At 44.9% G+C, this 124,471-nt stretch overlaps 1 protein-coding gene across 3 annotated transcripts; it reads right to left on the bottom strand.

The window, feature by feature from the left end:
- Positions 1–25,836: 25,836 nt before the first annotated feature.
- LOC133345821 (collagen alpha-3(VI) chain-like) lies at positions 25,837–124,085 on the bottom strand. Of its 3 annotated transcripts, none has more exons than XM_061556832.1 (41): positions 123,804–124,085; positions 101,836–101,923; positions 100,114–100,481; positions 96,283–96,505; positions 94,426–95,004; positions 92,713–93,345; positions 91,467–92,048; positions 89,616–89,959; positions 87,612–87,690; positions 85,872–86,020; positions 84,362–84,454; positions 78,516–78,569; positions 77,869–77,940; positions 76,462–76,488; positions 74,964–75,008; positions 73,504–73,557; positions 73,300–73,362; positions 72,492–72,557; positions 71,973–72,026; positions 71,365–71,400; positions 70,282–70,344; positions 68,002–68,064; positions 67,354–67,416; positions 57,809–57,871; positions 56,158–56,208; positions 54,696–54,731; positions 54,091–54,153; positions 52,668–52,730; positions 49,586–49,618; positions 48,667–48,703; positions 46,332–46,831; positions 44,493–44,589; positions 42,127–42,723; positions 41,720–41,792; positions 40,399–40,430; positions 39,598–39,873; positions 35,654–35,923; positions 32,112–32,381; positions 28,470–28,520; positions 27,998–28,174; positions 25,837–27,398 (listed from the first exon to the last, which is right to left on the bottom strand). In XM_061556832.1, exons 2-41 carry the CDS (start codon positions 101,918–101,920, stop codon positions 27,331–27,333), a joined length of 6,552 nt encoding a protein of 2,183 aa, XP_061412816.1. In that variant the 5' UTR covers positions 101,921–101,923; positions 123,804–124,085; the 3' UTR covers positions 25,837–27,330. The 3 variants fall into 3 exon arrangements, with proteins under 3 accessions (XP_061412816.1, XP_061412817.1, XP_061412818.1); XM_061556833.1 differs by having other exon boundaries at positions 40,399–40,427; XM_061556834.1 differs by lacking the exon at positions 32,112–32,381 and having other exon boundaries at positions 123,804–124,084.
- Between the last annotated feature and the right edge of the window lie 386 nt (positions 124,086–124,471).

The raw sequence follows: 124,471 nt of genomic DNA, 5'->3' as shown, positions 1-124,471 counted from the left end.
CTACTGTAGTCATAGCAGGTACCACCACAGTCAGTATGCACTGCTAAAATTATAGCAGGTACCACTGCAGTCAGTATGCACTGCTGTAATCATAGCAGGTACCACCACAGTCGGTATGCACTGCTGTAATCATGTCAGGGACACCACCACCGTATGCACTGCTGCAGTGAAAGCAGGTACCACCACAGTATGCACTGCTGTAATCATAGCACGTACCACCACAGTAAGTACGCACTGCTGTTACATTTTTAAGAGTAGTTTTTAAATATTTTTAAGATCCGGGCAACGCCGGGTACTTCCCGCTCGTATTATATAATTACAATATACCTCCCCCTCCTTTGCCTCTGATCTCTGCACCTGATGGGTGCAGTGATGACGTCATCTTGCTCTATTTAAGACCGGAAGCAGGTGGATGGTTTCACTATTCTGGAAAATCGCCCGATGATGCTGGATCTAATTACCGGCGATACATCGTATTAAAATTGTAAATGTTGTGGATTTACTCTCCAACACACCGGTAGGCTGAAGTAGTAACTAATTGGCGCGTAGTTTACGTGACAAACCTTATTGGCTGTGTCGGGTGGTGGAGGGTTACGACACATTTATACTTTCCCGATCAAACCTAAAAACCTTTATTATGAATCACTATTTTAATTGGCAAAATTTTATAATTATTATTGTTGCGAGAAATGCTTTAAATTAAACTGCTAAATTTTACATATACTAAGAAAACCACACACTTTTATTCACCGCATAAAATAGTATTCATTCTGGGGTCTAAATCAAGGCCGTAATTATAATATATATTGGGGGGGGGATATCCCCCCCATCCCCCCCCCCCAATTTTCAAATATGCTCAAAATGTTCCCCCCAAAGATTCCAAGAACACAGGATGAGATGTTACTATCCTTTGTGCAAGCACTTCCAAGAGTTCATGAACAGTGAGCCTGGTGAAATTTGGGGAGCGCATCGTCAGTAGTGTACCTTTGGTTCCTAGGGTGTTTCGGCCTTTCACACTATACACCCTCCCCAAAGGTGGCCAGCGACAGGGTGATCAATCCTACGCTTGCGTCCCATTCCCAATTAGTCATAGGAGTTGTCTTGTTGTTGATAGCCAACATCCCATGGGACTATGCATGGCAGGGGCGTCCTCCTCCCTGAGTCAAGCATTGTTGACCGCATACCTCCTGCCCCTCTCACTTCGGGGCCCAGCTGGGGTCTTTCCTCTTCACCCAGAGCCACTGACTGCTGCCTTCTGCCGCCTCCGATACAACTCTGAGTGCCGAACGCTGGCTCTGGCCCTTAATTCCCAGGTCTCTAAGCAGTCTGGTTGTAGATGTTGCCACAAAACCTCTGCAGCCCACCTCCACTGGTCGGACTTCTGTGTTCCAGCCATGATGCCGTGCTTCGGCAGCTAGATCGGCATAGCGCAGATGTTTTCGCTCATAAGCCTCATCTACTGAGTCCTCCCAGGGTACTGTGAGCTCAATGATGAAGACCTTCTTGAGCGAACGGGACCAGAGCACCATGTCAGGTCTTAGGGTGGTGGTTGCGATCTCCGGAGGAAACACAAGTTGCCGGCCAATGTCAGCTAGCATTTTCCAATCGCGGGCCAAGCGCAGCTGGTCTTGCTCTAATGGTGTAGAGCCGCTCTTCGGTGGTTTAGCCCCTTCGCGGACAAAGGTCGTCCGTAAGTGGTGTGATGCTGCTGGGGGTCGTAGGGAGTTGGTGGCAGCTCGCTTGTCCTCCAGGGCGGACGCAAGGTTTTTAAGGACTTGGTTGTGACGCCAAGTGTAGCGTCCTTGGGTGAGGCTTGTTTTACACCCTGTGAGAATGTGCCTGAGGTTGGCTGGCATGGAACAGAGGGCACAGTCCGGATCTTCACCATACCATTGGTGAAGATTAACTGGTGTTGGAAGGACGTCATATGTTGCTCTGATGGAAAAGCTCAACCGCCTCGCTTCCATGGCCCTCAGATCTTTCCAGCTGATCTTCCTCTTCTCCACACTGTCCCATCGAGTCCACTGCCCCTGTTTGGCAAGAGAGACTGCCTTGGCCCACCTTGCAGCCTCCTCCTGATGGCGTACTTCCTGCACTACCATCTTCCGCCGCTCTGGTGCAGTGGCCTTACTCCAAGCAGCACGGCTAGTTAGCCCAAGGCCTCCTCTCCCTTGCTGAACATGACCCACAATGTCAGCATGTCTGAGGGCTGCTGTTGCCTCATGGACTGCTTTTCCTGGCCTCCATTTGCGCCCAGTTGCCAAGGTCGGCGCGTTGTTGCTCACCACTGGGTCTCGAGATTCATTCAGTGTCATCTGGAGCCTGGTTTTTGCACACTTGAATTCCTCTGTTAGACTGGTGAGGGGCAGCTTGAGGACACCATCTCCATAGAGGTATCGTGGAACGCCGAGCCACTTCTTTAAGTAGCCTGTGACTCCTCTTTCCATCTTCTCCACTGTTGAGATTGGAACCTCATACACTGCTAGGGGCCACAACACCCGGGGTAGGAGACCAAACTGCAGACACCAGGCCTTTAACTTTCCAGGTAGCTGGGTGTTGTCGATGGACTGTAGGCTACTACTGATGTCTTTGAGCAGCTGTTGCACCTGGTCTTTGTATATTGCTATAAAATAGATTTCTGTTTATATGATTGTGGTTATGGTTGTACTTTATTGATCCCGAATCTCTGCCATTACATACAATGAAACAAGATAAGGTAAAAAAAAACAATAAACAGAGCAATGTAATACAATACATTATTAGACATTATTGTAAAAAATAAATAAAAAGTCAATCCCATGTGTTAGTGAATTTTTGTATATTTTAGGCAGGAAATTCGTTTCCAAATTTAGATTTTTTTCTGGGGGGGGACCCCCAGACCCCCTCGAAATATTGGTCCCCCCAATGTTGACTCCATGGCTACGGCCTTGGTCTAAATAATAAATGTTCTGCTTTTGAGTGCAAATGAAAGTGTGTGCATTGAAAAACTTGTTTTTTTAATATACTGTACTGTCATTTTTTACCATGCGAACTATTTCAACTATTTAACTATTTCATATTAGCAAGAAAGACCCACTTTCGAGCTATATAGCTCTTTTTCAGAAACGACCTGGCCACAAATGATAGCCCAATGAAGTGTCTTCTATGGAAATGTGGAGGAGACTTGTGAAGAATGCAACTGGGCAGTTGGAGGCAGGCAGTCGTCCTCCAGCAACAATATAGGGCAAAAGAGTGACGCTCACAACAACGAGTGGAGCATCAGGCGGATAAAACACAGCAAGTTGGCACAGTAGAGGGCACAGGTAGTGCATCAGTCAGTCATCTCAGTCAGTCAACCTATGGCACCTGGGTCTATCCAGTGACCTGCCAGTGGGCGTTCGATACTTTGCGTGGCCTTAAAGTGCACATAGCCTGGCACAAGCACCGTTGTGACGTCAACACTACTTAGTGGCAAATGGCGGTTGTGTTTGTGGGGAGAGGTAGTGCAATGGTTAGCGTACTGGGCTACCAAACCGGCAACCCGAGTGTAAACATTGCCACTGTGGCAGGCGTGGTGCTAGCCACCCACCCCTTCGTGTGCCTGACAGACTTCATAGGCACTGCTCGCTAACATTCTGCGAAAGCTACATGGGGGATCATCGTCGTGTGCGCTAGTGTGTGTGTACTATTGTGAGGTCTCATGGCGCCCCTCTGACAAGCAAGCCAACATCGGGACTCAAAGTAAGCGAAATAAAACAATATTTTTTTTCTAACTTGTTACTTTATTCTGTTTCATTTACTATACAATATTTATTACAGTATTACATGCACGAAATATTGTACAACAGTATTACATGCGAATGTACAATATTTTATCTTATTATTGAGTTTAATAATGCTTCCCTGTTGAACAGTAACACATTTTATAACACTGACCGTATGTGCATTTAAATACAGTACATTATTGGATTATTGCGTTCCAACTTACAAACGGTTAGACTTAAGAAACGTTCATAAGTCGATCTCTACATTATAAACTCGTTTCACTCTGGTGTTGCAACAGTCATACCTTGTCTCTAGCCAGGGGAGAAAAACAGGTGAGGTTATGCCAGGTGCGGTGAAGCCCTCTCGCCCCAAGGGTGCGGACGTGAGGGTGCGAGGGACGGGGTGATGTGGCCTTACACTCCACCACCATGAGGCCACATCACCCCGCGCCCCTCGCGCCCTCACCAGCACCTGTGGGGTGGGTGAAGGGAGTGGGGGCAGTGCAATTTCAGCCTCAATCAAAGTGAAGCGTGTCCAGGGACCACTGCCTTCATGGAGAGAGACGGCCGAGTTCAGCGAGGCAGCGCGGTCACAGCGTCTTGGTGGCAAAGACAACGAGACAACGAGAGACCATCTTGTTCGGAGCCTGGTGTTGGAACAGGAATCAACAACAAGTTGCAGAAAACAAACCGCTGTTTGTCAAAAATGTATAGATAATATACCCTGTGCTCTCGGGGATCTGGCCAGTGGAGCCTCATGAAAGATTGGCAGCCTGTGTTATTAGCAGAATTCCAAGTTACATATTTCTTGTGGCCAGATACAGCATTCATACGTGTTGAAGAGGAGACCTGTTATCAGCAGGATTCCAAGCTACCAAATTTTGTTATGCGAATACAACATGATGTCCAGTGTTGGAGAGGGAACAGTGTTTTGAGGCCGAAGATCAAGTCCCAGATTTATTTCCAGCGAGCACACAGTTTTATTGGAGATGCAAATTCCATGCTTTGAGTATTCAAGTACAGTCCTTGCCTGTGTTGAAGTTGAGACGTGTTACCAGCCGAATTCTCAACCACATACTTCTTCTGGGCAAGACAGCATTCATATGTGAACTGTGGACCTGTATATCAACATAATTCCAAACTACTGCACCTATTTTTGGTATGCAAATACAATATGATGTTGCGTGTTGGAGAGTGAACAGTGCTATCAGGCAGAAGGTCAAGTCGCAAATTGAGTTCCATTGGGTGTAGTATTTCAGTTCAGTGTTGAGCTAGCAGTGTTACCAGGCAGCTGATTGAATACCAAACTTATTTTGTGCTTATACAGAAAATCAGCCCTACGTGGCAGAGTGAACAAAGTTCTCAGGCAGAGGATCAGGTCCCAAATTTGTTTCCGGCAAATACCGCGTTTCTTCCAGTATGGAAAAGTGGATTGTGTTACCAGGCAACAACCGTGTTGTGGGAGAATAATTGAACGTTATAGCGACTCCGAGGGACCATAGTCTCCGGCTCTCGCATAATGTCCGTGATGCAGTCATTTTTAGTCTTTTGATGGTCGGTAATGCGGCAATCGACTCATCTCGACGAGTTGTACACAATGCACTATTCAACGTTGAATTTTTCGATAATGGATGTTTAATGCTGTTTGGCGTTTTGACATCGCGAAATAGCACTGATTTCGGATTGATTGGTACCCCAGTCGCGGAGTTAAGTAACACCCCTGGGAAAAATAGTGTCCCAGAAATAAAATATTTCATTGCCTCGGCCATTCTGTATTAATGGGTACCCTGGGGTACCGCCACAAGGATCAATTCCCAAAAACCCACACCTCCGGAAGCGGTGGGCCCGCTGTTGCGGTCAGCGTTCGCCGGGGGGCGCAGTGTGTTCGGCGTTCTGCAGGCGCGGTGTGTTTGGTAAAACTTGAAAAACAAGGCGACTTGCAAAAAATAGATGTTTCATTCAAGTATTGAAATAAGTATAAAAAAAATGTGAAGCTAAAAAACGAAGATAAACGCGAGTGGAACAGGAGTGCCAAAAAAAACCTGGCAGCACCTCTAGTTGAAGGAGCGCTGACTACAGTGATGTGGTTCGAGTTCAACAACTTACTTGATCGGCATAGTGAGCTAATGTGACTCATCCTGCCAGGAGTTTCGTGTCAGCTTATCTGTGGTTCGAGTTCAACAACTCACCTGTTTGGGAAAGCGAGGTAATGTGACTCACCCTGCCAGGAGTTCAGTATCAGCTTGCCCGTGGTTAAACTTCAAGAAGCCACTTGGGCTGAAGAATGGAGGAACGTGTTTCACCTCGACAGCAAATTAAGTTATTACATTAAATGTTGTCAAGTGTTGTTAGTTGATGTTTATTCTGTTAATAAAGTAGTTGCTCTACAGAGTGTGTTGCATATTGTCCCGTGCGTGTAATGTTTGCCCGGTTGTGGTTGGCTAAGGGCCTCGAGTTGGTTGAGCGAACGGACCGGCATTGTTGGAAGTGAGGTCGACGTCCCAAATGGACTGACTCACACAATCAGCATCGCTGGGACTCCACGTTTCAGCTCCAGGTTTAAGTGATTCTGTTTGTTATAACGTTATGCTGCACTTGAATAAGATTATATAGCTGCTGAGACACACATATATATACAGTGAGGGAAAAAAGTATTTGATCCCCTGCTGATTTTGTACGTTTGCCCACTGACAAAGAAATGATCAGTCTATAATTTTAATTGTAGGTTTATTTGAACAGTTAGAGACAGAATAACAACAACAAAATCCAGAAAAACGCATGTCAAAAATGTTATAAATTGATTTGCATTTTAATGAGGGAAATTAATATTTTACCCCCTCTCAATCAGAAAGATATCTGGCTCCCAGGTGTCTTTTATACAGGTAACAAGCTGAGATTAGGAGCACACTCTTAAAGGGAGTGCTCCTAATCTCAGCTTGTTACCTGTATTAAAGACACATGTTCACAGAAGCAATCAATCAATCAGATTCCAAACTCTCCACCATGGCCAAGACCAAAGAGCTCTCCAATGATGTCAGGGACAAGATTGTATACCTACACAAGGCTGGAATGGGCTACAAGACCATCGCCAAGCAGCTTGGTGAGAAGGTGACAACAGTTGGTGCGATTATTCGCAAATGGAAGAAACACAAAAGAACTGTCAATCTCCCTCGGCCTGGGGCTCCATGCAAGATCTCACCTCGTGAAGTTGCAATGATCATGAGAACGGTGAGGAATCAGCCAATAACTACACGGGAGGATCTTATCAATGATCTCAAGGCAGCTGGGACCATAGTCACCAAGAAAACAGTTGGTAACACACTACGCCGTGAAGGACTGAAATCCTGCAGCGCCCGCAAGGTCCCCCTGCTCAAGAAAGCACATATACATGCCCGTCTGAAGTTTGCCAATGAACATCTGAATGATTCAGAGGACAACTGGGTGAAAGTGTTGTGGTCAGATGAGACCAAAATGGAGCTCTTTGGCATCAACTCAACTCGCCGTGTTTGGAGGAGGAGGAATGCTGCCTATGACCCCAAGAACACCATCCCCACCGTCAAACATGGAGGTGGAAACATTTATGCTTTGGGTGTGTTTTTCTGCTAAGGGGACAGGACAACTTCCCCGCATCAAAGGGACGATGGACGGGGCCATGTACTGTCAAATCTTGGGTGAGAACCTCCTTCCCTTAGCCAGGGCATTGAAAATGGGTCGTGAATGGGTATTCCAGCATGACAATGACCCAAAACACACATCCAAGGCAACAAAGGAGTGGCTCAAGAAGAAGCGCATTAAGGTCCTGGAGTGGCCTAGCCAGTCTCCAGACCTTAATCCCATAGAAAATCTGTGGAGGGAGCTGAAGGTTCGAGTTGCCAAACGTCAGCCTCGAAACCTTAATGACTTGGAGAAGATCTGCAAAGAGGAGTGGGACAAAAACCCTCCTGAGATGTGTGCAAACCTGGTGGCCAATTACAAAAAACGTCTGACCTCTGTGATTGCCAACAAGGGTTTTGCCACCAAATACTAAGTCATGTTTTGCAGAGGGGTCAAATACTTATTTCCCTCATTAAAATGCAAATCAATTTATAACATTTTTGACATGCGTTTTTCTGGATTTTGTGGTTGTTATTCTGTCTCTCACTCTTCAAATAAACCTACCATTAAAATTATAGACTGATAATTTCTTTGTCAGTGGGCAAACGTACAAAATCAGCAGGGGATCAAATACTTTTTTCCCTCACTGTACATGGTCTATTTGAAGACAGACATAATTACCTCAGAGTGTTAGTAGGTTAACTACATGTAGATATTTACACTGAGAGGATGGACATATTGAGTGAAAATGTTGGTGTTCCATTCTTGTCATCAGCTTGTTCTGTGTTGGCGTAACTGGTGACAGGTTTGTGATCGCGTGGAGTGTCAAACACGAGATCAACACGGGTCAAATGCTTCTCTACGGAGATAGACAACTAAAATTTGACTCTTGGTGGAAAAAATATCGCTGGGTGCTAAAGGGACATACGCATTTGTATTTTCGAAGTGTTTTTGCTTTTCTTTGGAGATTAGCACATTTTGAAAACTGTGATTTCCTTTGGTGTCCAATTTATCAACAATAAAACAATAATCTACTCTGTTTCATGACAGAGTCTCACAGTGAATATTTATTTCCCCGTATATGAAATCTGTATCTTTTGTGTTTTTTATCCCGCAATACCCATCACATTTTCGCACCTTCCTTGCCAGCGCCCTTTAATTACTTCTATGGCCGTGGTCCATTGACCTTTGCGTGACCCCCACACTCCTGACGTATCATCGCATGAACTCTGTACACGTATAGACAGTGGGGCTGTGCGTGCGACGACGGTGCTCGTATGCGACGACGGGGCTCATTTTCCATTAAACTCGTTTACATTAGCATGCCATCTCTCCCTTTAACGCAGCTGTTGTGCGTGCGGCGACGGGACTCCTTTCCATCTCTGACCCCACCTACTTACCCTTGGGTGACACCCACCTCAAACCTATATATAACCTCTTGTTGCAGCAGCCCTTTCCTGTTCAGCAGTTCTACTGCTGTATCTTTCCACCTGATGACGATTGCTTGTGTTGCGATCGAAACGTCGTGATTTATTATTTCTTTTTCTACCTATGTGACTTAACCGAAAGAACCAAAGAGTATGGATTCCTGCAGTCACGAAAACTTCAAATCAAGATTGGTGGGGTGTAGGTTATTTGATGTAGGTCGCTCGTGGTTATGAGTGTATGCATGGGCATGTATTGGCTATGCCGGACGGGATGTCCACTAGCAACATCTAACATCATCACAGGGAACTTTTTGCTATCATTTTAATTTTGGTTGCAGAATTTCTGCCACTTTATGATAGTGGCAAACCGTCTCATGCAGGTCACTGTATTGACTGCCTTGCCCACTCACTGGCAGAGCCAGTGGGGGGGGGGGTGTTGTGGCACGTGCCCCCCCCCAATGATCCGATCGAAATCCCTAATTTCGATCGGATCATTGGGGTTTTTTAGTAATAAATCGGCCTTTTGCGACCCCCACTGCCACTGTGTAGCATATTATGTGCCAGGGACTCTATGCGATGATAGGACAATAGTCTGAGTCCATAATTGGCAATACGTCCATAATTGGCAATAAGTAATGGCAAAGCAGTTATAAGTGACTCACATAATTGTGCGCAGTTGCGTATACAGTACACGACTTCCCTGAAGGCATACCTTCAGCGAGCGCGATGCCGATCACACACGGTTCGAATTCGACCCTCAATCGATGGCTGCGCCATCGCCGCACATGCGTCGAATAAAAAGCAAGGGACAAGTCCTTACTACCAATTCTTATCATTTTTAATTGCTGGAGGGGTTGCCCCACCTACCTGAAAATCCTGGCTCCGCCATTGTGCCCACTCCACGGTCTCCAGCTCGTGCTGTAGACCTCCCCACACTGGTGCAAAGCACAATGTGGAATGTGGTGCGGCAGAATTTGATCCCATTGGGCAGAGATGGTGCTAGATGAAGGGCAAATGGTGGAATTGGGTCTACGAGCCAAATCAGTCACTATTCTGCCAAAACAGGATGACATTATACCCAGATGTTATCTTAATGTTTTGTTACTCACTCCCTTTTCTCCATCATTTACTGCTTTGCATGTGAATTCCGGGCAAGAATCTGCTGTGCTCCCACTTGCCCTCCCCCCCAATCCAGCTATTCCTTCCCATACCACTGTTACACATACATCATCTCTATATCTGATTGTACAGTATTTGGACTCCAACATTTTGTTGACATATTGCAATGCTTACCCAAACTGTAATTATTAGTTTTAAGACACTTCCACGGTGATTGTGCTCAATATTTTAATCGGACAAATTCAACATTCCAGTTGAATGTTTCCAGTTCTACAGTGTACTATTATACATGCCAAGTTTCACTGTGTCGGGCTTGGCTTGGGAACATTCCCTTTGCAGCATTCGTTAGGCTACTTGCTACTCAAATAAAAAAATATATTAAAAAATCCCATACTGTATATTCTGATACTGAGGCAGCTGGCACTGAAGTTGGCCACACATGTTGTTATGTGTTTTGATATTCCCAATGCATGTTATTCCAAATGAGATATTTGAAACACTTTTTTATATGCGGCATCTACCACCATGCAGCTGTTTGTATTTCAGTACATCTTTGAGTTTATTGTATTTGTTGAAGCGGGTAAGAAACATTCAGCCCGTAAACTGCGTTACAAGAATTGTCTGCGGACGTGGTGGAAGAAAAAACAACTTAAAGGAGACCGCAAATAAATCTAGCGAACACATCAACAGTGCATTATCCTAAAGTCGTTTGCGTGTCTAAGGATGTAGATTTCAAGATTTATATTCGGCTTCGATGAAATCTATGGTTAATGCTCACGTTCCAACCCTAACATTAAGAATGAGTTTCTGCAGAGTGGAAATGTGATGAAAAATGGAATTCCAATTAAAACCATAAATGTGTAGGACTCGTACTCGGGTTGTCTTTCCGTTCGCTTTAATCACTTAGAGTTCACCTCCTCATCGTCACCGCTCCGTGTCTCCCCGTTCGCTCCGCGATCCCGCTCTGCTCTCTCCGTCTCTTCCAAAGTCCGTACGCTTCTCTTCTACCCTACACTCTTCTCTCTCTCCCAAAGTCCGTACGCTTCTCTTCTACTCTACACTCTTCCTTCTACCCTACCATCTTCTCTCTCTCCCAAAGTCCGTACGCTTCTCTTCTACCCTACACTCTTCTCTCTATCACAACTACCGTACTCTCTGCTCTCTCTCTATTACCGTTACCGTACTCTCCATAACCGGCCACCATCACTCCAGCTTCCACCAAGACTCCCGTCTCTACGTTACGCTATCCTTTTTATATCCACCCCAATCAGTCCCCATTAATTATCTCACCCCCGGATTACCCCTCGCCCCCCATGCCTCCAGCCTCACGTGGCCTTGTTATTCCCGCCTGGGCGACGCCAGTCATTAAGCACTCACCCTCTTAACCAATCACCGGCCTGTATCCCCGGTTACCCTTAACACCTGTTACGCCACTTAACGGCGTCTCCCTCATGCCTCAGCAACAACAACATCGTCCTCAAATACCCCCCCCCCCCCCCCCCCGCTGTTCACTGCTCTCTTGCATAGCAACAGCGCAAGAGAACGCGTGGCGCGCCATATTCCAAGTCCTACAAATGTATTAGAACCAGCTTGTTTGATTCTGGCATGGGAAGACATTTGTCCAACAGTGGACTGTAGATTTCACTATTATACAGAAATGAGGAGACACATAAATTGAAGATCCAGTGATATAAATTACAAAGGACAGCTATCCAACTTTTTATAATATTTTATTCAGGAAAACATTATTTCTATTATTTAAACCTCCAATCAAAACACGTGTACAATATACCTGCTCTTATCCAGTTATGTGGTGCTATTGGTGGTCGATAAAATAACTGCTTCTTGGCCTGAAGTTGGCCTTCTATTGTTTGTGTAAAGATGCACGGGTCAGAGGGTGAAATTGGAACTACTTAATGTCCTCTTATTTTCACTCAAGTACAATGAATAAGGTACTTCTGGGAGACACATGATTGATAAATAGTGGGTATGATGAACAAGATACCTGCAGGTATTACAATGTAGTGAAAATGCATGTATGTTGAACATCTTTTTCCGCACCGTATGTAGCCAACCGTGCTTATCGGAGGTGTGGGGGAAGGACAACAAACTAACCACAAAAAACAGTTTGAAAGAAATTCAGATTTAAAAGTGTGTTGCTCCAGTGTATTCCTAATATCGGACGAAATAATGGTCCAGACGGCCGCAGAATCGCCGCCGAAAGCACTGGGTGCAGTGACGGCTAGCCAAAAGCCACTAGCAAGGATGACCAGAGTTCACGCGATGGTTTATTTTCCTTGACGAGAGCAGCAAGGTAAAATATATCATGATTAATCTACTTTTCCAAACCTTCACGTGGATAACAATTGCACTGACCACGTCCAGATAACAAAACTGGCTGTCTATCAGTAACCTGACAGAAAACTATTACAGGTTGCTGATAGACAGCCAGTTTTGTTTTACCATGTTTAGCTTTCTACCAGGTTAAGCTTTCTTTTTTCACACTTTTGTTATGTAGGCCAGGCGTAGTCACAAACCGAACCTCTCCATAATAAAGGCTCAGTCTTTTGTTATGCAGTCTATTCATAGTCTCAAACTACACCTTACCATAATAATAAAAAGTGGGCCATTCCTGGCCCTTCGCCCCCCCCCTCAACCATTATATATACGGAGTGGTATCTCCTGTAATCTCTCATTTACTTGATGCAGCTGTCGGGCTGTGATGGTTCCACCTGAAGATGGAAGCTTGTGTTGCCTCCGAAACGTCGTGATTTTTATTTTAGTTAACACTAGTACTTTATTCATTGTACTAGGTCGACTCAGGTTCAAATGAATAGCACTAGGGAGATAAAGGCGATCGGGCGTGGTGTTGGCCATCCACCGCCTCATGTGCCATGTTGACCTTCATAGGTGCTCGCTAACAGCACTTGCCACGAGAGTCTGTTAAGGCTACATGAAGGATATTTGCATGTATCTATTTGTCTGCGTCCGTTTGCCCTACTGAGCATGCGTGAACGAGGGAGTTGTGAGGGCCGGGGATGGGGGCTGATGGTTGTTTGCTGTTGGGAGGTGGTGGGCTGGGAAAATGCGTTTCTTTCCCTATCTTATTTCACATTCATATAGAGCACCTTAGCCTGAGGTGCTCTATAACAGAGTTTAAAAAGCGGTCACAAAAATCGAGAGATTTATACGGCAGTGGCAGTGCAAGGGACCGAGTAATGAGTGACCATAACAGAGAGCCACGTGGGGGGGGTCACAAAAAAGGCTATGGGGGAGGGACAGGACGGAGTGGAGGGGGCAGCAGATCTGGGACTTTGGATGCCGAACAGCCCCCAGTGCTATCCAGGCTGCTGTAACGCAATCACAGTGCCACGGTGCAACTACCGTACACACCGGACTGGAAGGTGGGTAGCCTTCATGCGGCCTACTCTGTGAAGTGAGACATCGTCACGAACGCCATCAACGCGGCGACCCGAACATCAATCATTGTCGATATACCCGGTCCTCAGAGCAACGAAACACACTCGACTTTTATTGCTGCCAGCAGCAAAAGCACTGAAATCGATTTCGATAGAACACATCGAATACATCATCACGTCACAACCAACAACAACAACTGCCATTTGCCACAAAGTGGCGGTGACGTCACCATGGCGCTTGTGCCACGCTATATGTACGTTAAGGCCACGGGAAGTGTCGAACGCCCGCTGGAAGGAAGTTACGGGACAGATTCAGGTTCCATGAGTCGACTGAGATGACTGGCCGATGCACCAGCTGTGCTCCCTACTGTTCTAACTTGCTGTGTTATAGCCACCCAGCGCTCCGCTCGTTATTGTGAGCGTCGCTCCTCTGCCCTTCATTGTTGCTGGAGGGCGACTGACTCCAACTGCACAGTAGTGTCCTTCACGAGCCTCGTCCACGGAAGCTGATCTTGACACCGCTGGTACCAGTCATTGGCAAGACCATTCAACTCAAATTCTTGTAACGAGATGATGAAATTCTCGCTTGCAACTTTCATCAGCGCGCCGAGACCAGACCACTATGGGTTTAAATGGGGTCCTTGATTTACACCCACCACCAGAGTGGAAGAATGGCAGGCACCTCTTACAGATGGCAAGCCGATGGTCAGTGGGCAGATCAACTCCATGTCAGAACCACTACCTGTGGTACATGCAGTGCAGGTGCCACGCGCAACATAAACACCACATCGTCACGCACGCCACACGCGACGAATAAGGTCGTCATTAGAGTGGTACGCGTGTTGCAGGTGGAGCTGTGCCTTGAGCAGGCCCCTCAACATTTCCACCACAGAGCAGCCGTCAGTGTTTTCAGTGTCACCTTGCACTATAATTTTCCTTGTCTTGTATACTGCTAACTTTTCTTGGGCACAGATGAAGTTTGCAAGATTGTGGTGCTTATTTGCCAGGTATATTAAACTGCTTTTGTAAAAAAGCATCTCCAGTCTCCTACAAATGGGCCCCAAAAGGCGGAACATTGGGTTGAGCCGTGGACACCCCAATTACTGGTGGGCCAGATCTTCCCTGGCTCCACAGAACGCACAAGAGTCTGGTGCCCTTGGGGAGATTTGGCTGAGTCACATGGCCGAGGGCACCGTCCAGTGCGCTAACCTCCACTGGAGGTTGCCGCAGCATTTTGCAACAGGAGGCTTGTACATCTGCTTCCATTGGGGGGCAACCTCAATTAGGAGAGATAAATTATCTCTCCATTTTGTGTCTGGTAGTTTCTTCAGGTCCTGAAAATGCAGAGCTTCAAACGCAGCTTCTGCATGGCTCAGAGCATGTCCCATAGCAGCTTCTCACCGGCAAGCATGGAGCGGAGTCCCGCAGTGCTGGCGACCGTAGCTGCGGTCTTCCAGTTGCACTGGTGGCCTTTTACGAGGTTGCTGATTGTCCATACCCCTACTGAGGTGAAACATAGAGCCAGAGTCCTCTCTGCACTGATCCCTTTAAAGAGGCCATTGCAGTACAAGGGCTCGTTAAATAACTGTTTGAGGGCATAGTGCATGCGCATCCTGCTCCATTCAAAGCTCCGCCTCGTGTCCAAAAGGCTCTGGTAATAACCTGGCTGGCTCGTGTAGTCGACCAGGCTCAGGTCTAACAGGAATAGCTCCTTTCCACATCCCAGGCGCCCTGCTGCGTCTCTCATCAGGCTGAGGGCTGGCAACTTCCAGGGTAGCTCTCCCTGTTCGTACAGCAGCCGCCTCACGGGCATAAGCCTGAAGTTCATCACCCTGGCAGAGACATCCACCAGGCCCTGACCGCCCTCAGCCACCGGCAGGCAGAGAAACCCCAGCCTCAGCCAGTGCTTCCCATGCCATACAGAGTGCATGAGTGAACAGTTCACTCTCATGAGTAGCCAGTCCAAAGGCTGAAGGGCGTTGGTCTTGTGCCACAGCACATATGCTACCAGGTTATTAATGATGAGCACTCGCTCCCTGAAGGACATCTGCGGATCAACGAGTGCCATGCCAGCAATTTACCGTCAATTATGTCGGCCAGCTTAGTCCAATTGTTCTGAGCGATGTGTGCTTTCCCCAGGTAGACTTTCAGGTAATTGATTGCATCAGCCTGCACAAGTGACCCCACCTAGGAGGAGCGCAGAACGCACGCTGCACTGCAACCTCAAACATAGAGCTTCCCACTTGGCACAATTCACGCTGGCACAAGAGGCCTTCTTGTACACTGCCACCGCCCAGCAGAGTACAGAGACGTCCTGCGCGTTGTTGACTAGGCCTCGGCAAGGTAAGGTAATTTACCTTTTTACCGGGTAAAAGGGTAAAGGTAAAGAGTAAAGGTGTCGACATGCCAAGGGGTAAGGTAAAGGGTCGGGTAAAGGTAGCTCGGAAGAATTACCCGGTAGGGTAAAGGTAGCGCGAAGTATTACCCGGTAAATACGGTGCCTTGTTTACCGCTAAAAGCTCCGTGGCGCAGTCCGTGGCCTACACTTAATAAGTAATATTTTGTAAAACTTTTTTTTAAACACGCTTTATTGAAACGTACGAGTAATGGCAGAACTCCACGACTCCAGGAAGTGGCCCCGAAGCTTGCCATAACGTAAGGGACCGTGGCCAATTACAACCAACGTCAGTCGAGCGTGGACAATTAGACCCAAGCCGAAACATAACATATCCAAAATAATGTTTAAAAATATAGATTTTTTATAGAATATAGTGTTGTCATAAGTATACCAAGTTTGCAGTCTATACCATATTGGGAAGTGGGTTAAAATTGAGTTGCAAGATTTGAGGATACACCAAGGAAAACAACAATGACAACAGACAGTTTTGAGTTCAAAGAAAGCGTGTAAAATTGGAATCGAGAGTATGCTATATGAAAAAGCTTATAGCATTTACCGTTATAAACCTTTGTCATGTGTAGTACCCCAGTATTTACCCTGTAATCGGGTAATTTGTATGGGGTAAGGGTGAAAGGTAGGGTAAAGGTCGGCTCGTTGCTTTTACCGTTTACCTTTTACCTTACCTGCTGAAGGGTAAAAGGTAGGGTAGAGCGATTGTATTGTGGTAAGGTAAAGGGTAGGGTAAAGTTTCTCTAGTTTTTTTTACCGTTTAACTTTTACCTTACCTTGCCGAGGCCTATTGTTGACCATGCAAATATTGTCCGCAGTATAGTGCCTGACGACTGCATTTTCAGGTCCTAGAAACTTGAAACCAGACATAGTTTATCTAAGGTGGTGTAGGAGTGGATCAATAGACAGGGTGTACAGTGGAACCTCGGTATACGTCGTTAATTCGTTCCAGAATGTAGGACTTATACCGAAAATGACGTATACCAAACGATTTTTTTCCCATAAGAAATAAAGGGAAAGGAAATAATCCGTTCCAGAGGAAAATAAATAATATTTTACATGGCATATTATACATTAATGGAGTTGTATAAAATAATTTAGACACTAATTACTAAAATGCGTACAGAAGCCACGTGACCGCGCTGCCCCACGCCCCCCGCCCCTCTCCCCCACGCCCCCCGCCCCTCTCCCCCACGCCCCCCGCCACTCTCCCCCACGTCCCCTGCCCCTCTCCCCCATGCCAGCCCGCCCCTCTCGCTTTGTTTCAGTCGTAAACGGGGTATACGCGGGTCCTGTACGCGGTGACTCATCCCGACCCAGACAAGTTCTAGCAAGCGCGTCGTATCCCAAGCAAGACGTCGTATCCCAAGACATTTTTTCTCGAAAAAACACGACATATACCAAATTCTACGTATTCCAAAGCGGTCGTATACCGAGGTTCCACTATACCAGGGGTCGGCAACCTACGGCTCCGGAGCCGCATGCGGCTCTTTACGGGCTGCTTCTTGACGATATGTACGTATGTACAGTATGTACTCAGATGCATTGCGGCTCTTGAAATACTGAATTTTGTACCGAATTGGAAAGAAATGGCTCTTCTTGTTATTTTGGTTGCCGACCCCTGCACTATACAGCAGCCACGATAGAGGGCATCCCTGTCTGACCCCCCTCATCACGGGAAAAAGGCTGCTGAGCTGTTGGTAAATTTTCTGAGAGCTCTTAAGGAGGCCCATTACATCCGGGAAGAAAGCATCAAGCATCACTCCACACTTTCTGTAGGTGATAATAGTGGATCCCATTGGGCGCATATTCACATTCGCCCTTCATTCGTGAGAAACTCATCTCGTGTTTTCATCTACATTGGATTCTGACAACTCGTCGTCAGAGTCCCCGTGAGCGATTGCTTGTGGCTCGACAGACCCCTCTTATGTCAACGTCCTCATCCGAAACGTGGTGGCTCTCTTCTACAGACTGAAGCTCTACAGCTACCTCCTTGGGTGAGTTGAGCTGGCTGGCGCCCTCCAACACTGTGACACCATCAAACGCTGCGCCAGCCTGCAGCGGATCTTGCTCCGAGGCGGCCGAGCCAGCATCTGTTGGTTGTGCCTCTCCCCCCATGCCAAGCCCCCGTAGGGCGCCATCGACCGCATTTGCTGTCGCACCCCCCTCAGAGGCGTTCAAAAAGGCATTCACTGGGGGTCGTTCTTTGGCATCCACTGCATCTGGTGGGTCGGGCTCGTCGTCTGCGGTGGCTGCGCACTTGGGCCTCGTGGCACTGCGCCCTCCTGCGGCAGGGTCGCTGTTTGCCCTCCGCTATTGCGACTCGACGATGGTGAAACTTTCCTCACTGTCAGTTGATGGCTTTGCGCGATTGGCCACCGAGTCAGTATCCTGCTGATGGTGCTGCTGCTCCAATCGTGTGTGGCAGAAGCTGCACAGTTTTTTGTGGTCAGTGTTTGTAGGCGTGACCGACACCACCGCACACGCAAGACTGCTGCAACGCTGTGGACGCGCACACGGTGTAGACGTGGCCGTCCACCGTGTACTTGAGGTTCACGTCGAGGTCATTGTTGTTGGCGTTCAAAATTATGAAGTTTCGCGCTGGAACGACATGATGTGTGCTAGCTTCTGTTGCCGTCCCTGCAAGGGCACCACGATGATGCGGGAGACGATTCTGCCAAAGCGCTGTACACTCTTTGCAGATCGGCGTTTTTGAGGAAGGGTGGGGCGTTGGAGATGAGGACTTTTACAGCAGGGGAAGCCAGAGGTGTAAATTGCACAAACAGCTCCCCTTAATGTTTAAACCTGTCTCCACAACGCATGCCACCTTGGCCAGGAACAAGACCCCGCCATGGTTCATGTGCGAGGCGACGAGAACGCTCGCCGGAACCACGCACTCGCCAGCAGATGCAGCTATACCCTCGACACTGACTACTGCTGAAGGGAAGCAGATGAGGTCATTTTTACGAGTGAGAGCCTCGTACTTCTCGTAAAGTGCCATTATATACATAGAAACAGCACCGGTGAAACAAAAGTGACGAGGAAAAGAGATTAAAATAAGTGAAATAAAGGAAAAAGAGAGTTTTGTAAGAAGAGAGGGGGGTAGTTTGGAGAGTTATAGGCCCGTGTACACGAGCAGCCTGCAGCGTGGTGAGTGCCGAAGGGACAGAAAAAACACCAGAATAAAATATTAAAAAATACTTTTTTTTAAACACACTTTAATGAAATGTACCATCGCCCCTCCCCTCCCACATCCCCCGCCCCTCGGCGTGGCTCCCCATGGCTTGCCGTAACACAAGGGATGATTTTACAGCCAACGTGAGTTGAGCGTCGACAATTAGAGCCGTAAAAAAAGATCGTTTAAAAATATATATTTTTAATTTTCAATGATAGAATATCGTGTTGTCATCAGTATGACATACCTATACGAAGTTTGCAGTTGATAGCACATTGGGAAGTGTGTAAAAATTTAGTTACAAGATTTATTTTTTGAGGATACAACAGACGAAGTGAGTTAAATAAAAGCATGTAACAAGTATAACCCGTAAAAACAAAGTTTTTCACTATAAATCCTTTATATGCGTGGCGGCTAGAGTCCTCTCGTCCTCTGGCTTGAGATGGCTGCCACCTATGGGTCAGATGATTGCATGCCACCATTAAGCAATTGGTAATTAAATATAATATTTTTGTCCTAAAAAGTGTAAAATTTTGGAAAAAATTTTTCACGAACATTAATTGTCACGCACAACGAGTCTGTGTGCAAAATGTCAGCTCGATTGGATCACGGGAAGTGGGTTAAAAAACGACCGAAAGATTTGTACGGTCGTAAGCGCGCAAGCAAGCAAGCAAGTGAACTTAATATAAAGGATTTAAAAATATATTCGCCTGTGGAGAACGCGGGGATCGATCCCGCGACCTTTGGCATGGAAAGCGAGGGCGCTACCAACTGCGCTACCAACTGCGCTACTCCGCCAGGGCCTGTGGAGGTGTCACGCTCTGGGCTCCTACACTGTGACGTTCAGCCAAAGCCATGAATGAGTTCTATTTGAATAAATGTAAAAAAAAATATTCGCCTGTGGAGGACGCGGGGATCGATCCCGCGACCATTGGCATGGGAAGCGAGGGCGCTACCAACTGCGCTACTCCGCCAGGGCCTGTGGAGGTGTCACGCTCTGGGCTCCTACACTGTGACGTTCAGCAAAAGCCATGAATGAGCTCTATTTGAATAAATGTAAAATAAAAAATTTTTGCCTAAAAAGTGTAAAATTTTCGAAAAAAATTTTCACGAACATTAATTGTCACGCACAACGAGTCCGTGTGGAAAATGTCAGCTCGATTGGATCACGGGAAGTGGGTTAAAAAACGACCGAAATATTTGCACGGTCGTAAGCAAGCAAGCGAACTTAATATAAAGGATTTAAAATATATATTCGCCTGTAGAGGACGCGGGGATCGATCCCGCGATCTTTGGCACGGGAAGCGAGGGCGCTACCAACTGCGCTACTCCGCCAGGGCCTGTGGAGGTGTCACGCTCTGGGCTCCTACACTGTGACGTTCAGCCAAAGCCATGAATGAGTTCTATTTGAATAAATGTAAAATAAGTTTTTTTTGCCTAAAAAGTGTAAAATTTTGGAAAAAAAATTTCACGAACATTAATTGTCACGCACAACGAGTCTGTGTGGAAAATGTCAGCTCGATTGGATCACGGGAAGTGGGTTAAAAAAAACGACCGCGAGATTTACAGGGTCGTCAGCAAGCGAACTTAATTTAAAAAGAAAAAAAATCAACAGCACGTGCAGTACCAGGCACTCACGGTGAAGGGGAGACGTTTTGCGGACGCAATTTGACTCGGGAGGGGAAGAGAAAATTGTCAACCAAAGGTGCGTAAAACTCTGAGGCGAAAACCAGGCCCATATTCGCGGACAATGGCAGGCTGGGAGCGGCAGACACTAGAGGGCGCCATCGTCTGCACAACAGGGCGCTTCAACAATGGTAATACGTATATGGGACTGTCGTTTTTAATGGAAAAAGGAATGGATAATACACTGTAACGGGATAACAAAAGTATGTAAATAGCTTCAAAAATCAACGAGTCTCCACTTCTTCACTATCATTGTCAACACATCGCCTGGAATCTTCTCCAGGTGGTCTCCAGAGCCCAGAGTCACATTTATTGTGCTATTGTTGTAAATTCTCGGAAGTGTTCACATTTTTTTGGAGCACCCTGTATATATTTCTTACAAACATAACCAACCATAAACCTTGCTATAAGAGGGGACACGTGGAGGTCAGAGGGAATGTGGTGTTCATTGGCAAGGGAAGTATGTTGTTTGAGATTATGAAGCTGTGTGCTATGCTGATTGGTAACAGCTGTAAGGACGGGGTTTGAAGAGGGTTTGCAGTCAGGGTTGGGGTGTGCGAGTAAGTATGCTGACATTACATTTTTTTTGGTGAACCATCAAACACTGGTCACCGCATCGCACGGCGCTTTCAGATGTACTGCTTCTGCGGCCGTCTGGAACGTTCTTCCCTCCGTTATTATAAAGCCACTGGGAGCTATGCACTTTCAAATCGTCTAGATTGAAAACTAATTTCTTTAGAACTGCTTTTTGTGTTTAATCTGTTGCCATTCCCCCCGCACGTCCGATTAACATGGTTGGTTACGTACTGTGCGAAAGAAGTTCAACATATATAAATATATTATGATTCTGCTTGTTTACCCAGGAAAGCCTCACTGAGCCTCAAGACTCTTTTTCAGGAGGGTCCTACCAAGTTTTACATTCGGGGGAAATGTTTGCACTATCATCTCAATTGAATAATTTTAAGGCAATTTTCGAGCATTGGGATGTTTGTACTTTGCACTCCTATTTCTTGTATTTTTCACTCCTATTGTGTTTTTGTATTGTTTGTTGTTGTAACGTTCTTACCCGCCCCTACTGGACATCTGTGAAAAAGAGCTTTTAAGCTCATCGGATTGCTCTAGTATAAATAAATATTATGATTCGGATACATTGTGTCGTCTAATTCCTAATTGGGCACCTTACGAATTTGTTTAGTCAAATATGATCGTTCTCAGGATTGCCTTTAGAACAATACAACTCTTTAATAATATTAATGAAAAACGGGAACAACCACAAAGAACGGCCTCATTCCAACTCAAATGATAGCTCTGTCCTCACTGTCCAAAACGGATCGGCCCCTTTTACCATTGTGGCCAAATAAATGTAAGTTGTCTACAATTGTGTGTTTTGTTTAGCAATCTTATTTTAGATTTATAGAGCGCCTTTGCTCAAGGCACTTCACATAGGTTTAAAAACAGTGTTAAGGCCAGAACGATTTCCATGTCACGGGCGTGCAAGGGCTGATGATGGGTACTTAGGGGTTAGGAAGGGGAAGGCCGGGAAGGAGTGAAGAGAATGGGCATTGGAGAAGAGGTGACGCTTTAAGAGAGGAACGGAGGTTAAGCTATTGGAGAAAAGCTGGAGAAAACCCCCAAAGAAGAGAGAGAGAGAACATACAAAATACACTCAGAGAGACGCCTGAGAGAGGAAGTTAACCCAGGCTCTCCACTGCGCCACCCTGCCACCCAAACAGGCCAAATGAGTCAGATGTAAATATTTGAGCGCACAAAAAACCCACCACTTACACTGAAACCCTGCAGCTGGTGTTTGGAAAAGTTGCCTTTCGAACCAAGAGCTGTTATCCCCAGATGTGCATACCAAGTGAAGTCATACTTGTGCGGCTGCCATGTTTAACCTACACATTTTAAATGACGTGTTCCTTTTTTGTTTCAGTTTTCACGAACTTAAAATGTACCTACATTTAAGTTGTATGCATTTAAGGTATTACATGGCACTGTAAGAATCAAAACAGTCGCGGTTATGCAATGCCACTGCAACACGGTAAACAAATGGTGAATATATTTGAGAGCTATGAATGTGGAACCAATTAAGATTGAAGGGCTGCATTTCTAAAGCCAAGCGGAAACCATTTGGAGAAATTTTTTTTGTCATTAACAAAACATTGATTATTCTCTCTACTTTAAAAATCACATGCCATCTTCACGCAGTTATATGAAACCGAAACACATTCTTATCGGTGCTTTTGAATATTTGTGCTGTATTTAGGATCATAGTTACAAATGGCTGTGATCTTCATTGTCACGTTACCCACAATGCACTCTTTTTCTGGAGTGACAGGCTGGCGCAGTGGTAAATATTCACGTCTCACAGCATTAAGGACCTGAGTTTGGTTTTTGACTCTGGTGCCTTTGTGTGGTGTTTGTATTTTCTCTCCCTGTTCTGCATGGGTTTCCTCACATGGCCAAAAACAATGTAACTACCATTTGCTAAACATCCAAAAGCTGTAAGAAAATGACCTGAAATGTACACAATTCGCATTGCACATAGAAAATATAATCATAAATCTATTATATTCTTGTGCATGGCAATATTTTCCGGAGCCAAATGTCAATGTCGAGGACTGCTCCCCACCAGAGGGCGTCTGGAGATAGTTTGTGTAGTTTTGCTGTTCTCTGTTGAAAGAACGCAGACTACAGTGGTGAACTAGATGGTTCATAGTTTGGGTTGCATGACCACCATTGCACTACTGTGGCTTGTCTTTAATATCTCTTTTTGAGTGTCTATGTGCCTCTATGGGTTTACTGAACAGTCCATAGTTTGTATTGCATGGCTACTATAGCACTATTGCGGCTTGTCTTTAATTTCCGCTGTGGCGAGATGTTAACTCCCTCGTCTGGCATGCGGGCCGTGGGTTCGAAGCCGACCATGCTGCCTGTATATTTGGAGTTGTCATGCTCTCCCCTTGGTCATGTGGATTTTTAACCGGGTCCTCTGGTTTTTCCCCCCACATTTAGAATCAATGTGCATTAAGAGTATTCGGCTGATACACATTTCCACATGATAAACCACTTCGTTAAGCTATCTTTTGTGGCCTAGTCGCTTTTCTAAAAGAGCCATATAGCTCAGTTGGCCTTACCTGGTAACATATAACAAGTTTAGTTTATTTCCTATTCATGAAGGAGAAGTGCGCATCGACGTGCTGCCGATGCTCTGTCGCGGTCTCCGTTTGGGCCACCAAAGCGTCGCCTCCGCACGGTGAGCCCTACTCGTTATGCGTTTTTGTTTCGCCATGAACACAATGTCGCATTAACTTGAATCAAAACGTAGTCCATCGAACAAAATAATAACGATAGGAACGTATGATGAGACAGTGGACAATGACTTAAAAGATGAACCCTCTGGCAAGCTGCAATCTGGATGCAATCTCATCACATTTTCCATATCACGATTGAGTCTACAGCTGTTCTCACCATTTGCTTTTGGCAGTGATTACTGAATTCTCAGCAACGGTGCTGGCTGACATTGTGATCTGTGGTGATCAAGTGTTGCTTTTAGTAGGCTCCAAAATGTTTCTGGCAAGAGTTCATTATGAATCCAAGATCAACAATGTTTATCGTCAAATAATTGGTTCCACATGGAATAGCTTATTGTTTTACAATGAACGTACTTCAATATTTACGGTCCGTTTTAAATGGTATTTTGGAGCAGTGATATGAATACATCCTTAATGTTAAGTTGAACATCACATGTCATCTTTACGCTGTTAGATCAGCGTGTGGGAATTTTACATGTTCCCACATTGAGTGTTAGATACTGTATCAGTAAAATGTCCGATTGGTGTGACAACATAAAGAGATATTACCAGAGGCTCATATGTGATCATTATTCATGGACACAAGATTTAGGTATCAATTCAAATAAAGTATGTCAGAGTGCAAGCCCAAGTAAGACGTGGGAGTCCAAGAAAATAAGCATTGCTTTATATTATGAATTTGCTTAACATCTGTCACGTTTCTATTTTATCTTGTTTAACCACGTGATAATTCAAGAGACCAGATGGATGATGGGTTGAGTCAATCCCAAACCAGGATTTGAGCTTGAAACTTTATGAGTCGCTCGCTATACTGCTGAGACACCTGGTCTGATTTGTTTTACATTTGCAAATCCTATTTTTGTCAACAAGATCCACATTTCTTCCCATATTTGTGGATCCATGAGGATTTGTAGAGAATCTGTATCAGATAAGTAATAACTTACATGACTGCAACATAGCCGCCAGAAATTAAGTATTCATGCTGTGGCGTGACTCCCCATACTTAGAGTTTCAGGGTTTTCAGGAATTGAGGGTAAATGCACTTCACGGTGGACCCTAACCGCAGCTATCCCTACAGTTAAAAACACAACACGTTCATAAAAACAGGTTGACATTGTTGGCATGAAATATTCACATTCCTCTCTAAGGAGTAGTATCACATCAAAAAAATCCCGTCAGTCCTTTTATTGAGCATATGGCAATAATAACTCAGCTTTGGGTAGGGGTGTGAAATACACATGCGTATTGCAGGGACAAGTTAATCGATAGCACAAGTGTTGACTTCTCACAGTAGTAGCCGTTTGGGTAACCTGACCTGCGATTTGAACAACTGCACCACCCAACCAGGAATAACGCCAATTCCCTGTGGGGCGGTGACACGGCCGAGCGGGAGGGCGTTCGCCTGCTTGTTGCAGAGGTTCGCGGTTCAAATCCGGCAGGCCACCACGGTTACGACTACGGTGTAGCTCTACAGTGGACGTCAAAGATCCTGTGACATCATGGTTATAACTTCGGTACACCTTAAATGTAAAATACTGCTTCACAGTGGACGTCAATCATCGCGTGACGTCATTCGATGTCAAATTTGAAAATTACCTGCAAAGCACTCAATTGGGATGACACACAGCAACATTGCCCCCCATTGTGAACCTCCTGTAGAGCAGTGTTTTTCATTTCAAGGCCCGCGGGCCACTGGCGGCCCCAGTGGCCTTTAGTGTGGCTCCCGACAATACACAATTTGAAAACATCCCACCATCGTGCTGTCAAACCCCAATGGTTACAAATGTGTGGCGGCCCTCACAGTGATGATGTCTTATCGGTGAAAGTGACCCCCCCGATCTGAAAATTATTGGACACTGGCTGTAGGCTGTGTTTGTGAAGCACAGCAGTCTACCTTCTTCATTGCCTTGTACTTTAAGAACGGCGCAAAATACCAAATGTACTAAATGAGCTCGTTGCGAATTTTTTCAATATTTATTTCATTAAGCTAATATAAAAAAACAACTTTTTGATATAAATGCAATGCAATTTTTTTCCCTCAAGTACAGTGGACAAATACAACTTGTAACATACGTGGGAATACAGTGGTACATTCAAATCTTACCCAATTTTGTTGAACAGGGCAAAACTGAGCGAGTGTTACGCCAGCCAACAATATAAACCATTGGTATATTTATTTTGCTATGCTGAGTAGCAAGAGATGCTGACAGAAACGGGGGAAATGCTGGCACCAAGAGGAATTACGTGAAATATTCCTCTCAGGAAATAACTCAGTAAATGTGCACTGAGAGATTGTCTGTATTACCGATATGCAGCACATTTAGACATCTTAGCAGGATACATGCAGGTAAGGGACACGAGAGATATGCTCTTAAATGTGTACTTTAGTCGGTTGTTTACTACAGTCCCCCCACAACTCACAGAAACCGCTAATTTGTCAGCGTTCGCAAAGTGGTTTCATTCTGGAGTGCTTGTCCGTATGAGAATGACTCCAAAAAGTATGAGGATTTTTAAAAGTTGTATCGTTTCTTTCACGGTTAATTTATACTCTTGCTTAAACACCCTTACTACCCTGTCGCTTGCATTTTGGATCAAAATGCAAGTGACATGATGAGTTTCCTGAACAGATTCCATCGATTTCAATCTCCTGCACCCTGAAGGAAGCTCTTTGTCGTTGTCGTGTCTCAGGAACTTGATAAATACACTTTTCAGTTCGTAAATAAATGTAATGGCATTGCAGTGTTTTTGATAATAACAGAGACTAGTTTATCTCATGAGTGCTTCTGTGACAAACAGTCTGGATATTGCAAAATGTATGGCTAAACAAAAAAAACATTGTAATTGGCATTGGCCCAAATATCACGATGCTGCAAAATGCACATGAAATTTACTGAATTGGGATTACACGGAGCGAGATCATCCCTGATGCAAACAATCTGGCAGGGGCTCCTCTTGAAGAAAGAGTCTCAAGACTCAGTCTTTCCCGGTAATCATGATGAAACTAGTTAACTTAGTTTCATTTTTTTAAACACCTACTAATTTTAGGTACATCCCACGTATGCCAATTTTTTAAAAACAGCACAATAAAAATGGACAGTGTACACAGATACAATGAAGACCATGTGGGCAGTTCCTAATTTGTATTGTGCTCATGTAAAGTCGTTATTTAAAATGTAAAATAGCACCAGAGTCCAACACGTAGTCATAAAACGTGAGAGTCCAAGACAACTGATATGCTAGTCTCTGAATGTGTAAATAACTGGAAAATTAGAAAGATTGAAACTTTCAAAAAATAATGTAATTCTTAAGAATTATAGCACCTATATCTTTGGTTAATCAGTGGGGAAACGTTGAGCCGAGATACCAACAGCAGGTACAGAAACAATTTGATATCACAAACGTGTAACATTTTGTGTTCACTGCGATGCAGGTTATTAGAACACTTTTCAGCTGTGCTTTACAAGAGCGGCTTGTGGTCCCATGTCACCGCGGAGTGTCCCTGCTCCCACGAGACCTGGAAATAACACGGACAGGTTGATATGTATATATGTATGTTGAACTTCTTTTGCATGGTATGTAGACAACCAGCTCATCGGAGATTCGGGGGGAAGGACAACAAACTAAACACAAAAAGCAGTTCTAAAGAAATTAGTTTTCAATCTAGATTTAAAAGTGCATAGCTCCAGTGGCTTCCTAATATCGGAAGAGCGTTCCAGACGGCAGCAGAAGCGCATCTGAAAGCACGCGATGCAGTGACCATCTTTGTTCCGATCGTTAGCCAAAAGCCGCTGCTGCGAGGATGATCGGAGTTTGCATGATGATGGTTTATGCTCGTTGACGAGATCAGCAAGGTGTTGTGGTTAAATTGTGACAAGCACTTTGTGTGTAATAACATGCAATGAGGTTCACTCGTCCACAATACAGATGGTAGCACAGTCGGCAACACTCAATTGACCAAATATGCCTCATGTCAAACTTGGGTGGCACTCATGCAACTCCGCCAGGCCCCAACTGTTGACCTTCCATCGTTTCAGTTTTACCCGATATGTGGAGACTGTACAATGAGTATTGTTTGAGTAGAGGTGTGGATTGAGGTGTCTGTGGGGAACCCACCGGTGGTAAGGCATACAGACTCGCATTCCACGTGCGAGTCGAAGCGGTTGGCGTTGCCCGTGCAGCCACGGTACACAAACTGCATACAGCTTCTCTGTGTCTGGTCGTAATGCCACTTCACTGAGTAGTCATAGCAGCTGCCTTTGTCCAATGGAAGTGAGCAGATATCTGAATGCACTGAAAAAGACAACATTTCATGAGCCTATGTAAAATGTTACATACCTTTTAAATGTGTTGGCTTTAAATGTTGTGAAGGCAAATTGAAAGCAGATGCAGGCTGCATCTACTTTACATCAGGACTCACACTTTTAGAACTACAGCGTTATAACCAATGGGTTTATAGTGAGATGTTTACTTCAGATTTTAATCCCGTGATATCCATCCAGCATTTATTATTGAAATGTATTATGGTTTAAATACGAACTAATTTTAAACGGGAGTCAAGTTTTTGGAAATTTACAAAAATGCATACCTGCACTGGGTGGAAAGTCATTTTGCTGTACTTGGGCAGATCCAGCACTCTCTGCAATAAAATAACTAGACTTATACGGCATTCAACGCTGCATGAGAGCACATTTTGCAGAGATTCTCAAAAATAAACTTTGCAGACGAAACTATGACCATGGCAAGCCTCATATGGAACGTCAGAGCTTCTGGCTGTATGCAGTCATCTTAAAAACCAATGTCTCTATCAGTCGTAAAGCATTCACTGTATTTGGTTATAAAAACGGCGTTTGACAACAGAATAGTTATCCATATTTTCACAGTAATAAAAGTAGAAATGTTCAGCTCTTTGTCAATCCACTGCTGGATGTATGTTGAACTTCTTTTGCACCATATGTCGCCAAGCGTGCTAATCGGAGGTGCGGGAGAGTGACAACAAACTAAACACAAAAATCAGTTCTAAAAGAAATGAGTTTTCAATCCATATTTAAAAGTGCATAGCTCCAGTGGCTTCTTAATATCGGAAGATAATTCCAGACGTGCCGCAGAAGCGCATCTCATGAAGACCTCCCTAACACATCATCGGTCATGGAAGGGGGACGTAGACTTCAGGAGTTGTTCAAGAAGAAGGCAAAGACTAAACCCAAAGTCTTCTACGGCCGGGCTTGCGGATGAATTTGAGAATGGCATACAGCATAACAAACGACGCCCAGATTACCGTATCACTAAGCGGACGCAAGGTGGCACTGAGCGCCACGGTGGTGGTATCACAACAATCACGCCAAGAGTGATTGCTGTGCATGCAGGACAGTGAAAAAATTTATCCTGGACTGCAAGTGTGACTATTACCAGAATATGCACAACCGTCTCCCCGCACACTGCCTCTATTGAGTCGGACGTCTGCTCATCTGGCACCACACCCAGCCTAGACCATTTCTGAGGATGCTGCAACACTGCAAGAAGTGTGGCAGGCCAACAAAAAACTGGGCAATGAACGCATGCCAGCATCGCATCTCTCCAACTACTCAAGTGTGCAGGACAGCCAGAAAGTTTTGCTTTCCAGAATCTTTTCTTGAGCGTGCGGAAGTCAGCGCTTGTGCCAGCTAACTTTAAGCAAGGCACCATCCACCTTTCTGTGACAGGGAAAGGAACAAAGGTCAATTTGCGTGAGATACCGACTGAATTGCGACTGTCAATTCCAAGGTTCCCTGCGTCCTGTTGGCCAACATGAAAGCGTTTCTTCAGCAGCGTTGCTGCCCACAGCGGTCAGAGTTCACAAAGCGTTTATCGACTTTAAATGCATTTCCCGCCTTGCCTCTTGTCGCCGAGTTGCATCGAGAGTTCAACAACCCCCCCTTCAAGTGGCATACATTGACATGACGGCGGGAATTGAACTTCCGTTGCCAGGGCAGCACTGTGGAAGGCCCCAAGAGCCACTGGAACACCACCAGCTGCTTCGGATCTCTCGCCTGGCACGACCTCATGTGTTCAAATCGGTAACAGTCTGCTCATTTATCCACTTTTGTCCGGGGTCCATCGAGGTTGCATCATCGCCCTGGCCCTTTTCTGCCCAGCCGTCGACCGGATCGTGTCAAGATGTACCAGCACCTTTGGTAATGCAGTCAATAGACAGCCTGTTCACCGGCTTCGACTACGCTAAAGGTGCGGCGGTCTTCTCGATGCAAGGCCTGAGCACTTGGCCGGGCCCTCCACTACGGCTCTCACACACACGTCCCGAGCAGAACAGGCGAAACCACAAAAACCATCGTGGCGCTACCGCACCATCTGCTGTTTCTCTGTCAGTGGCCAAGGCGGTCGAAGCCACATCCACATTTTGATGGTGATTATATCGCTCTTGTAAATAACATGCCGGAGAACTCTCCGGGTCACGTTGACCCCCCGCTACGCATCACGTCAAGGCGCAGAGCAAGAGCAGCAGGCGGCGACTGGAAGCATGTCCAATTTACCTGCCTCTTCACACCTGGCCACGCCACATAGAGACGGAAACGGGCCCCCTATGACCCAGTAGGCAGAGAGCTGAGAGTGGCCGGCCAGGCCGGAGGGCGTGACGACCCTCTGCCGGTCAAGTGTGGTAGCAGTAAGGGGTCAAGTCGTATGCTGCTGTGCCTCTCTTCGGTTTCTCGACATGAGGCTGCATAGCTGCTTATCCTCTTAACTTCAACATCACTTCCTTGTGATCTAACTTCGGGGAAAGCCTCTCCCATGGTGCTTCAATAATAGACACCTTAATCCAGTCTTCAGAGCGCGGTCTTCAGTTGTTGAAGGAAATATATTTGCTATTTTAGATCTCCCCATCGCTCACAGCTGAAGTGAAACTCGGTGTGAGCAGGATGCTTTCTATCCTGGAGATGAGAACTGGGTTCATCCCCAAATTAATAATACATTCTGGCTTCGGTTTCTGAAATGTATGTTGAATATATCGTGATTATATTTTCAGAAACATTTTTAAGTGAAAATGTTGCACATCTTCACCCTGGGTAGATCAGCTGCAGTACATTTTGTCGCAGGGATACATCTATCATCCTTTGAGAATGAGAATATTTTAATTGAGCCAGTTTTATAACATTTTCGATAATAAATGTACTTCAACTTAGACTATTGGCAGTTATGGAACAATTATTCCCCCGGATCTTTCTACTACGCAGGTGCAGACTTGTTTATGCATAATCTTCTTCCGATTGAAAATTGGTATAAAGCATGGCATTTTATTTGGAGTGCACGTGGTCATCTATAAGAGGAAAGAGACACTGTTTTCAACAGCGTAAAGTTATTTTAAAAGAAGCCAAACCCGGTCAATGTTTATGTAACTTCCATTGGAGCACATCAGCTTAGGAGCTCTGTTATCCAAAAGGTGTTGTTGGTATTTAACATTGTTCTATTTTGTTGACATTTTCATTCACATTTTACTTGTAATCGCACATTTAAGTGCCAAATGAACAACTATTTAAATCGCTTCAACCACCACGCGATTTACAAAATGATTTGCTCTTCCACCTAACAGTGAAATAATCTAGATCACACTACCGATTGAATGCCTTCCATGTTGGTCATAGGGGGTTGTTTAATATTTCATGAATGTGTAATTTTACAGATAGACTTTAATTTACAACATTTCTATATTAACTTTGAAAAACCAAAGTGTTGGAGAGATCAGAGGGTCGCTGATGACAATGAAAAGATATTGTTATACTGGAGATGTGCATTTTAACATCACGTGTGTTTCAGCAAAGTATTTTCAACATATATTATGTCAAAATACAAACATACATATTGCAGTGGTGCACTGACCATACATACAACATAACTCAAATAGGTAGTGGGACGAGCTCCCCGGGAAATTCTTCAAACAATGCGGAGTTGTGACCGTATTTAGGGACATTTGAGGCCATAACTAACTGACTACTGTATTTGTAAAGCGACTAGTCGAATTAGCAACGTTCTGCTAATTTATTGCCACACTCAAAACATTACCTCCCGATGGTCACAACGTGGCAAAAATATAACGAGGCACGTCCCACTACCTAAAAATCCGGGATTCTTGCGAGCACAGTTCAACGCCAATACTAAAGTCGAAAAATGTATTCTGCTTTATACAAGGCGGTTAACGTTTCATGGTCAACATTTGTACGGCAAGATCCGCAAGTAGTACCTGTCTGGGCATGTATCCAGATGGGCCTGCTTTCTGCGTGCCCATAGACAGCAGTTACTCCCACATAATAGGACGTGTCGGAAACCAGAGTATGAAAAGTGTGTGCCTCATGCTTGGCATCCTTTTCCACGCTCCGCGTCTCGCCATCGGGGAGCTTTTGAATGTACACATTGTACGCGGAGGGATGAACATTCCGGGGAGGGGACCAGCGGACAGTGACACTCTCCTCCCCTACAGCATGCAAGACCACCGACCCTGGTGGAGATACCCCTGCAAAGCACATAACATCCGCACGGGCATGCTGTCCATTCCAAGTACATGCTGGACCATCCATGTGCTACCATGGACAAAAGCATTGTGTCCGAGACAATGCAAGACATCTCGTCAAGGCACGCATGCAAGCAGTGTTTCTCCACATCAATCTTAGCAGGTCATTGATGGATTCTGTGCTTTGTGAAAAGCATTGTAACGAGTGCTTGCGATTGATAATGAGTCATCAAAGTCTAAAGATTATGCATTTAATATTGTGCGAGAAATTGGGATATATGGTATCTTACGATGAGCTGTATTAAGTAAAACACTACTCCTGATGACAACGTAGGATTAGTATGAAACAAGCATGTGAACCAAATTAATTTCCAAGTGCAGGTTAAACGACCAACTGTTACTCAAAAAGAGTCAACAGTATTCAATGCGGTATAGATTGTTTTACATTGAAAGTGGTTATATGAATTTATTTCCGTCTTAATTGCTAGAAAAATAAAAAATTAAACGCAATCCAAACATACAGCAGCCTAATCACATTTAATTACATCGATAGCTGTTAGTTTCAATATTCGTCAGCCATAATCATTCCACTGCTGGATCTCACCCCCTCATGGCTCTGCTATGTACCTGCTGTCCCTTCTATGTACCTGCTGTGTCCCTGTTATATACCATTCCATCAAATAATCCGTTGTGAGCACTCCATCCATGTCGCGGCCTCACTCTCAGATGCCCTCTCTCCTTTGGCTGCCACTCCGTCATCCTCCGATTTAATGGCAAATTGCCCCTTCTAGTGACACGTCCTGCCCAAGGCTCCACTTAAGTTTCTTCACAGGTTGAATTACGTCATTACCCTGTGTATGTCCTCCATTCCATGTCCCTCTTTCTGTCCCTCACTGTAATTCCAATCATGCATCTAGCTGATCCTCCAGGCATTTGAAAATGTTGCTTAGAGTTGGCTTAAATCCGCTGTGCGCCAACCCAGATTTTTTTTTATGTTAATCTTCGTTTTGCGAATTAGCCGGGTTTATTTGTAAAGTTCAAGTCAAGCTGATGTGTACTTTCACCAATTGGGCTCTTGCATTACCACGTCTGAGATTAATTTTTAAAGGTACTCATTATTTCCATCTCCGTGCTGGATGTGAACTCCAATGGATATGCTCACCTCTCTCACTTGTCACTCCAATACCAAATGTATCAATCACCCTCCTCTGTAAGTTTGTGTGCCTTCTATCGTAATGCAAGACTGAGCTTACGATGGAGCAACGCCTCTGTAACTCCAAGCTGATAAATGTAACCGAGCGCTTCTGGTCTGTATGTATGTGGTTGGACTCTGCACTTCAATGCTGTGAAATGTTTACTTGTTTCATGATAACATTGTAAGTTCAACACTTACCACATAATTACTGTAATAGCCTTTACTGAAAGATGCAATCCTGTCATAGAAATTAAGGGCTTTGCTACTGTCAATGTTAATAATGGTCAAAGTTTTGCAAACAAAAAAAAATTGAAAACCCAAAATTTACGTTCGTTGAAAGGAATTCGGAGAAAATAATTTTTGTAAGGGTTCCATATAACGACTATGTATGTACGTCTAACTTCTTTCGCACCGTACCTAGCCAACCATGCTAACCAGAGGTGCTGTAACATAATATACATAAATCATATGTACTGGGATTTATATTTTCATGGCCAAACAAGCTTCAGAAATATGTATGTTTATAGACTAGATTCTCCAGGCCGTGCGCTGGCAATCACGCAGAAGTGCACATGAGCGGATAAGGCAAGTGAGACGCCACAACCGGTGCTCTGAAGCTGGGATATCTGACAAGCCAGAGACCAAATTTCGATTTAAAGCTTTCGTGACTGCAGGGATTCATATTCTTGTTTTTTTTCGGTAAAGTCACGTAGAAGGGAAATAATAATAATAAAACTATAAAATTCTCACGACGTTTCGATTGCAACACAAGCAATCATCATCAGGTGTGAAAACCACAGCAAGAACATTTTTACATCTGATGATGATTGCTTGTGTTGCAATCGAAACGTCTTCAGAATTTTATTCTTTCATTTTTATTATTTTATTACTTCCCTTCTACGTGCCTTTACTGAAAGAACCAAAAATATGAAGCCAGAGACCATTTAAGATTGATTTGGGTGTCTCCACATCTTCCATCATCCCTGTTCTTGTAGACCTCCTGTTGCCAGCCACACCTAAGCATGGTCGTGCTGCCAGGTTGTGGAAAAAAAAGCCCTCAACATTTCTGTAGTTTTCCAGAAAGTGTGTTTTTTCTAATTACACTTAGAAAATGTTGTTACCGCTGCTCCTTCCAGTAGTATTGCCGCGGCAGTGATTTTCTTTCTAGGTTACGAGAGGTACATCTAAAGTGATGAGCTTTTTATATGATTAAATAAACAAACTGAGGTTCATGAAACACTGTGGCCTCTCTTGCAACGGCGACCTTTGGGGGGATGGGGGGGGGGTTACATCGTAATTTAAGCGCACGGGAATATTTTTTAAAACATAAATTAAATAAATTAGACGGCAATATTTTAATAGAACATTTGAATACCAGTCAACCACTTAGGGGATCAGATGTGGGGAGAAATTACACGAGTGGATGCCAGCATTGTGCAGTGCAAACAGGCGTTTGGATAATTTGTGGATTGTAACATCTGTCGAGACTTTGTGAGACTGGAATTGGCAGCTTGAAGAGGCTGATATATATTTATTTGTTCATAGCTTAGGCGACGTGGTAGATTTATGCCAGAAAATCATACGAGCCTACGTGTACATATTCTTGTTTTTTTCGGCAAAGTCACGTAGAAGGGAAAAATAAAATAATAAAAATAAAACAATAAAATTCTCACGTTTCGCTTGCAACAAAAGCAATCATCATCGGGTGTGAAACCCACAGCAAGAACATTTTTGAAAAAAGTGGCGGTTTTGAAACATTTTTCAAACATTTTCTTGCTGTGGTTTTCACACCTGATGATGATTGCTTGTGTTGCAATCGAAACGTCGTGATAATTTTTTTGATTTATTTTTATTATTTTATTATTTCCCTTCTACGTGACTTTACCGAAAGAACCAAGAATATGAATCCCTGCAGTCACGAAAGCTTTAAATCGAAAACCTACGTGTACAATTGATTAAACAGGCTTGTATGCAATTATCAAAGTGCTATTTAAAATTCTTGAATCCTTTTAATGAATTCTGCACAGTCGATACCCCCGCAGTGTCGACAAGTCATTATGGGGAGTCCCCGCTCGCATACCTGTCTGTGCATGCACGCCGACCGGCTGGCTCTCTGAATGGCCGCTCAGCGCCGTCACTGCCACGAAATACACAGTGCCGCGCTCCAGGCCATCAAACGTGTGCACCTCACGCTCGGCATCCAAGCTCACGCTCCACGTCTCGCCATCGGGGAGCTTCTGAATGTACACGTTGTACGAGGAGGGACGAGCATTCCGCGGTGGGGACCAGCGGACAGTGACACTCTTTTCCCCGACGGCATGCAAGACCACCGCCTCGGGCGGAGACATCCCTGCGAAGGACATAACATCCGCACAAGCATGCTGGCCAATCTGCAAACGCAGACGACGACGGCCCCGTGTAAGCGCAGCAGCAGGGGCTTATCGTTGTAGATTTGCAACATTGTTTAGAAACCTCACCGTGTGCTGATCTTTCAGTGTAATGATAATCCTAATGTACGAATCAATAATGTGTTAAGCAGAAAGTAAGCTGAGCAAAGAATAAGAGCAATGACGCAATCTTGAAAAGCATCAACGAAACAACAATGACAATGGATGCCATCAGAAGGCGAGAGAAGAGCTGGATTGGACATTGGTGAAAGATGTTACAGAGGGAGGAATGGGAGGGAGCAGTGCGAGAGGGGAGGCCAAGGATCGGGATGCTAGAGGAGCTGAAGGATGGGGCGTTTGCGGGAATGAAGAGGAGGGCAGAGAACGGTCAAGTATGGACACGATAGCAGCCAAAGAACCTGCCGCTAAGGTACGGCGCCACAAGAAAGAGTTTCAGGTATTTTTTTATGAAACCCATGTCATAGCAATGTTATAGATTGACGTTTCATTGCCCATTTTTACTTTACATAGCAACTACGAGGCATACAGGATTGCCTATTCCAAGAATACAAATATGTGTTATGCTTATAAATGTATTTTCATTAGCAATAGTATTGTATGGGAGTCAAACTATAAGGGCCAAGAAACATCCTAAAATGTCTGCAGTCGGCAAGCACATCACAACAGTGAACCGCACTACTTAATGTGTTACTGCCACTGGCTCCTCTAAACTCAGCAAAGGACAAGGCGCTCCTCCGCACTCCCTTAAGAGTGATTTGCCATAGGCCAATCGTGTTGTACTTGTTCACTGAGCTATAGCCTGAGCCAAGAGGAAAACCAACCCTTTGTGATAAGGTCAGGCTCCAGTATAGCAGTGATCACCGCTCGGGAGAGTGAGCATGGTTGGCGCAAAAGGAGATTTGGTGGTGCAGGGCCCACATCGGCACTCCGCTAGCGCTGGCACTGTTTCGGATTATTTTGTACATTGGTGACCGAATGGACTCTCGACTGGTTGTGCTGAACATGGGTGTCCGCACGCTGAATACGGCATCCCATGTACGTGTGTATGTTGGACTTCTTTTGCACCGTACATAGCTAACCGTGCTAATTGGAGGTGTGGGGGTATTAACCCCCTGAGCCACCAGGATATTGCGAAGCACAACACCACTCTATTCTATGCTTATAAACAGTCTGCTATTGCTTGAGCATGGGTCAGATTTACATCTTGACGAACCATCTGAAATGCATCGCTTTGTTGAATTTCTTTAATGTGGAGTGAGAAGATAACAAGGTTTCCTAGATATGCAATGGAAAAAATACCGTTTGCCATAAGGTAATTTAGGCCCTTACGACTCTTCAAAATTCAGAATCCACGTTTTTTCTCATGTGTACTACATTATTCTTCCTCACGAATTATCTATTGTGAAATCCATCTACATTTTTTGTCAGAATCCACGGCGAACTAGCGAATATGCCAAATTCTCTCAGAATGCACTCAATGTGGTTTAGTTAAATGTCAACAGCATGTTTTCCATTTTTCGTCAACCGCGCTGCCAACGTTTTATAAGATATAACTTTCAGAAATATGGCAACCGCCAACCTAAGGCAACAAAAACCTTAAGTCTGGTAGATAGCCATTGCATCGTTCCTGCCACCCGCTCTTCTCAAGGATAACGAGACCCTGTGCCAGTAAACATGCTGCTCTCGGAGTACACTGACTCATGTGAGTCTAGCTATCTGTTGTATTAACAAGAGGTTAGGCCTTGTCCCAGACAGTAGAGCGCACATGTCGTTTCCCATAACAGTGGCAGAAAGTGGTAATGTTTTTTTTACATATGTACACAGACAGCATGGAAAATAAGTTGTCTCCAATTTCCTAATTTGTTGCCACTGACAACAGCTCCCAACAGACAATAATAAGGCATTCCAAGTGCATAGCAGTGAAAGGCCAATATAAAATGAATATAGAATACTAAATGTATATGCCAGACACACATCAGCAACCATGTTCCATGTACTGCTGGATGAAGACCGCTGCAAGGTGTCACCACGTGTCATGCTCTCGTAGTGTAACGATCAATCGAGTTCCTGCACCCGAGCGGATTTTATCGCTCCGTCACAATGGTAGACGGAGACAGAGTGTTGTTTTGGCTGCCACTTGGACTCTAACCTAAACCAAACCTTGATCCTTAGAGGCTCAGGATAAAGGTTTGGCTGCTCTTGTGGCCACACCTGAACTCTTCTACAGTTAATTGTGGATGGACATGGAAAGCCTTCCCCACTAGCTCCAGTTCCACAACATTTGAGATATAATTCACTGTGGGCCCCCAAGGGCTGTGTTTAATTTGCACGCATTGCCTGTGAAGACCAGGGTGCCTGCGATCGAAGTTCTTCATATGTGCCTGGGTATCCTACTCGGTCACAGGAGGAATCCTGGTCCGCCGCCTCCAAAGATAAAGCAACGTCTCAAACATTTTGCCCACCCACCCAGCCACGCAGCATCACCTCGACTCAAAAGTCCATCCAACTAGCTGGACATTCTGTACGAGGCATCTAACAGTTCACCCCCACTCGCGAAAGTCTTGAATTGTCCCAATCAATTGCTGCACTGGGCGGCAGGGTGGTGCGGTGGTAACACTAGCGGCCTCACAGCACACAGGGCCTGGGTTTGATTTCTGACTCGAGCGCCTTGCTGTGTGGAGTTAGTGTGTTCTCCACACTGATCTGTATAGGTTCCTTGGCCAAACATCCCAATTCTGAAAATCACTTGGAAATTACTAAATTGGGATTACACAGCAGCACCCCCCCCCCCCTACTGTGAACACTTGGCAGCACCCTCCTGGAAAATAGTCCTAAGACTCAGTGAGGCTTTCTTGGGTAACACAAAGTATAATAATACAAATGAAATAAATCTATTCTCTTAGTCCCATTCTTTCAACATCTTTTGCATGTTGTTTATTCTTTCTGGTTTGTACATTTATGTAATATTCACATATCATTTGCACAAAGATTCCCTGTATAGCCTTAACAGACCTTTGTGAAGACTAGAGGAGGCCAAGGACTGGTTCAGATAATCGTCACTGGTGTTGGTGGCCATGAGCACCAAGTTCGTAGCGCAGCGCGCTAACCGCTGAGACACATACACACGCACACTATTTGCATGCGCAATGGAGTGCTGTATATATTAAAACTGCTTTTTGCTCTTGATTTGAAGCTTTCGTGACTGCAGGAATCCATACTCTTTGGTTCTTTACACACGCACACTATTTGCATGCGCAATGGAGTGCTGTATATATTAAAACTGCTTTTTGCTCTTGATTTGAAGCTTTCGTGACTGCAGGAATCCATGCTCTTTGGTTCTTTCGCTAAAGTCACGTACGTGTACGTACTGCTTTTTGTGTTTAGTCTGTTGTCTTTTTCCCGCACCTCTGATTAGCATGGTTGGCTACGTATATGGTGCGAAAGAAGTTCAACATTTATACATACAAAATGGATGTGAAAATCTATTTTGACGGGGTGAAACCGACGCATCGTTACATGCCAAAGATCCACCGTCAGAAACCAGACACGCTGTCACATTCCCTTTGGGTGTGTGCGAGCGAGCGAGTGAATGGTGGTGGTGATGTGTCCGCCATACGTGTGGCCTGGCTCGCCATGTATCTCTCGATGTGCTGCCTTTGCCGGATGGAGTTGACAATGACCGTGTACTCGTGGCCACACTCCAGGTCTGACACCAGCATCTCGGTGGCCACGGTGCGCTGCTTCAGGATGGGCTTCCGTGTGTCCACGTCGATCACCACCACCTCGTACTCTGACGCGCCAGTGGCCGCCATCCACGACACTACGAAGCTCTTCTCCGTGATGTTCTTTGTCGTGATCTGCTGAACGGAGTTTTCCCTCCCAGGAGTGCCCTCTGTGGTGGTAAAGACGTGCATGCCAACGACGCTCGCCGGGTGAATTACCGTGAATCGCGTGAGAAATATCACCCGCATATTCTTTCTTAAACTTTACAACAGATTAACGTCTGCCATTACAGGAATATTTAAGCAATATGTTACAAAGAAATGCCACAAATTTCTTACCAAAGTAAAGTTATTGCATATAAGTAATCTAAAACCTCGTATCTATCGTCATTAACATCAGCAACAATCAACCCAGTGCTGGAGGAAGTCCTCTCCAAGCCATACAAATGGCGTGAATACCAAATGTACTAAATTATTACAATTATTTTCCTATAATGACAGGATGTTTAACTCTTAAGGCGTGCTACATCACAACCTGCATCCTCTGCCATCTTATGAAAATGGGATTTTATTGTTTGAAATACTCAAAATAAAATTTAGGTGCACTTTTATATACCGTAACTCAAAATGAAAATACAGTATCGTGGGTAGAATTATAGAATTTAAGGAAAGGTTTAAAAACTATATCACCGTACCTGATATGGTCACTGTAATATCCGGATAGCTGCTGCACACACACAAAAAAAATCCAGGTTTAGAGTGTAAAATATTACTTCCATGTTCCAGTTATTGGCATTGAGTATTTAACCATGATAATAATACAAACATTTGCGAGGTGCATTTCATATGTAGATCCCAATGTGCCCCATGTATGGAAATCAGGAAATAAACAGAACCTGCAGTGTAAATGGGCACCACTCGGGCGTAAAGGTCAGTTTAAAGAAGTGAGTTTTCAAGACAGACTTAAATACATCTCTGATTGTCTCATTAGCAAAGGCAAAGCGTTGTTCCAAAGCTTGGGAGCTGCACTGGAAAAAGCCCCATCACCCCAGTAACAGAGCCGTAACGTCGGAGTACTTAGAAGAAGGTGATCCGATAATCTCAGGGACCTCGTTGTTGTAGAAATAGAAGAACAAGCCCCCAAACAACCGTGATGCAGTTGGCGCCAGTGACTCCACACTCGCGTAGGCAGAGATTATCTCCATAGTGGGCCCTGAGCTCTGAGTTCATGGCAGGGACCCGGTCTCTACTGAGGACAACCACTGTTCATTTCCCATTAAGTGGAACTCATTTGATTAGCCCTGACTGAATTATAGGTCAAGTCAACTGCTGGGTGAGGTTATAAATATAAACCGTGACCTTCAAATTGTGAGTTATGCACTGTCACGATAGCATCAACCAGCCGGAAGTAGCATTTGTAAGCATTATTCTACACGTTAGTTTTTGGCTGTATGAAAACAATCGCTAATCGCCTGATAGTTCCAATTTGGGAGTCTCACGTAACTAACCTACATTCTTTGTGAATATCTTATGTAATTTAAACAAACTGCATTGTCAGCATTTCAACATTTCTCTCTCTGGCTTGTCAGGTGCAAGGGTTAGCTTTAGCCAGCGGCCTGGCCCAGCGACCTGGCCCAGCGACCTGGCCCAGTGGTAGTGCATTTGCCACTGGTTGCAGAGGTCCGTGGTGAGAATCCAGTTGGCCATCCTGGTTAATACTGCGGGTGTGCTAAACGGGATACACCATGCGCCATCTGCTTCACAGTGGACGTTAAAGATCCTCCGACGTCATTTGAAACGAGGAGGCCGTCGTGTGCTGGCGTCATGGCCAAATTCGAAATTTACCCAACAAAAAAAATCCTCAATTGGGAACACACTTGGAAACTGTCACCCTTCTCTGTGAAACTACCACGTTGCTGCAACATGGCAGCGCTTTGCTTCGCGATGGCCTTGCATGATAAGAATGGCGTTAATACCAAATGCACGCAATAGTTATTCAAACTTATCAGGGCTCACTTGTCAGCTTGAGACTTGTAAAGCTCCGCGCACTTCTTTTGTGTTTCTTCATCTGGATATTTGATGACATTTCCTGCGTAACAGTGAATCATTGTGCACAAGTGCTGTAAAAAGTCTAAATGCGCAGTTTCCCCTTAATGTAACACATGACACGTTTACATTTCCGATGCAGGCTGTACAATGGTAAATATCAAATACTCACCGATGGCAGGCACCAAAAATATGAGAGTACAGAGTATACATATAAAACAAATTATGTGTTGTTTAGTACGTGTAATACTCCATTATAAAGAGCTCAAAGGCATGTGTGAGTCGTCAGGTAAACATATGGTACACAGTAAGAATATAATTAAATGCGATTATGTATAAAGCAAGCAACTTGCAAATATGAAGCTGACGTATCTTACCTGACCAGACTTTAAACAACTTCATGACGTCCTCAACTTTTGGCAGTTCAATGAAGCTAGCAGCGCGAATGGAATGCAGAGTAGAAGGCTTGCTGGAAATGAAATCTAACTCTGTCTGATTGTAGCTGCCAACACCTACAGTCATTATCACGATTCCTTTGCATTTGGCCTCAAGAACAGCCCTCTGCAAGATATGCTGATCTTTTAAATTCGTCTCTCCATCCGTGAGCACAAATATGACCTTAACTTTGCGAGGGTTAGGCAAATCAATGGGGAAAATTTTGTCCAGTGCATACTTAATAGCAGTGCCAGTGAGAGTATTACTCTCTAAATGAACCATTTCATCCACCTTTTTCTTCATATCTTCCTTCTTTAAGCTGGAGGTGAAATCGAATTCGAGAGTGGGAGGCGAATACTGAAGTAATGCGATGCGAGTGCTATTATTGCCTCGGACCACTTCAAACTGGTCGATAATAAGTTTTAGGAATTCCTTAATATTTTGATGATCAGGAGGACGGATCGATTCTGAGCTGTCAATCACAAAAGCTAAATCTACATTCTGTATTTCTATTGGTTTTGGTGATGGATCGCAGACGTCTGAAATGTGGAAAAGTGCATATGATATTTCAGTATAAATCTTTGTAGGCAATGAAATAATGTATTTTAATAACTTTAACAATCCTTACCAAGTCCAGAATACATAATATCAGTTGAAAGGATTGATTCTCCCACCTCTCCCCCACAAGCTCTGCGGTCCTCTAAATATTCAGGTGGTATGGGCCAGTCATTAAGTGTTTACATCTGGGAGAAAACCAGAGCACCCAGAGAAGACCCACGTGTGTGTTAGGGGGCTGTAATGTATCCCATATGGGAACTGGGGAAGTCCACATTTGCTATACCGCATTCTCCTGGTGAGCGCGAGAATGGCTGCTATATATGTTGAACTTCGTTTGCATCTTACATAGCCAACCGTATGGGGGAAGGGCAACAAACTAAACACAAAAAGCAGTTATAAAGAAATTAGTTTTCAATTTAGATTTAAAAGCGCATAGCTCCAATGGCTTTCTAATATTGGACGGAAGAGCGTTCCAGACGGCCGCACAAGCACATCTGAAAGCACGCGATGCGGTGACCCCATCTTTGTTCGATGGTTAGCCAAAAGCTGCTGCGAGGATGACTTTTGTATGACGAGTTCAGCAAGGTATTTTGGTTCATTTGTGGCAAGCTTATTCTCGACGCCCACGGGAAGGATTCACAACATTTGTGCGGTGATCCACAAACAATCGCTGCCTCCACAGTGCTGGATGACGGGCCGTGTGTGTAGCCACCACTGCCCAGCTTCATCATGCTGGTTAGAATGCCTTCAGTTTTTATCTAAGGGGATAAAGAGGCAGTGGGCCAATAGTTTTCAAAATGCGCTGACCTGAGTTCGAATCCAGGCCATAGCTAATATCAGTGGTGAGTGATATCAGAACCGATCCTGAGCATCCCCCCCAACCCCTTCACCAACCCTCAGTGACCAGTGTGGTGACGTATGGCCAATTACCCCCATGACTAACATGGTGTGGGGAGGCCTTCATTCAGCAGCGCATTTGGGAAATGGTTGTAAATAAATATTTTTGTATTGCAGTACAACCAAGTGAAAAACTGAGACACCAGCTTTCAATTACGTTATTATCACTACTACGACGATGGTTGTTTTCCTGGGAGATCCTCACTGAGTCTCAAGACTCTTTTTCAGGAGGGTTCTGCCGAGTTTTTGCAGTAAGGAGCGATGCTGATGCTGTGTGTGATCCCAATTGAGTAATTTCACTGTAAGTTTTCAGCATTGGGATATTTGGCCAATTTCAGTTACATTTTGTGGGGGTTTTTTCAGCTACGGGAGGAAACTCAGAGGAAATCAGGGAACCACGGCGGCGAGATGTTAACTACCTCGCCTGGTATACAGGGGGTCGTGGGTTTGATCCCAACCCTGACGCCTGTATATTTGGAGTTTGCATGTTTTCCCCATGGCCGTGTGGATTTTTCTCCGGGTCCTCCGGTTTTTCCCTCCACATTTAGAAAGATGCGTTTAGAGGATTTGGCTGTTATAAATTTCCATGTAATAAGCCGCCTTTGTTGACCAATCACCTGTGGACAGGTCGCTTCTGAAAAAGAGCTATATAGTTCAGTGGGCCTTACTTAGTGAAATAATATTTATTTATAAATTTTTAACCCTATGCAGAATAGGGGAAGAACATACAGACTCCACATACAACGAGTCAGGAATCCAACCCAGGTGCTTCTTGCTACTGAGGCATGCACGTTACCACTGTGACACCCTGCCACACTTCAAGGTAAGACCGCATCTAAAATAAATTACTTACCACGACAAATAGTGCTTTTAAGAATTTTATCAATTTCCGCTTGTGATGGAATCTTATTCCTCGGAACCTGAATGACGGTCGAAGTTGGAAGTCCAATCTGGTATAAAAAAACAAACAGATTGAAAATGCTCACAAACATTTATAAGATGCCAACAACAATGTTACGAATGCAGCATTCCTAAAGAAGCCGGCTGCTAGGCCTGATCACAAATGATTACTTTCACAGGAAAGTTTGTAAATATTGACATGCAAGGTGAATGGTAGTAGTAATACACTTTGGTTCTTTCGGTAAAGTCACATAGGTAGAAAAATAATAGATCCCGACGTTTCGATCGCAACACAGTGCAGGGTCCACTTTCCGCCCCCCCTTCTCTCTCCCCCCCCTGTAACCGATCTCACAGATCTCTCCAAGTGCTGCCGTGGGGTCCACTTTCTGCCCCGCCCCCTCTCTCCCCCCTACTGCCGAGGCCTATATAATCTCGTGCCACGGCAGATCTCTCGCCTACTTCAGCAGTTTTTTCTTGCTGTGGTTGTCCCACCTGATGCCGATTGCTTGTGTTGCAATCAAAACGTCGTGATCTATTAGTTTTCTACCTACGTGACTTTACCGAAAGAACCAAAGAGTATGGATTCCTGCAGTCCCGAAAGCTTCAAATCAAGGTAGTAGTAATATTAGAGATGCATGTTGAGTGATTTTCTACATTTGAATGGTGAGCAGTGTACATTTCAGGTTTTTCTCCGGGTCAATATTACATTGATTAAATGTAATATTTATGTGGTCTACAGAGAAGGTGTGGAATGTGACTTAAAGCAACAACTGAAGTGAGGGAATGCAGATCCACAATACATGAGTATACTGTAAATATATTTACGATTGAGGTTGGAAATTAAAGTATATCTATATATATAAAAGGGAAATTTGTGAATGTATCTATCCCAAATGTTTAGCATACTTCCCAACATGCAACAAACTTGAAATTTGTGGGGGGGGGCGCAATAATGGATATATATTGCACGGCAAGTGAGCGGTGACGTCACATCTGTGATGTCACCCGCATGCAGCAGCGTCACGCAGTATGCCTGCTGACGTCACCCCCCCAACCCTCCGCGTAGACGGTGTATTAATCCAAGAAGACAAGAATCCAAGTCCAGGGCGAAGCCGGGTAGTAAAGCTAGTATCGATATATATATAAAAGGGAAAATTGTGAATGTGTGTCTGATCGAAATGTTTAGCATACTTCCCGACATGCAACAAACTTGAAATTTGGCATGTGGGTAGCTTCCAGACTGTACACAATGCTAAAAGTATAAAAATAGACTTTTGTATTTTGGGAGGGGGGGCGCAATAATGCATATATTTTGCACGGCGAGCGGTGACGTCACATCTGTGATGTCAGCCGCATGCGGAACCGTTACGCAGTGTGCCTGCTTACGTCATTCATCCCCCCCCACCCTCCACGTAGGCCATGTGTTAATCCAAGACAAGAATCCAAGTCTCGGGTGAAGTCGGGTAGTACGGCTAGTACATATATAAAAATCGTGTATAGAAATTTGATTCTGACTTTAAAGATGAACATGGAGTGATATTATTGGTGGAACGTTCTACACACGCACAATCATCATAGGCTTACTAAGACAAAGATCACTACATACAGCCTTTAACACACAGGTGGGGAAAATACTATTAGCAAACACCTATTAAAAATTATATGCTTGCAAATAATTCATTCCTTTTTTCATTGTCATGCACAGGCTGCCATCAATGCCACAATGTGCTCCACTACTCTCTTGACAGGCTACAATGCAACAACCCGTTAGGAACGTAAAACAGTGCCTTACCTGCAGAGCGGGTACCAATTTTGGCAATGGCTCATAGGCAAATACGGCAGGGTTGATCTGATTGACGGCCATGTTGAATATGGCTATGTTAGTGTCGTAGTTGTTCATTTCGGAATCCACGGTGAAAAACATCGCCACCTTCTGTATCATGGAACCCCCGCGAACCCTCTTGAACGTATTCCTATGCACAACTTGAATTGCATTGGCCAGGTTCGCTCGTCTGTTTGACTTTTTGAACGGCAGCTGCTCGATCTCTTTCACGAGAGCATTCACGTTGGTGAACTCGCCGAAGCGGATCTTGGTTCGAACCTCCGAGTCGTACAGGAGGACAGAAACGCGGGCTCCTTTTGGGCAGGTTGCAGCGGCTATGGTGACGTTGCTCAGCAAGCTTGCTATGAGGTTTTTGGTCGTGGTGAAAAGTGCTTCTGTACTCTTGGAAGACGTTTCAATCGCCAGGGTCAGCTCCGTGGGATAGATGGGGCAGTCGGACTTGCAGCATGCTGCGGATACAGTCAAGGGCAATGGCGGTCTTTACACGGAATTGTTAGGGCAAGCGGTGGAGTTTTTTTTACACAAACCCCTAATCACCCGACTGAGAAGGAATTCTGTGGCTTTGAACAAATCAAAGCGCTGGCACAGAAATGCAGTTTAAAATGGTCACGTTAAAATCCCTAGATAGTGGTGATGTTTTTTAGATTACTTGAAGCTTATCTTGTTTTTGATTCTATTGAATTGTAACGGAATTCCGTGGTTATCAGTTAAGCTTGTCTTGTTTTTCATGAATAAATAGTACATTCATTCCAGAAATGAAGTTTGCAAAATGCATCCTAATATCCATAAGAGGTTTTTTTTGGGTTAGATTGCGTAAATATATAAATGTGTCGTTAAACCTGCCACCACCCGACACAGCCAACTCGTAAGGGTTGTCACAAACAGAACATGCCAATTAATCACTAGTACAGCACACCGGTGTGTTGGAGAGCCAAGCCACAACATTTACAATCTGAGTAAGACGTTTTGCCAGTAATTACAACTAGCTTCATCAGGCGACCCCCAAAAAACCTCTTATGGATGATATTGGTTGCAAAAGCCTACGTGTTAAACTGCATCCTAATATTTAAATACAATGGCTACTGTTACTCAAAAAGGGAGTGGTAATTAAATCACTGTTATAAATGTAAACAGTGGTGAAACAAGTCATGATGCATGGAGATTAAATTAAGCCTCTTATAAATCGCAAGTGTTTGTGGTGCTATGTTAAAGATTGGTTCACACTCAGTGGAACTTTAATTCAGCCGGTGAGGCGCATTGAGCTAGGCAGCTCTGTTACCCGGACGACCATAGCCAAAGACCGTCGGCAGTGGCGGCAGCTACATGACATTGCAGTTACACAGTTACATAGAGACTCATAGAGTTACATAGAGATTCATATAGTCATATAAAGACCCGTAGACCACAGCCTAAGACTGTCGGCAGTGGCGGCAGCGACAGGACATTGCAGTTACACAGTTACATAGAGACTCAGAGTTGCATTGAGATTCAGTGTTATATAAAGACCCATAGACCACAGCTCAAGACTGTCGGCAGGAGCGGCAGTTACAGAACATTGGTTGGTGGGAATGTGCAAACGAGAGCAAAAACGAATATTATTTCCATGAAACCCAAGCCAGAGCTCACTGCAAACAGGATAAACAATAAATTATTTACATACAAATAAAAAATGCTGGCAAAAAATCCGGTCACAGATGCGTGTAAATAACCCGCATGCACAGCCTCAGAAATAACGGAGCCTAGTTATAGCGATGATAGCAATAGTGGCAGGGCTACTTACTAAGCCTGGCCCAACATGTCCCGTGCATCTATAGGTCTTATGAGGGGACGCTGACTTTTCTAAGTCAAAATGAGCCAAAGCAAGCACCAGTCGTTAACGTGCTCTGGAAAATGTGTCCACAGCAAGGCGTGCTGCTGCTCGGAAGGTTTTGCCAGAGGGGGTGGAGTGGATGTTCAATCCGACGGCATCAAAAAGGGAAATAGTCCACAGAGCCAAAGGTCACCATTATGTAAGGTAAATACATTTCTCATGCTTGGCAACAGAGGAAATTGCTACATTATTTCAGACATGGAATGGAGTGAGAGAGGGGGGAAAAAACATTTGAATTGAGTGCTCGCGACAATCGAGTAAAAATTTATAATAAAAAAAAAACTTGCCATAGGATGCAATGGTGCCAAAGGAGATGTCCAAAGTGTTGAGAGTATTAAAATTACTGTTGCAGACAAAAAGTGCGTGTCGCCGCGTGACGCTTAGTTTGTGCGCTGCACGTGCTGCGCTACTTACGGCATCTGTCTCGGACGAAATTTCTCACGTCGCACTTCTAAAACACACGAGCGTTCATGACAGACATTGACAGAGGTGGTGGTGAAACCGTGCTCATCTTCGTTCAACAGTAAGACAGGAAGGGTTGGCACCCCTCGTCCTGCGCTCGTGTTCGTTCACGCTGAGCGTCACGTGACGTCTGCGAGGCCACGGGCATGGCTGTCAGTGCGCCACGGGGTCATGCGGCCACACAAACCTGTCTTGCGAATCAATGACCGAGGTACGTTTGGTGTCGGCACTATCAATCTCGTAAGCGCAAGGCCATCACTGAGGCGCTGTGTTTCACGGACACGGTCTGCAGGAAGGGGGCCGATGTTGCTGCTTCTGCTGCGTTTAATCCCAATTGAGTAATTTTCAGGTTATTATCAAGTTTGGCAAATTTGGACCGTGACGCCGGCAACACAATGACATCACGGTTTCCTTAATGTTCACTTTGTGAAGCAGACAGCGCATAATATTTTAGGGTTAATACCACACCACCGTAGTGAAACCAGGGTGGCCTGCCGAGTTTAAACCACGTACCTCTGCAACGAACAATGAACGCACGACCGCAGGACCAAAATCACTGTCCCGAATAAGCACCTTTATCACCTACCATGGCAATTCTCAGCCGTCGTGACAATCTTATATATTGTTAGGTGTAGATGTTCAGGTTGGTCACTGAAATGGCTAGACTCCCCACAAGGAACAATACAAATCTGTGCACATGTGTTTTTATAAGCTGCTGTTCGAGCTGGTTTCCATGTATGTAATGAGATCTAGGGTTTGGATATTTGCACTTTAGAGCAACAATAAAACATGTATTCAATGTGTCATCATGCTGAAAGTAAAACGACATTTTATACAAAGGGAATGTGTCATGCTATTGCAAAATCATTACCGACAACATATGGCCTGCTTTTCCTTTGAGTCCCTGAAACATGAATGACAGACAGCGTACATGTATCAGACAAGCTTAAATAGATCCATTGGGCTTTAAAAAACAATAAAGTCATTACAACGTACGTTGGGCCGCTAGGTGCCACTGAACTTTGTGACACTGCTGATGTCGCCGCCTCAGTGCCCATTACGACAGCGCGATGAGCCGCGTGATGGGTGAGTCTGCCGCATTTTTTTCCAACAGAGAACTCTCTATTGGAAATAAAATGGAGAAAAAAAATGAAAAATTAAATGCAGGTCGGCAGCGGGTACGCCGCTACACGGCCAGACTCATGGCCCGCGTTTGTTTTTGTTCAACTGCTTTGGTGCCACTTCTTGAACATGTGGTGACATCATACATTGAAGTTCCATTAAAGTAACGACGGTACAAATCGACCACGTTCCGCGATGGTGTCATTCGTCTCACGTGTTTTTGTTTGGGTTTGTACGAAATAATACGTCCTGACATCGTTTTTTCAAACCTCTCATTTAGTGCTGGTTTTCTGTCTTAAAATTTTGGACAACCATTTCATATATTTGGTACCCATAGCAACACAACTTGATACAAAGGTTTTGTTTGTACAGCACCATCCTCATGAGAGTTATCGTGCCCCCATGTTACAGACGAATAGGCGGAACTAATGAATTCATTAAAAGTTTCGTTTTACTTAGATGTCCAAGCAACATAAATTCACAGTAATGTGGCAGTCCAAGTGTGTCTCTATACATGCTGCCATTACTGGTTTTTTTTTCCTGGTGCACGCAGCGCCATGAGTTTAACATGCCCGGCTCCCAGCACGCACCAAACGTACTGCAGTGACGACAGTCCTGAGCAGGACCGGTACTAGCAGGTCACTGGCGTGGGCCCCGCTCCGCCAAATGTCTGTTAGGCCCAGCCAAGTTTACTTTCCTTAGCGCCAGCCCACTGTTGTTACGGTGCCCCCCTCCCACCACAGCAACTTGACTGGCCCCCCTCAACCGAGAGGAGCTGAAGCCACACGTGGTGCTGAGGTGAGACATTTACTATTAAAAAAACTTTTTTTTTTATTTTACCAGGTAAAGCCCACTGAGCTATATAACTCGTTTTCAGAAGCGACCTGGCCAAAAATTATGTTCAATGAAGTGGTTTATCTTGTGGAAATTTATTGCAGCCAAATACTCTAAACGCACAATGTGGAGGAAAAATACGGAGGACCCGGAGGAAAATCCACACGACCACGGGGAGAGAGAGACGCAAATTCCAAATATACAGCAGGCGTCAGGGTCGGGATGAAACCCACGACCTCCTGCATACCAGGCGAGGGAGTTAACATCTCGCCACCATGGCACACCATTTACAAAAGTAAGACCACTATGATATCACGAGAGTGCACCATGGCAGCCATCTTGAAATAAACTTTACATATTTTGTTCGCATTCATGAAAGATTAGAATGTGTGTTGGACAGGCCTGGGCACAGCCGAGGTATGAATCTACTTTAGCCGGGCTCTGGTGGGTGGACATGCCTGTAAATGCAGTGCTGTGGAGGCAGGACTGGTTTATGGATCGCACAAATGTTGCTAGCTCCCTTTCCATAGGAGTGGAGCTGTTATAGCCTGGCTTCCCAGGAGGTGATACAGCAAAGTGTAGACTAACATCGCCGGTCTATTCTCTATAGGAGAGTGCTACACCCTCACACGTGGCGTTTCTCCGGTTGTTTCGGTTTCTTCCAATATGTAAACACTCATTAATTGTCTGAAAACATATTGTTATATAAAGGACTGCAGAGCTTGGGCCATTGTTAACACCGGGTCACCGCTTGGCTGCTGTGTTCCGGCTTAGTCTGTTGTTTCCCAGTGACTGTGCGGTCCAATTTGTATGAGTGATGCTGTGTAAATACCAAAAAAAACCTGATAGAATATAATAGATGTTCGTTGTTTGGGTTGTATCTCCATTTGCTGAACTATCTATACTGGACATCTGTAAAAAAGAGCTTCATAGCTCATCGGATTCTTCCTCCATTACAAATAAAGATTCTGATTTCCATTAGAATGGCTGTGAAGCTGCTATAATGACTTCCACAGTTCAAAAACCAACAACAAAGTGAAGTGAACAAGAGATTAACTTCTCGTACTGCGAGGTAGGGATTACGCAACTAATCGAAGTAGCCAATGTGTGGTTCAACCATTGTGGGTGCACATTTTATTTTGATTATAAACAGGACATAACCATCCTTAATAGAGGTTTTTTGGGTTAGATCGCATAAATATATAAATGTGTCGTTAAAACTTGATTTGAAGCTTTCGTGACTGCAGGACTTACTTTGTGGTTCTTTCGGTAAAGTCACGTATAAATAAAATAAAATAAATAATAGAATACAACGTTTCGATTGCAACACAAGCAACCGTCATCAGGTGTGAATGAATGCAAGCTCAGAGAGAGACACATATACAGAGAGAGACACACGCACAACAGAGAGACACACAGAGAGAGAGACACACATGGTGGAGAGACACATTGAAAGACACACACGCAGAGAGAGAGGCACACACAGAGACACACAGAGAAACAACGCCTCTGTGACGAGGCATTGTATAGAGAGAGGGGGGGGGGGCAGCTCACAAGAACTGAGCATGCGGATATTTTGTCTTTTTCACCACCAACTCGATGAGTGGAGAAAACGTGACCATCCCAGCAGGCAACAGTAAAAACAATGAATCAACTGTGGGCTGGTTTCATCCTCATTTGGGCTCATCAGTACAGTACAGTCACGAATGTAGGCTGCCGCCACATTCCCCTGCTTCCACGTGTCTTTGCTTCACTGCTGTCTGCTAAGGTGGACACTTTTTCTGAAGAGTTGGCGGTCTAAACGTGCAAACGGACCACACGCGTTCAGTCCTTTGGAGTTGGTGGTCTGGATAAGGCCAAGAGCTTGCGTACGGGAAATCCTGTATACTTTTGCTGCATGCATTGCTGAATCCTGGTGATGCAGAGGCAGTGTTATTGATGAATGCGGCGAGTAGTTTCTGTAGGCGAGAGAGCTTTGTTGCAGTTGCTTGACTCACCAGTGGACCAGGTGGTCCCAGTTCCCCTCCCTCTCCTGGAGTGCCTTTTTTCCCCGAGTTTGCCTGCAGAAGGACAGCGTTGCCAGCATGTGAGATCAGCACCCAAGAGACAGACAACCCCACATACAGCCAGCCGTATGTGGGGCTGTAGCTTGTGCTCTGCATGTCTAATCAGTGGGTGTGGGCAGTAACAACAGCAAAATTATGCTTTGGTCCTGCAATTAATTTTAAATATTCTAGGTAAATAAGTGACAGGTCACAACAACACCTAGTTGCAGCCAAAATACAGCGCAGCCACATTTACATTTTTTAAACGTTAAGTCTGAAATGAAACTATCACATACATGCAAGCAAGACATTCAACGTGTGGATAATGTACAATATCCCAGATGCTGAGTTTTTAAATATACCTATATATATAATTGTGACATTGTGTTTATGAAACAGAGATGTGCCTTGAGCTTGAGCACATGGGCGGAATTCCAACGTAGTACATGAATTGCGCAAAATCCCTTTCGTCAAATTCACTCGCCGACATTTAGCATGACACGCCATGGCCCCATTCATGAGAAACTCCCGCAAGGTCCCGAGCGGGCCAGAAGAGAACTGACAGGAACTGCTGACGTCCGAGCCGACCAATTAGGCTTTTGTTGCACAAAATTCGCAGGTGCGTGTGGAGGTCACAGGCAGTTGCATCTGCCAGTCGTCTCAGTCAGCCAATCGCAAGCACCTGCTGGGTATGTCCCGTGACCTCATGTCAGCGAGCCTTCAACACTCCAAGTGGCCTCAGGAGTGCACCTGACATGAGGTGAGTGCCGTGGTGACGTCGCCGCCACTAAGTGACTAATGACGGCTGTAGTTGTTGTGTCTGAGAGCTGCTCCATCTTGCACCCAGGTCTGCTAGTTTAGCGATTGGCCATATTTGTTGATGACAGTGCTTCTGATGATGAAGAAGAGGATGTAGAAGATGATAAATGATGGTGACGATCATGTACGAAGATGATGGTAATTGTCTATGCTAGTTATCTGTCTCCGCTGCTCGTGAATGGAATATGCTCCCTGTGGCTGTAGGCAGCGCGTGGTTCGCGGTGGTGGCGGCGGCCGTCAAGAGGTGGCTGGAGACACGTCTGTGCGGAATGGCGCTCGGGTTACGCTGGGGCCTTGCCCAGCAGCTCTGACTTGTGTTTGTGACCCTGACTTGTTGGCCACTCGCCGCGCGTTTTGAATCGGTCTCATTGATGATGACGATGAGAACGATGAGAGCGGTACTCGTGACAAGGATAAATTAAGAAGATGATGGTAATGATTTTTGGAAGTTATACAGATCTGAAGAATCATAGAACCTGGTGATGCCTTTGGATTGGCAGGCAAAATAAAAGCGAATGAGATTGGTTTTAAGGCAGCATGTCTCTACGTTTGTTACCATGCGACCTCTGATGCCCTTGGGTCCATCTTCACCTCCTGGTCCCTCGTCACCAACATTACCCTGCAGGGAACAGGGTAATGGCGTGAAGCAGGATTCATCAATTCTAGGAACTAATGTCCTTCTCCCCACATCTAACGCACTGCAACTGTGAATGACCTTAATGAACGAGCTTGCATTCATATTGAAGTTGATTATGTTTAATGGAAACGTCTCAGAGCGTAAAGCTCTCTATTGGTAGCTGTCCCTGTGCGGCACAAGATCACAACATTTGGCTCACGATGGGAATTAGTCTGCCAGTAGGGGGTGATGATTTCTTGCGAGTGAATAGTGGTTAATTATTTTTGTCACACTTTTGCCAATTTTAACCGAGATTTGCATTGTTTGTGGACATTTTTTTTCCAGTTATGGAGGGGAACCCAGATATCTCCAGAGGAAACCGAGCAGATCAAGGGGAGAACATAAAAACTCGACGCAGAGAGGCGCTGCCCCCCCCCCCCCCCCCCCGAGTCAGGAGTCAAACCCAGGCGCTGCCCTGTAAACTTGTTTTAACCTTAGCTGTAAAGTGTAATGACTGTATACTGGATGAAGGTGCGCCTTGTTACCTGGATGCCAGTGTAGCCCAGAAAGCCATCGTCGCCCTGTGAGACACATGGCAACAGGTTATGTACGTATGTACGTATGTTGAACTTCTTTTGCACCGTACATAGCTAACCGTGCTAATCGGAGGTGCGGTTAACGCACGCATCACATTGATGGTTCAAGCAACTCGCGCTATTTTGCTTTCTTCGTGAAATGTTTCTCTTGAGTTTTCGTGAAAATAATATCTCAATATGTAGGCATCTTTATTATCTAGACCTTTATGTGAGTGTCGAATCAACATCGCACATAAGAGAGGCAATCATTTTTTTATTACTGTGTATCCATGCCTCCACACCTCATCAGTTTTCAAGTATCATTCCAATTAATTGTAAAATTGCTCCAGCTTATTTTTCAGCACATGCTAACAATTTAAGACAGAGATTGCAATACAATGCTGTGAATTAAAGTTTATTTTGGCAAATGTACGATATCAAAACAGTGTGGATTGGGATAATTTAAACACAATAACAGCGTCGCGTTCGATTGAGATACGAGGCGCTGCTCTCACCGACCGATGCTGGCATTGATGTCTTTGAAATTCTGTGCTTCTGATAAGAAAATATGGACCCTCCCTTCCTCGAGGAATTCCAGAGCTCTGTAGTCAAATACTCGATGTAGCTGAAAAGTTTGCTATGAAAAGTTGAGAATATTTTCCGAGCATAGCTTGGGGTTTTGGTGAAGGCAATTAGACAACTTTTATGTGAGCTGGGACACACACAACGTGCTGGCATGCTCTGAATGCCATTAAGAACACAAAGTTCATTTGTTTATATTTAGTTCTCACTAAATATAACACCAAAATAAGGCAAGATTCCCTATTTAGCTGTTAACAGACTGTTGAGACATGTGCTGTTAGTAAGTAGCACCATGCCCTTCTCCTCAGTGCTGATGTTTGTACACCACACCAGGCAATCATTTACGGCCGAGTCGATCTAGGGGAGGCGCAGGACCGGTTGAGATATTCGCCACCAAAGCTGGCCTTGCGTGGGAATCGAACGCTGTGTCGCCGGGTTTGCAGCGCAGTCTGCTAACCCGCTGTTCCACCGCTCCCCAAAAATAGAGCTCTCCACAAATCTTCGTAAAATTGGAAGACCACGCGTGCAAAGCAAGCACACCACTCCTCGTCCAAACACTGCCTGCTCGCATGGCTACTGCAGGCAGGGTGAGCGGGCGATTGTGTTTATCTGGGCTTCGCCAAAATGATTATGGCAGTCTCTAAACTATGTAAACAGGAAAGGCTTTAAGTAAAATAAAGGTATACAAATGAGTAAGCAATGCACATTATATGGAAGAAAAACACGACTGAAAAATTGGACTGCATCCTTCTCGGGCTTACACATTAAACCTTGCTCCATGGCTAAGGGACTAAGACTCTGATGCCAATAGAAATATCTTATGGCAGTGTTGTGCATGAGTAGTCAATACCTTTTTGCCAACACCTCCCTTGGGTCCAATCATGTCTGCCCCTGGGTAACCCTGAAAGACAATGTCATGTTTAATCTTCATGTCCGTGAACCAATACATTTTCAGTGAGGAGAACGTAAAACATAGTGTTGTTATTTTTTATATGTTTACGATAAAATCAATACAGAAATAAAATATTTTCCTCTTTAATATTTTCATTATAATTACAACTAAACTAGAACATATATTAGTGACATCCAAACACAGGCTAGCTCGTTTAACTCTTTAAACCCACAGTTGTTGCACAAATTGAGAAGAGGGGATTTTGTGACCGACTAAAACCCCAACACTCCCAACCACAATGAGGTGCACACTCGATTGTGTCTGCCAACGCAGTGGCACATACTTAAGTGCTCAGGTTAACAAACAACATCACTGGTATTTGGCCAATATTCCCAATGCTGAAAAATGGCCCGCACACGACTCAACTGGCATTACACACAGAGCTGCATCTCCTCCTACTGCTGCGAAAACCTGGCCGGGACCCTCTTCAAAAGAGATTTGAAGACTCGGCTAGGCGTTGCTGGCTAACCGAGCGTAATTGTAACAAAATAAGACTGGAGAATTGAATGGCTTCGGATGTCAGTGCAAGAGGAGGCCCTCTCTCCCAGCTGCACTAGGTGGCGCTTGTTGCACTTGTGCTGGAAACATCGGTTGGCTGAAACTGCACTCGGTACTAATGCAAGCGCACATGCCTTAGGATGAATTCAGGAAAAAATGTTTTTATCTTTGTTGCAAGCTCTCTGCCATAACAGTTCTCATGCAAACTGCGTGCAGATGCGGCTAGAACCCTTGACTCACAGGTGAAAGGCCACGAGTTAAAATCTTTGGCTGGTCCTGCCCCGCCACCCCTTCGCCACCCCCACCACCACTTCACCAATCTTCACTGACTGGCGTGGTGAAATATGATAAAACAATCCCCATGACCAACACGGATTCATCCATCAAGAGATTTATAGAGCATTTAACATGAGTCAACTTAGCTTATCATCCCTCCAGAGTCAATAATAGGAGTATTACTGTCTGGGAATTTTACATTGGTAGTCCTTTTGCGGTTTTATATTGTCATAGGGTATCTAATTTGCATCACTTACCCAGGTCTTCCAAATGGGGGTGTGCAACATCACAATGCACGCTTGAAAGCAGGGAGACAAATTTGGGCTGTGTTCTTAGTCATGGCTCTGGCTCGGCCTCGATTGCTCACGCTCAGCTCAGGCCTGAGCCACTCGGTTGGTTACCAAGTCGAGGGGATAAGAGGTAAGCCACCGCCTGGTTCAGGCTCAGCCACATGGGACCGATGCTTAGAGCCAGCTCAAGTTAAGCATGGCGGTTTTGAGCCGGCTCACTTGAGCCTGGGCCAAGCCTGAGCTGAGCCGTGACTAAGAATACAGTCCTCTTACTTTGTATCCACGACCAATTTTGCGTGGCTAATGTCAATGGAATAGGTTTTTATATTCTTTGGTTCTTTCAGTAAAGTCACGGAGATAGAAAAAGTTCTTATTATTTGTAGTTGCAGATGCGATACGCATTGGCCACACGCTGGGCTTGCTGTGGCCTGGCCATGAGGAGCGTGGCAGGCCGGTGAGGTGGCGAGGTATGAATGGTCACTCACAGTCGACCCTCGGTTTCCATCGAGACCAATGGGACCCGCGTCTCCGAGAATTCCTTGTTGACCCTGTGAGACAGAAAAGATCCTCAAGAGATATATATTTAAAAACATGTACATGTTTATCTCTAACAGGGCTTTCATCTCCTCGTTTTTAATTAAATACAGTTATCCTGTTTTCATTTTAGAAAAAGTTAATACCATCATTGATTCCTTCAAAAACCAAAATTTTAATCACAACCATTTGAATGGGTGCGGAGGACACCACAAGCCACAAAAATAGGTTGCAACAAAACACGGCCCATAGCTAAGAAGTGCCATATGGCATATGGCACATGCGGAATGAGGATCTTCGAGCTGTGCTTGGGTAACAGACCACGATCGCAGTTAAATGGGAACAGTGGGAGTTCAGATGCTGATATGTGTACCTATGGTGGCACACGCATTACTCCGGCAGATAAACAGAGATAATCAGTTGTGTGATGGGACGAACACGTTGCATATGCTGTTGTCAAACACACATTTTTAGTTTAACAGATAGGCTTTCGCAACCAATATCATCCGTAATATAGTTTTTTTTGGGTTATATCGCGCAAATATAAATGTCGTTGAACCCGTCAATACCCGACACAGCCAATTAGTAAGGTTTGTCACGTAAAAAGAACATGCCAATTCGTTACTAGTACAGCACAATGGTGTGTTGGAGAGAATATCCACAACATTGAAAATCTGAATACGACGTTTCACCAGTAATTACAACTAGCTTCATCAGGCAACAACCAGATTTGTGGAAACATTTTTAATGATTGCCCATCACGTAGCTCTCGGTTAATATGCTGTTATTCTGTGATTGTTACACGAGTATGGTAATACCTCCACTGATTGTTAATAATCGTAAACGCAGAACATACCAGAGACATGTCACAATGAATTTCCCATTATTAGCTCAAACTGAAGTATATTCCAGGTCTCGCTTTACAATAGACACATGGGAGTTGCCAATCAACAACCGATTGGAAATGATATCGTGGATTACAGGATGGGTGAATAGCTTCCTGTGATGACTATAAACAAAGGGCACAAATCTAGTTTGAACCACCTCTACGGGGAGGGTTTACTCACAACTCACACTTTACTTCTAATTTAGCAAACTTTGGAAGAACGTTAATCAACCAGGCTATGCTAAGAAGTATAATGCATTGCATTATACTTCTTAATTTTACTAAATTTGCTTTCTCCAACTTTTGATTTTCTTGCTCTAAACCATTGTCTCTCCTCCGGCCACTGTGGTCCGGAATTCCACACTGCTCCCTCCTTGTCCCCTCGTTTGTCCGCCTCCCCAGTCCTCTCTCTGCCCCGGCCCCCCCCCCCCTCTCTCTATTTAAGGCCTCGGCACAGAGTCGTTGTCCTTCTGTTTGTCTTGGTGTGTGTCTCGCTCGGTGTGTCTTTGTGTGTGTCTCTCTGCATGTGTGTCTGCCTATGTTGTTTCCGTCTCTGTGTTTTATCATTCATTCTTACCTGATGATGGTTGCTTGTGTTGCAACCGAAACGTCTATTCTATTATTTAATTTTATTTTCTACGTGACTTTACCGAAAAAACCAAAGAGTAAAGGGCACTGTGTTTCTCATTTCTAGCATTTTGTGTGTGTATTGGTAAACAATTAAGGCTGACAGCATAAAAATCCCAGAGTGGACCAACGAAGAGCCTGAAAAAGTTAATCACAATATCTATTTACACTGGATGAATACATTGAGCTAAAACCTCTTTTTTTACAGCTGTCCAGTTGGCAAAACATGACCACTGTGGTTGCGTTGGCAGAGTTCTCCGATGTATTCTCGGTTCGTACTGCATGTTTTTCGGCACAGTGTCCGACGTTTCGTTGGACGTGCTGGGAGTTTATTCACCTGTGTGCACGGCAAGTACGTGATACTGTAATACAAATGGTCTCTGTTGCGAAGCGTGGTAAAACATTCACTTCTGTTATTAATGTATCCACGGTAAATACTCAACAAAGTTCTCCAAGCTTTTTCAAGCGAGCCAGGAATATGAATTCCGTACGTGCATGTGGCCAGTGTCTTTACTTGATGTCCGCTGTTGACTTTTCCCTAAGTGGTCCTGACCAGCTGGGCCCTTATTCCACCGGTCCCAAGGGAATGATGGGTTTGGTCTAACGTGAATAATTACTGGAACTCGCAACATTTTCCGATCCTGACCTCACTCCTGCGCAAACTGAGCCGCACCAGATACGAGGCAGCTGCTGATCACCACTTGTTTATTGAATTGCAGATGTGCAGGTTTTCAATGAAATTTCGTTTTTAATTATTTTCTTGCTCATCTTGGTTATTGTGTTTTGAATTAGAGATTTCAAGAATAGACACAGGGCCGAACATCTGGAGCTCTTTACGTCATGGTTACAATATCCCAAATGTCACGAGGGGAGAACACGATGCCAGAAATGGTACAGACTTTGTTAAACAGCATGCAAACCCTTGCCAATGAAAGCAAAAACTGCAATGCACACAATTCAACATGTACTGTATGCATCACAAACCTTTTACAAACTTGGATTTGTGTTACTTTAGTTTCCCGTTTCAACATCATTCCTGTACAATATGCTTAATAAACGTTTAAAAAAACAAAAATTTCGTGTATACATTTTTCTAAATGCTGTCGTATGTGTTATTATAAACACGTGAGTGCGAGCCTCGAAATGCTCAAGAGGGAAAACGTATTACTGGTAGGAATGAAGTGGACCAGCCTACAATAGATTATATCGTCCGTCCGTCCGTCCGTGTAGCAACATCGCACCCTACTGCAAACACTTGGCATGACCCTACAAAAACCTTTAGACTCAGTGACACTTTCCTGGCTAAACAAGTGTAACATTCCCTTATAATTCCCTGAGATAGCTTTTAATTAAAACATTTAAATTACAAATTCACTCACAGCGGCCTTCCTGGCTAAACAAGTGTAACATTCCCTTATAATTCCCTGAGATAGCTTTTAATTAAAACATTTCAATAACAAATTCACTCACAGCGGCCAAAAGCCTACAGCTACGCCTAAAGCCTAGAACTAGGCCTCAAACTCTCCCTTCGTATCGTACCCCCCCGTGTGTGAAAGGGAGTTAATGTTTAACAATGTTACATTCCCTCATGTTTTTAAATAGAAACATTTACATTTAAAGCTTTTACATTAATAACTAAAACATTTAAATTAAACATTCATAATTAAAACATTTAAATTAAACATTAACTCACAGCGCCCTAAAGTCTACAGCTAGGCCTAAAGCCTAGAACTAGGCCTCAAACTCTCCCTTCGTATCGTACCCCCGCGTGTGTGAAAGGGAGTTAATGTTTAACAATGTTACATTCCCTGGTGTTTTTTAATAGAAACATTTACATTTAAAGCTTTTACATGTATAATTAAAACATTTAAATTAAAAATTAACTCACAGCGGCCTAAAGCCTACAGCTAGGCCTAAAGCCTAGAACTAGGCCTCAAACTCTCCCTTCGTATCGTCCGATTAGGTGTAGCAACATCGCCCCCTACTGCAAACACTTGGCAGGACCCTACAAAAACCTTTCGACTCAGTGGGGCTTTCCTGGCTAAACAAGTGTAATAATACATTATGTTTATATTCTTTGGTTACCCTACAAAAACCTTTCGACTCAGTGGGGCTTTCCTGGCTAAACAAGTGTCATAATACATTATGTTGATATTCTTTGGTTATTCGTTCCTACCATCCCACCCCGCAGGGTCCTGTTTATTGACTGAGGTGACTACGTACGTCTAAACAGGAACAGCGTCGACTTGATGTGGTAATACCGGCCAAGCGAAGAGCACGGCTTGATGCTAGCGGCGCTCTGGCATGGGGCCCTGCACCACCAGATGTCCCTCTTGCCTAGCCAAGTTATATTTACACATTCTTAACTAAACTATTTTTTTTTATTTTACCAGCTAAGACCCACTGAGCTATATAGCTCTTTTTATCAGTAGCGACCTGGCCACATATGATAGCTCAATCAAGTGGCTTATCACGTGGAAATTTATAGCAGGCAAATCCTCAATACGAATGTGCATTCTAAAGTGGAGGGACAAACCTGGGGCCTGGAGAAAAATCCACGCGACCACAGGGAGAGAGACATGCAAACTCCAAATATACAGGCGTTTAGGATCGGGATCAAACCTACGACCTCCTGCAGTTAACATCTCGCCACCGTGGCGCCAGAACATCCCCCTGACCCTCATTAGATGGTGAGTATCTCGTATCTGGTCACAGTCCCATTCGGTGAACAGTGTTTGGTGAGTGTTGAGAGTCGTCAACAGAGGCATGATGGTGCCGATGGTGGAAAAAACAGTAAGGGGAGAAAAGTTGAAAGTCGGGGACTGAGCTGATGGGGAAGATAATCCCGTCTGTAGGACGGGCTTGCACTCTAGTTATTTCAAAATTTCCCAGCTACAGTGGTACCCCGGAGATCGAACTTAATTCGTTCCAGAAGGCAATTCGAACACCGATTTGTTCGAACACCGAATACATTTTTCTCATAAAAATTAATGTAAATGACATTAATTGGTTCCAGACACAAGAAATATCTCATTATAAAGCATTTTTACACAAAGTTTACAGTAATTACATGCATAAAATCATACAAAAAAAACAAGCAACACAATAAATAAATGGAATAAATGAATAACTATATGGAATAAATGAAATTAATTAACATTGAACTTCACTTTACCTGTAGTAAGGAGAGTTGATGGCTTGAGTGGAAGGTGGTGAGGAGGAGGTGGTGGTGGTGTTATTGTTTGGAAGGGGAGTTCCCTTAGTCTGGGCAAGCGTCATGCATTCTGGCCATACGCGTCTCAGCCGTACAGGTTCTTTCAAGTCGCGATTGCCTGTTCGACCTCCGAATTTCGTTCGGTTTCCAGGGCAAAAAATGTTGGGAAATATCGTTCGAACACCGATTTGTTCGAGTTCTGGTGCGTTCGATCTCCGAGGTTCTACTGTATTACAAAAACTTATTGTGCTTAGCGGTAAATCACTGCGATGCTGGGTCCCCACACCGCCACTCTCCTGGCCTCCCCATCCAAGAGGAGATGGAGCCGAGCGAGCGAGTATGGTGAAGAATTATTATATAACAAGCCGAGAAGCTGGACCATCGAGGGAGACTTGATTTTGTTTCAGGGATTCCAGGACTCCTGGCCGGATTCATACAGATTTGCGTATTTGACGCTTTTTCACATTTTTCGGCACATGCGAGGAATTACATCAGAAGGGTATGACCACACTTCTCCAGCACCAGTCACTGCGGGCGAGCGAAGGAAGTTACTCAATGACAGCACGGGTTTGGCTATCACTCACACTGATGTTAGCCATGGCAAACGAACACAGGTCACTGGGTTATGTGCGTGTCGATATACAGTACGTGCCATACGTGTGAATGTGTGTGTCGAAGAACCATATACAATATAGGGACTCCTCTACTTACAAGCACTCGACTTACGAACTTTCAGAGATACGAACAAACCTGTCTGTATGTCCAGTTGCCTGTTTGGACTGAGAGTCGTACGTTTAACTGTCGCGCAATAGATGGCGGTGGTTGTTCGATGTCATTACCGAGCATTGCCAGCATTTCTACCTGGGCTGCCGCCATTTTATGTTATTGTGTTGTCGCTGTGCGGTTCACTATGACGTTCTCTCTGCTTTTCACGAACATGATCAACCCCCATCATGCTTAAGGGTGGTGAAAGTGTTAAGGGTGGTAGTAAGAAGAGGCGCAGTATTACGATGGAAACTAAGTAGACATAAAGATATGTGACAGAGGTGAGAAAATGATAAACATTGCGCGAGCTTTTGGGATAAATAGTTCGACTGTTGGGATTTTTTTTAAACGATACAAGTTCATTTATGGAGAAAAGAAGAGAGCAACTGTGCAGACATCTCTTGCTAAGTGTTTCAAAAGAATAGAGAGGAAACACGAGCACCAACGAGAATTAGCATCTACATGTGCAGAACGTGAAGAACCAGCAGCATCTCCATCTGCAGAACATGAAGAACAAGGGGGATCTAGATCTGCAGAACATGAAGAACAAGGGGGATCTAGATCTGCAGAACATGAAGAACAAGGGGCATCTAGATCTGCAGGACAACTTTTAAAGCTATTCCCCGTGTTTAGTGTACATGCCGTACAACATGGGGAGCGGTGGCATAGTGGTTAACGTACTGGGGACTTGAGTTCGGTTCCCGGTCACAGCTAATATTGGTGGAAAATATCTGAACCGGTCCTAGGGCTCCCCTAGGTCGACTCGGCCTTTAATGAGTACTTATATCTTTGCCTTGTGTCTCTGTATCTCCTTGTGTCTCTGTATCTCATAGTGTCTCTGGATCTCCGTCTGTCTGTGTCTCTCCTTGTGTCTCTGTATCTCCGTGTGTCTCTGTATCTCATAGTGTCTCTGTCTCTCCTTGTGTCTCTGGATCTCATTGTGTCTCTGTCTCTCCTTGTGTCTCTGTATCTCCTTGTGTATGCCGGTGTTGCGAGACACTGCGATGAAAATATATACAGTATTTTTTTAATTGCCGCAATGCGAAAGTCTTAACATTCTGAAGAACTTGCGGATTTCCGCCCTTGCAGAATTTATGAGCTGTTGCAGACTGTGGGGGCGTTGTGAACTTCAGTTTATCTACTCATCAGTGCTCACAAAGCAACTGTTGTTGATGAGGCCTGTGTGTGTAAAAATCAATCTGAAACAGGTTCCACTCCACATCTAAAAAAAACATTACAGTGAAATGTAAACATTACGGCGAGGCTACATCCAATTTCTCAGCAATAATCATTGGGCGCGTTATTTATTGTCTTTACTCATACAGTCGAAGACAAGTCGCTGAAATATAGCTAATGTATGACAGCTGTGGCATACAGTTAGTTATTCATTTGTCGATTTAAAGCTTTCGTGACTGCAGGGATTCATCTTCTTTGTTCTTTCGGTAAAGTCACGTAGAAGGGAAATAATAAAATAACAAAAATAAAACATAATAAAATACAATTCTCGCGACGTTTCGGCTACAACGCAAGCAGCCGTCCTCAGGTGAAGAACAGGTCTGTCTCAGTGTTTTATTATTATTTTATTATTTCCCGTCTACGTGACTTTACCGAATGAACCAAGAAGATAGTTATTCATTGTGACAAACACACCATTACAGGAGATAATACATTCATATCTGCGGTCCAAGATGCCGCCACGGCTTAAAGGGCCATGAAATATAAAACGAGTCATTCTTATGTTATGTTGAAACACTCACAATGTATGGAAGGGAGTTTTCCCTTTGGAATGGGCTGCTTTAGGAATTCAGCAGCAATGGTTTCACATTTTTAAAAATTGGCAGGACCATGTCTTGCAAGGCCAATAAAACCCACTGCCAGATGTGTAGAACCAAGTTGATGTAAACATCCGTAAAGAGATGTTATTTTACAGTTTTTAGCATTATAACAAACTGAAAAACTGTAAATAATTATCAAAGCATATGTGCAGTGTAAGTGCATGGCAATTTTTTGAACATGCAACTTGATAAATAACACGTGGAACGTTCAATTAGTTGCACACAGGTTCGAAAATACCGCTTAATTGGGTTTGGGGAAACGTGACTCTGACCCACTGTCTCTGTATCTCCTTGTATCTCTGTATCTCCGTGTGTCTCTGTATCTCAGCGTCTCTGTATCTCCGTGTGTCTCTTTATCTCCTTGTATCTCTGTATCTCAGTGTCTCTGTCTCTCCTTGTGTCTCTGTATCTCCGTCTGTCTCTTTATCTCCTTGTATCTCTGTATCTCAGTGTCTGTATCTCCGTGTGTCTCTGTATCTCCGTGTGTCTCTGTATCTCCGTGTGTCTCTGTATCTCTGTGTGTCTCTGTATCTCCTTGTGCCTCGAAACGTCGTGATCTATTATTATTTTCTACGTGACTTTACCGAAAGAACCAAAGAGTATGAATCAGAATGTTAATAATTATTTAGACTGAAAGAATCCGATGAGCAACAAAGCTCTATTTTCACAAATGTCCAGTAGGAGCAGGTCAGAAAGTTACAACAACAAACAATACAAAAACACGATAGGAGTGGAAAGTAAAGGAAAGCTAAGGCACTACATCTAAATACAAATAAATAAAGCATAGGAGTACACATTGCACAAGTACATAAATTCCTGGCGATTTTTCAAGACCAAATGCAATCTTGGGCAAGGCAGCAAAACAACAGCAGTCTCAGACCACGCCAAGACAACGACACACAGTCCCTCAATAAAATAGCACATCAAAATTCAACTATCGATATACGGATCAAAGTCACACATCACATTTGCAAAAGCGGTTGTATCCAGGACTCGTCTGCTGCTTCAGAATTTTTTTTGGAAACAACGGTCGTTCCAAAACGTTTGGGCTGCAATGGCAAAGGGCTTTGTCGCCTATTCCTATTCCTGTCGTTTGGCCGGCCGAGTCGCCATTGAAAATTACCTCCATGGGAAATAAACTTCCGATTCAGATCTTAACGATAGGGAAACTAACTTCTTTCATATTCTTGGTTCTTTCGGTAAAGTCACGTAGAAGGGAAATATCGAAATTTTACTTCTTTCAGTTGAATACATAGGCTTTCGCGAACAATATTATCTATATCTTTTTTTTTGGGTTAGGTCGCGTAGATATAAATGTGTCGTTAAACCTGTCACCACCCGACACAGCCAATTAGTAAGTCTTGTCACGTAAACAAAACATGCCAATTTGTTACTAGTTCAGTACACCGGTGTGGTGGAGAGTAAACCCACAACATTCACAAATTCGAGTACCATGACGTTTCACAGGTAATTACCACAATCATCATCATTTGCATGTGGCTTGCAGAATGGATGCGCTGCAGGACCAGGACAGAGTAGTAAGACACAGGGCAAGCTGACCCAGCTAAAAGCTGCTTATGGCAATCACCCAAATATTTTAAATGCACTTCAGGAAATGCTGATCGTTATTTTGCATTGGCTGTGCGCTGTGAAAGACACACAAGGCTGTCTACACATTTTTGCGTCTTGTTTGAAAACATCTTCCAGCTTGGCTATGATTGGCACGAAAGAAGTTCAATGTACTTATGTACATATATTATCGTGTTGTATTTGTTTGCATCATCATTTGTTTGCAGTTGCTGACTGGGACAAAGGAAGTTCATGAAACACACAAGATTGTTTATTCTTAGTGGGGGTTTTATAAGTTGTAAAATAAGTGTGCATGAAACAAATTTAAGTATGAAAAAAAATATGGCGAGATTATTATTTCAGTTCTTCTGCCATGTACGCAACAAAAAAGTTGTCAGTACAGGCCCGGGCAGCCTAGACATGAATTTAAAAAGTTGAATGTGCATATGCATAATTCAGATACCACAAACACTACAACAATCACTACTTAAATTGCAATTTCATTGCATTCAAATATTAACTATTGCACATTTAGTAAAATAAAAGTGCGTTTGGGTTGTAGCTCGTGTTACCGTGGGTGACAGTGGGTACACTTCTCACCTTCAAGCCTCTTGGGCCTGGTTTTCCGGGATCTCCACCGACTCCAGGCACCCCAGGAACACCCTTGCATTGACACGACACGGACACGTGCACATAAGTCACTTGCGAACGTGCGCCTTAGCAATAGAAATGTCAGTTAATCAATCCCAACATCTGCAATAACATTTACATTATAAAATATAACTAACACCTGTATATGCATTTGATATAGTCGATGTTGCGAAAACGCTACATACTGTGACTGCGATACAGCTCACGAGGCGGGCGTCACAGAATAGCATTCTTACTGGCACATTGGGCTTCCAGGCATTGCTCATTTGCCTTTCGTGTCCACAAAGCAATTGTCAAAAATGTCTAAACTTAATGCCACCCGGCTACGGTAGAAGAAAAACACAGCAAGAATAACCACGACACCGACTTCGATATTTTTTTGCCATTATTTCACAATGTAAACATATCACTCAATCTAATATAAACACATATTTACATGAATAACTATAATCACACATCACAGTAACAAGTACATAACTGTTCTTCAATGCCTCGTATGGGTGTTGCGAGTTATTAACCTAACACGTCCGCCGAGAGCCGTGTGAGACTGCGCATGTGTCTGGGATGATTGGCGATGTGCGTAGCGGCGATACGCACATTGGGACCACGGAATCCGGGATCCCCTCTCTTGCCAGGAGGTCCAGAATTACCCTGGGCTCCCTGCAAAGAGAAGACAATTTTACACATGAAATACTCACTTGGATTGTTGGCTGCCCTTCACATTTTTGACGTCGCCTCCCTTGTTAATACGAGCTTTGAGTTTAATTCACAGTTTTGCGACCATCCCCGGTGCAAATGCAGTGTTCATCCAGTTAACTAAGAATAATGCTTCTAAGAATTTTTCACGTTCAAGGAGCAAGTTTCACTCTCGATATATCTCGTTTCAAACTCAGCTGGTCCCTGATTTTTCGAGCAGTCTGTGTGTTTTGCCGATAGACTTGACACCATTGCAATGGAAACGTGTCACTGAATTCCACTACTACACATAAATGTAAACTTTTATCACTACTAAACTCACCACAAAAAGTGCAGTGCTTATATCTTAGATACACAACCGAGGCTATGTCCTGAGCTGTCACGCATAGATTTGAAGCTTCTTTACAATGAATAAAACAAATCATTCGGTGATGCTGCTGCTGCATTGACGGTGATGCACAAGCACAATTAACAAAACAAACCCCTCACATTCATCAACAACAACACTGTGACCTTAAAAGGAAAAGTAAATACGAAGGTGACATTCTGGGCAATGGCCCTCTTTCACAGTACATAGAGAGTGAGAGAGACGCCACAGCGGTGTCGAGTGGAAAAGAGATGGAGACAGCCCTTTATATATTCTTAGCCACGGCTCGGCTCAGGCTAGGTTTTGGCTCAAATGAGCCATGGCTCAGAACCACCGTGGCGCTTAACTCGAGCCAGCTCAGGGCAAGGTCCCAGCCGCGCTCAGGATTCCCAGGAGGCTGAGCCAGGCAATGGCCGGGCCGCTCGCTCGTGCAACTTTGAAACCACCGAGCGTCTCAAGCCTGAGCTGAGGCTGAGCGTTGGGAGGCCGAGCCAGAGCTGAGCTGTCACTGAGAACACTGCTCCTAAGCTAAATGCCTGACTTTCAAAACAAGGTGCTATCCCAAACCTCCATCATTGCAATCAACTCTTAACTCTGTGATAGAAAAGGCAGCCCACTATTGAGAATTCCCCCCCCCCCCGCCTCTCACCTCACCGATGCCAACCGTGTCCCATAGTCCCAGGATAACCCTTCTCAACTCTGTCTTCAATTCATCGCGTTTTGATTATTCACACACCCAAGGGTGCAAGCTAACCAATTGCATTTGTCTACATCGCTGATGTGGATGGAGTTGCGCTGTCATTTGTTTTAATATTAACCTTCAATATTTGTTTTCATTAGCTGAACAAATACATATATATAACACATATGCATTCAGAATAATTTCCCAAAAACAGCACATCACCATCACCAGACGACCATGTGGCATGCTGGTCCATCCTACCAATTGCAGGGTTTTGTGTGTCTTTTCAGTGTTTTCCCCTCCCAGACAGCCTTTTTGTCGAACCCCAAGTTCTGTCTAACTCCTAATTCTATCTAACTCCTAATTCTGTCTAACCCCCAATCCTGTCTCACCCCAAATTCTGTCTAACCACTAATTCTGACTAACCTATCATGTTGTCTAACCCCCAATTAAGGTCCAACCCCTAATTATGGCTTATTCGAGTCCAGCTACGAGAAGATTTTTGTTTGAAGATTTTTGTTTTATTGGATGGTTCATCTGCTGTTTGCTCAAGAAGATACCAAGATAATGCGATATTAACCTATGTAACATATGCATGCTTACCACGAGAGTGCTTCAAGAGAAAGGTCGTGTCGTTTTTTTCTATGCCTCCATTGAGGAATAGCAAAAGTCCTCCGTTGAAGAACAGCAAACTTACACAAACTCTGTTTAACACGTAGGCTTTGACGACCAATTTTATTTATAATCACGGTTTTTAATGGGTTCGATCGCTTAAATATAAATGTGTTCTTAACCCACCACCACCTGACAGTCAATTCATTATAATTTGATTGTAAATGTTGTAGGTTTACTCTCCAACACATCGGTTTGCTGAACTAGTAACTAATTGGCAAGTTTTGTTTACGCGATAAATCTTACTAATTGGCTCTCTCCTGAAGCCCTCTCGTGGCTAGCAGACCTTGACATTGGCATTTGGCTCCTGGTTATATTGCCATAGGCAAGAATATAACATCATGTAAAGGGTAAGTGCATGGGTGCTGGAGTATACACGAGTCCAGGGAGTAGTTGTTCCCGGGTAGAAGCTGCATGCTACAAGAAAGGATGGTGCATTGCACAGGAGCAGTGGCATTACCTGCATGCCGACAGTTCCCCTCATGCCCGGCAAGCCTGCTCCTCCCTGATCCCCACGCTCACCCTGCAGCGCACAGAAATTCATTGCGAAGTCTACGTGTGGGTTTCTGAAAAGATGGCACGCTCGTTGAAATATTATTGCGGGAAATGCAGCGATTTAATTATTTAAATATTAATTTCCAACGTTTGTGACAATCCACTGTTGGATCAAGGCCTTCTCGGTCCTTTCAGTCGTGGGGCCTGTTTGATCATAAATAGTCACAGGAGTTGGCCACACAACCCAATATAGGGCCATAGAGCTTGGGCAAATGTTGGCACCAGTGGCAAGATGTTAACTACCTTGCCTTGTATACAGGGCGCGTGCATTTTTCTCCGGGTCCTCCGGATTTTTCCCTCCGCATTTATAAACATGTGTTTAGAGTATTTGGCTGCTATAAATTCCACATGACCCAATAGGTTGAGCTGTCATTTGTGTCCAGGTCGCTTCTGGAAAAAAGCTCTGAAGCTCAGTGGGCCTTACCTGGTAACGTACACATTTTAAAACAGTATTGGCTGCCTTACACCTCTGAATCATTCTCGCTGTCTGTGAAAGTGACCATTACAATTTGCGAATTAAAATGATCATACTTCACCACACTGGTCAGTGAGTTCGTGAAGGCAGGGGGAGTGGGGAAGGGGTAGCGAGACCCCCTTGAGACATTCACTCTGCAACCGGTGTCGAGATGTAACGCATCTCCCACGCAAAGGTCAGGGGTCAGTCGTGTAATTTAATCGTCGTAATTAAAGCGCACTATAAAAACTCTGATATGAATAGATAAGTGAATGGTAATTATTTTATACTGCAGCATTCGTGCAAGCTGAATCTTAAAAACGGTGAATATCGCAAACCCACGTTCGCGTAGAAAAATGGTCCCAAGACGCACGACAACGACGCAACACGAGCACGGGCGAGGGTACGGAGGTGAACGCAACCCCAACCACGCTGGGTGACTGTACAACGTTTAAGCTCCTGACATCAGCGAATGTCCACAGAATAATAATATCTTAATATCAGCATGTGAATGGTAACGAATACTCGCTTTACCTTTTCTCCTGGTGGACCCCGCATTCCTTTTAGACCCTGAATAAAACATTGACATTTTATTATAACATATTACGTGAAATATATTTAATGTGGTAAACTTCTTGACTATAAATAGCATATTCATGTTTAGAAATTGTCTGCACACAAAGTGTATATTCCACAACGCCAATCCTAAATACATTTTAACCCATCACATTGGCAATTATCACCGGAGAAGCTTCTCGAGTGATACTTCCGTGTATAGCCGCAAAGGGCCAAAACTAACCCCGCAATAACTAAATTGGTATACAGAGAGAGCAAGCTGCAGCAAGCAACTTTGGTAGCTATTTGGTTTATGCTTTGCATCTTCCTTTAAAATGTTTGTAGCCATTGCAGAGGTGTTACATTGGAGGTGAGATGTTGAAGATAATATAGGATATTGTGGGTTCAGGAGCTTGTGAGAAAGAGTTCAAGAAATATCATAATTAAGAGGATGTTTTTGATGGACTGCATAAACCACTTCGGAAGATTTGGGGGTTAGACAACTCTGGTGACATGTTTGAAATTGAAAGTTATACAAAAAACAATTATACATGGACAGTGTTGTGGCATGAAGACGTGTCACTCACCACTGATGCAGCATCACCGGGTTGTCCATCTGATCCATTCTTGCCAATATCACCCTGCGCATGCATTCACAGTGCAGCTCAATGTAAGAAACATCGGATGGGGCGCCGACACGGCCCAGCGGTGGCGCACTCACCCACTTGCTGTTCGTGGTTGAAATCCGGCAGGCTGCCCTGGTCACTACTTTGGTGCGGCTTAACCGTAAAATATGTGCCGTCTGCTCTACGGCGGACGTAAAAAATCCTGTAACGTCATTGGAAAGAGTAGGCCATCGTGTGCCAGGGCCAAGGTCCAAACTTTGAAAATTACACCGCACATTACTCAGTTAGGATCATGCAGAGCAATGATCGCCTTCCCGCTGCTGGCAAACTGATGCCCCAGGCCAGGTGCTAAGTCACCTTGTGCCCACAGGGACAGCTGCCCATGAGATGAGATGCAAGTCACTTATCTTGAGTAAAATGCCAAGAGGTGAACAGGTACCATTATCGTAAATTAACTCTAATAAAAATAAATGTTCTTACCTGAGGTCCCGGGTATCCGATCTCACCGTTTGGACCTTGCTTATTGTTCGCCACTCCAGGCTCACCCTACGGACACCAAAATCCCGGAGGGAAAAATAAACATTCCCGCCACCGCCGCTCCCGAGTGACAGCGCACCTTGCAGTGCTCAGGGTGCACTGCAGAACCTGGGGGCTCTCAGCAAAGTGACGGTCAGGGACAAACGTCAACTTTATTTTTCACATCTGTGATTCTGTAACTTGCTCATGCTTATCTCATCTTCCAATTTAATATTTATAGAGCACCCTTAACTCATAGCGCTTAATAACAAAGTATAAAAGCGAAAACAAAAATCTAGTGATTTTTATGACAAGGCCAGTGCAAGGGCCTAGGAATGAGTAACCGTAACAGAGGGCACGTGGGGTTATGAAAGGGCTATAAGGGAGGGATGGGATGGAGTGGAGGGGCGAGGGCAGGGAAGAGGAAGGGAATGGGTGATGGAGAAGAGGTGACGCTTAAAGAGAGGTATGGAAGGAGGTTAAGGAGGGGGACTGCTTCATGTACAGGTTAGTTTTGAGTCTATGGACAGTGTTGCATCCATGGGCAGTGTTGAGTCTATGGGCTGTGTTGAGTCTATAGGCAGTATTGAGTCTATGGGCAGTGTTGAGTATATGGACGGTGTTGAGTCTACAGGCAGTTTTGAGTCTATAAGCAGTGTTGAGTCTATGGGTAATGTGAGTCTATGTGCAATGTGAGTCTATGGGCAGTGTTAGTCTATGGGCAGTGTGTGTCTATGGGCAGTGTTGAGTCTGTAGGCAGTGTTTTCCTCACGGCATCTCCTCGGAATCCCGGGTGACCCCGCACTCCATCATCCCCTGTAGGTCCTTGTGAACCCTGCGGTGGGGATAGGGAAGCGGAGACGACATTGCCACATTTACTGACTGGCAAAATCTATTCAATGATAAAAAACGAACCATTCAATAACGTGTAGGGTAATCTCGATGTCGTGGAAATGAGATGGCAGCATTGTCTTACCGCTCCTCCCATACTGCCTTTGATTCCAGGAACTCCAGGGAACCCTCGCTCCCCCTGAAAAGGTGCAACGTGGAGGTCTCGTTATGCATAGGCAGGAGGGGGGGCCACCACAGTGACGAATGACAGAGCCATAAATAAAGAGCGACTATGTTAACTACGTAACTTAGCTGTGAGTCTCTGGGTGAGAAGAAGTTTCTTTTGAAATGTTAGGATCATGGCAAGGTGCGCTCTGTTGGCATCATACAACATCGCGCCTGAGTGTTCTAATCCAGTGATTTCACAAGGATGCTCCTGCCTTGGATTGTAAATGCAGGTCTAAGGCATTAATGCATGAGCTATGTTTGTATGTATTTTTTCGATTTAAAGCTTTCGTGACTGCAGGGATCCATCTTCTTGGTTCTTTCGGTAAAGTCACGTAGAAGGGAAGCAATAAAATAATAAAAATAAAACATAATAAAATAAAATAATTCTCACGACGTTTCGGCCACAACGCAAGCAGCCGTCCTCAGGTGAAGGACGGCTGCTTGCGTTGTGGCCGAAACGTCGTGAGAATTATTTTTTATTTTATTTTATTATGTTTTATTTTTATTATTTTATTGCTTCCCTTCTACGTGACTTTACCGAAAGAACCAAGAAGATGTTTGTATGTAGTCGAGGGTCGCTGTAACACTCTTAAAAGGAAATCCAGTCAGAGCAAAAGATGTGATAATGAATTGCTATTAAGCCGATATTTATATTCTGTTACTATCCATGTTCCTCATCCGTGCCATATCAGGTAGTCGCGCACTCATTACAAATAAATAATACTTCCAAGGATAAACCCCCGTTGGACATTGTGATGAAACACATGAATGTGCATGATTATTTTATCCTGGCTTCGAGAAAAATGTCAAGACTCCCATTAAACAGCCTGGGAAACGCAGCTATAAAATAATATCTACGGGACCTTTTTGCTGGTATCCTTTTTTGTTTGCTTGTTTTGCCATTGGTATGTGTGGCTATTTCCAGAAAGGGTAAAGCCGATTATTTTTTCATAATTTTCATTCTGGCAAAAATGTCCCATAGATATAACTGCTCGCACTGCCTTTGTATGGTTCACCTTTTGACATTCTCTGGTCTGACACTGGTGAGACAAGGCAATTAAAAAAATGCTCTCTCTGGTATAGGCCAATCAACTTCAAAGACAAAGCATATATCAGAGCATGTCTGTTTGCAAGTTTTTGCCACAAGTATGTGCTGTTAATGCAAATTTGATGCCTTGCAATAGGTGTCTTATTTGGTGTTTGAATATCTTAACACCTCCCGTATTATTGCCAGAAAGGGTAAAGTCTATTCTTGCATACATTTTTACATTTTTCTTCATCGCCACAAGATAATATTGTTGCACCTTCGTTAACTACAGCTCGAGCACGTTCAAGAAACACCTGTAACGGTGCACGTGGTGTGCTGCTCGGACTTACGTCTTGGCCATTAATCCCATCCAACGCATGCTCACCCGATGTTCCCTGTAAAACAAAACAAAGCGGTGAGGTGGACGTTCTCCTTTCACAAAGCCTCTTGCATACAAGTGAGATCGTTTATATTTGTAGATAAAGAGCGTGGCTATTATACTTTTGGGAAAGCCAACTTGCTTGTTTAATCCATTGTTGTTAACTTGCCCATGATTAATTCCATAACATTACTTGCAATTACATTCAAAACGATATACAGTACGTATATGCCATTTCCTGTAGTTTACTATTCTCTTCTGTGAGGAGGCCACTAAACATTCTCTACAATACTGTACGGTACCATATTCTCCGCATTATAAGATGCATCTATTTCCCGTATTTAAAAAAAAAAATTGGAGGTGCGTCTAAAACCCGGTGTGTGTGTGTGTGAGACCAGCCTTGGTGGGGAGTGGAATTAGTGTAGCGGATAGCGCGCTGCACTACAAACCCAGCGACCAGAGTTCGATTCCTGCTCAAAGCCATCACCAGTGACGATTATCTGAACCGGTCCTGGGCCTCCCTTAGGTCGACTCAGCCTTAATTGAGTACCTAGTGCGATGTGTAAAAACACTGCCACTTGGGAGACAAATTCAGCCGGGCATGATTCTGGCCACCCACCCTCTCATGTGCCGTTCCGGCCTTCATAGGGGCTCGCTAACAGCACTTGCCCCAACAGCCTGGGGTATCTTAGTCTTTGTGGATCAGACTTTAATAACTTTATTTCCTCCACAGAGGTAGTTAAAACATAACATTCTCCAGACTCTTTCTTCCCAGCACCCAATCTATATTTGTATGACTTCGTATTTTATATCCTCCTTTCCGACTTTCCCAGGATTTCTGTCGCATTTTCTGGAATATTATTCTATTCAAAATGACAACAAACGTTGTGATGCGGCTTACCATCCGGAGCGTCTTATAATGAAGAGTATATGGTCACATGATTTAAAAAGTGGCATTTGTATTTCCAGCAGATGCTGTGTACCAGCGCTCGGTATCACAGTATCTGTGCAAACATCTTTAACGTGAGACGGGCATTTCTTTTCCCCCAGCAATTCACGTTTTTGACGTGAAATTATTTTTTTAAATTACATTGAAAGTCACTTCGTTGAGGGAGCAGGCAGTGGCAACGTTATGAAACGGTTGTTAAGAATCTGTAGAATTTCTGATATGGTGACAATAACATATTCATATCCTGCATTTAAAATGTAATAGGTACAACGAAGGCTTTCACGACCAATATCATCCATAATAGTTTGTTTGGGGTTACATCTAACCCAAAAAAAAATGTATTATGGATAGGTACAACGAGTTTTATTTGAAAAATACGCTTTAAGATGACAGGGAGGACACGAATGATTGACGTATCGCTTCTTCCCACTTAAAAATACTGTTCAATGACTCCAAGAATATACTCATGAGAACATGATGGGTTTTCGCCATCAACACTGTTATTGATGGTGATCCTTACCAACTGTCCTGATGTCCCCGGTGAACCCTGAAAAAGAAACAAGAGGGCATTATTTTACTTTTCCCCACAGGCATTGCCATGGACCGATTATCAAGGGCACCAATTATGCTTCACGGTTGCACATTTCTGCAAGATGTAACATTTCGAAACATAACCTCACCCCCCGCGTCAGCATAGCAACGGCAGGACACCGCACGAAACATAAAGCTTGTGAATACATACGAACACGATTGTTACCATAACACAACCTCCCCATCGCCACTCAGACTGTAATTATCGCTGAAACTAATCTCAACGCACGGCAAGCCGGTGTCACATAGCAGTGCCGTGCCATGGCTCCGGTGGAGAAAGGTGCCGAGCCCCGTCTCGGGTTTTATATTTCTGTGGCACGGGCAGTTTATGACTGTGAGGGCAATGCTTAATGCACTCATTACACGTGTAATGAGCGACTTCCATGACACGTTGTGTAGAGGGTACTCTTCTTTATTCCACGTGTGGCACGGCACAGGCCAACGTTATCGGCTTCCTCTCCAAGTACACACTTAGATATTACGTTCTACAGACTACACACACAGTCGATCACACGACGGGTTCTGCCCGTCCGCTCCCGGTCTCGCCGCTGGCTGACGGCATGCCGGGGTGGGCGGTGGAGCTCTGCCGGAGATCTGCCGCTTGGCCGAATGACGGAGAGAGATGACGGCGAGCAGCGACGCAGTCCGAACCCAATACTTCACACACCGACCCCGAGTCCTCCTCCGCCTCTGCTTATATTGCCGCAGGCACGGCTAGGCTCCGCCTCCGGCCACGTCCTCTCGTTGAACTTTCTAGCCGGTTCTCGGAGTTTCTAGGCCGGCCCTGCCCTTCACCTTTGGCCTAGATATTTTCCCCTTTGGGGATTGGATAATGTTTATAATGGTGCCTGTCCCCTGCTTCCCTTTACCAACCAGTAGATGTCACTATCTCATTACACACGCACACAGTGCTTGCCACAAATGAACCACAATACCTTGCTAATGTCGTCAAGGAGCATAAACCATCATCTTCGCAGCAGCGGCTTTTGGCTAGCCATAGAAAAAAGATGATCATTGCATCGCGCGCTTTCAGATGCGCTTCAGCGGTCGTCTGGAACGTTCTTCCTTCTGATATTAGGAAGCCACTGGAGCTATACATTTTTAAATAATCTAGATTGAACTGCTTTTGTGTTTAGTCTGTTGTCCTTCCCCCGCACCTCCGATTAGCACGGTTGGCTACGTACGGTGCGAAAGAAGTTCAAAATACATACGTACATTCTCAATGGGTGCCGGGCCTGTGCCCAGAAAAGTCCTCCATACAGGCCACACACATTTTTCGGCACAAAACAAACCGAGGGCATCGGCGTGAGGGAAAGTCCACCCGGTCCTCCTCTACCTTTTGACCCCTGACACCTTGGCAGCCCTGGAAGCCCTGGGTTCCATTCAAGCCGACTTGGCCTCTCTCTCCCTGCCAGAGGGAAACAAGAAAGACGTCTTCACACACTCTGTATAATCACCTCACGGCGGGTCAATCCCCTTGCATGACTTATAAAGTATCGAGCAGTCGTGGGTAATGGATTAATTCTCCACGACAACGCAAATTACTGTTGTTATGCATTTTATAATTTCGTGTCGAACTAGGACCCATATCTTAGACAGGGGACCCTTACCTAAAGCATTTGGCAGTTTACAGAATTGAGTCAATCAAGCTGGTGGAACACTGAATGTCAAAATGAGCCCACAGCTCGCTTTACATTGAACCAACAACGCTGCTGAAATGATGCACTCTCACGAGGCCATGTCAATTGTTGGGCATGTCACCTAACACGCAACGTAGGAAACGTGAACACAACGTAAACCACAACAAAGAATACGTATGTTTTGTCTGGGCCTAGGGGACGTGCGCTTGTGCAGGGCCCACCCTGGTGTCCCGTGGAGTCGGGCCAGTGTATATTTATATATTGGTGATGGTTGAAATAAAAGGAACATTATAACAGAGAAAAGTTGATTGTTTTAAAGGCGAGCTCATGAGCATTTACTCACAGTGGGCCCTTCCTCCCCGGGGTGGCCAGGTAAACCTTTTAGTCCAACGGTGCCCTAGAAAACGACAAGCGATCACGTGTGTTACTAGCGATCACACACACACAGGTGGTTCATTTAAATATTGCATTCACAAGGCTGCCAATATCAACGAGACAGTAACGCCACTTAACAGTTCTCCGCAGCAGAGGTTACAGTAAATCAAAGAAAATATGAAAGTCAATCTTGATTTGAAGCTTTCGTGACTGCAGGAATACATACTTTTTGTTTTTTTCGGTGAAGTCATTTTATTTTATTTTATACCTACGTGACTTTACCGAAAGAACCAAAGAGTAAGTCAATGTTCAAATATTTAAGGCAGCAATTTGTGCAGATACATTCCCAAGGTAGGGGCCATTGTTTTCAGAGGAAAATGGTTTCCTTTCCACTTAGTGGTACTCATTTTCAACTAAGCCCAGATGGTTGATGGGCCGAGTTGAACTCAAAATCTTCTAATTGTGAGCTGAGCCCTCTTCCACATCGCCACTCAAATGGAGGGTTAGCGTACAAAGCCAATAGCAGCAGTCACCCATTGTGACAACCAAAAATACAATGCAACGCTCTCTGGAAATGTTCACACCTCCACTGATAAGTGCCTTGGGTTGTTATAAATGACAGTTGAGAGGCATTTGTTGTAAAGATTTTGATTGGTTCAAAAAGGATCATTCAGTAATGAGGTCATGTGTTGAAAGATAAACATTCACCGAAGGGCCATACAAATAACGTGGCACTATTTCCTGTAGATCAGTGCAGTCCGCCACTGCTCACGGAACATTTGTGCAACGACCCCCAGGTTGTCGGGGTTACAGAGGACAACAACTGAGGAAGGATTCAGCCCATGTGCGGAAAATTTCTGGCAAATACGCGCAATGATCCAATTCACGATTGGCAGATGTGACTTACCATGTTTTTATTTTACTGGGTAAGGCCCACTGAGCTATGTGGCTCTTTTTCAGAAGCGACCTGGCCACCAATTATAGCTCAACGAAGTGGCTTATCACGTGGAAATGTATAGCAGCCAAATACTCGAAACGCATGTTTCTAAATGTGGAGAGAAAAACCAGAGGACTCGGAGAAAAGTCAAAGCGACCACAGGGGTAACATGCAAACTCCAAACATACAAGCATCAGGGTCGGGATCGAACGCACAACCTCCGGTATACCAGGCGAAGTAGGTAACATCTCGCAGCCGTGGCTTGTTTTCGCGGAGTGCCGAGAGGCTCATTCCACACATGCATCTGCAAGTGCTACAAATGTTTATAACATTGTAAATTCAACGTCTTTCTGTGTGATGTTTGTATGCACATAAAACAACCCTCTTCTCTAACTGCTTCTGTTCCTTCTTTAAAAGAACCCCCATCTCTTCTCCAGAGCCCATCCTACTACTGATTCTCCCTGCCCAGCAGCTATGACCAGGCCTACACCTATCACGACCCCTACCCCAATCCATGCTTTATCACTCGCACCTGTCCTGTCACCATAACTACACCACCACTTTTAATAAAAACTCCACTCTTTATTATCTCAACCACTAAAATGTTAGGCACAATTTTACAGTTGTTGTAAAGCGCCTTGGAATAAGGCGCTGCTATATAACTCTATATAACATGAGATGTTGTCCCCTCCTTTGCATGGGCTTACTCCGGGTTCCCTAGGTTTCTCCCATAGCTAAAATAAAAAAAAACACAAATACAATACGTCACCGGTATTTGCCAAACATCTCCACACTGAAATATTGCCTGCAAATTACTTAATTGGGATGATACACAGCAGCAGCATTGCTCTCTAACGCGCAAATACAATTTGCAGGAACCTCTTCACAGAGAGTCTTGAGACTCAGTGAGGCTTTCCGGGGTAATCAATCAGATTAATAAATAATACGTTTGGTGCGACCATTTCTCAACTTTTGTACAGAAATGTTTAGGTTCCCTCAACTTTCCACCAAATTCTGGAATCGAGGCTCACGCGTACAATGGCGATGTAACTGCCAATATGAAAAGGAATATGAGGACGATATGATGATATTGATGACATCGATCATGATTGTAATGCTTTTGTTGTTGCTATTATACCTTTCCGATTGTGAGACGTCTGCAAGTTGCAAGGCAGGTCCCATTAACTGCTCAATCTTGGAACGCACACGTGGTCAGCACTGTAGCGACACGACCGCAATCTATGATAGCTGGCGCCAAACTGTGCCACACGCCCTCCCGCATGGCCTTTTACTCCAGATTCCGTTCCGATGATGTGCGTGTACATCATCAGAGCTGAATCGGAAGAAAAACTGATGATGTACATGTGATGATAATAATGATTCAAATGCACATGTACATCATCAGAATAGGAAAGAGTTAATAATGATTAAAATGATGAAGATCACGGATTTGGGATGAATAAAATGGTGATGATGATTCAGAAGGGGAGAGACGCCTTGCTTCTAAGAGTGCTTTGCACGTGGGAGGAATCGCAGATAAAACCCATGCATGCAGGGGACAATACTGTAGTCGAACGTGCACACAGACAGATTCAGGAACCCACTTTCCGTAATGTCTTTTCCTGGTTAACCCACAACCTCCAGGACTATGAACGTAGGTCACTGAGCGGTGGAGGTGGTGTCGGGGGGGGGGGGGAACAGCAGCACTGCCTCATGAACCTGCCAATCCGAGTTTGAGTCCCGGTCACGGCTAACGTCACTGGTGACTAACACAAGAACCAAAACATCCCCGCTTTCAGTAGACCGCGCTGACCAGCAAGGTCAAGTATGGACAAAGAACAACTGACATTGCATCGACAGGCCTTCATCCAAGAGTGCATTGAAAAAGGGCAGTAGATTGAAAACGTAAGCATCCTTGGCCTGTCAACGCTCTCACAAACAATACAGGCATTTCTGTTGATCCAGCAGGCTGTCTCAGTTTTATATGGTGCCGTTCACACAATGCCTCACAGCGCTTTACAACAGAATCCCATTAACAACCCTTTACACTCAAACTCTGCGGCAAACCCTACATAGATGGATCTCAGAGCATCCCTAAAAACTTCGACTGACGGAGCATCCCAAACAGTCTGGGGCAAGGCATTGAGAGCTCTATCACCCATTGAATGCAGATTTGTGCGATTTGTGGATGTACGTTGAACGTCTCTCGTGCCGTACGTAGCCAATCGTGCTAATTTGAGGTTGTCTTTAACGCTGCCTTAATCTCCATCCTTCACATTGAGCAATACAAATTTAGAGAGCCCTTTACAAAGCCATTGCCTGTGATTTTTGCGTGCAAAGTGTGGGAGGAGAGTGGCGGCACAGTGGTTAGATTGCTGTGCTATGAGCCCTGGACACTGTTAACATGATTGGCGAGTGATCTTTGAACCAAGCGGTCCTGAGCGTGCCCTAGGTCAAGTCAGCCTTCAGATTGAGAATCGCAATTAATCCTGGGGGAATCCGATGAGCTACGAAGCTCTTTTCACAGATGCCTTAAAGCAGTACCATGTGTGATAAGGTTTGGTGGATCAACGCAGAATTTGGATTGTGGGTTTGTGGAATTGCCAGTTGATGGATCATCATTTAGTTGAAGCAGCAGCATCATTACTTTTACGAAAACTTTTCATTTGTCATCATTGTTTTCAAGTAGCCCGACGTTGGTGTGGCTTAGCATGCAGTAGCGGGCCAGGGTGGAGCAGACACCAATCGTCGGGCCTGTCCGGTTGTCGCAGCAGGCGTGCCGATATCAGCAGGGACGGCCTGGCTGTTCCTCGGCAGCCAAGTGCCGGCTGGTTGCACCATGTTCTGCAGAGCAGGGCTCAACCCATCCCCCACAGATTTTAAAAGAGGGCCAGAAACCGCCGTTTGAATTTTGGTGGGACCGTTTTTTTTAAATGGAATTTTCAGAAAAAAGTTGTAAGTCTGCAAGAGCGCAGAAACAAACTCGACGAAAATCGGGATGCAGTTATTTTTGCAATGAGACAACGGCTTTTGTTGTTGTTAAAACACGCATGCGAAAGCGTTCACGTTAGCTGGTATCGTGTACAGCACGTAGAGCATTCAATCTCAACGCCACTCCGGCGGACCAGATGCGTGCGGCTACTCCGCAGTGAATCCCGAGGTCACCTCGGCAATGCCGTTTGTCACCGGCGATGGGCACAGCTGTCTGCGCAGCCATTTGGTAATAGTTTTCAATGGGATTTAACTTTCATGAAGGTACGATTTGCACCATAAAACGCATTTGTGAGGTTTCCTTCCTTTAAAGGCTGCTTTTTTTACTCTTTGTGTGTTTACGCTGGGGCCCGGAGTAATGGGTTGTTTAATCTGTACCATGTGTTCATGTGGCAGCAACCCCTCCAGCTGTTTCCATGGGCAGTTCGTGATGCTGTAATCAGCTGCCTCCCCCCCGCCCCACAATACACTGTTTCTACCTCAGATGGTATATAATTGTTAAAATGAGCAAAGTGGTCACAATTCCTGGTTTATGGCTTAAATAAAATATTTCATAAACTTTTAAATCACTCATTCATCCCGTCTGCATATCCACTCCAACGTTTTCAGCAGAGAATGGTTTAAATTCCGAAGCTTGCGCGCCGCCCGTATTGCGGGCTAGAAACTTGACCCACTCTGGACAATGACGAGGACATTACACTTTTCTCCCCTCATCCATAATCCCCAGCCCCTCAACTTACTGTGTGCTGCACGGACAATGCAATAAACTAGCACGGTGACGGAGGGGGAAGGTTCACCAGCAGAGGACAAATTATCTCAAAACCCACAAGACTTGCTGAGGAAGTAGATACAGACGCTAAAACTAAAGCGTGAATACACCAAACTCTGTACGAATGAGAAGAAAAAATTAAGAGATCACAAAACAAAAATAAAAGCTCCATCGAATTGAGATGTCAAGCAATGAGAGCCTTAAAAAACAGCAAAATGTGGTCACACTGAGGGAGAGATGAAAGATGGAACTATAACTTGTCACAGAGATATAATATTCGATCGTAGATAATAAAGTCCATTGAGATTGCATAAAACAAGCAATAAAATACAAATTTATAACAATTACCCACGTTTTCGCCAAAGCTATTTCTCCGAAAAAACAATCGAAGGTTTTTCCAAAAATTGGATTTGACTGAAATAAAAGGCAAAAGTCTAAATGGAGAACGTATTTACAAAGATAAAATACTACATTCCAAATGAACAATATAATTTAAATAAGATGAAAATACCAATCATAATAAATGACAGCCTTTTTCCACACCAAAGCCTACCCATGGCATGGCTGCCATGGGGTTGTTTTGACCACACTTCACCACACTGCAAAGTTTAATATAGAAACAAGCTGGCAGGCCAGTACAAGCTGGAAAGCCAGTATAAGGGAGACTTGTGTTGCGTTAGGCTATGCAGATCTCCAAAGAATGTACGCGTGGATACTCTCTATGTTTTCATGGATTTACATGCTTGGATGCAGACCCACGAACTGCTGTTGTGCATATCAGTTTAAAAGAAAAACCTTTTTTAAAAGTATTTCATTGCCCATCTTACCACAAACTATATAAATCTGGGCAAGTTGTAGTAATATTTGTAGCAAGCAATTTCGCATTGTATGGTTTTCGTGAAAACATCTGCAATGTCCTCTTTGTTGGCAGCGCAAGACATAGCATTTTGGCTCCCGTCCAGCCTGTCTCCAGCCACGCCAGCTCGCGTTCGGAGAGGACCGCTAAGAATTCTCCACGATGCTCGGGGTCGCAGTGGCATCTGGCCGTCACTGCCAGGCCGGCCAACCGGCCAGCCACCCGGCTACCCGGCCGGCCCCCAGCAGAACCTCCACGTACCTGCAGGCCTCTCGGCCCTTGTAGACCGCGCGGGCCCGACTGCCCACTGCACTTGCACATCACTCCGCAGCAGATGCGCTCCGCCACGCTGTTCTGGGGGTGGGGGGAGAGCAGCGGGCACAGCGAAAGGGAACAGCCTCAACGGCAAGAATGAGCGGTGCACTTACATCGTTACGTGGTCGGCAATCAAGGTCGGCATATCCCGTTCGCAGCCGCGTGGGCGCTCAGAAAACTACGGAGTGGTTCTCATTATCTGCGAGCTTTTACTCCGGCTGCTTAAGCCAACTTGAGTTTATTCTCCCTCTCACATTGATGAGCGAAACTTTAGCTGCCAGAGATGTTTTTGAGCATGAGATTGCATTTGCTAAACGACGATTTACACTACACTGCCATGTAAATACGAACCCGAGGTCAACATTTCCAAGTAAAAAATATGTAAAGTTAAAAACGATCTCTACATAGGCTGGTTTTAGTTATGTCTAGCACTCTGAGCATTGCTGGTGATTACCAAACTTGGTAACAGCTGATAACAGACAGGTTACTAACACTTTGCCTGACAATAAGTTGTTTGCAAATCAGATGAGCGATTCTCATTTCATGTCAAATTCACGTGAGCGGAAGGGAAACGGGTGAGTTTAGAGCTTCTCAGAGATGTGCAGCCTGATTCGTGTGTTGTCAGAAAGACAAATTTGACTTGATTTTTGCAATAAAAACCAAAAAATTATGTTCTGTTAAATAGCATTATAATCTGCCTTTCCACTCATGAAAGACGAATTAATATAAAAATGTTTTTCGTTATCATACGGGAAAGGCTTTTGAATGTCTATATATGCATTTTAATTGCTATTTATGTATTTAGCAAAACACAGTAGGAAGGTTTGTTTTAAAGACTTCGTTTTTTTTTCGTAAGAAATGTGTGGGTTGTGTGTATATATGTCTATTTTATTTCTGTGAAATGTTATCTACAACGTTTGAATGTCTTGTTACCCCTTTAGGGGGGCCTTGTTGTTACTTTGCACCATCTCTCTTTCGCCAACCATATTGTTCTTATTTCACTCCACGGTTAACTTGTCCGACATACTTCTTCATCTCCGTGGGCGATTACCGCGCCAAATACATTGCTTTGTTTGCTTTGGCAAACTAGAAACTGGAATTAATCCATCAGCCAAGAGTATAGTGTGTGTGTTTGGAGGGAATGGTGGCGCAGCGGTTAGCGCGCGGCACTATGAACCCCGTGACCAGAGTTCGATTTCCGCTCTCACGGGCAACACTAATGACAATTATCTGAACCGGTTCTAGGCCTCCACTCACAAGACTCAGCCTCAAATGAGTACCTGGTGCTGTGTGAAAACATTGCCACTGGGGAGACGAAGGCGCCCGGGCATGCTGTGCCGTGCCGGCCTTCATAGGTGCTCGCTATCAGCCTAAAAAATTTGTTAAAGCTATACGGGGAATATTTGTCTTTGTGTGTGTGTGTGCATGGGAGTGCCTCCCAGTCAAAACCACTCACGAGCTCCACAGCCAGCTCGTTTTGCAGGTCCCAGCGAGCGAGCACGATTTGCCGATTGTACCGCGTCCCACGGCCAAACTCCATCTTGGAGATATCGGCCTCTTGGGCCATACCTTGCAGGCTGACCGTGATGAAGGCGTTCACAATACCTGCTCACAGCAGAAGCGCCATCATGCAAACCCCCACCCCCCCCCCCCATTACAACATGGTCGAGAATGGCCCAGTGTGAGGATGCAACGAGTCATCCGTTCAGACTGTCGAGCTCGCAGCACATCATTACTATGCCCGTTCGCTCAGAAAGGCCTCACTCAAGACTTTTTTGGGAGCGTCCTGCTGAGTTTTAGCAGGTGGGGGTGATGTTACTGCTATGTGAAATCCCAATTGAACAATTTGCAGGTAATATTTAAACTTTGGGATGTTTTGCCCAATACCTGTTATATTATTTGTTGGTTTTTTTTAGCTATGGCAGGAATCCGGAGAACTCAGAGGAAACCCTTTGTAGAACAGGGGGAGAACATACAAACTTCTCACAGAAAGGCGAATCGAACTCAGGCCGTTCTTGCCGTAAGGCGCAAGTGTGCTAGCCTACCGCCTATTTGAGGCTTTACTTTGCCTATCGTCATCGTCGTCATCATCATAATCAATCAAGTGAATACCATTTCATGGAAATTCAACATTTATCATAGTGTGGAAGGAATGGCCCCCACCATGACAATGTGGACATTTGCCGATTCACCCAGGGCCACTAATGGAGACGACGACTGCCCTTTTGCTCATTTTTATAGCAGAGATCCTTTGCACTAGCAGAGATCTGTCATGTTTCACATTTCTGAGACACACCTAGTTATTTAAATCGAGCGTTTGCCCGGGAAAACCTCACCAAGTCTCAATACTCTTTTTCTCAGGAGGGTTCTGCCAGGTTGTCGCTGTAGGGGGCAATGTTACAATGCATTTTCCCAATTGAGTAATTTGTGGGTAGCTTTGCAAATTTTTACTGCTTCTCATGGCGAGGAGTGAAAAGGGGGAGCTCCCAAGAAGATCAAAATAGTATCGCGAATATACTGTTGGGTATGTGCCACAATAAGTTATGTTAATGATTTAACAGATATATATGCATGATTATCGCCCATATGGCTTAATAAATCGGGGTTTTTTCATTGATTATTACAAGGGTCGTTTATGACAACTCTGAATTCATGTTGCCATGTGGTGATACAAAATATAACACTGCAGTTAGCAATTTTGGTAGCATCGGGTTTACAGAAAGGACTCAGAATAGTCAATTGAGATGAATATTGCCCAATGTGCATGCACATAGGGTTACTACGCTAACATAAAACTAACAACCTGATGACATTATAACCCACTTCTGATTCACTTCGCTTGTGGAAAACTTACATATTAGATGAAAGGACTAAACTCAATGTTGCAAGGGTGTCCAACTCCGATAGAAGACAACTGCCCCTTATTGCTACGGATTGCATGGCTCTGTTGGCCACCGCTTGTGTATCTGCAGACGATGACGACCTGTCCCCACGATAGACAGACGCACCAGCATCGCACTGTGGCGTGCATTGCTTGGGCTCAAGATCACACGTGTCCACTGGTTGGCCCATGACAATGCATCACACGTTCATCACCAGGATTTTAGGGGAGGCAGTGCCCAGGCTAAAACATTTCAGGAGGCGGCACCTGCGTGCGGACAACAATTGTCGGTGCCAAATAGAATCAAGCGCTTGCCTGTGGTATGTAGTTTTTGAATGATCTTCTGCATCTTGCTCAAGTCTTGATCTAATCCATCCGTGAAATATATGAGAACCTGCACGCAGAGCACACACCAGCCGAAGGGGAAATGGTGGGGATCGACGTCGCTTAAAAATGAAGTACAGCGGCACACAGCCCAGCAATGGAACACGTGAAAAGTAACATCATCAACCATTGTCAATCATCCATCATTAATACATCATCATCAACACATCATTGTCAATCTATTAACATCAATACATCATCAAATCATCAACATCATCTGCAACCCATCATCAATTCATGATCATCATCTTCAATCATCATCAATCCATTATCATTATCAGGAACATCAATCGTCAACACCATCAGCAATCAATCATCATCGTCAAACAATCACCATCAATCCATCATCACCAATCCATCATCATCACCATCACTGTCAATCTCCAACATCATAACAATCACCACCCTCGCTATCATCATCATCATCCCACAGTGCCATGCAACTTCTCTGAGCCTGGAGAGAACCACGAGGAACGGAAGTGACTGGCGGGAACAGCATTGTGCCGCTGATCAATACACACGGCAGCTTCACGTGTGGGCGACTTCTCTTCTATCCGCAAACTAGCTCTGCTCAAAAGGCAGTGATTTACTCTGTGGATGATAAGAGTCCCTGCAAATAGTTCTGGCTGTGAATAGCAGCAGTCGCAGCTCACCGGGTCACAGCCGATAGGAGCTGATAAGAACTATACACTGGACCATGTTTATCCATAAAAAATCCTTATTGAAAATCTACGCTAAAATTTGCAAATTCATTAACCATTGTCTAACCCAAGACACCACAGACGTCCACCTAATTGCCTTTAACTATCCCAAAAACAAGAATAGGAATAGGTGACAAAGCCTTTGCCATTGCAGTACCAACGTTTTGGAAACAACATTGTTTCCTCCCTTAACATCGTAAATCTTCCTTTAAAAAAATATCCGAAAGCAGAATATTAGTGGTGGATACAACTGCATTTGCAGAATATGATTCATAACTTTCATCCTTACCCATATATCGATAGTTACATTTGAATGTGCAATTTTATTGAGGTACTGTGTGTCGTTGTCTTGGTATGGTTTGGGACTGTTGCTGTTTTGCTTCTTTTCCCAAGCTTGAGAATTGGCGTACTCATGCAATTTTTACCAATACACTATATCTATTTTTTTAGTGATTTGCTCATCTTTCCTATACTTTGCACTCCTATCGTGTTTTTGTATTGTTTGTTTATGTAACTTTCTGACCCGCCCCTTCTGGGTATCTGTGAAAAGGAGCTTCATAGCTGATCGGATTTCTCCTGGATAAAAAAATATTCAGATTCGAATAATCTGAGGAGAGTTGTGGTGACCACACTTCTGCGTTCTTGTACAAAGTGGGGGGGGGGGGAGATTACGGAGTCAACTACATTATGCATGTGCATTATGCGTGCCCTTTGATCGTGTCCTTCCTTTCCATTGTGTGTATTAAAATAGCGTACCAACGGTAATCCCTATTAAAGTATGCTGCCCTTGATAGGCATGCATTTAAGTAATGTATTGTTTGATGATTCGCTTCCATGCAGCACTAAGGCGGTAGCTATCCGAACGGTTACAATTATTTTTACTTCATTGGACCTCCTTTACCAGTACCAAAATATGAGAATAGGTTTATTTCCCATTTTTTCTTGCAACAAAAAAACACCTTTTACCAGGAATCATGTCTGCATTAACCACAATACCTGTGGTCAGAATGCAAAAAAATCCACTTTGATAATATATGCATTGTCTTTGAAACTGATTGGTCCACACCAGAGACAGCTTTCTTTCGAGCCTCGTCTCAAACGGTGTAAGACCAGAGGACGCCAAATATCATTAGGGTTAAGCTTAATATCTTTAATTATATTTACGAGATGTTCAGAGTTTTTGATGAACGAAAAAGTCCTACCGATGTAGTAAATCCTTGGGACTCCGACGTACCTTCAGTCTGGCATATTTATCTTTCTCCATCTTTTCCAGGGCGGCTCCCAGGGCCTGCTCGTTCAGGAAGGAAGGCCCCGCCGTCTTGAGTTTCTCAACCGCCTCTCTGAACGTGTTGCCGAAGGGCACGAAGCCGGTCTCTACGAGCGTTTTTCCGTTGCGGGCTGCCGCCAACAACGCCAACCGGGTGGGCAGGATGCTTCCCAAGTCGCAGCTGACGCCCTCAACTTGCCCAAGAGCCTCGAGCACGTCATTCAGGGGGTTGATCAATTTCTGGTAGTCCGCCGCGTTGTCCGTCGACACGTCCACCCCGACCAGGACATCCACCGAGCACTCCGTAATACCTAGACATGGCGTGGTGGCAGCGTGCGCATGCGCGCGCGTTTAGACTTGCACAAAAGTCACTCTTTTAAGTTGATTTTGTGTAACCAGGATGAGAACTTTAGAGACCAGGAAAAGAGTCTCATTTGCAAGAGTGACCTGGGGCATTGGTCAGCCAGTAGGGAGGCAATTATTGCTGCTAGCTGTATAGTCTCAGCTGAGTCTTTAACAGGTAAAATTTGTAATTTGGCAAATTTTTATCATGATGCAGGCACACAATGGAATACTCTTGCGAATGACGTCAGGAGATCTTTAACATCCACTGCGAAGCAGAATGCGTGGGGTATTAAGACGATTATTACACAAACAGGAACAACCAGGGCGGCCTGCCAAATTCGAACCATGAACCTCTGCAACAACAAACAGTGAACGTGCTAACTGCCAGGCCGTGTCACTGCCCTTTCCTCAATGTTAATGAGACATAACAGTGCACAGTGACTACTACGTGAACAACACATGTTATAACTCGTAAAACTGTATCATTATTGTTGTTATTATTCCGTTGTGATTATCCAGGAAAGCCTGAGTCTCAAGACTCTTTTTCAGGAGGGTCCTGCCCAAGTTTTCACAGTAGGGGGCGATGTTGTTGCTGTGTGTGATCCCATTTGAGTAATTTTCAGGTAATATTTCAGCGGTTTTTATTAAGCTTTGGGAGGAAACCGTAGATCCTAAAGAAACCCCATTCAGAGCAGGGGGAGAAAATACAGACGCCGTAGTGGCAAGATGCTAACTATCTTGCCTGGTATGCAGGAGGTCGTGGGTTCGATTACGACCCTGACACCTGTATATATAGAGTTTGCGTGTTCTCCCTGTAGTCGTGGATTTTTCTCTGGGTTCTCCGGTTTCTCCCTCCACATTTAGAATCAACATCTCGCGTTTAGAGTATTTGGCTGCTATACATTTCCACATGATGATAAGTCACTTTGATGAACTACCATTTGCGGCCAGGTCACTTCTGAAAACGAGCTACATAGCTCAGTGGGCCTTACCTCACCACTCGGTAGACACCCACCAGACACACTACTCCCCTGAAACGCAGAAGTTTCACTACACCACTACATGAATTAATTTCACCACTACGCTGCAATCCTATGCCACACAACTACACCACACCACTACACAATATTCCTACACTACACCATGAAAAAAATATAGGGGAAAAAATGCGTTAAGTAGACTCCACACCGAAAGGCAACCGTCAGGAATCAAACCCAGTATCTACTTGCTACACCATATTTCTACACTAGCATTACACTACAAAAACACCACACCGTACTCATACACTACACCATTATTTTTTATGCGTTAAATAGACTCCACACTGAAAGACAACCGAGCCAGGAATCGAACCCAGGCCCTGCTTGCTGCTGTGAGGCGAAAGCGGGCATCACTGCGACACCACCACCATCACCACCGCCCTGTCTCGCAGCAAAAACGATCCCTGGAATACGCCCACGCGGCAACACTTACTCGGTGGCGGCTGAGGCGTCGTGCTTGGCGCCGGCTCATCCCCGACACACATCTTGCCCACCACCTCGTCCCGAATGTTCGGCAGGTCTTCAAAACTCTCGAGGTGGAACACGAGCTTCTCCTCGCTGGCGATGACTTTGAGGTTCTCGAAGCGGACGTCACCCACGCCGATCGCCACCACTTTGACGCCCTGGTTGTGCAGCGCGGCGGCCGCGGCGGGGACCTTGTATTTGTTGGTGGGGTCGCCATCGGTAAACACCACCACCACCTTGGACACCTTGCGATCGCCCAGCATGTTGTTCTTGACGTGCCACAGCGCCTTGTCTGTGTAGGTGTCGCCCGTCTGTTGTTTGATGGCGAGGATGGCGGCCACCACTTTCTCGCGCGTATCATAATCTGTGAGCAGGAATTCGGTCGTGGGGTTGGTGCTGAACTGGATGGCACCAACGTTTACGGCATTTGGCGAGATTCTGAAATTCGTCACCAGCTTGCTGAGGAAGTCTTTTGTGTTCTCGAAGTTCTGTGGACTGATGCTGGTCGAACTGTCGATCACCAGCACCACGTCGGCTATGATACCGCATTCTGTGACGAAAACATCGTTGAGATGCTGTTAGCCGTTGTCATGAAATTCACAACCCCAGTTTATATCATACTATTACTAATAATGCACAGTTGTTGCTCGCTCCTTGAAGAGAGAGACGCAGAGCCACGAGGAACTACAGATGAGCGGAAAGGGCCAGCACAAAATTCCCCCATAAGCTCTGCATTCATCTATTTATCAAAGTGTAATAGACCAATTAATGAGTGTTTACATCACATATTTATGGATGACATGAAGTGGTGCTGGAACACAATGCTGAATGCATCTTGAACCGTACGTAGCCAACCGCACTAATCGGATGTGCGGGGGAAGGACAACAAAGTACATACAAAAAGCTGTTCTAAAGTAAATTAGTTTTCAATCTAGATTTAAAAGTACATAGCTCCAGTGGCTTCGTAATATCAGCAGAAAGAGCATTCCAGACCGCCGCAGCAGCACATCTGAAAGCGCGTGATACGGTGACAGTTTTTGTTCGAGATTAATAACGTATTGTGCTTTGTGGCAAGCACTCTGTGTGTCATCACTGCAACCTCCTGCATTTACAGTACAGTTGTGTTTTTTTAAAATCAGCTTTGCACACGAGACAATGACAATGAAAAGCTCTACGTAGAGTGTATTAATGAGGAAGGGTGCAAAAGCACTCACGCATATTTGGATTAAAGGAGGTACTCGTCGACCTGACAATCACTTTGTTTATTTTCCTTTCCACTTCTGCGACCGTGGTGCTGAGGACCTCATTCACGACACGCTGGATTTGCTGGAACGACTGCACCAGGTGCACATGGGCGTCGCGCGGCGACGACGCTATCAGGTTCAGGTTGGCCACTCCGCCGCCCTTCACGCCGATGCAGAACGCCGTGAGGCCGGCGCGCTTCAGCAGGGCCTCCACGCCGGAGAGGTCGTCCGCGGACTCTCCGCCGGACACCACCACAGCCAGCTGTGGAACAATGCTCTGCGCCCGGCCGCCGCCCTTCTGAGAGAACACGTTGCTGATGGAGAGCTCGATGGCTTCCCTGATCTTTCCCGTGCCGCCCTGAAGCGTGACTCCCTCGATGGCACGGAGGACCTTCTCCTTGTCGAAGTACTTGTCGAGCGTAAACTCAATGTGCGGCGCGCCGCCGATCTGCACCACGGACACGTGGACGTTGTCGACGCCGACGGGCAGCGCCGACACGAAGGAGTAGACAAGGTTTTTGATGAAGCGGAAGTTTATCTCTCCCACGGATGACGACCCGTCGATGAGGAAGACCACGTCCATTGGCGGGGCGCGCATGTAATCTGAGAAGGGAGAAGAGCACATTCAACTGCTCAGTTCGCAACAGCATTGTTCATTGGTGACGAATAAATAACATTATTCTGAATACTAGTTTGTTATTTTTTTACATCCTGGCAAATGGTAGCGCCTTCTGTTGGCTGCAGATGGTGGCAGGGGCGGCGCGATGGCATAACACACGCCACACGCGCGGAACCAAAATGCACGATTCGCACGCGTGCGTTCCTGTCGGACAAATAATTGGATCGTTCCACATCTGGTCGGCCTGGACTTCAAAACACTTCAAATCGGTTATTAAAATAATTTTATACTTTGCTGAAAATGATTGATCGGATGCACTAAAACTAAACGGGATTTCGAAGCAAGGTAAAATCTTCCTCGAATTTCATGTGCTTATGCAGTGCTCGCACACGATCTCAGAAAGATATCACCAACTGAGAAGTGAGAGCCTCAGGAGCTATGCTGAAATATAGAATTAGATTTGCTATTATGGGCACCTTACTCTGCCAACAAAATTGTAATTATGTTTTGTCTCATCACTTTTCAGGAGGGTCCTGCCAAGTTTTCACATTAGGGAGCAATGTTGCTGCTGCTGTGCGTAATCCCAAATGAGTCAATTGCAGAATTTTTTTGAGCATTGGGATGTTTGGCTAATACCAGTTTTTTTTGCTTTGGGAGGAAATTGGAGAGCCCGGAAGAAACCCCATGCAGAACAGGAGGAGAACATACAGACTCCACGCAGAAAGGTGTCCGAGTAGGGAGTCACTGCGAGGTCACTGTGCCAAACGTGGTGCCCAATGCTCGTCCTGGATGTACCGTTGCAGCCAATACTGGTAACCACTGCGTCCGTGCAAGTCAGCGCAATGTGGTTCCAAGATATGTCCTTTTGATAGGCAGCTTGAATAGAGCATTTGTTCTTTATTGTGTGATTGGAGCTGCTTACATTGCACAGTACTAAAATATATGAAGTATACGTTTCTTTGTGTTGCCACATTGCATCACAGGCAGAATAATAATTAGCAGGAACATGACGATAAATGTTGCGGCGTATATGAGGAGATGCGGAATGATTAAACATGTTTTACCTCCCATCGGCTTCAACGGCCAAGGTGTAAGTTGGAGGTCGATGTACTTGCACAGTTGCTGCAAAATCGTGGCCTTGTCGTCAGAGGTGAGCAAGAACGATGACTGGCTGGGGACTCTCTGCAGCTCGGCAATGTCCGCGTCTTCAGTCGCGATGACAAAGATCGCGACTCCCTGACTCTTGAGCTCCTCCGCCGCCGCCAACACGTCGTCGTCTGACGACGCTCCTGCCAAGACGACGGCGATCTGCGGCGCGCCCTCCAGCTCGCGGCTGCCAGCAGACTTGGTGAAATGATTCTTGGCGGCGAAGTTCAAACCGGCGCCGAGCTTCGGGCTCCCTCTTCTGACTTGCTGAGACTTGGCGGCCTTTATGACGTCTTCCTTCCTTTTGTGCGTCTTCAGGAAGAACTCGTTCTTGGGGTCGGCGTTGTAACGGAGGAGACCGACGCGAACGAAGTTGCTACTGACGTTCAGGGCATCGATAATGTAGAGGAGTAGGACTCGCAGCTTCTGCAACGTCTGGGCATTCTTGTCTCCTCCCATCAGGAAGACGATGTCAGCAGGACCGCTCTTCTCACAAGCTGCAGCAGCCACGAAACAAAATTTTTGCTCAAAAATGTCTTTGAAGTTAACATTGTGTCGTAGACCATAGTACTTGGTACTTGGGGGTAGGCCTCGGCAAGGTAAGGTAAAAGTTAAAAGGTAAAAACAACGAGCCTACCTTTACCCTACCTTTTACCTTACCACAATACAATCACTCTACCCTACCTTTTACCCTTTAGCAGGTAAGGTAAAAGGTAAAAAGCAACGAGCTTACCTTTACCCTACCTTTTACCCTTACCCCATACAAATTACCCGATTACAGGGTAATTACTAGGGAACTACTACACTTGAACAAGGTTTATAACGGTAAATGCTAGGTAGAGCGCTTTAATCATATAGAATACTCTCGATGATTCCAATTTTACACGCTTTCTTTTAACTTACTCTGTTGTTGTTGTCGTTATTGTTGTTGTATCCTCAAATCATGAAACTCAATTTTTACCCACTTCCTAATGTGGTATCGACTGAAAACTTGGTATACTTAGGTCATACTGATGACAATACTATATTCTATCATAAAAAATAAATGTTTTTAAACATTATTTTTTATATGTTATGTTTCGTCTTGAGTCTAATTATCCACGGTCAACTGACATTGGCTGTAATTGGCCACGGTCCCTTACGTTACGGCAAGCTTCGGGGCCACTTCCTGGAGTTCTGCCATTACTAGAACATTTAATAAAAGCGTGTTTTTAATAAAGTTTGTTTAAATATTACTTATTAAATGTAGGCCACGGACTGCGCCACAGAGCTTTTATCTGTAAACAAGGTGCCGTATTTACCGGGTAATACTTTGCGCTATCTTTACCCTACCGGGTAATTCTTCCGAGCTACCTTTACCCTACCCTTTACCTTACCCCTTGGCATGTCGACATCTTTACCCTTTACCTTTACCCTTTTACCCGGTAAAAAGGGTAAATTACCTTACCTTGCCGAGGCCTACTTGGGGGGGTAACTCTAACTCGAGGGGGGTGACTCGCGGGGTGTGGATAGAATCGCGAGGGGGGGGGGGGTGACTCACTGGGTGGGTGACTCACTGGGCGAGGGAGGTGAGGGGGGTAACTCGTGGGGGAGGTTACTCACGGGGGGGGGGGGGGGGTGACTCCTGGGCGGTGACTGACTCCATGGGGGGGGGGGGGGGGTGACTCGCGGGGGGGAAGGTGACACGCTGGGGGGGGGGGATTGACTCACGGGGGGGGGGTGCCTCGTAGGTTAACATTTAATAATGCAAGACGGTAAACGAACAAGCAACTCACGTGTCGCAGTCACTTGACTTCTCGTGACCAACTCGTCCACTGGAGAGCAGATTTCAGTCACAACCTCTTGAGAGAAGCTGCTCAGAGCCGGGTAATCGTCTGTCATGAAGACCTTGGAACCTGCAATCAAATTGAGTTCCGACTTGTCCGCCTGCTTCACGCCCAGCGCGATGATGTCCACCTTTCTCTGCTTCAAAATGCTCGCAGCCTGCCTCACGTCATCCTGCCAGGTGGAAATCGCAAGGCCTTACCTGACGTTCAGAATCATGAGTCGTTCGCTTAATGCACTTAAAATATCACCATGCGTAGGTCTGCTTCTCCTAAAACACGTGTTGTTTTCATGACGCGAATGTGACATAACACGATGAATGTGTTAGGGAACACATTTTTACAACGCGATCGAGCAAGACTACGTCATCATGAGTAGGAATAAGCGGGTGTACAGCTACCTTGGCGTAGCATTACACAAGGTGGGATGCTGCTGGATGCTTCTAGATGCTACCCACGCGCCTCAGCCTTTGTTCAGCCTGTGTACGCATGTCATGTGTTATCGCAGACTGTGTTTTACCCTACATTGGAAGGATTTCATCAACCAAGTTAAACTTTAGCTTCCTTATAGTTTATATTCATATCCATATTTCCAGTCTTTTACTCCCAGCTTTGCACTCGATCATCACTAGGACATTTGACGTACAGTGTTTTTAATCGTGTAAAACTGTCTCCCATGCCATTCTCCCCCCCTCCCCCTCTGTGGTACATGCAGCTTACCCCCCCCCCGACTCCACACGGCGCCCCCGAAGCCTCTGTAATCTCCATGCCCCAATACTCACCCCCCCCCTCTCCTGCATAATAAATAGATGATATCAATCGGCTTAACTTAGCGTTCTTATTTATCAGCTTAACTTCCGCCCCCGTGTTCACACGGCGGCTTAACTCAGCGTATCACCCCCCCCCCGACTCCACTTTGGGCGCCCCCCCCCCTACCTTGCGGTCCCCATTGGCTCCTCCCCCCCCTCTTACCCTATATAATCGCGTATCTCTATTAGCTCTCTTCACTTACTACAGTGATTTTGGCTGTAACAGTTCCATCTGTGTTGCCTCTGAAACGTCGTGATTTAATTTTCATTTTTATTTTATTTTCACCTATGTGACTTTACCGAAAAACATCAAAATTAATGAAAATAAAATAAAATAAAACAAAAAATCACGACGTTTTATTTTCATTAATTTTGATGTTTTACCTACGTGACTTTACCGAAAAAACCCAAGAATATGATTCCTTGCAGTCACGAAAGCTTCAAATCTAGAATTTACCGAAAAAACCGAAGAGTATTATATAGGGTGTATGAAAATGATGGACCCAATTTCAAAGCAGTATATTTCACGATGGCAACATGTTACTATTACACAAAAAGTTACAAAAGGTTTAATGATTGATCAAGTTTACTAACGATTTTATAAATGCTCGATGTGCCCTGCACCTGCTGTACGGACAACATCGAGACGATAGTTGAATTCATCCCAAATGCCTCTCAAAGTGTCTTCTTCCACTGAAGTCACCGCTGGCGTGATTCTGTTTTTGAGGTCATCCAGATTAGTCGGTAATGGTGGCACAAAAACACGGTCTTTGACGTATCCCCACAAGAAAAAGTCGCAGGGTGTGATGTCTGGGGGTCTTGGGATCCCGTGCGAGCTATCCAATATTGAGGCAGTGTGTCTTACGAATGACTGAGGCTAGGGACTGTTTGTGCGCTGAGAGAGGCATCTAGCAGTAATCATTTGAAACTATATGCCCTGCCCTTTCAAGTGGTAAGAGTTGCATTAATGGGCGGTTCGTGGTTGCAGAGATAAAGCGATTTCAAATTGAGTCTATATATGTAAAAGTCAAAAATTATCTGTTTGTGAGTTTGTGTGTGTTCGCACGCTTGCGAACGATTTGCCTCTCCAATGGTGGGGTTTAATTAAAAAAAAAAGCCAGGTACCACGTCGTAAGCCCCGCGGTGAGCAAGCGCTATGCCTTTTTCACATCCATCAAACTTAAATATGTTAAATTAGCGATTTAGTGCAATTTGTGTGCGCTTCCCTTTTATTTATTTATTTATGACGCGTGCATGCCCATACCAACTCACGCACCTTTGGTGGGGGGAGACAGCCCATGCAAGTTGACGCCTTTGGTGGGAGGGATCGGGACATTTCGCATAAAAAATGCTATAAGAATACACTAAACGCTGACGTTAATTCTTCACTGTGTGATGTCCCCTCCACCCCAATGCGTGCAGTGATTACTTCTATACAGTCGCTAGATGCTACCACTATAAGCCATAGATATTACTGCAGAGCGGCCGGGGAGATCGTGGCTGGGGGGGGGGGGTCAGGTGTAGCAGCCCAGCCCCAGCTTGCCAAGGTGCCACCTCGGCCAGCTGGACAAACTAGGCGCGGCCGGAGGTTCTGCATGGGATTAGGGCTCACCACGCCACTCTGTCAGGTGAGTACTTTGTGCTATACAGTCGATAAATACTGCTATAGAATCAGCATGTACTACTGTAGTGATAGCAGGTACCACCACAGTCAGTATGCACTGCTGTAATCACAGCAGGTACCACCACAGTCAGTATGCACTGCTGCAGTGAAAGCAAGTGCCACTACAGTATGCACTGCTGTAATCATAGCAGGTACCACCACAGTCAGTACGCACTGCTGTTAGATTTTTAAGAGTAGTTTTGAAATATTTTAAGACCCAGGCAACTCCGGGTACTTCCCGCTAGTTTGTTTTAAACGCGATTTTACCACAATGCAGTGTTTTTCGGGAACGCAACTACAACCGCCACATTATAGGAGAACATCCTGTATATATATATGGAGCATCAGCAGCTGAAATTTTGCGACAGGTTACTTTAAATAAAATCCCAATTGTTGCTTTGATTGTATATGCTATGTCTCAAAGCATGTTGAGCATATGAAATGCCATTGGGAGCAAACTATATTGAATTTGGCTGGTTGCATGTTCCATGATGCTATCATGGCAATATACTGAGCTGGCAAGCCGAGGTCGTCAATTCAAAGTCCAGGAGACTATCATGGCAATATACTGAGCTGGCAAGCCGAGGTCGTCAATTCAAAGTCAGATGGTCAACCGTTGTTATTATCGCGCTTGTTTCAGACTCTGTTTTGCAGTAGGAAGCGACGTTGTGATGTTGCTCCTATAAGAAATCCCAACTCGATTATTTTGCAGGTACATGTTCAACATTGGCATGTTTTTGTCAATACCATTTACGTGTTTTTTTTTGCTTTTGCTAAGGAAATCATAGAACCTGGGAGGAAACCTTTGCAGAACCGGAAAAGGAAAACGTGCAAAATCCCACACATATAGGTGCCCAAATCGGGGTTAGAACCCAGGCCCTTCTTGCTGTGATGTGCAAGTTTTACCTCTGCGCCACCCTACTGCCTTAAGATCAATACATTATTATTGCTACGTGATATTTTACAGCCGTAGAAAACTGTGAGTAGAGTGTTTTACTCAAGTTCAAATCCCGGTCAAGTTTCAAGTCAGCCTCTTCAGGGTCATTCAAATGAGAACCACTTCATCGGAGCGTCGTATGGATAGACTATCCCCAGCCATAAGAAGGTGGAATTCCAATAAACCTAATCCCAGGGCCATCAACAGAGATGGGCACTGCGCCATCGCTCATATGACATATGACCGGACAGAGCCAACAAATTGGACGCACGTAATGTTAACTCACGAGTGCTTTATCATGCAACAACTAAATAAAACAAAAAGTTCCTTCACAAATATACGTTAAGCCGTTTCAGTTTTCCGAACCGTCTTACCTGAGAGGTTCCGTCTGTGATCAAAACCATGACCTGTTTCACACTTCCTTCTCGGCCGCCTGCCGAATTTACAAAATGGTTGGTTATCAGAAAGTCGAGCGCCATGCCCGTGCGGGTGCCACCCCCTTGGTACTGCATCTTGGCGATGGCGTCCAGTACGGCGCCTTGGGATGAGAAGCTGTTGAGCTGGAACTCGGTGCGTGGCTCGGAGCTGAACTGGACGAGGCCCACCCGCACCTTCTCGGGCCTGACCTCCAGGCCTCTCACAACGGCCAGCAAGAAGTTTCGGATCTCCTCGAAATTTGTTTTTCCAATGCTCCAGGAACCATCGACCAGGAAAACAAGGTCAGCTTCTGGGTTCAAGCATCCTGCAACAAAACAATGTCACCAAAGTGTTAGGTTCATATAGAGTACATATACAGTACTGTGCTACTGGAATTGAAGGTGATGTCCAAGTTACAAAAACTCTCATCATTGGACGCGGGAAGTGGCACATCATACATAATCTGAAAAACGTTAAGAAAACTGGAGCTGAATGAAGTGCATTATTGTGGATTAAATGATTATGTAAACTGCACACATTCCCCAACAAGGCCATGTGCAGCGTTGTGCAGTGCTGCTGCTGCTATGGCCGTTCCCATTGCCAAAACGCCTCCCAAAAACCCAGAGCTCGTTCACGTGCTGGGTCTGTGTCTAGAATCCCCATTCTTTGGTTTTCTACGATTCTCATAAACAATGTATAATCAGTAAAAATCCTCTACTTCGACTACCTACTATCCATGCTTCGTACCGCCCATTCGCCCTAAGAGAGCCACGCACATTCTTATCACCTGTATGCTGGAGTCTTCCTGTTATCGTAGCACTCTTGTGGATAGGAAAAAGTGACCCACAAAGTGTCTGAAAAGTGCTCCTATTATCAGAGACTTTCTCCCAGAAGAGTCACCCGGATACGGTATCCCCAACACAAGCCTTCACGTGGGTAAGAGGTGCCCAGAAGTGGCAGCGAATTTGTCCTACGATCTGTTTGTTCGCACTTCGGCTCAAGGAGTCCAGGAAAATGCACGGATGAACGTGGGTAACAGGATCCACCTGTCGGGCCCCCGTGTGGCCGTTACTGCCGGTGTATTAACCATAAAATACTACGCGCCATTTGCTTCAATCAATCAATGAAAGGTCTGTAATGGGACACATTTAAAAAAAAATCTGAGAAGGCGATGTTTCCTGTGATGTAATTCGAGGAGAGTTGGTCGCTTTCTCCGGTGTCACGGTCCGAATTTACCAAGTTTGAAAACTAATCTGCAAATGACCCAATTGGAATTACACACAGCAACATCGCCCCCTACTGAGAAACTACTGCAGGCTGTGTATGTGAAATAGGCCAGCACCTTCTTGAGAGCCCTGTGCTATGAGAATGGGACCATGAGCAGATCTACAAAGGTCTTTCTCATTACTTTTCAGAAGTTTTGCTCAACGTGTGATACAAAATGGAAGTTAAACACACACAAATATTTTTTTATTAATACTTCATGCCCTATTAACGAAATAAAATAAGCAATATTTAATCAAATGAAAAAAGATAAGTTGCAGCATTGGAAATATGAATGTGGTAGAACAGAATCTTTGCTTTTGAAAATACAGTGCAAAGTAATGGCATTAATTATGTTGCCATGAAAAAATCTATTGATGCAAGCTGTAGGGAAATACAGTGATGGATGACCTCACCATGTATCATTTGAGGCTGAGCAGATGACATGAGAGAAGCCAACACAAAGCATCCCAGCATCGAAAGCCTTATCCCTGCCTCCATTTCCTGCATACACACACGCATACACAATTAACTTTTGCAAGCAGTCCTTTCAACGTGTTCAAATACAGTAAAGATTTTATTGTCACCAATGAAGCATGTTATTACTTCCAACATGTTCTTGAGCAAGTGCCATGCAAATATATTAGAATGAAGCGTTTATTTCCCGAGTAAAGCCCATTGAGCTAAGAAGCACTTTTTTCAAGGGTGACTCGTACGTATGTGTAATGTAGCACTCAGAGACGCTGTCTTCTTAAGTTATATATATATTTTATACAATACAGTCCACCCGACTTCATGACGTGTTATTAGATGGACGCAGGTTGACGATGTTACAACTGGGTGACTATGTAGCTGCTACATGACGTTCACAACATAGCTGACTGACTATATAGGAGTCGTCAATATAGTAGCCACGGTGTAGATATATAACGTCTTTCGCCAACCTTCCAAGACGATGAGGGTGATCAACAGCGATGACAGCGACTACGGTCGGGACTCGGACTCCCCACGGCAGCTTCGAGCCCCACTCCGCGCTGCCTTTTTATCTCCGCTCGGCTCGGCTACGCCCCTTTTCCTGAACTCTCTCCTGTCGGAGATTTCTTAGCCTCACTAACACCTCGTGCGTTCCACCCCTCCTCCCGCAGTGACTCCTCACCCAGTTACCTCACTTGACCCTGCCTGTCCTCAGCTGCAATCCTTATTTGTGGCCATTAGGCCCCGTACTGTCCTTACATATGTATGTAGAACTTCTTTCGCACCGTACGTAGCCAACCGTACTAATCGGAGGTGCGACTCGGCCCACAGACAGCATCAAAGCATTCCACAATTACAGATTAAAAAAAAAACGTGAAGATTGAGAACGCCTCACAGCAAACACTGCCTCACTGTCTTTTGCTGCATAGTGTTGGGATGCAGTGGAGGTGGGAGTTCGAGAAAAGATTGATACTCCAGTTCATTCATAAGTCTGGCGTTTTCTACCATCGACCACATGGCCACAATAAATCAAGATCCTTAAACAAAACTAACGACGTCCAAATTGTATAGGCTATGAAAATACAATTTGTTTTCGTGGCCATTAAGGTATCCAAGCTCTTGCAAACCAAGACCTGAATAAAAAACGATGTACCCAAATGATCAAAATCTTACCTCGAAAAGTATTTTTTTTCTGTCTGTCTGTCTGTCTGCATTTAACTAACAAACTACTGCGTTTCAACAAACTACACACGTTCGACGCAATAAGCCCCTGACCGACAAATCGCGATTTATTTTTTCCATCTGTTAAATGTAAAGTAGTTAAATTAACAATTTATCACTGTTTATTATTATATTACTACACTGAGTGCGCGCCAAAGCACGCATCTGCGCATGCGCGAGAACGCTGACTCGGTGGGGGGGGGGGAATTGTTATTCGCGTTCAAAATGTAACAACAAAACACAACGCTGAGGTAAATTCTTCAAAGTGTGATGTCTCCCCCCCCCCACCCAAATGTGTGCACTTACTACTATAGGGCCGCTAGCTACTACTATAGTCCGTAGATACTACTACTGTCATGCGGAGGGATGGTGGGGGGAGGGATAGTGGTCCAGAGGTTGGGGGCTCTGCACGGGACTAGGCCTTACCACGGCCCTCTGTTAAGTTAGTAGTTAACTGCTATAGAGTCAATAAAAACTTCATGGGACCTCCTTTGCCAGTGCCAAAACTTGAGAATAGGTTTTCCCCTTTTTTTCTGGCAACAAAACAGGTGTTAAGATGTTAAAACACAAAACTGAAACCTTTTACAATAAATAATGTCTGCATTACTTGTGGTCAGAATGCAAGCAAAAAACATACTCCAATAATATATGTAGTGACTGTGAATGTCACCGTGTGGTGCCGGGCTTGCGAGGCCACGGTGGATAATATGTTGTCATTATGTGCAGTCCGGTTACTGGGCATAGTACCAGCCCTAGTGGGGCTTGGGTGAGCGCTGGTTCGCGCAGAGGCACCACGTACCATGTGCGGTGCGGGCTCCCGATGAGGGAGCGAGAGGAAGTGTCAGCCAGCCAGGGTTACATTGGGGCATTATACGCTGGTTGACCTGTCGACACGTGACCAGATGATATTGGAGGGGGGTGTACGTCTTTGAGAATAGGTTTTCCTATTCTCAATAGATACTATTATAGAGTCGATATATACGACTATAGAATAGGTAGATAATACTGTACTTAGACACTACTGTAGAGTCAGGAGATTCTACTGTAGAGTCAGTAGTTACTACTATAGTCGGTAGATACTACTATAGAGTAAACACATAATAAAGTCAGTAGATACCACTATAGTCAGTATATACTGCTGCAGAGTCAATAGCTATGACTATAGAGTCAGTAGATACTGCTATAGAGTCTGCAGATACTTCTGTAGAGGTGATAGCTACTCATTATTCGGGGACCTACGGTACAGCGTTGCCTCCCTCGGTAAACGGTTGGGGTCAGGAAAGGTGAGAGCGGATCGTAATCACAGATTCCCGCCAGACAAACGGCCAAGGGTCAGATAAGGTGAAAGAGGATCAAAACGACAGATTGGGAATAACCAATCAGAAGGGTCCACAAAGTAACGTGGGATTGGACAAGCCCAGCCACGAACCAGTATAAAAGCCAGAGCGCTGAGAGCTCTGGCTCAGTTCTCCACACACGAAGACCGAAGCCCGGGCTGAAGAAGATAGGACCCTGGGCCAAGCCTTCTAGCCCTTCTAAGGGCTGAGGCTCAGTGTTCCAGTGGTCAGGGGAGAATAGGTCTTGGATAGGCAGGACCCTGGGTCCCAGCCTTCCAGCCCTTCTAAGGGCTGAGGCTCTGCGTGACCAGAGGTCGGGGACCCACCGAGCCAGCGGTGGGTCAGTTAGCCTCCCCTAGGTCCCAGCCGGAGCACGCTAGGTTATGCGGGTAGACTCTGGAGGCTGTACCTCCTAAGGTTAGCAGATAGGCTGTGTGTAGGACCCACCAAGCCCGGAGGCTGTACCTCCTCAGGTTAATGGGTAAGGGGACCGTATACCCCTTGTGTGTTAGGGACCGTGTCGAAGAAAGACAATAAACAGTGTGTACCTCAAAGGAGTTTATTCGTCCGTGATTCAAGAAACTACACTACTATAGAGTCAGTAGATACTACGATAGAGTTAGTAGTTACTACAATAGTCAATGGATACTACTATAGAGGCATTAGATAAGACTATAAATTCAGTAGATACTTCTATAGTCGTTAGATACTCTGTAAAGTCAGTATTCACTACTATAGAGTTGGTTGATACTACTATAGAGTCGGCAGATACTACTATAGAGTCAGTAGATACTACACAGTCAGTAAATACTACTAGAGAGTCAGTAGATACTACGATAGAGTTAGTAGTTACTACTATAGTCAGTGGATACTACTATAGAGGCATTAGATACGACTATAAATTCAGTAGATACTTCTATAGTCATTAGATACTACTATAGAGTCAGTAGATACATACTCTTAGTTTATTCGGTAAAGTCACGTAGGTAAAAAATGAAATTAAAATTAATAAAAATAAAACAATAAAATCACGACGTTTCGGAGGCAACACAAGTCTCCGTCATCAGGTGGGACCGTCACAGCCAGATTTGCTGCATCAAGTGAGGGAGGGGTTCAAGATGCAAGCTCTTAAGTACCAGTTAAGGGGGGGGGAGGAGAGGGGGGGAGGGGCTTATCAGAATGTGAATGTGGTAGCCAATGAATGGAACGTATCGGGAGGGGGGGGTGGGGGCTAAAAGAGGGACGGGGTACTCGTGGTCGTGGATTCCTACTTGAAACCGGATTCCCACCACCACCCATCTCAAAAAAATTCTCTCATCAAAACGCTATACCACAGAGCTCATGGCATTTCTGACCAACACCACCTGGCCAGTGAATTGAGACATGTACATTGGGCCCTCAGGATGAACGGATACTCTGAACGCACCATCCGCCAAGCTGTTTCTCCCACCATACAGAAACAGCCACTTGAAACTCCGATCAAAACTGTCACATTACCATACATAGCAGGCGTGACCAAAAATATCTCCAAAATTCTAAACAAACATAAGATCCAAGTCCGATTCAGTACAGTACATAAAATCCGTGATCTAATTCCATCTGTGAAGGATGTCATCCCTGACTTGCAATACACTGGAGTCTATAAACTGAGTTGCAGCTGTGGTGACTGTTACATTGGGGAAACGAAACGTCATGTCTCTGATCGTGTCCGCGAGCACAAGTCAGATTTGAAACACGGCAAAATTGAGTCTTCCGCTGTTGTCGATCATTGTTTTCTCCGAGACTAAGGTGCTCTGCAAACCCTCTGGCTACCATCAAAGGTTTGTACACGAAGCCATTCAAATATACAAACACAGACATAATTTCAACCGTGATGATGGGTACAAATTAGTAATCATTGCAAAGATGTTATCAACCATGCAAAAAATATTTAATTACACATTTTTGGACCATCTTATCTGACAGGCACTATTTTACTTTACCGAGTGTTAACATCCCTAACGTTTAACAGTACTCTCTTTATTGTCAGCTAACACTGGTATAAACATGGGCATTTTCGTTCCTTTTCTATTATGTACATCCACAGTGACTTGCGCACAAACACGTCCACGACCACGACCACGAGTACCCCGTCCCTCTTTTAGCCCCGCCCCCCCCTCCCGATACGTTCCATTCATTGGCTACCACATTCTGATAAGCCCCTCCCCCCCTCTCCTCCCCCCCTTAACTGGTACTTAAGAGCTTGCATCTTGAATCCCTCACTCACTTGATGCAGAAAATCTGGCTGTGACGGTCCTACCTGATGACGGAGACTTGTGTTGCCTCCGAAACGTCGTGATTTTATTGTTTTATTTTTATTAATTTAATTTCATTTTTTACCTACGTGACTTTACCGAAAGAACTAAGAGTATGAATCCTTGCAGTCACGAAAGCTTCAAATCTAGAGTCAGTAAATACTACTGTATAGTTAGTAGATACTACTGTCAGTATATACTACTACGGTCTGTAAATACTACTACAGTCAGTAGATACTACTATAGAGTCAGTAGATACTAGTGAAGACTTAGTAGTTACTACGATAGTCAGTGGATACAATAGTCGGTAGATACTACTATAGAGTCGATATATAATACTAGTCAGTAGATTCCTCTACAGTCATTATATACTGCTGCAGAGTCAGTAGACACGACTATAGAGTTAGTAGATGCAGCTATAAAGCCAGCAGATACTACTATAGAGTTAGTAGTTACTACTATAGAGTCGGTAGATACTACTGTATGGTCAGAAGATACGACTACGGTCAGTAGTTACGACTACAGTCATTAGATACTACTATACAGTCAGTAGCTACTACTGGGCTCAGTAGATACTATTGTACAATCAGTAGATACAACTACAGAGTCAGCAGATACTACTATAGAGTCAGTAGATACTACTTTCGAGTCAATCGATACTATATAGTCAGTAGATACTACTGTAAAGCCAGATACGACTGTAGAGTCAGATACTACTATAGAGTCACTAGATACTACTCACTCTATTGTATGTAGGGTGTGTAGGTATATATGCCTACGGGGGGGTATGAATATTTTTTGAGAGGGGGGGGAGGTCAACAATTTTCGGAAACCTTTTAGATCAACTATTTACCCACCACTTTCTTTCACTTTTTGATTCAGGACTTCTGCAAGCCTCTTGTCATTTTGTTGATGGAAAAATGGGCAAACAAATGGAATGCCGGGCTTTCACAATAGCTTCGTATTAGTGTACGTATATGTTGTGTTTTAAGAGAAGTTCTGAAATATATTTTTCCACAGGGCAATGCCGGGTACTTCCCGCTAGTCTTTTATATAAATATGAAATGGCTAAACTGTGATTACGTGAAGAAAGCAACATATAAGCACAGAAAAGGACTCAATATGTATTCCAAAAATTGGAGAAAAAGCGGCATAAATAAAAACAGGTTTGCTGAAAATCAAATACAGTCTTAAAAATTGAGTTTTTAGAAATGTTCTACATGACTTAAAGCTTTCGTGACTGCATGAATTAATATTCCTTGGGTCCTTCGGTAAAGCCACATAGATAGAAATATCTGGATGACTTCGTCTTGGCAAAATCAATTTCGTGTGTGCCCACAGTGTTAAAATAATGATCAGCCATGGTTGAGGTATTGGTCCTACCATGTTTCAGATCTGCCATATGTTCACGGACCTGGTCCGAGACATGTTGCTTATTTTCGCCAATGTAACTGCTGCTGCAGACACAGCTTAGTTTGTAGACACCGGGGTATTGCATGTCGGGGATTGCATCTTTCACAGAAGGGATCCAAATTACGAATGTTATGTACTGTGTTGAATCGTACCTGGATCTTGTGTTTGCTCATGATTTTGAAAATCTTTTTGGTGACCCCTGCTATGTATGACAAGGTGATGGTTTTGATTGGGTCCTCAGATGGTTCTCTCCCCACGGTTGGGTTGATAGCTTTACGGATTGTGTAGTCCAAATATCATTCCTCTTGAGGGCTTGGTGTACGTGCTCCAGTTCACTAGCTAGGTAGTGATGGTCGGAAATACAACGAGCTCTGTGGTATAGAGTTTTGATGAGGGAATTCTTCTGGGATGGATGGTGGTGGGAGTCAGGTTTTAGGTAAGCATCCGTATGGGTAGCTTTCCTGTAGACAGTGTTCCATTGAGCCATCAGGTCTCTTTTCGATTAAAACATCCAAGAATGGTAACTTGCCATCCTTTTCCACCTCCATGGTGAATGTGATAGCTGGGTGTATGGAATTGATGTGGTTGAAGAATTGGTCCAGAGCTGGTAGGCCATGTGGTCAGATGACGAATGTATCATCAACGTATCTCTTCCACAAGGAATGTCGTAGGGTGGATGCCTGGATAGCATCTGTCTCAAATTTCTCCATGAAAACATTGGCTAAAACTGGATGTTCCATTCCAGGTGAAGTAAGTGTTGGTGAGGCAGTGTCTAACCAGGGCATTCAATCCTTGTTGGACCAAATATTAAATGATTTAATGATGTCAGGCACAGGACCTTTGGTAAACAAAGATACCACATCGGAACTGACAAGCAAATCACCTGGAGATAGTGAGATGTTCTTAATGGAATATATCAAGTGAGCTGAGTTAGGTACAGGTAAGGTGGTCTTACCAGTAAATGGTTGCAAGGTCTCAGACAGAAATTGGGCCAATTTGTATGTGGACAAGCCAATGGTGGAGACAATAGGGCAGAGTGGTGTGCCTTCTTTATGGATTTTTGGTAAGCCATAAAATCTGGGTGGTCTACAAACTGGCCCGATTTCTGTCTGAGACCTTGCAACCATTTACTGGTAAAACCACCTTAGCTGTACTTAACTCAGCTCACTTGATATATTCCATTATGAACATCTCACCATCTCCAGGTGATTTGCTTGTCAGTTCCGATGTTGTATATTTTTTACCAAAGTTCCTGTGCCTGACATCATTGCAATCATTGAAGATTTGGTCCAACGAGGATTGAATGCTTATGTACCAGACCTGGTTAGACACTGCCTCACCAACACTTACTCAACCTGGAATAAAACATTCTACAAACAAATTGAAGGTACCCCTATGGGTTCTCCCTTATCTCCAGTTGTAGCCAATGTTTTCATGGAGAAATTTGAGACAGATGCTATCCAGACATCCACCCTACGTCCTTCCGTGTGGAAGAGATACGTAGATGATACATTCGTCATCTGACCACATGGCCTACCAGCTCTGGACCAATTCTTCAACCACATCAATTCCATACACCCAGCTATCACATTCACCATGGAGGTGGAAAAGGATGGCAAGTTACCATTCTTGGATGTTTTAATCGAAAAGAGACCTGATGGCTCAATGCGACACTCTGTCTCCAGGAAAGCCACCCATACAGATGCATACCTAAACCTGACTCCCACCACCATCCATCCCAGAAGAATTCTTTCATCAAAACTCTAAATCACGAAGCTCGTTGTATTTCTGACCATGACCACCTAACCAGTGAACTGGAGCACGTACACCAAGCCCTCAAGAGCAATGGATATTCGGACTCCACACTCCGTAAGGCTATCAACCCAACCGTGGGGAAAGAATCATCTGAGAACCCAATCAAAACCATCACCTTGCCATACATAGCAGGGATCACCAAAATATTTACAAAATCATGAGCAAATACAAGATCTAGGTACGATTCAACACAGTACATAAAATTTGTGATTTGATCCCTTCTGTGAAGGATGCGATCCCCGACATGCAATACCCCGGTGTCTACAAACTAAGCTGTGTCTGCGGCAGCAGTTACATGAGGGAAACTAAGTGACATGTCTCTGACCGAGTCCGTGAATATAAGGCAGATCTGGAACATCACTATTTTAACGCTGTGGGCACACACGAAATAGATTTTGCCAAGACGAAGGTACTCTGGAAACCCACTGGCTATCAACAAAGATTCATTCATGAAGCCATACAGATATATAAACACAGACACAATTTCCACCGAAAAGATGGGTACAAACTGAGCAATCATTGGAAGGACGTTATTAACCAGTTTAGGTCATAACTGCTTGTGATGTTCATATCCTACCTAGCAGTTATTTTCGAGTCTCTGAGTTACATTCACTAACACAGCCACCATTAGCTGTGTTAGTAAATGGCGGCTTGCCATTCTTTTCCACCTCCATGTGGCCACTGCGCTGTCCGAGCTCTCGATGAGCTTCAAATTTCTTATATTGACATGCTAATCTCTCACAATACAATCGCCACCCCCACAGCTTTGTAGTACCTCTCCCACATTGGCATTAGCTGCCCCGCCATCTCTAAACCATTTGTAAACAGCTCTTTGATTGGTGTAGACCTACTGCAGGTTACGGAGACCTTTCCTACATTAACATTAGCTGCCCCGTCCATCTATTAACCTTTACAAACCGCCTGCCTCGGCAGACTTCCCCCTCTTTTTTCACCTGAAGACGATTGCTTGTGTTGCGATCGAAACATCGTGATATTATTATTATTATTTAGATCATTTTTTCTATCTACGTGGCTTTACCGAAAGACCCAACGAATATAATTGTTCATGAATTCACCGTTGAAACAAAACAATAAATTATTGTCACATCATGAAATGCTTGTACACCACGCGACGATTTACTTTGTTTGGCTGTGTTGGGTGCTTCAGGGTTTTAACAACACAGATCTGGCAAAATCATTCCATGGCCTAACCCAAAAAAATTCTTACGAATCAAGATATGATAATTGGTTCTTTACCCTTCTATCTGGCAACAAAACTGCCAGATAGAAGGGTAAAGAACCAATTATCATATTTTTACTGGCAAATGAGGTCCCCATAGTGAATCAAGATATTTTCACCATTAGCTCTGGCTATTCAAAAGACACTGTTTTGTTTCCAACATTATTGGTTCTCTATGCGAATTACTTCGAATCTCCCACTCACAGAAGGCCGTAAGTTGGGTACATCACTCTTATTTCAAGAGACGGCTGCCCCCAATGCGCAGATGCCTCAGGATAAATTACCGCTGACTTGAATACAGTTCTTGATTGGAGTGACGAATACACCGGTCGGGTTCAACTAAAAAAAAAACCAGGGAATGATAAAACGACACAAGGCTGCCAATTCCTCACTTCCCTTCCCACCATATTTAAACAACGATATTATTATCCAAAGCACAACCATTCTTCTACTTTGCACAATCATCTTATATGACCTGTCATGGAATAGCCGTGTTACTAATCTGGTTTAGGGTGTATTAAAGAAGCTCGTTTTGTGTTCAATGCCAACGCCTCATTAACTCTGAGCAATTATCAACTGCTGCTGTACAAAGCACACATTCAATCCCAGCTGGAATTCTGCTGCTGCTCTCCCATCTGGGATGGAGCACCCATCTCCGACTTCACTGCTGCACCCGACAGAATTCAGTGGAGCAGCAGCAGCAGTCAGGGTGATTGATGATGCTAATCCAGCATTCACCGATTCACTCCATCCGGTCACCTCTTTAACACTCACCTCTTGCTATTACCATGGTTACTCTTCCTTTGAACTTCACTCAATTATTCCTCTGCGCATGTTGAAGGCGTGATCTAACAGACTTCTCTTTCTGCTTCTTCCCTCGTATTGTCTCTTTTCCCCAAACTCGAATTACACAAATTGCTCAACTCAAGAAACTTATCAACTCAATTCAATCATAGCTGGAATGTTTGCCCATGTAAGGGTAAAACCAATTGTAATGTAACGGCTTTTTTTTTAGAACGTATTTGATGTCCGGGCCGAGACCATCAACTCACCGCACCTGATGACCCAGTTAAAATCACAGGTAGTTTGCATGTGACTCAAACCCAGAGCTTCAGCAGTGCCAGGTCAGTGCTCTAACGTGTGAGCTACCCAACCGGTCCGTCTCTTGGAGTGCAACTCCAACGGTCCTGTTTGTTGTTGGCCACTTGGTGCACTTTTCATTTTGGCCCTGTGCTCAGCAAGTATGACAAATAAATTGCTTTAAAATGCTTTCGGAAATTGGCTGATTTATGTCAAGTCTGCTCCATGTGATTCGCATCTTGGGCTTAATGCAAACTCACCAGCTCTGCCAGAGATCAACCCGAACAGTGACAATGCCTCGGCTGTGCGATACTAGAACCAGAATCTTTTAGTGGGACTGGAGGAATCCGATGAGCTAATATGCTCTTTTTGAGACATGACCAATATGAGCGGGTTAAAAAGTTACAATAGCAAACAATACAACAACGATATGAGTGCAAAATAGACAAAATGGTAAGCAAGTGACTAAATATAAAAAACAAGGAAAAATGATTCATTAATTATATGTCTGATTCCATAAAGATTGAACAAGGCAACAGAAAACAACTAAACAGTCCCAGACCACACCCAGATAACATAGCAGCAGTAGTCCCTCAATTAAAACGCAGCTTAACATGGAACTATCGATACATACAGGGGTAATGATCAAAGTGCTTAAATCACATTTGCAAATACGGCATCAACGGTAGAGGGGCTGCAGTGCGTCACAGATGCACGAGGCTGTCGAGGTGGCACACGATGGTGGGATAGGCAACGCACCAAAAACACGCTCGCCGCCACCGCCCCTTCGAACGCCAACGTGAGCCGCGGGCCCCCGTCCGTGTCTCCACGAGAGCTCCGTACAGCCCCTGTATTTAACAATGAGAGCTCTGCCTTCATTAAGTAAACTTTAACGAATTCCGTGACTGCGTTTCTCTATTTGTCAACTATTATTTGAAAGGGAAAAAATCGGCTGATGGGTATTCGCAGATTTAGCAGCGTGTGCAAAGATATGTAAGTGGTGGCATTCTGCATGCAGAACGCCCACGTTTATTGCAGTGACATTTTGCTGTCTCTCTTGATGGTGCCACGTCCTTTCTCAAAGACGGCGGTGATCATGGCCTTCTTCCACTTAGCTCTGACCGTTAATATTAACCAATAACTTTGCATGAGATACTCCTCCCAGTTGCATCCAATTGTTCAAATTGCTATATGGAATTAAATGCACTGTCTTCCCTGGCTTCTTGTACCTCTAATCTTCCCAGTCAAAACTTATTTATATTCAGTCTTTGTTTTCTCATTACACGTACATGTCCTCAAGATCTAACTTTGCCTTTCTCTTATTATTATTGTTAATTTTCTTGTTGTACCTACTGCTATCTGTAATAAATTGTCAATCATCTTGTGTCTGTCAGGCTGGATCAGCCTGGCCTGAGGAATAATAAACGGTCTGAACTGCATTTGGTTCCAGAAACAGTTATGTCTGGGCACCAATTGAGAGTCTACCAGTGCTATGTTTTGTCAGTTTTGCTGTATGGTGCGGAGGCCTGGACATTGCTTCAAGCCCATTTGGATCGGCTGCAGTCCTTCCACACGCAATGCCAAAGACGCCTTCTTAGTGTCCGATGGTTCAACTTTATCAGCAACGTCACCGTTAGCATCTGCGACCGGTCTCCGAGTGATCCAGAGCTCGGTTCGAGGGAGGAGACGGCTATCACTTTGTGGACACGTCGCCCCATCTTGCGTGCAAACTCCAGCCAAACCGCACACTTCATTTGGCGGTCGACGATCGAAGCAGACTGCAACCCTCTAAAGAATGACAGCGCCCCCGTGGTCGCCCCCCCCCCCTACTGCCGTAAGACGTGGTTCAAACAAATAGCTTGAGACACACCGGTGAATGGCAGCAAGAGTAGTTTAAGGCTTTAAGCGAATGCTGTCGCAAGAGGTCCCACATTTGGCACAACGGTCCTTCGCTGACTATGTGGTGATGAATGAATTGCATCTGTCTGTGACGTTTTTAACATCGTTATTAAAATTCACATTCTACACATTTATATAAATCGCTTTCAGCCATACTCATAAACAGTGAATCGCGCTTAGCAGGGGCACACAACTTGGCATTTGGATACAAAAAAAAATTCTGCCATAAGTTAGCCAACTTGTGAATAGGGCTCAATTCCACCTCACTCGGTCTTTGTCCTGAAGTATGTTTGTAGCTCATCTTGGCCAATACAGGCAATGCCAATAAAGCGTGGCTCATATGCCAACCTTTGCATCCTGCCAGTTAAATTAACAAGGTAAATAGTTTGTACGTGATGTAACACTTTGGAACAAATGTCTATTGGCACTGCTTGTAAATGAACGAGCAGTGTAAACCAGCGGTCCCAACCCTTTTTGGCACCAGGGACCGGTTTCGTGGAAGACAATTTTTTCACGGACCAGGGTGGGGGCATGAGTCTTTCCCCCTTTTCAAAGAAGCTCTCCAGCGACATTTGTTTTTTACTCATTTTGACCAGGGTTAGCTTGTTGGCTTACCAAAACTGTGACTGAGGCAAGTGCACAGTTTTGGTAAGCGGCGCGGACGGAAGTGGTAAATAATACATTAATGGGGGCGGGCCACGCGCGGACTCACCGCTCTCACCTCCTGCTGTGTGGCCCAGTTCCTAACAGGTCACGGACCGACACCGGTCCGCGGCCCGGGGGTTGGGGACCCCTGGTGTACACCTCTCTCCGATTTCTTATGACATTTGAGAAATTACGTTAAAAAAAACAGCTGACCATTGTCATTGCAACTGAAAACATCGACCGCAAAAGAATATATATATACGAGTGTCTGCGTGTGTTGATGGCAGACCACAACAGTAAAAAATATAACTGGTGGTGTGCACCTCACTCACAGCTACGGCCGGCACTAAACACCACCGTTTTCTGCAGCCAGGAATCCAACCAAGTACAGAGCACAGTGTGCTAACAACTGCACTGCAAACCAGTGTTAACCCCAAAGTTATAAATAGGTGGAGGACAGGACGTGAGAGAGATTATTTTTGGCTTTAACTACTTATAATTGGGTTAAATGGGATTTGCACACGTTTTGGCAATTGTGTGGCAATTTTATACCCGAGTGCTCAAAAATCCTGAAATGGTTACCAGCCGAACAGTGAAGGCTCCACTTGGCAATGTCTAGGAGACACACAACTGTTGCGAGCACAGTACACGAGCCAACCAGCCACTCATACTCCGACTGACCCAGGACTCTACATCCAAACGTACCCCCCTAACACTTCACATCTTCTGATTTGGTACCCCACAGTGCCACTCCTCCATTTCAAGACCCCCTCTCCATTTCAAGAAAGGTTCGAGGGGCGAGCTTTCATTCCCCGGTGTGTTCCACTGGCCCTTTTGTGGTGCCCTTCGATGGGGTCCTTGCGTTTGCTTGCACTGCCGTGTCCAGTTGGTCTCCTCCACCGGCCAGGCCAAGTATGGGGAGCGTGCTGGTTCCTTCCTCATCAACGTCTCAACCACGCAACAGGCTGCACTGCTTTACATGTGGCCAGTGTCAGTCCAGAAATTTGGGCAATTGGCTGGGCAGCTTGTACTGTGCTTATGACAAAAGTGTATTTTTTTCTTCTTGCGACTGGGATTGAAACATATGGATGCTCAGTGAGGGCGGAAAACTTATATTCCAGGATATTAATGATATTCATGTAAACCCATCACCGCGTTAATATTTGCCCACGTGTGTAATACTAATATATAAACACCTAGCTCTGTGACTTTGTCATTCTGTTATTAACGCGGCACGGATTGCTTCAAGTGCGTCACGTGACCGCGAGCAAGCAGCCAACCACAGGTGTGCCCCTCCCAAGCATGTACGCCCCCGGATTGGTTGAAGTGCGTCACGTGACCGCGAGCAAGCAGCCGGGTGAGTGAGACGGTTGAGTGAGAGTGAGGTAGAGCCGTGCTTTGTCCACTGCTGCCCTGAGAGAGAGCCGTGCTCTGTCCACTGCTGCCCTGAGGGAGAGCCGTGCTCTGTCCATTGCTGTCCTAAGGGAGAGCCGCACTATCTCCACTGCTGCCGCGAGGGAGCCAGACGCGCTCTCTCCACTGCTGCCCTGAGGCAGAGCCGTGCTCCGTCCACTGCTGCCCTGAGGGACCCCCATACTCTCCACTGCTGGCTCGAGGGAGAGCCGCGCTGTCTCCACTCTGCCGCGAGGGAGCCAGACGCGATGTTTCCACTGCTGCCGTGAGGGAGCCAGACGCACTCTCTCCACTGCTGGCCTGAGGCAGAGCCGTGCTCGGTCCGCTGCTGCCCTGAGGCAGAGCCGTGCTCTGTCCATTACATTAATGCTGGAGTTTTTTGTGTGCTTAAATCCACTGCTGGATGAAGGCCCACCACACAATCCTAAGGATTTACTTGATTAGTCTTTTGGGGGCCGCCGCAGGCTGTGGTTGTTGGGGGGCCCCTACAGTATGGCGCCCCCCAACTTCCTAGTAAATATATGTCTCCGTCTCTTCCTGTCACCCAGAGCCATCCCATCATCCACGCGTTTCACCCCCTGACCTCCCCCCACCCCCACAACGATCATCCAGACCTCACCAGATAACAGGACCCTGCGGGGTGGGCTGGTAGGAATAATACTTAGTACCGGTACAGGGATATCGACCGGGTATAGAGGAGTTAAAGAAAAAATTACTGTATTCTAGTGTAACGTTAATTAAAAGTGTTTGTTTTGACAAGAAACGCTGTGAGATTTAAAGACCCCCCAACACCACCCCTCCCACCAGCCCTCCCACCACCACCCACCACCACCCCCCACCACTACCCCACCACCACCTTCTGCACTAGGCCTCGCGAAGCCTGCCGCACTAGGCCTCGCGAAGCCTGCCGCACTAGGCCTCGCGCCATGCTTTTCGTGCACAAATAAGGCGATTAAATGTATCTCGTCTCTGTGTTAATAAATGTTTCTTGTCTCTGTGTTAAAAAAACGTGCTGCGTTTCAGTAAAGTAATTTTTTTTTTAAATAAACGTGCTGCGTTTCATCTCTGTGTTAATAAGCTTGCCGCACTAGGCCTCGCGAAGCCTGCCGCACTAGGCCTCGCGCCGTGCTTTTCGTGCACAAATAAGGCGATTAAATGTATCTCGTCTCTGTGTTAATAAGCCTGCCGCACTAGGCCTCGCGAAGCCTGCCGCACTAGGCCTCGCGCCGTGCTTTTCGTGCACAAATAAGGCGATTAAATATCTCTTCTCTGTGTTAATAAATGTTTCTTGTCTCTGTGTTAAAAAAACGTGCTGCGTTTCAGTAAAGTAATTTTTTTTTTAAACGTACTGCGTTTCAGTAAAGTAATTTTGAAGCGAAGTTTAAAGTTTTGCCGTGATGCGCCGGAAGCGACGGCCATCTTGTTTAATTCACAGATCGCAGGGGGAGCGGGCGGCCATCTTGTCGGACAGGGTCATGCCAAGTGTTTGCAGTAGGGGGCGATGTTGATACACGGACGGACGGACGGACAGTCGGACGGACGGACAGACACATTAATCTATTGGTGGTCTGGTCCACTTCGTTCCTACCAGTATCAATACCCTCACCTGGGCACCACAGTGTCCCTTTGGACACGGCATCTCAACACCCTCCGTGCTCATTGGAAATCTTGACTCCGAATAATTGTTCGCTCTGGCACTGGATATAGCCGCAGCTGGAGTCATGATGACATACTTGGAATTTGGCCAGAGCACTTATACTATTTGGTACAAACAAAAAGGAGAGTTTAACCGAAAAACATGACCGTATTTGCATACATTCTAAACTTCTAAAAGATACTCAGTCTTAAATCTTAACTGAAAGCTTTCGTGACTGCAGTAATTCATATTCTTTGGATCTTTCGCTGGTGTTGCGATCGACACGTCGTAGTTTTTTGTTATTTTCTTTGAACCTATCTACGTGACTTTACCGAAATACCCAAATGATATTATACGTAGTCTTATTCACACACACAATCAAGGGAAGCAGAGCAGTGCACACAACACACCATGGCATAACCAAGCTGCGGGTGGTCACATGCTTTGAGACATCGGCCACGTAATCTCAAGACAGCTCATCTATTGCAATATTAATTTTAAACAATATATATCTAAAGATTACACTAACGCTTTTTTTTTATTTGGCCTCATCTGTCTGTCGCCTTCCATCTACTGTACTGGCTCTTGATCTAATGCAAAGAAACAGGAAACTACAAAGCCAGACTGCGTGCCTGGCAAGGAATAGATCTGGGATGGGGGTTGGGACTCTCGGGGTTGGGTAAGAGGGGCCCAAGCTGCCCTGATTTTTCAAATTACTATCTGATGGCGGGGGGGGGGGGGCTCCTTCGTAACTACACGTGACATTGCCATGGCAACTGAAGAGGGATATACACATTGTACGTTACTTATCCAGGGAAGACTCACAATCTCGAGACTCTTCTCCCCCCCCCCCCCCCCCGCATTGGGATACTTGGCCCCGATTACATTTTGAAGAGGGTTTAACTTTTACTTGCCTGGAAAACCCATGATGAAAACTACAACAACAAAAATCACACGCACATCAGGAAAGTTGAATTAGGTTATTTAAAGAAACTTAGCAATGTGCTTACATACTGACTGTTTAAAAATAAATTAGTGCCTTGCTGTGATGTACAAATTTAGTGTTTCTTGGGAAACGGTGTGTTTACCACTGGCACATTTTATTCCTAATCTTGCACTTTTTGTAATCCTTAATTAACTCAAAATTTTTAAAGATACATTTTATATTTGAAATGATCTGATTTATTACGTTTTTTTACATTTTTTCATTTGTATTAATCATTTATTTTTCTCTGATGTGTAATGTCTGTCACGAAAACGGTTCATGGTTGTTATTAATGAAAGTCTTAGCTCACAGGTTACTTCAAAATAAACTGAAATGAACTGATTAAGCAGTCCCCCTCCTTAACCTCCTTCCGTTCCTCTTTTTAAGCCTCACCTCTTCTCCATCGCCCATTCCCTTCCTCTTCCATCTCCTCGCCCCTCCACTTTGTCCCATCCCTCACCGATAGCCTTTTCGTGACATCACACGTGCCCTCTTTCACGGTCACTCATTCCTCGGCCCTTGCACTGCCCTTGCCATCTAATTCACTCGATTTTTTTACCGCTTTTAAACTCTGTAAAGGACCTTGAGCTAAGGCCCTCTACATATTTATATTTTATAGGATAACATTATGCTGGGTTTACAAGTTGCGTGACATCCTGATAATCAGTTTGGATCGTTTTAAACGTGATCACCGATGGCACCAAAGCACCCTCTATAAACTCACAACCATAAATGTCACCACCACGACCAATTGATCGCTCTGCTTTAGAAACTTTAATTCGTAAAAAATGTTTACTATCTCACCGACCTCCGAGCTGTTTTACACCCAACATGTTTTGCATGGCACGTGTTCTACTCGGCTTGCTATATTGTTTAATCTGATTGTACCACTTTGATGTATGACGTACGACCAAAACTTGAGCACATACAATTGTTTTAAAATCATGTTATTATCGTTTTTTTCTTTTTCCTATAACCAGATTTGTATGGTGTAACCAGGTCCCTATCAAAACGTGCATTCATCCGCCAACTACATCATTCCATTCTGTCAGAATTCTGTGTCAGAATGGAATAATGTGGCTGGTTACGCACGGTGCGAAAAAAGTTCAACATACGTAAATACGAGTGAAGGCGCTCTATGCGCATCAATGTGATTTACCTGTGCCAAAATAAACAACAAAGTCGGGGTACGTGTGAGCGGCGAGCATGCGGGACGCGCGGTGTGACGGCCTGCAGCAGCAGCAGCTGGTGGTGGGAAACAGAGAGGCCCCGTGGTTTGCGGCACTCGGGGTTAAGGTTTCGTCCTAATCGCAGGAATGTGCCGGCATGGCGCCCCTCACTGTGCGCTCCAGATGCGCGCGCCACCATTCCTGTGCGTGCTACGGATGGGTGAGGCGTGGCTCCAGCTCCTCTCGGATGGAGATGGGGGCAGTCGAACTGATGCTGCTGTTTGGGGGTGGGCGGCACCGTAACAACAGTGGCCTAGCACTCAGGGAGAGTGGCGAGATGTTAACTACCTCATACTCTTAGGTTTTTTCGGTGAAGTCACGTAGGTAAAAAATAATAAAATTTAAAGTAATAATAAAAAATATTTTATTTTTATTATTACTTTTATTAATTTTTATTATTTTTTACCTACGTGACTTTACCGAAATAACCAAAGAGTATGAATCCTTGCAGTCACGAAAGCTTCAAATCTAGAGTTAACTACCTCGCCTGGTATACAGGAGATCTTGGGTTCGATCCCTACCCTGACGCCTGCTGTATATTTGGAGTTTGCATGACCCCGTGGTCACGTAGATTTTCTCCAGGATCCTCTAATTGTACCCGTCACATCAAGAATCGACATCGTGCGTTGAGAGCAGTTGTCTGCAACCTGCTGCTCCGGAGCAGCACACGGCTCTCTAACGACTGCTTCGTGACACGTTATTTGTTAAGGACCAGTTTCGTATTCACGTGCATTGCGGCTCTGGAAATATTGGATTGTTTTACCGAATTGGAAAAAAATGTCTATTCTTGTTGGTTTTGTGAAGATCCGGACTGTGCCCTCTGTTCCATGCCAGCCAACCTCAGGCACATTCTCACAGGGTGTAAAACAAGCCTCACCCAAGGACGCTACACTTGGCGTCACAACCAAGTCCTTAAAAACCTTGCGTCCGCCCTGGAGGACAAGCGAGCTGCCACCAACTCCCTACCACCCCCAGCAGCATCACACCCCTTACGGACGACCTTTGTCCGCGAAGGGGCTAAACCACCGAAGAGCGGCTCTACACCATTAGAGCGAGACCAGCTGCGCTTGGCCCGCGACTGGAAAATGCTAGCTGACATTGGCCGGCAACTTGTGTTTCCTCCGGAGATCGCAACCACCACCCTAAGACCTGACATGGTGCTCTGGTCCCGTTTGCTCAAGAAGGTCTTCATCATTGAGCTCACAGTACCCTGGGAGGACTCAGTAGATGAGGCTTATGAGCGAAAACATCTGCGCTATGCCGATCTAGCTGCCGAAGCACGGCATCATGGCTGGAACACAGAAGTCCGACCAGTGGAGGTGGGCTGCAGAGGTTTTGTGGCAACATCTACAACCAGACTGCTTAGAGACCTGGGAATTAAGGGCCAGTGCCAGCGTTCGGCAATCAGAGCTGTATCGGAGGCGGCAGAAGGCAGCAGTCAGTGGCTCTGGATGAAGAGGAAAGACCCCAGCTGGGCCCCAAAGTGAGAGGGGCAGGAGGTATGCAGTCAACAATGCTTGACTCAGGGAGGAGGACGCCCTTGCCATGCATAGTCCCAACAAGGCAACTCCTATGACTAATTGGGAATGGGACGCAAGCGTAGGATTGATCACCCTGTCGCTGACCGCCTTTGGGGAGGGTGTATAGTATGAAAGGCCGAAACACCCTAGGAACCAAAGGTTCACTACTGACGATGCGCTCCTCAAATTTCACCAGGCTCACTGTTCATGAACTCTTGGAAGTGCTTGCACAAAGGATAGTACCATCTCATCCTGTGTTTTTTGGAATCTGGTTCCCAACCCCTGGTCTAGATCATCTGACTGCTAGAAATGTCCTCACAATAAGCCACTTCGTTGGGCTATCATTTGTGGCCAGCTCGCTTCTGAAAACGCAATCTATATAGCACAGTGGGCCTGACCTGGACAAAGTGAAACATAGTTTCGTTTAAGATTTATTTTGGTGGGGCAGGGCTCACGGCAGGGACCTTCTAAGCGCCGGCCCTAGCCGTGAGTGTGGTCCACACTACCAGTTTTTGGCTGTGCAGTAGTATGCTGCGCTGGGTGGGAGTGCGTTGTATTTTTGTTATAACACTGGAATGTATTAAACGAACACAGCGCCGACCACCAATCGGAATCGGAATATTTATACTGGAGGAATCAGATGAGCTATAAAGCTTTTTTTCATATATGTCTAGTAGGGGCAAACCACAGCGTTACAACAACAAACAATACAAAAACACGATAGGAGTGCAAAGTATAGGAAAGGTAAACAAATAACTTTACAAATATACAAAATGATTTTTTTTTATCTTATCAAATTAAGTCCGCAGAGCTATTAGTTTATTTTTCAGAAGCGACCTGGCCCCAAATGATAGATCAACGAAGTGGCTTGTCGTGTGGAAATTTATAGCAGCAAAATTATCTAAAAACATGTTTCTAAATGTGGAGGGAAAGACCGGAGGACCCGGAGAAAAAAATCCACACGACCACGGGGAGAGAGAGAGAGACATGCAAACTCCAAATATAGAGGCGCCAGGGTCGGGGTCGAACCCACGACCTCCTGCATATCCGGCGAGGTAGTTAACATCTCGCCACCAGGAAGCCCCTTAAATAAATAAACAAACGTATACAAGTTCAAATCTCATTAATAAATCAATTCCCAAGCTTGAAAAATGCAGTAAAACAACAGGAAAAACAGCCCCGGACCACACCAAGACAAAGCACAGTCCCTCAATAAAATTGTACATTGACATTGAACTAGCGATACATTGCTCATAATCAAGTTTAGAATCGTTCAGGTACCACAGACGAGCAGGAAGACAGCAAAGGCAGACGATGAGCCGGCGCCAAACATTGGCCAAGCTCTGCGCTTCTCTAGATACGAAGATGTTTTCAGACAATTAATTCGTTGTTTTTTGTTTCATATTGTGCTTGGCTGTATTGCAATGTTTCAATTCAACAGCGGCTGTTCATACGGGGTCACTGGCCCCGCCATATGAATGTGGAATTTTCACTATTGGCCATGGGCCACCAACGGACACGTGTACTGCATTATATATTGTGCTGCGTGCAATGTGCTGTTGTGCACTGCATCTGTTGCTGTAAGGTTTGCGTTTTGTTCTGTGCCGCTCTCCATGCTATCTTGCGCGCGTGTTGTGCAACTTTTGTGTGTCCATTATTACTGTTGTGCATCGAGAGCCTTGTGTAAGACTGTGCCGTGTCTCTCAGTTGTGCTGTGCCCCAAGTCTGCCAAAGGCTACACGGGGGATCTTTTTCGTTGTGTATCTTTGTACGCTTTGCGCTCGAGCTGCCTGCATGATGTGCGATGCTGGAAAGTGTGATGCTGTCATACGCCCACTTAAACTAGCGCAAGCAGCATAATAACGTAAAACAATAGCATAACATAATAACAACAGAGCAACACAACAGCATAACACAACCACAGCATAACGGAACAGCATATAACAACAAATAGCACATCAGCATTAAAGAACAGGAATAAAAACAACAGCACAATACAATAAAAACAGCTTACCAGCGCAACGGTATAAAACAACAGTACATCAAGATAACACCGGCATAGATGAACAACAGCACAACAGCGTTAAAGAAGAGCAATAAAAACAGCGGCGTAACAAGGGCACAAAAACAACAGCAGCAGCAACACCCACAGCAGACGGTCACGGCACCCATGCACGTCTTACCGCGCCGCACACGGACGACGACGGAGAGATGGGTGCTGAGTTAGGATGAGGGTGACGCTGAGTAGGAGTGTGATGCTGAGTAGTAGGAGGGTGATACTGAGTAGTAGGAGGGTGATGCTGAGGAGGAGGGTGATGATGAGTAGGAGGAGGAGTGTGATGCTGAGGAGGAGGGTGATGATGAGCAGGAGGAGGAGTGTGATGCTGAGTAGGAGGAGGAGGGTAATGCTGAGTAGGAGGAGGAGGGTGATGCTGCGGTGGATGCTCCTCAGACACGTGGATGATGCGAGGAGCGCTCGGCGGGCGGCGCTGAAATAGGCATGGCGCGGGGCGGCCCCGCTCAGTGGGACCCCCCCCCCTCCGGTCTGGGCGGAGCTGAGCGCACTCACACCGACTCGCACCAATTCACATGGGAGAGGTCAGACTCACACCGACTGGCATGGGAGAGGTCACTTACACCGACTCACATGGGAGATCAGTCTCACACCGACTCACATGGGAGCGATCAGACTCACACCGACTCGCATGGGAGTGGTAAGACTCAGACTGACTCATATTCGAGTTCAATTTCACACCGACTCACATGGGCGAGGTCATACTCACCGACTCACATGGGAGAGGTCACTCACACCGACTCACATGGGAGAGGGCACTCACACCGACTTACATGG

The sequence above is a fragment of the Lethenteron reissneri genome, chromosome 23, assembly GCF_015708825.2.
Source record: "Lethenteron reissneri isolate LAM-NWPU_2019-01 chromosome 23, ASM1570882v1, whole genome shotgun sequence".
Lineage (NCBI taxonomy): Eukaryota > Metazoa > Chordata > Hyperoartia > Petromyzontiformes > Petromyzontidae > Lethenteron > Lethenteron reissneri.
The sequence above is the reverse complement of the archived record's forward strand: the minus strand, read 5'-3'. Positions and strand labels throughout refer to the sequence as shown.

What these genes read in the sequence shown, in the direction of transcription:
- LOC133345821 (XM_061556832.1), bottom strand. Translation starts at nt 101,920, where the DNA reads ATGGAGGCAGGGATAAGGCTTTCGATGCTGGGATGCTTTGTGTTGGCT. An exon ending in GACGCCTCAGCCGCCACCGA is followed by an intron (nt 89,960 to 91,466) that starts GTAAGTGTTGCC and finishes CGCCATGTCTAG; the next exon opens with GTATTACGGAGTGCTCGGTG. An exon ending in ATAAATATGCCAGACTGAAG is followed by an intron (nt 87,691 to 89,615) that starts GTACGTCGGAGT and finishes CTCTGCGTGCAG; the next exon opens with GTTCTCATATATTTCACGGA.